General features: G+C 31.4%; 17 protein-coding genes across 34 annotated transcripts; 5 read left to right on the top strand and 12 right to left on the bottom strand.

Moving 5' to 3' along the window:
* Positions 1 to 17151: 17151 nt before the first annotated feature.
* LOC101246642 (tropinone reductase homolog At5g06060-like) lies at positions 17152 to 25881 on the bottom strand. Of its 2 annotated transcripts, none has more exons than XM_069298867.1 (5): positions 25666 to 25881; positions 21234 to 21441; positions 20806 to 21022; positions 18806 to 18912; positions 17152 to 17558 (listed from the first exon to the last, which is right to left on the bottom strand). In XM_069298867.1, exons 1-5 carry the CDS (start codon positions 25740 to 25742, stop codon positions 17370 to 17372), a joined length of 798 nt encoding a protein of 265 aa, XP_069154968.1. In that variant the 5' UTR covers positions 25743 to 25881; the 3' UTR covers positions 17152 to 17369. The 2 variants fall into 2 exon arrangements, with proteins under 2 accessions (XP_069154968.1, XP_069154969.1); XM_069298868.1 differs by lacking the exon at positions 25666 to 25881 and adding an exon at positions 21827 to 22281.
* Positions 25882 to 27059: 1178 nt separating this feature from the next.
* Positions 27060 to 30829, bottom strand: LOC101246356 (probable serine/threonine-protein kinase PBL25). Its single transcript, XM_010324782.4, has 5 exons — positions 30431 to 30829; positions 29635 to 29816; positions 28749 to 28938; positions 27902 to 28293; positions 27060 to 27553 (listed from the first exon to the last, which is right to left on the bottom strand). The coding sequence occupies exons 1-5, from the start codon at positions 30615 to 30617 to the stop codon at positions 27194 to 27196; spliced, it is 1311 nt and encodes a 436-aa protein (XP_010323084.1). The 5' UTR covers positions 30618 to 30829; the 3' UTR covers positions 27060 to 27193.
* Positions 30830 to 31571: 742 nt separating this feature from the next.
* Positions 31572 to 36116, bottom strand: LOC101246067 (uncharacterized). The gene is made up of 9 exons (XM_004242349.5): positions 35980 to 36116; positions 34782 to 34876; positions 33959 to 34088; positions 33098 to 33217; positions 32938 to 32991; positions 32236 to 32282; positions 32010 to 32114; positions 31807 to 31864; positions 31572 to 31726 (listed from the first exon to the last, which is right to left on the bottom strand). The coding sequence occupies exons 2-9, from the start codon at positions 34863 to 34865 to the stop codon at positions 31710 to 31712; spliced, it is 615 nt and encodes a 204-aa protein (XP_004242397.1). The 5' UTR covers positions 34866 to 34876; positions 35980 to 36116; the 3' UTR covers positions 31572 to 31709.
* Positions 36117 to 36162: 46 nt separating this feature from the next.
* LOC101245772 (guanine nucleotide-binding protein-like NSN1) lies at positions 36163 to 41195 on the top strand. The gene is made up of 9 exons (XM_004242348.5): positions 36163 to 36293; positions 36368 to 36606; positions 37110 to 37239; positions 37357 to 37530; positions 37941 to 38158; positions 39181 to 39448; positions 39546 to 39725; positions 39831 to 40042; positions 40421 to 41195. Exons 1-9 carry the CDS (start codon positions 36275 to 36277, stop codon positions 40796 to 40798), a joined length of 1818 nt encoding a protein of 605 aa, XP_004242396.2. The 5' UTR covers positions 36163 to 36274; the 3' UTR covers positions 40799 to 41195.
* A 1123-nt stretch (positions 41196 to 42318) lies between these two features.
* Positions 42319 to 45085, top strand: LOC101245471 (vesicle-associated membrane protein). The gene is given in 5 exon segments (NM_001348472.1): positions 42319 to 42687; positions 43671 to 43812; positions 43903 to 44023; positions 44150 to 44212; positions 44730 to 45085. Coding segments are annotated over 5 exon segments (663 nt in total). The 5' UTR covers positions 42319 to 42497; the 3' UTR covers positions 44877 to 45085.
* Positions 45086 to 45777: 692 nt separating this feature from the next.
* LOC101245178 (uncharacterized) lies at positions 45778 to 49287 on the bottom strand. The gene is made up of 8 exons (XM_004242346.5): positions 48564 to 49287; positions 47268 to 47348; positions 47102 to 47190; positions 46871 to 46945; positions 46529 to 46668; positions 46327 to 46437; positions 46180 to 46239; positions 45778 to 46079 (listed from the first exon to the last, which is right to left on the bottom strand). The coding sequence occupies exons 1-8, from the start codon at positions 48684 to 48686 to the stop codon at positions 45970 to 45972; spliced, it is 789 nt and encodes a 262-aa protein (XP_004242394.1). The 5' UTR covers positions 48687 to 49287; the 3' UTR covers positions 45778 to 45969.
* A 131-nt stretch (positions 49288 to 49418) lies between these two features.
* Positions 49419 to 50946, bottom strand: LOC101244884 (F-box/kelch-repeat protein At3g24760). Its single transcript, XM_004242345.5, has one exon. The coding sequence runs from the start codon at positions 50944 to 50946 to the stop codon at positions 49780 to 49782; it is 1167 nt and encodes a 388-aa protein (XP_004242393.1). The 3' UTR covers positions 49419 to 49779.
* A 1704-nt stretch (positions 50947 to 52650) lies between these two features.
* LOC101262531 (uncharacterized) lies at positions 52651 to 55131 on the bottom strand. Of its 2 annotated transcripts, XM_010324781.3 has the most exons (5): positions 54942 to 55131; positions 54769 to 54844; positions 53947 to 54410; positions 53310 to 53553; positions 52651 to 52921 (listed from the first exon to the last, which is right to left on the bottom strand). In XM_010324781.3, exons 1-5 carry the CDS (start codon positions 54945 to 54947, stop codon positions 52896 to 52898), a joined length of 816 nt encoding a protein of 271 aa, XP_010323083.2. In that variant the 5' UTR covers positions 54948 to 55131; the 3' UTR covers positions 52651 to 52895. The 2 variants fall into 2 exon arrangements, with proteins under 2 accessions (XP_010323083.2, XP_004242537.2); XM_004242489.4 differs by lacking the exon at positions 52651 to 52921 and having other exon boundaries at positions 52951 to 53553; positions 54942 to 55076.
* Positions 55132 to 57304: 2173 nt separating this feature from the next.
* LOC101244595 (thioredoxin-like superfamily protein) lies at positions 57305 to 62348 on the top strand. 6 transcript variants are annotated; one of them, XR_011221488.1, is made up of 5 exons: positions 57305 to 57549; positions 58472 to 58629; positions 59505 to 59602; positions 61242 to 61343; positions 61777 to 62348. XR_011221488.1 is itself a non-coding variant. In XM_010324779.4 (5 exons), the coding sequence occupies exons 1-4, from the start codon at positions 57418 to 57420 to the stop codon at positions 61338 to 61340; spliced, it is 456 nt and encodes a 151-aa protein (XP_010323081.1). In that variant the 5' UTR covers positions 57306 to 57417; the 3' UTR covers positions 61341 to 61343; positions 61920 to 62348.
* Positions 62349 to 65425: 3077 nt separating this feature from the next.
* LOC101244298 (probable pectate lyase 8) lies at positions 65426 to 71782 on the top strand. Its single transcript, NM_001318149.1, is given in 8 exon segments — positions 65426 to 65618; positions 66103 to 66156; positions 66334 to 66408; positions 69257 to 69427; positions 69503 to 69974; positions 70050 to 70153; positions 70657 to 70795; positions 70941 to 71782. Coding segments are annotated over 8 exon segments (1305 nt in total). The 5' UTR covers positions 65426 to 65529; the 3' UTR covers positions 71142 to 71782.
* A 768-nt stretch (positions 71783 to 72550) lies between these two features.
* ABI3 (protein) lies at positions 72551 to 76294 on the bottom strand. 4 transcript variants are annotated; one of them, NM_001399151.1, is made up of 9 exons: positions 76115 to 76294; positions 75927 to 75993; positions 75770 to 75848; positions 74207 to 75555; positions 73845 to 73937; positions 73641 to 73741; positions 73063 to 73109; positions 72891 to 72967; positions 72635 to 72778 (listed from the first exon to the last, which is right to left on the bottom strand). In NM_001399151.1, the coding sequence occupies exons 4-9, from the start codon at positions 75503 to 75505 to the stop codon at positions 72656 to 72658; spliced, it is 1740 nt and encodes a 579-aa protein (NP_001386080.1). In that variant the 5' UTR covers positions 75506 to 75555; positions 75770 to 75848; positions 75927 to 75993; positions 76115 to 76294; the 3' UTR covers positions 72635 to 72655.
* A 2934-nt stretch (positions 76295 to 79228) lies between these two features.
* Positions 79229 to 82727, top strand: LOC101244009 (B3 domain-containing transcription factor ABI3). Its single transcript, XM_004242342.5, has 7 exons — positions 79229 to 79365; positions 79493 to 80934; positions 81597 to 81689; positions 81788 to 81888; positions 82020 to 82066; positions 82165 to 82241; positions 82335 to 82727. Exons 2-7 carry the CDS (start codon positions 79522 to 79524, stop codon positions 82464 to 82466), a joined length of 1863 nt encoding a protein of 620 aa, XP_004242390.1. The 5' UTR covers positions 79229 to 79365; positions 79493 to 79521; the 3' UTR covers positions 82467 to 82727.
* A 4161-nt stretch (positions 82728 to 86888) lies between these two features.
* LOC101243722 (uncharacterized protein At4g13230-like) lies at positions 86889 to 88448 on the bottom strand. Its single transcript, XM_004242341.4, has 3 exons — positions 88289 to 88448; positions 87842 to 87991; positions 86889 to 87290 (listed from the first exon to the last, which is right to left on the bottom strand). Exons 1-3 carry the CDS (start codon positions 88343 to 88345, stop codon positions 87084 to 87086), a joined length of 414 nt encoding a protein of 137 aa, XP_004242389.1. The 5' UTR covers positions 88346 to 88448; the 3' UTR covers positions 86889 to 87083.
* Positions 88449 to 91029: 2581 nt separating this feature from the next.
* LOC101267617 (26S proteasome regulatory subunit 4 homolog A) lies at positions 91030 to 94964 on the bottom strand. Its single transcript, XM_004242335.5, has 6 exons — positions 94303 to 94964; positions 92764 to 93009; positions 92296 to 92465; positions 92010 to 92226; positions 91783 to 91923; positions 91030 to 91226 (listed from the first exon to the last, which is right to left on the bottom strand). The coding sequence occupies exons 1-6, from the start codon at positions 94777 to 94779 to the stop codon at positions 91143 to 91145; spliced, it is 1335 nt and encodes a 444-aa protein (XP_004242383.1). The 5' UTR covers positions 94780 to 94964; the 3' UTR covers positions 91030 to 91142.
* Positions 94965 to 95699: 735 nt separating this feature from the next.
* Positions 95700 to 100600, bottom strand: LOC101267905 (uncharacterized). 7 transcript variants are annotated; one of them, XM_004242339.5, is made up of 6 exons: positions 100331 to 100600; positions 100175 to 100248; positions 99316 to 99488; positions 97456 to 97554; positions 97208 to 97359; positions 95700 to 96324 (listed from the first exon to the last, which is right to left on the bottom strand). In XM_004242339.5, exons 3-6 carry the CDS (start codon positions 99484 to 99486, stop codon positions 95937 to 95939), a joined length of 810 nt encoding a protein of 269 aa, XP_004242387.1. In that variant the 5' UTR covers positions 99487 to 99488; positions 100175 to 100248; positions 100331 to 100600; the 3' UTR covers positions 95700 to 95936. The 7 variants fall into 7 exon arrangements, with proteins under 7 accessions (XP_004242387.1, XP_010323080.1, XP_004242385.1 ...); XM_010324778.4 differs by having other exon boundaries at positions 99316 to 99504; positions 100175 to 100266; positions 100331 to 100569; XM_004242337.5 differs by having other exon boundaries at positions 99316 to 99504; positions 100331 to 100464.
* Positions 100601 to 100893: 293 nt separating this feature from the next.
* Positions 100894 to 110585, bottom strand: LOC101267320 (uncharacterized). Of its 2 annotated transcripts, XR_742141.4 has the most exons (17): positions 109061 to 110585; positions 108863 to 108968; positions 107416 to 107484; positions 107076 to 107252; positions 106897 to 106970; positions 106337 to 106439; positions 105897 to 105939; positions 105476 to 105538; positions 104870 to 105099; positions 104579 to 104699; positions 104404 to 104498; positions 104115 to 104228; positions 103873 to 104043; positions 103107 to 103250; positions 102884 to 103029; positions 102249 to 102406; positions 100894 to 101592 (listed from the first exon to the last, which is right to left on the bottom strand). XR_742141.4 is itself a non-coding variant. In XM_004242334.5 (16 exons), the coding sequence occupies exons 1-16, from the start codon at positions 109128 to 109130 to the stop codon at positions 101441 to 101443; spliced, it is 1878 nt and encodes a 625-aa protein (XP_004242382.1). In that variant the 5' UTR covers positions 109131 to 110585; the 3' UTR covers positions 100894 to 101440. The 2 variants fall into 2 exon arrangements, 1 of the variants encoding a protein (XP_004242382.1); XM_004242334.5 differs by lacking the exon at positions 102249 to 102406.
* A 47-nt stretch (positions 110586 to 110632) lies between these two features.
* On the bottom strand, positions 110633 to 114277 carry LOC101267033 (GDSL esterase/lipase At5g33370). The gene is made up of 5 exons (XM_004242333.5): positions 113958 to 114277; positions 112772 to 112899; positions 112335 to 112577; positions 111662 to 111914; positions 110633 to 111117 (listed from the first exon to the last, which is right to left on the bottom strand). Exons 1-5 carry the CDS (start codon positions 114187 to 114189, stop codon positions 110888 to 110890), a joined length of 1086 nt encoding a protein of 361 aa, XP_004242381.1. The 5' UTR covers positions 114190 to 114277; the 3' UTR covers positions 110633 to 110887.
* Between the last annotated feature and the right edge of the window lie 5577 nt (positions 114278 to 119854).

Genomic DNA, 119854 nt, shown 5'->3' on the forward strand with positions numbered 1-119854 from the left:
CGTGACACCTGATCCCCTAATCTCCTTCTATCAATCCATCAAGCCTTCTTTCTTGCCAAGGCATCATCAATCTCATTGTTTTAGTTCATCACGCCTTCTTTTATACTAAGGCCTCATCATTAACAGAGAAATTAGGGTTTTGTAAGATTTTGGGATTCAATAACTTCATCATGCTTATATAATCACAATTACATAATTACATTCATGCAAGCATACAATTAAGCACATAGCAGGGTTTACAATATTATCAATACATATCATTCGCTATTAAGAGTTTACTACGAATATCATAAGAGAAACCATAACCTACCTCCACCGAAGACTAGTGATCAAGCAAGCAAATTCCCAAAGCTTTCTTCTTCTTCTCTCCCTGTTCGTTCATTTTCTCCCTCTCTTGTGTTTTCAAATTTTCTTATTCCAACCCTCTTTCTTTTACCCTAATTAGTATATAATTAAGAATAAAAGATGGCAATAATAACCCACTAATTAACTTAAGGTTACCTCTTTTAACCCTTAAGTAATTAGACTTATTAACATTAACCCACTAACTTTATAATTAAAGCAGGAATAGTCAAAAACGTCCCTTAAAACGTATAAAGAAACGACCCAGACTGGGATTACGCAACCTACGACGGTCCGTCGTGCCTGCGACGGTCCGTCCTGCAGGTCGTCGCAAGGTTCAGAGACTGGATTTCCACTGAAGGCTCTGTGACGGTCCGTCACACATGTGACGGTCCATCCTGCCATTTCGTTACGAAGTTTAGAGAGTCGATTTTCAATACCCAATTTCAGATTTTCTAAGTGTTTTGAAACGAGACCCTGCGACGGTCCGTCGTGGGGTCCGTCGCCTCAGCATGTTTTTCCAGAAATAAAATCTGCTGTTCAAAACGACTAAACTGGTCGTTACATTAAGACTATGGCTTATAAGCCCCTTGATCGAGATTGGATCGGGGTCAGTCCACAGGCCAAAATTATTTATTTAAGGGTAACTTATATCAATTTCGCTAGTATATGATAAGCTAATTACTTAAAGGAACGGCATGTTGTATCTCGGGATACATAAATTCAAAAATTAGTTTGATTAATTTGCTCTAGATATATTCTATCTAAGTGCCGGATTCACATGTATCTACGATATATAGACAAATTTTGCACCCTCGATCGCCTCCTTCCCATCTTGCTCGCCCTCTCTTATCTCACTCGCGTATCTGAGATACATCACACTAGATACATGCATCTCATCTCGCATATCTAGTATGCATGATACACTCTAATTACACTAGATTTTTGCTACTGTTATTGAAATAACACCATTGTTTGCCATATTTGATTTGAAATCTTTTCATTTTCTTGAAGTTATAAAATTTTCAGTTTGAAAAGAAAAAATAATAATAAAAAAAGGCTAGTTGGCCCTCCCTTTGCCCTTCTAAGTTTGTTAGGTTAAACATTTTCAAACTCTTTCAAATTAAGGGCCGGCCCACGCTTATCCTTCATCTTTCTTGGCCCGCGAGGCATGGGTAGTGTGGAACTGGATCGGCCCTTTTTGACAACTTTAGGTATTGAGGTCTATATCCACCTTTATGTTTGTACCCTATACTAATTTTTCTTTTCCTTATTTATGTAAATATTTAAAAATAAATTAAATAATTTATACTATGCACTAAAAGAATTGTACATATTTGAAAGATATAATTAAGTTGAGAGAAATATTACTTGTTCGACGAGGGGAGTGTTAATGAACCAGGGTGCAACCCCATTAACACGAATTCCATCTGTTGCCCATTCACAAGCCAAATTTCTTGTAAGCTGATTCATTGCTCCTGTCATCATAATATAATAATAAAATTAATAAATATAAAGTAAAGCTGGAATCGTTGATCGTAAATAGCTGATAAGTTCTAAGTGTTGAAAATTATTTTTTAAATATTGAAATTGTTTGTATAAATAAATAGTTACTTGTTTGGACATAAGTATCGAAAGTGTTAATAAGTAGTTGATGTGTCTTGTTAAAAAATATTTATTACTATACTTAAGTATTTTGTAAACATTATAAATAAATTTAATAGTATTCGAGCATACAAAAGGAGGAACAACAAATATATATATCGTAAATTTTAAAAAATATTAAGGATAAAATAATAATATATTTAGTCTAACCAAAAGTGTTTTATAAACGAAAAATCTTTTATGATCAACTTACAACCTTTATTGTTTATCAAACAAGTAATAAGCTAAAATATGTTGACTAGTCAGTTGGATCAATCAACTTATATATAAGCTTAGTCAATTACGTATCGTGATAAAGCTAAGATTTTAAGAAGAGGGTTCAAACTTTGGAGAAGTACAACATACGAACTAATTGAAGAGGGTTCGACATATACTTAAAGGGAGTTCAGATGAACCCTAACATGCTGGCTCCGTCCCTTAATACGTACCTTAGTTGTATATTACTCACTATTTAAGGATAGATGAGTACCTTTTGTTGCTCCAAAAATAGAAGTACCAGATAGGTGGACAAGACCAGCAACAGAAGACAAGAAAACAATACTTCCAGCTCCAGATGATTTAAGAAGAGGATGAGCAAGTTGACTCAAATGGAATGAAGATTCTAAATTTGTAGCCATCATATGTGCATAATCTTCACCAGTATATTCAGTAGTGGGCTTCCAAATGTTTGTTCCAACATTGTTTATCTGCAACAACAATATAACATAATAAGGCAATATATATGTCCATCCATGTATTAGTATAAACGTAACGTCGTCATACTTTCCTTTTTAATATCATGTACTTGGTAATTTTAATATTATACTTACATGACATGTTTAAAGTTACGGATATATGGAATTATTAGTTCTTACAAGAATGTTGAGTTTTCCATCAAATTCCAAGGAAACTTTTTCCATGAGTTGTACTCTTTGCTCTTTAGATGATACATCACATACACAACCTTTTACTTGAAGGCCTTTATCTGTCCACTTTTTCAAACATTCATTGAGGATTGATTCATTCCTTGAACATGTATACACTTTTGCACCAAGTTCACAAAACTCCTCCACAATTGCATGCCTAAAAAAAACATGTATATCAATCAGGTTCCTGTTATTCGTATCTGTTCTGAATTGACTATTTAACGTCCAGTGAAGGAATTGAAGGCTCTCACGATTGAGACCCCATGTCCTTTGCCCTCGATCAAAAGTAATTCTTTTTCTAAAGTTACGGATCCATTTTATTATTATTTTTCTTGCTTATAACATTATGATGATCATCATCCTAAGGTTGCTATCTTGAAGACCTAATGTGATCTTTGACATGATAAATTACATAAATGTACACTAACATGGTATCTAGACATGTAATTACAACAAAATAAGTCATCTGATAGTATAAACATTATATGTATATATAGAAGTTAAATTCGAAAAAAAATGCGATAAGATAAGAAGGGTAACCCAATTCCATAAGTGCCTCCAGTTACAAGAGCAACCAAACCAGTAAGTGACCATCTGGATCCTCCAACCTTTGCCATATTGTGTGTTTCTTTTGTATAGCTAATTGATTATTCAAGAGATTGATTGAAACTATATTACAAAAATACTAATTGCTTAATTACAAAAATAAGCTACCTAAGTGGCCTATAAATACTACTACTTATAAGCTTAATTATCTGGTCTAGTCATATCCTTATTGACAGTTACAATAATTATGACTTTATTCCTAACAGTCAAAGATGTTTGCTAGACATTTTTTTATATATATATCTACATACATATATATATATATATATATATATATATATATATATATATATAATGCAATATTCTCTATTTATGGTATGACATTTGTGGTGACTGGTTACGTTGTAAATTGAGCATTTTTAAGTTATTAAGTAATTATATAAGTACTATTGAGATGAACTATGTTGATGGTAAAGATATTTTTAGATTTTATATATATATAATAGAAAGTATTTTAATTTCATTTCACATAATTTAACGATATATTCAATAATGTAATAAAAATTTGAGTTTTCTTGGTAAGAGCTACTTTAAAATGTTTTATTTATATTAAAAATCTAGTAGAATAAAATAATTTTTTTACGAGATAAGAATGGTACAATGTATGTATTCTATCTTTTTATAATAATAATTTTCCTTTATAATATTCATTTTATCTGTAGTGAGATAATTTATATTATCTTTTAATTTAAATTTCAAATCCAAATCAAAAACATAATTCATACTATCTTTTTATTTTTTAAATCCCAGATCCAATCAAAAGTGTTTAAGTCCCACTACTTCACGTGACACTGACGTTGAAGGAGTATTTGTAATAATTCAAACGATATATTGATTTTATTAAAAAATAATTGTAAAAATAATTAAAATCAAACTGATAAATTAGATACATAAATTTTATAATTATTTATATATTATTCATAAATAAAATAAAAATATTTTGTTGAATTTTAATTAATTTAAGTTTTTAACTTTATCATTTTCTCAAGCCCTACACTTTAGCCCAAGTATAACAATCTCAAATTGAAATCCATCAAAATCTATTTTAGTCTTCACCTATTGTACTTCATATAAAATAGTCACACTTTTTCTTAAATGAAACACTTTATTCGTGTAACGATAACTCTAATGTTGCTTAATTACTTCACTGAAACGACATTGTTCATGTACTTAGTGTTTGTGTCTATCGAGATACGTACATCCTCATAACAAGTTATTACTTTCAAATCGAATAAACCAGAAAAACTGAATCAAATCGACAATAACCAAACTGATGGTTTTTTTGTTTCATCTGGTTTGGTTTGATTTTAGAAATTTAAAAAAATGACTAAATTAATTTAGTTTTAATTTTAATCAATACCCGATTCAAACCGAACCACAAAGAGTCCTCGTGTAATTGCCGGCCAATACAATGAATTTTGGAAGTATAAATCAAAACTCTAATAGTGCAAGCTTGAAAAATATCTCCATTTTTTTATTTTTTATTTTTATAAAATACATGCATGTGACACTTATTATATGATTATAATTATTTTATTTTATTAGTTAACAAAAGAACGTGGAACACATCTTTTTAATTATTTGAGAGTCATTTATTTGGTGAAGGGTACGTACCACACTACGATATTTAAACTTATTGCCCAGGTGATAAAATTGACATTTTATATTTTTATGTTTTTATAATTGGTTAATCTTTGGATTCACAAATTAATTGTAATCTTAAAATTCCCCTTCCATTATAAATTTTAGAATAATACGGTCAAAATTTTATATTTTCAAATTTGAAGTTTGCTTATGAACATGTATTTTATTATGCACCATTTTAAAGTTTGTGTGTAAACATGTCTACTGTGCACCATTTAATCCATTTTTTGATAATCTTTTTAAAGTTTTACACGTATCTTTAATTGTCAAAGTTATGCTTATCATAACAATGGACCTACAAGAACGAAGAAACTTTGGATCGTTAGGTCAAAAAAATTATTTTAAGATAATTTATCGTGAGAAAATTATTTTATTATGTAAAAAACTTATTATATCACTAAAATAAATGATATATATAAAATGATTATTTAATCATATCACTAAAATAGAAATAGTGAGATAAATAATTTAAAGGTAATCAAACTAATACCTCTAGCCAAATACAAAATAAAATAAATTTATATTTTATTCCAAAATTATTGTACTTTATACTTCAAACTAATTCAACGATAAAGTTCATGTATTATTACAGATTTTTGAGGTACCGTATGAATTTGCTTTTTTCCAGAGTGTTGGGCTTTATATATTAAAATAATAAAATCCATCCTAAATTAAAATTATATCAACTATACATTACAATATTTTTTAAATTTATGATCTAAAATATTCTACTTGAAAAATTGAAATTATGTAGAAATTACGTACTCAAAAAATTGAAATTAAGTAGAAATTACGTACTCGAGCTAGCTCCCAAGGTATTTTGTAAGTAGAAATTACGTATGTTTTCAAGTAAGGTATAAGTATCCTATAAATAGTACTAAGATTATCTTGTGTTGTCATATTCTTCAGTTTATTGTACTTACAAGACTATATATATTAGTATAACATATATTTCAATTTTAACTATAAGAATCTTAGTGGCCTTTGTATATAAATTTATTTGGAAAAAAGGATATTTATAACTTATTAGTATGTTATACGTATAAGTATTTGATGATAGGGATATTTTTAGATTATAGTATAATAAATGACATTTTTATTTAATTTAACAGTACATTCAATAATGTAAAAATAGTTTGAGTTGTCGGGTCTTTTTTAAACTATTCTGAAATGCTTTATTTAAGCTGAGAATCTACTCAAAAAATTTATTATTATTATAATGAATAGGAATATAATATATAACATTCTAATTCTTTTCAAAATTTTACTTTTGAAATTCTACTGTGAATATACTATTGTATATTTTTTGATCGATCTAAAAATAAAATACTTTTTTTTATCTTTAATAATAATTTTTATATTATTTTATATTTAATAAATAATTTATACCATACTTGTTTCAAAGCATAAATTTTTATAAATATCTTTTTATTTTATAAGTTTCATATCTAAAGAGTATCAAAGGATGTTGTCTTTTTCCTTTCTTTTTTTTTAAGTCAGCAACTTCACGTGACTCCAACTAATTTCTCGCTCTCTTTTATCTATCTATCTATTTATTTATATATTTTTTTAAAATTATTTTTTGACATTTTTCACGTGCAATTTCAAAATATTGGTTTATATATATAATATATAATTTAATTTATTTAAGTGTAATTGCCGACCAGTATAATGAATTTTGGAAGTGTAATTCAAACTCTAATACAATAAGTTTGAAAAATAGCTCCAACATCATGATTCATGCTTATGATACTTATCATACGTTTTGCATTTAATTAAAGGTTAAGAGTTGTTATCACTCACGTAAATCAAACTTTAACAATGCAAGATTGAAAAAATAGCTCCAAGAATTTTTTTTAGAAAATTTATGCTATATGTTTTACAATTAAATAATAGATTTTTTAAGACCGAAATATAGATAGTGAACTAAATCTTTTTAATTTAATAAATTTTTTTCGTGTAACGAATTTATTTTGTTGATTTCCTCGCCTATATTTTTCCATCGATTAAAGATAATTTATTTTAGAAATCACTAACCGCAGACATTGTATCTTATTTGTGTATGTTAACATGATATATCTAAACATATTTATACTATCAATATATATCTAGAATTTAAACGTTATAGAAATTAAATACTCACCCAATTCCATAAGTGCCTCCAGTGACAAGAGCCACCAAACGATTAAGTGACCATCTGGATCCTCCAACCTTTGCCATTGTGTAATTTATTTTGTCTAGCTAATTGATTGTTCAAAAAAAATAAAAAGATTGCAAGTATATAGTAGTATTATTTTCATAAAGAAGATACAATATGTGACCTATAAATAATACAATATTTAAGTTGGTGGCCCTTTAATTATTTAAGCATTATTGTCATGTACATTGAATACGATAAGCATGTGCTCTATCTTATGAATTTCAGAGAAACATAATTGAGCTAGCTGTACGTATTAAATTCTGTTGTCATATGAAGTAGGTGAGACAAGGGTTGATATTAGTTAACAACAGAAAAGGGTAGATTAATCTTTTTTAGTAAAGTTGTTATAATTATTTTTTAAAAATTAGTTACAAAACTATATAAGTAGCTATTTTCTGTTCGTGTAAGTTCTTAATTCTTTATACAGAAAATAAATGTCCCTCTCTTCTCTTCTCTTCTAATTCTCTCATTCATGGTGTTGATTGGGCTTCTTTAATTACGTTCAGATTCTTTTTATTAAATAGTACTATAATAAAACTCTCCGTGTTCCTAATTATTTATTTAGTTTTTTTTTTATAATTATCTGTAATTACTTGTTCAATTTGACATATTAAGAAAACATTATTTTTTTTATTTATTGAACCCTCAATTAAATGACTAATTACTTTAAAAAATATATAATTTTTTATCTACTTTATAATTAAAAAGGATAAAATGATAAATTTACTGTGTCACTAATTATTTTTTAATAAATATGTTAATTCAAATATAGACAAATAAATAGAGACGTTATTTCGTAAAGGTAAGCTTGACTCAAGTAAATCATATGGTACCCCTAAAATCTATTTATCATCACCTCGGGAATACTACTTTTTTTTTTAATTATTATTGTAATGTTATGTATAGAAACTTATCTTGAACACATACAAAATGTTGCTCAGAGCTGTGGTCACAATATCAGCTTGTTGCTATAGAACAAATTATATATTTTTAAAATTTAAAATAAGTGGCACATCTAAAATTTACTTAAATATTAAATTATCGAAACTGAATTAAAATATAAATTAATTTTATTTTAATTTTAGAAATAAAAATCTTATCTTAATAAACTTTTTATTATGTTAATAGTTTTATTTTAATTAAGACAAGTGTTTAACAACACTTATTCGACAGACACATTAATAAAAAAATTTTCATTTGCAATACTTTTAACTAAACACATAATTACATATTTTTAATATAACTTCCAGCACTTAAAAAAATTATTATTTTTTAAGTCAATTCCAACGGACTCTAATAATAACGTAGAAAATAAATATTAATTTTGAGATATCAAGTAATTAATAAAGTCTTTAAGACCACTCTATATAGTCTCAGAACTCACTTACAATTACAGGTCGAACAATTATGACATTAAATCGATAATATTGTTTTAGTTTGCGCAAAATTTTACGTATGTCACTATGAAAGATTATGGTAGTCTTTCGTTTTGAGTTCTTGAATTCGAACCCCATTCAATGGCTTCTGCAACCGCTTTTTCTCGTTCTATAAGCTTAACCAATTACGTATCGTGACAAAGCTAAGATTTTAAGAAGAGGGTTCAAACTTTGGAGAAGTACAACATATGAACTAATTGAAGAGGGTTCGACATATATTTGAAGGGAATTCAGATGAATCCTAACAGTATGCTGGCTCCGCCCCTTAATACGTACCTTAGTTGTATATTACTCACTATTTAATAGAGCTGTCAATATGGGATAGCCCACCCCATCCGGGCTAACCTATACAGGCTTTGACATTTTACCGGTCAGGCCGGGCTAGCCCATTTTTGGCGTGGGCTAGAATATGGTCGGTCCAACCCATAAGTAAGTGGCCTACAGGTTTGACAGGCCAACCCACTTTTTAAAAAAAATTATATATTTTTATAATAAATAGAGATAATTTCAGAGACCTCCATGTTTCGCTCTATAACATTCACCTCCCCTTTGGTTTACGATATTACGTCTACCTCCCTTATTTTCATTTAATTGTAACCATTCTTTAAACCTATTTAAAATAAATATAAATTAATATAGATTTGACAATTTTACTCTTTTATATATAAATTTCTTCTTATTAATAAATATTATATAAAAAATAACTCATTTAACAAAATACTTTTAAAATAGTTAACATAAAGATTTATTTTTTTAATCCAACAAAAATCAAAGTCTTCAACTAAGCTGACCCACATTTTCACCAAATATTAACTTTTTATCTCTATTTCACTTTTAAAAATTCACGTAAATTTTTTCTCCACAATAATCCATCATTTTCCGGCAAAAATTTCTTCAAATAGAAGACAAAATTGAACTTCCCAAGAAAGAAATTCGATAAGAACGATAAGATTTTGTTCTAGTTAAACATTTAAACAAGCGAAAAAGAAACATGATCCAACGAATAAAGATAAATCATTGAAAATTAGATCTAAACATTCATATATAAGGGTAAATTTGTCAAATTTATATTAATTTATATTTATTTTAAATAGGCTTAAAGAATGGTTACAAGTAAATGAAAATAAGGGAGGTAGACGTAATATCGTAAACTAAAGGGGAGGTGAGTGTTATAGAGCGAAACATGGAGGTCTCTCAAAATTATCTATATTTATTAAGTTTTTTTCAAGTAAAAGTATAAATATATAAATAAAAATATTAACCTAATTATTTTGAATTTGGACTCTCTTTAATTTTAAATTTTAATATTATATTATATTTTTTAATTAATTATTATTGGCCAACGAGCCGGCTCTACCTATATTTTTCAAGCCCATTAAATCAACAGGCTTATTCATGCCGGGCTAAAAAGTCATTTTCTTAAATGTGTTCCAAAAATCTTAGCCCAACCCTATTAAATCTCGAATTAGGCACGCCGGTCCAACGGACCTAGTCCATATTAACGATTCTACTATTTAAGGATAGATGAGTACCTTTTGTTGCTCCATAAATAGAAGTGCCAGATAGGTGGACAAGACCAGCAACAGAAGACAAGAATACAATACTTCCAACTCCAGATGATTTAAGAAGAGGATGAGCAAGTTGACTCAAATGGAATGAAGATTCTAAATTTGTAGCCATCATATGTGCATAATCTTCACCAGTATATTCAGTAGTAGGCTTCCAAATGTTTGTTCCAACATTGTTTATCTACAACAACAATATAACATAATAAGGCAATATATATGTCCATCCATGTATTAGTATAAACGTAACATCGTCATACTTTGTCCATCCATGTATTAGTATAAACGTAACGTCGTCATACTTTCCTTTTTAGTATCATGTACTTGGTAATTCTAATATTTTACTTGCACGACATGTTTAAAGTTACGAGATATATGGAATTATTAGTTCTTACAAGAATGTTGAGTTTTCCATCAAATTCCAAGGAAACTTTTTCCATGAGTTGTACTCTTTGCTCTTTAGATGATACATCACATACACAACCTTTTACTTGAAGGCCTTTATCTGTCCACTTTTTCAAACATTCATTGAGGATTGATTCATTCCTTGAACATGTATACACTTTTGCACCAAGTTCACAAAGCTCCTCCACAATTGCATGCCTAAAAAAAAAACATGTATATCAATCAGGTTCCTGTTATTCGTATCTGTTCTGAATTGACTATTTAACGTCCAGTGAAGGAATTGAAGGCTCTCACGATTGAGACCCCATGTCCTTTGCCCTCGATCAAAAGTAATTCTTTTTCTAAAGTTACGGATCCATTTTATTATTATTTTTCTTGCTTATAACATTATGATGATCATCATCCTAAGGTTGCTATCTTGAAGACCTAATGTGATCTTTGACATGATAAATTACATAAATGTACACTAACATGGTATCTAGACATGTAATTACAACAAAATAAGTCATCTGATAGTATAAACATTATATGTATATATAGAAGTTAAATTCGAAAAAAAATGCGATAAGATAAGAAGGGTAACCCAATTCCATAAGTGCCTCCAGTTACAAGAGCAACCAAACCAGTAAGTGACCATCTGGATCCTCCAACCTTTGCCATATTGTGTGTTTCTTTTGTATAGCTAATTGATTATTCAAGAGATTGATTGAAACTATATTACAAAAATACTAATTGCTTAATTACAAAAATAAGCTACCTAAGTGGCCTATAAATACTACTACTTATAAGCTTAATTATCTGGTCTAGTCATATCCTTATTGACAGTTACAATAATTATGACATTATTCCTAACAGTCAAAGATGTTTGCTAGACATTTTTTTATATATATATCTACATACATATATATATATATATATATATATATATATATATATATATATATATATATAATGCAATATTCTCTATTTATTGTATGACATTTGTGGTGACTGGTTACGTTGTAAATTGAGCATTTTTAAGTTATTAAGTAATTATATAAGTACTATTGAGATGAACTATGTTGATGGTAAAGATATTTTTAGATTATATATATAGAGAGAGAAAGTGTATTTTAATTTCATTTAATTTAACGATATATTCAATAATGCAATAAAAATTTGAGTTTTCTCCATCAGAGCTATTTTAAAATATTTTATTCAAATTAAAAATCTAGTAGAGTAAAATAAATTTTTATGAGATAAGAATAGTACAATGTATGTATTCTATCTTTTTATAATAACTATAGGGTTGTTCATGGTTATGGTTAACAATCAAACTAAATCGTAATTTGAATCAAATCAATTCAAAGAAATTGATATTTTATATAGTTTGGTTTGGTTTTGGTTTTTATATTTTGAAAATCGCTACTATTTTGTTTGGTTTTGATTTTACCAAAAAACAATTGCAAAAATGATAAAAATCGAACCGATAATTAGATATATAAATTTTATAATTATTTATATATTATTCATAAATAAAATAAAAATATTTTGTTGAATTTTAATTAACGTAAGTTTTTAACTTTATCATTTTCTCAAACCCAACACTTTAGCCCAAGTATAACAATCTCAAATCGAAATCCGTCAAAATCTATTTTAGTCTTTACCTATTGTACTTCATATAAAATAGTTGCACTTTCTCTAAAATGAAACACTTCGTTCGTGTAATGATAACTCTAATGTTGCTTAATTGCTTCACTGAAACGATATTAATTTTTCTGTAGATTGTTCATGTACTTGGTGTTTGTAAAAAATTATTACTTTCAAATAGAATAAACTAGAAAAACTGAACCAAACCGACAATAACCAAACCGATGATTTTTTTTTTGTTTCATTTGGTTTTGTTTAATTTTAAAATTTTTAAAAACTGACTAAATTAATTTAGTTTTAATTTTAATCAATAATCGATCCAAACCGAACCACAAACACCCCTCATAAGTGTAATTGCCGGCCAATACAATGAATTTTGGAAGTATAAATCAAAACCCTAATAGTGCAAGCTTGAAAAATATCTCCATTTTTTTATTTTTTATTTTTATAAAATACATGCATGTGATACTTATTATATGATTATAATTATTTTATTTTATTTTATTATATTAGTTAATAGAAGAATGTGGAACACATCTTTTTATTTATTTCAGAGTCGTTTATTTGATAAAGAGTACGTACCACAACACGACATGTATACTTATTGCCCAAGCGATAAAATTAACATTTTATATTTTTATGTTTTTATGATTGGTTAATCTTGGACCCACAAAATAATGTAGTCTTCAAATTGCCTAAATTTTAGAATAATATGTTCAAAATTTTATATTTTCAAATTCGAAGTTTGCTTATGAACATGTATTTTATTATGCACCATTTTAAAGTTTGTGTGTAAACATGTCTACTGTGCACCATTTAATCCATTTTTTGATAATCTTTTTAAAGTTTTACGCGTATCTTTACTTGTCAAAGTTATGCTATCATAACAATGGACCTACAAGAACGAAGAAATTTTGGATCGTTAAGTTGAAAGCAAATCATTTTAAGATAATTTATCGTGAGAAAGTTATTTTATTACGTAAATAACTTATTACATTACTAAAATAAACGATATATATAGAATAATTAATTAATCATATCACTAAAATAGAAATAGTGAGATAAATAATCTAAAGATATTCAAACTAAGAGCATGTTTGGCTCAGCTTAAAAGCTGGTCAAACTGACTTAAAAACTGGTTTTTGACTTATTTAGCTGTTTGACAATCCTCAAAATAACTTATTCTAAGTTTAAAAAAAAAACTTATTTTAAGCCAAAAGTTAAAAGCTGGGGTAGGGGTGCTTTTTTTTCCAGCCTAAAGTTGTTTTAAGTTGACCACATTTTTACCTTTTTACTCTTAATATTTTTATACAATCTCCAAATTACCCACATAACCCTAACATCTCTTTCTTCTATTTTTCCCTTTTCACATGTGGATGATAGACAATTAATATTACTAATGAATGAAAATAAAATAAATCTTAAATCTTTCAATCACTATTCAAATTATATATAATTAAAATGTAAAATAAGTTGCACATATAACTTAAATAAAAGTTTATATTCCTCTTATAAATAATTTGTGATAATAAAGAAATATGTGAATGATAGACTATTATTATTACCTAAGGATGAAACTAAAATAAAATCTTAAATCGTTCTTTCATCTATTCAAATTATATATCTTTAAAATCTATAATAAGTTTATATTCCTCTTATAAATAATTTGTGATGAGAAAGAAATATGTGAATGATAGCAAAATATAATTATTTATGGCAGTAAAATATAAATTAATTAACTTTTATTATGTTAACAACTTTTAAGGGAATTTCAGACATTTTGATTTAAAAAGTTGTTTATCAGCACTTATTTGCCAAACACATCAATAATTTTTTTTTTAACTTCAGCACTTTTATCCAAACGCATAACTGCTTATTTTAAAAATAAGTTTCAGCACTTTCAAAAGTACTTTTTTAAACCTGTTTTTATTAAGCCCATCCAAACGGGCCCTAATACCTCTGGCCAAATACAAAATAAAATAAACTTATATTTTATTCCGAAATTATTATACTTTATACCTCAAACTAATTCAACGATAAAGTTCATGTATTATTACAGATTTTTGAGGTACCGTATGAATTTGCTTTTTTCAGAGTGTTGGGATTTATATATTAAAATAATAAAATCAATTCTAAATTAAAATTATATCAAATATACATATTAAAATATTTTTTGAATTTATGATTTAAAATATTCTATCTGAAAATTTGAAAAAGTAGAAATTACGTACTCGAAAAACTGAAATTAAGTAAAAATTACGTACTCAAAAAACTGAAATTAAGTAGAAATTACGTACTTGAGCTAGCTCCCGAGATATTTTATAAGTAGAGATTACGTATGTTTTCAAGTAAGGTATAAGTATCCTATAAATAGTACTAAGATTATCTTGTGTGGTCATATTTTTCAGTTTATTGTACTTACAAGACTATATATATTAGTATAACATATATTTCGATTTTCACTACAAGAACCTTAGTGGCCTTTGTATATAAATTTATTTGGAAAATGGATATTTATAACTTATTAGGCTGTTATACGTACAAGTATTCAATGATAGGGATATTTTTAAATTATAGTATAACAAATGACAATTTTTATTCAATTTAACAGCACATTCAATAATGTAAAAATAGTTTGAGTTGCCGTCGTCTTTTTAAAATTATTCTGAAATATTTTATTTAAGCCGAGAATCTACTCAAAAAATTTATTATTATTATTATTATTATTATTATTATGAATAGGAATATAATATATAACATTCTATTCTTTTCAAAATTTTACTTTTGAAATTTTACATTGAATATATTATTGTATATTTTTTGATTGATCTAAAAATAAAAATACTTTTTTAATATTTATTAATAATTTTATTTATATTATTTTATATTTAATAAATAATTTATACCTTACTTGTTTCAAAGCATAAATTTTTTCTAAATATCTTTTTATTTTTTAAGTTTCGTATCTAAACAGAATCAAAGGATGTTGTTTTTTTCCCTTCTTTTTTTTTAAGTCAGCAACTTCATCCGACTCCAACTAATTTCTCTCTCTCTATATATATATATTTCTTAATTTTATTTTATTTTTTTAAAATTATTTTTTGACATTTTTCACGTGCAGTTTCAGAATATTGGTTTATATATATAATATATAATTTAATTTATTTAAGTGTAATTGCTGACCAGTATAATGAATTTTGGAATTGTAATTCAAACTCTAATACCAACATCATGATTCATGCATATGATACTTATCATACGTCTTGCATTTAATTAAAGGTTAAGAATTGTTATCACTCACGTAAATTAAACTTTAACAATGCAAGATTGAAAAATAGCTCCAAGAATCTTTTTTAGAAAATTTATGCATATGTATATGTTTTACAATTAAATAATAGATTTTTTAAGAGAAAAATATAGATAGTGAAATAAATTTTTTTAATTTAATAGATTTTTTTTCGTGTAACGAATTTATTTTGTTAATTTCCTAGCCTATATTTTTCTATCGATCAAAGATGGTTCATTTTGGAAATCACTAACCGCAGACATTATATCTTATTTGTGTATATTAACATGATATATCTAAACACATTTATACTGTCGATATATATCTAAAATTTAAACCGTTATAGAAATTAAATGCTCACCCAATTCCATAAGTGCCTCCAGTGACAAGAGCCACCAAACGATTAAGTGACCATCTGGATCCTCCAACCTTTGCCATTGTGTAATTTATTTTGTCTAGCTAATTGATTATTAAAAAAAAAAATATTTGCAAGTATATAGTAGTATTGTTTTCATAAAGAAGATACAGTATGTGACCTATAAATAGTACAATTTTAAAGTTGGTGGCCTTCAATTATTTAACGAAACATTTTCCAAACATAAGAAAATAAATCTAAAATTTATTTGTTTTTCAAAAAAATATTTTCTAAAAAAACATTTTCATAAAAGATATTTTTCTCCATACCAAACACACCCTTAGTGTGTGATTTTTCATTCCATATATGTATATATATATTAAAAAACACGGTTTTTAAGGAGATAAAGTTTATAAGTTGCCTTCAAACATATAATACAAATTAAACAACGCAAAGTGGGCGGTAAAAATGAGTGGATTTTTCGTAGTTCAAAAAAATGACTTGGTTTAATTTGACGTGAAATTTAAAAAAATAAAGAAATTTTTTAAATTTTGTAGTTTTAAAATAAAGTTATGTGAAATGTACAAAATTATATTTTTAATCTTGTAGCCTTAAACATGTCACTTAGAAATTTGAAATTAAAATATTATTAAAAAAAGATTATTCTTTTGAAATTAAAATATTATTAAAAAAGTTTTTTTTTTAAATAGACTAAAAATAAAAAAAATATTTTTTTTTAAAACGGGGGGAGAAAGTATTGCTTTGTACTTTGTATATCACTAAACTTAGTGGATAAATATTTGGAAACCTTTTTAATTTGCACGCACTTTCATTCTTTTAAAAAAATGTAGAAATATGTTTGGCATGTTCAAAATCATAATTTCTAATAAAAGTTAATTTTTGGTACGTGGGTACCAAAATTATTTTTAACAAACATAAAACGTTTTGCTCAATCAAATACTATTAGTCATAAAAAAGAAAAAAAATAATATTTAATATATCGACATGATTATTACACAGAATATAATAACGATAATAATAAAATACTCAAAATGAACTTACAAATAGAATCTCGAGAAGACAGTGAATAGTGAGTAAACTACAATGCGAAAATAAGGAAAAAGGATCATCTCATAAACCCTCAATTCAAACAAAACACACCAAACATGAGCAAATTAAATACAACATTATTACAAAAGTACTAGTAGGTAGCTAGAAATTCTATGCTACCATATTCAAACAAGCCCAATTTGTTCGAGCTAAAAAAGTGATATCACTCGATCATTATTATCAAATTCATTGCAATTTTTTTTTTGTCGGACTAGTAATAGTTAATAGCCAGGCTGTTGGAAGCCATAAACAGTGAATCCTCCATCAACTGCAATAACTTGACCGGTAACATAGGAAGCAGCAGGAAGACAAAGATAAGCTACCATTGATGAAACTTCTTCAACTTCTCCAGGACGCTTAAGAGGAGTTCTTGATACTACCCCTTCCAGAAATTCTTTATCTCCCAGCACCTGTCAATACAAAGCCATCAAAAGGGTCAAATTTGTCTTTTTACTATCGAAAAAAGAATCATATATATGCCCGTCGTTATATTATTCATTACAAAAAAAGTCGCTCAGATATACCCTATCTACTAATATTATATTAGTTCTATTAATATTTTAATGAAATCATGAACACCTCATGACATGTCATCATATTGTCCCAACCCCCTCCACTTTTTTGTCCACCACTACAACACCATGACCACCACAGCCATGATAATGGAAGGATTAATTTAATTGTTGATAGGTTCGAGTTTAATATTCCACAGTAACATAGTAATATTAATTTATTGGATTAGAAAACTATTATTTAAATATATATAGTTAATTTCTTAAAGCTATTGATAGAGTCATTAAAATGGCTTAGTCCATCGGTGGACCTAACGCAATAAGTTATTAGGATAGAATTGAGATAAGATTTTTCAAGTTCATTTAAGACTAGGATTTATAAGCTCCTAGATCGAGATCGGATCGGGATCAACCCATGGATCAAAACTATTTATTTAAGGATAACTTATATCAATCTCGCTGGTATATGATAAAATTACTTAAAGGAACGGTATATTGTATCTCGGGATATATGAACTCAAAATTAGATTAATTAATTTTGCTCCGGATTCACATGTATCTACAATACATAGACAAATTTCGCACCCTCGATCGCCTCCTTCCCATCTTGCTTGCCCTCTCTTATCTCACTCACGTATTTGAGATACATCACACCGAATACATGCATTTTATCTCGCATATCTAGTATCCAGGATACATTCTAATTACATTAAATTTTTGCTAGTGTTATTGAAATAACACCATTGTTTGCCATATTTTATTTGAAATCTTTTCATTTTCTTGACATTATAGAATTTTCAATTTGAAAAGAAAAACAATGGGAAAAAAGGGCTACCTGGCCCTCCCTTTGCCATTCTAAGATTGGATTAGGTTAAGTATTTTCAAACTCTTTTAAATGAAGGGCCAGCCCATGCTTTGCCTTCATCTTTCTTGGCCCGCGAGGCATGGCCAGTGTGGGACTGAATCGGCCCTTTTTGATAACTCTAGGTATTGAGTTCTATATCCCACCTTTATGTTTGTACCCTATACTAATTTTTCTTTTCCTTATTTATGTAAATAATTAAAAATAAATTTATTAATTTATACTATGCACTAAAAGAATTTTACATATTTGAAAGATATAATTAAGTTGAGAGAAATATTACTTGTTCGACGAGGGGAGTGTTAATGAACCAGGGTGCAACCCCATTAACACGAATTCCATCTTTTGCCCATTCACAAGCCAAATTTCGTGTAAGTTGATTCATTGCTCCTGTCATTATAAGTTAATAATAAAATAAATAAATATAAAGTCGAGCTTGAATCGTTGATCGTAAATAGCTGATAAGTTCTAAGTGTTGAAAATTATTTTTTAAATATTGAAATTGTTTGTATAAATAAATAGTTACTTGTTTAGACACAAGTATCAAAAGTGTTAATAAGTAGTTGATGTGTCTTGTTAAAAAATGTTAATTACTGTACTTAAGTATTTTGTAAACATTATAAATAAATTTAAAAGTATTCGAGCATAGAAAAGGAGGAACAACAAATATATAATATCGTAAATTTAAAAAAATATTAAGGATAAAATAATAAAATATTTAGTCCAATCAAAAGTGTTTATAAGCGGAAAATCTTTTATGATCAACTTACAACTTCGTCTTATAAACACTTTATTTATTGTATATCAAACAAGTAATAAGCTAAAATATGTTGACTAGTCAGTTGGATCAATCAACTTATATATAAGCTTAACCAATTACGTATCGTGACAAAGCTAAGATTTTAAGAAGAGGGTTCAAACTTTGGAGAAGTACAACATATGAACTAATTGAAGAGGGTTCGACATATATTTGAAGGGAATTCAGATGAATCCTAACAGTATGCTGGCTCCGCCCCTTAATACGTACCTTAGTTGTATATTACTCACTATTTAATAGAGCTGTCAATATGGGATAGCCCACCCCATCCGGGCTAACCTATACAGGCTTTGACATTTTACCGGTCAGGCCGGGCTAGCCCATTTTTGGCGTGGGCTAGAATATGGTCGGTCCAACCCATAAGTAAGTGGCCTACAGGTTTGACAGGCCAACCCACTTTTTAAAAAAAATTATATATTTTTATAATAAATAGAGATAATTTCAGAGACCTCCATGTTTCGCTCTATAACATTCACCTCCCCTTTGGTTTACGATATTACGTCTACCTCCCTTATTTTCATTTAATTGTAACCATTCTTTAAACCTATTTAAAATAAATATAAATTAATATAGATTTGACAATTTTACTCTTTTATATATAAATTTCTTCTTATTAATAAATATTATATAAAAAATAACTCATTTAACAAAATACTTTTAAAATAGTTAACATAAAGATTTATTTTTTTAATCCAACAAAAATCAAAGTCTTCAACTAAGCTGACCCACATTTTCACCAAATATTAACTTTTTATCTCTATTTCACTTTTAAAAATTCACGTAAATTTTTTCTCCACAATAATCCATCATTTTCCGGCAAAAATTTCTTCAAATAGAAGACAAAATTGAACTTCCCAAGAAAGAAATTCGATAAGAACGATAAGATTTTGTTCTAGTTAAACATTTAAACAAGCGAAAAAGAAACATGATCCAACGAATAAAGATAAATCATTGAAAATTAGATCTAAACATTCATATATAAGGGTAAATTTGTCAAATTTATATTAATTTATATTTATTTTAAATAGGCTTAAAGAATGGTTACAAGTAAATGAAAATAAGGGAGGTAGACGTAATATCGTAAACTAAAGGGGAGGTGAGTGTTATAGAGCGAAACATGGAGGTCTCTCAAAATTATCTATATTTATTAAGTTTTTTTCAAGTAAAAGTATAAATATATAAATAAAAATATTAACCTAATTATTTTGAATTTGGACTCTCTTTAATTTTAAATTTTAATATTATATTATATTTTTTAATTAATTATTATTGGCCAACGAGCCGGCTCTACCTATATTTTTCAAGCCCATTAAATCAACAGGCTTATTCATGCCGGGCTAAAAAGTCATTTTCTTAAATGTGTTCCAAAAATCTTAGCCCAACCCTATTAAATCTCGAATTAGGCACGCCGGTCCAACGGACCTAGTCCATATTAACGATTCTACTATTTAAGGATAGATGAGTACCTTTTGTTGCTCCATAAATAGAAGTGCCAGATAGGTGGACAAGACCAGCAACAGAAGACAAGAATACAATACTTCCAACTCCAGATGATTTAAGAAGAGGATGAGCAAGTTGACTCAAATGGAATGAAGATTCTAAATTTGTAGCCATCATATGTGCATAATCTTCACCAGTATATTCAGTAGTAGGCTTCCAAATGTTTGTTCCAACATTGTTTATCTACAACAACAATATAACATAATAAGGCAATATATATGTCCATCCATGTATTAGTATAAACGTAACATCGTCATACTTTGTCCATCCATGTATTAGTATAAACGTAACGTCGTCATACTTTCCTTTTTAGTATCATGTACTTGGTAATTCTAATATTTTACTTGCACGACATGTTTAAAGTTACGAGATATATGGAATTATTAGTTCTTACAAGAATGTTGAGTTTTCCATCAAATTCCAAGGAAACTTTTTCCATGAGTTGTACTCTTTGCTCTTTAGATGATACATCACATACACAACCTTTTACTTGAAGGCCTTTATCTGTCCACTTTTTCAAACATTCATTGAGGATTGATTCATTCCTTGAACATGTATACACTTTTGCACCAAGTTCACAAAGCTCCTCCACAATTGCATGCCTAAAAAAAAAACATGTATATCAATCAGGTTCCTGTTATTCGTATCTGTTCTGAATTGACTATTTAACGTCCAGTGAAGGAATTGAAGGCTCTCACGATTGAGACCCCATGTCCTTTGCCCTCGATCAAAAGTAATTCTTTTTCTAAAGTTACGGATCCATTTTATTATTATTTTTCTTGCTTATAACATTATGATGATCATCATCCTAAGGTTGCTATCTTGAAGACCTAATGTGATCTTTGACATGATAAATTACATAAATGTACACTAACATGGTATCTAGACATGTAATTACAACAAAATAAGTCATCTGATAGTATAAACATTATATGTATATATAGAAGTTAAATTCGAAAAAAAATGCGATAAGATAAGAAGGGTAACCCAATTCCATAAGTGCCTCCAGTTACAAGAGCAACCAAACCAGTAAGTGACCATCTGGATCCTCCAACCTTTGCCATATTGTGTGTTTCTTTTGTATAGCTAATTGATTATTCAAGAGATTGATTGAAACTATATTACAAAAATACTAATTGCTTAATTACAAAAATAAGCTACCTAAGTGGCCTATAAATACTACTACTTATAAGCTTAATTATCTGGTCTAGTCATATCCTTATTGACAGTTACAATAATTATGACTTTATTCCTAACAGTCAAAGATGTTTGCTAGACATTTTTTTATATATATATCTACATACATATATATATATATATATATATATATATAATGCAATATTCTCTATTTATGGTATGACATTTGTGGTGACTGGTTACGTTGTAAATTGAGCATTTTTAAGTTATTAAGTAATTATATAAGTACTATTGAGATGAACTATGTTGATGGTAAAGATATTTTTAGATTTTATATATATATAATAGAAAGTATTTTAATTTCATTTCACATAATTTAACGATATATTCAATAATGTAATAAAAATTTGAGTTTTCTTGGTAAGAGCTACTTTAAAATGTTTTATTTATATTAAAAATCTAGTAGAATAAAATAATTTTTTTACGAGATAAGAATGGTACAATGTATGTATTCTATCTTTTTATAATAATAATTTTCCTTTATAATATTCATTTTATCTGTAGTGAGATAATTTATATTATCTTTTAATTTAAATTTCAAATCCAAATCAAAAACATAATTCATACTATCTTTTTATTTTTTAAATCCCAGATCCAATCAAAAGTGTTTAAGTCCCACTACTTCACGTGACACTGACGTTGAAGGAGTATTTGTAATAATTCAAACGATATATTGATTTTATTAAAAAATAATTGTAAAAATAATTAAAATCAAACTGATAAATTAGATACATAAATTTTATAATTATTTATATATTATTCATAAATAAAATAAAAATATTTTGTTGAATTTTAATTAATTTAAGTTTTTAACTTTACCATTTTCTCAAGCCCTACACTTTAGCCCAAGTATAACAATCTCAAATTGAAATCCATCAAAATCTATTTTAGTCTTCACCTATTGTACTTCATATAAAATAGTCACACTTTTTCTTAAATGAAACACTTTATTCGTGTAACGATAACTCTAATGTTGCTTAATTACTTCACTGAAACGACATTGTTCATGTACTTAGTGTTTGTGTCTATCGAGATACGTACATCCTCATAACAAGTTATTACTTTCAAATCGAATAAACCAGAAAAACTGAATCAAATCGACAATAACCAAACTGATGGTTTTTTTGTTTCATCTGGTTTGGTTTGATTTTAGAAATTTAAGAAAATGACTAAATTAATTTAGTTTTAATTTTAATCAATACCCGATTCAAACCGAACCACAAAGAGTCCTCGTGTAATTGCCGGCCAATACAATGAATTTTGGAAGTATAAATCAAAACTCTAATAGTGCAAGCTTGAAAAATATCTCCATTTTTTTATTTTTTATTTTTATAAAATACATGCATGTGACACTTATTATATGATTATAATTATTTTATTTTATTAGTTAACAAAAGAACGTGGAACACATCTTTTTAATTATTTGAGAGTCATTTATTTGGTGAAGGGTACGTACCACACTACGATATTTAAACTTATTGCCCAGGTGATAAAATTGACATTTTATATTTTTATGTTTTTATAATTGGTTAATCTTTGGATTCACAAATTAATTGTAATCTTAAAATTCCCCTTCCATTATAAATTTTAGAATAATACGGTCAAAATTTTATATTTTCAAATTTGAAGTTTGCTTATGAACATGTATTTTATTATGCACCATTTTAAAGTTTGTGTGTAAACATGTCTACTGTGCACCATTTAATCCATTTTTTGATAATCTTTTTAAAGTTTTACACGTATCTTTAATTGTCAAAGTTATGCTTATCATAACAATGGACCTACAAGAACGAAGAAACTTTGGATCGTTAGGTCAAAAAAATTATTTTAAGATAATTTATCGTGAGAAAATTATTTTATTATGTAAAAAACTTATTATATCACTAAAATAAATGATATATATAAAATGATTATTTAATCATATCACTAAAATAGAAATAGTGAGATAAATAATTTAAAGGTAATCAAACTAATACCTCTAGCCAAATACAAAATAAAATAAATTTATATTTTATTCCAAAATTATTGTACTTTATACTTCAAACTAATTCAACGATAAAGTTCATGTATTATTACAGATTTTTGAGGTACCGTATGAATTTGCTTTTTTCCAGAGTGTTGGGCTTTATATATTAAAATAATAAAATCCATCCTAAATTAAAATTATATCAACTATACATTACAATATTTTTTAAATTTATGATCTAAAATATTCTACTTGAAAAATTGAAATTATGTAGAAATTACGTACTCAAAAAATTGAAATTAAGTAGAAATTACGTACTCGAGCTAGCTCCCAAGGTATTTTGTAAGTAGAAATTACGTATGTTTTCAAGTAAGGTATAAGTATCCTATAAATAGTACTAAGATTATCTTGTGTTGTCATATTCTTCAGTTTATTGTACTTACAAGACTATATATATTAGTATAACATATATTTCAATTTTAACTATAAGAATCTTAGTGGCCTTTGTATATAAATTTATTTGGAAAAAAGGATATTTATAACTTATTAGTATGTTATACGTATAAGTATTTGATGATAGGGATATTTTTAGATTATAGTATAATAAATGACATTTTTATTTAATTTAACAGTACATTCAATAATGTAAAAATAGTTTGAGTTGTCGGGTCTTTTTTAAACTATTCTGAAATGCTTTATTTAAGCTGAGAATCTACTCAAAAAATTTATTATTATTATAATGAATAGGAATATAATATATAACATTCTAATTCTTTTCAAAATTTTACTTTTGAAATTCTACTGTGAATATACTATTGTATATTTTTTGATCGATCTAAAAATAAAATACTTTTTTTTATCTTTAATAATAATTTTTATATTATTTTATATTTAATAAATAATTTATACCATACTTGTTTCAAAGCATAAATTTTTATAAATATCTTTTTATTTTATAAGTTTCATATCTAAAGAGTATCAAAGGATGTTGTCTTTTTCCTTTCTTTTTTTTTAAGTCAGCAACTTCACGTGACTCCAACTAATTTCTCGCTCTCTTTTATCTATCTATCTATTTATTTATATATTTTTTTAAAATTATTTTTTGACATTTTTCACGTGCAATTTCAAAATATTGGTTTATATATATAATATATAATTTAATTTATTTAAGTGTAATTGCCGACCAGTATAATGAATTTTGGAAGTGTAATTCAAACTCTAATACAATAAGTTTGAAAAATAGCTCCAACATCATGATTCATGCTTATGATACTTATCATACGTTTTGCATTTAATTAAAGGTTAAGAGTTGTTATCACTCACGTAAATCAAACTTTAACAATGCAAGATTGAAAAAATAGCTCCAAGAATTTTTTTTAGAAAATTTATGCTATATGTTTTACAATTAAATAATAGATTTTTTAAGACCGAAATATAGATAGTGAACTAAATCTTTTTAATTTAATAAATTTTTTTCGTGTAACGAATTTATTTTGTTGATTTCCTCGCCTATATTTTTCCATCGATTAAAGATAATTTATTTTAGAAATCACTAACCGCAGACATTGTATCTTATTTGTGTATGTTAACATGATATATCTAAACATATTTATACTATCAATATATATCTAGAATTTAAACGTTATAGAAATTAAATACTCACCCAATTCCATAAGTGCCTCCAGTGACAAGAGCCACCAAACGATTAAGTGACCATCTGGATCCTCCAACCTTTGCCATTGTGTAATTTATTTTGTCTAGCTAATTGATTGTTCAAAAAAAATAAAAAGATTGCAAGTATATAGTAGTATTATTTTCATAAAGAAGATACAATATGTGACCTATAAATAATACAATATTTAAGTTGGTGGCCCTTTAATTATTTAAGCATTATTGTCATGTACATTGAATACGATAAGCATGTGCTCTATCTTATGAATTTCAGAGAAACATAATTGAGCTAGCTGTACGTATTAAATTCTGTTGTCATATGAAGTAGGTGAGACAAGGGTTGATATTAGTTAACAACAGAAAAGGGTAGATTAATCTTTTTTAGTAAAGTTGTTATAATTATTTTTTAAAAATTAGTTACAAAACTATATAAGTAGCTATTTTCTGTTCGTGTAAGTTCTTAATTCTTTATACAGAAAATAAATGTCCCTCTCTTCTCTTCTCTTCTAATTCTCTCATTCATGGTGTTGATTGGGCTTCTTTAATTACGTTCAGATTCTTTTTATTAAATAGTACTATAATAAAACTCTCCGTGTTCCTAATTATTTATTTAGTTTTTTTTTTATAATTATCTGTAATTACTTGTTCAATTTGACATATTAAGAAAACATTATTTTTTTTATTTATTGAACCCTCAATTAAATGACTAATTACTTTAAAAAATATATAATTTTTTATCTACTTTATAATTAAAAAGGATAAAATGATAAATTTACTGTGTCACTAATTATTTTTTAATAAATATGTTAATTCAAATATAGACAAATAAATAGAGACGTTATTTCGTAAAGGTAAGCTTGACTCAAGTAAATCATATGGTACCCCTAAAATCTATTTATCATCACCTCGGGAATACTACTTTTTTTTTTAATTATTATTGTAATGTTATGTATAGAAACTTATCTTGAACACATACAAAATGTTGCTCAGAGCTGTGGTCACAATATCAGCTTGTTGCTATAGAACAAATTATATATTTTTAAAATTTAAAATAAGTGGCACATCTAAAATTTACTTAAATATTAAATTATCGAAACTGAATTAAAATATAAATTAATTTTATTTTAATTTTAGAAATAAAAATCTTATCTTAATAAACTTTTTATTATGTTAATAGTTTTATTTTAATTAAGACAAGTGTTTAACAACACTTATTCGACAGACACATTAATAAAAAAATTTTCATTTGCAATACTTTTAACTAAACACATAATTACATATTTTTAATATAACTTCCAGCACTTAAAAAAATTATTATTTTTTAAGTCAATTCCAACGGACTCTAATAATAACGTAGAAAATAAATATTAATTTTGAGATATCAAGTAATTAATAAAGTCTTTAAGACCACTCTATATAGTCTCAGAACTCACTTACAATTACAGGTCGAACAATTATGACATTAAATCGATAATATTGTTTTAGTTTGCGCAAAATTTTACGTATGTCACTATGAAAGATTATGGTAGTCTTTCGTTTTGAGTTCTTGAATTCGAACCCCATTCAATGGCTTCTGCAACCGCTTTTTCTCGTTCTATAATCTTTTTTTCTTCATGACTTTCTTCATTATCAGACGATGAAACGGGCAATGAGGTAGAAACCGGAGAAACCGGTGACCCGAACCCTTTACCCGATTCGGCCCAAAGGAATGTGAGAGCAGTAACCACGTCACTGATCGATGGACGAACGGTCGGATCTTCTTGTAGACACATGGCAGCGATCGCAACCGCTTGATTAAAACTTCTTTTTGGAACATCTTCTTTAAATAACGGATCTGCCAATTCTGAATATCTACTTGTATCTTTGAAAATTGGTTCCGCCTGAGAATAATAGTATTAAATGTAAGTTTTGTACACTGACGATATAACAAATATGTTTATAAAATCAAGTATAAGACTAAAGTGAAACATTGTATTCTATCTAGATAAAGCTAAGGAGTTCAATTAAATATCTTTTTTCTTTAAAAAAATTGTACACATAATTGTTTTCTGGTTATATATAAATTGTTGAATCCCTTTTGCATAAACAAATATTTAAAAGGGGATTCAAAAATTTGTTATAGACCATCCATTTAAGTTTCGAATCTTCAACATAAAATTGTGATTTCGCTAGTGTTTGATGATGAAAATTAAAAAAAATAGAGTAGAAGGGAAAATGATTGAACTTACCCAAGCCACTAAGATCTGTTCATGTCCATTTTTAGTAGGATCAACAGCTCTTTTTCCAGTAATTAGCTCCAATAAAACAACACCAAAGCTATAAACATCAGATTTAACAGAAAGTTGTCCTGTTCTTTGATATTCTGGAGCACAATAACCATAAGTTCCCATAACTCTGGAAGATACATGTGAATTATCACCCATTGGTCCAAGTTTTGCTAAACCAAAATCTGATAATTTAGCATTATATTCTTTATCCAATAAAATATTTGAGGATTTCAAGTCTCTATATATGACTGGTGGATTTGCTTTATGATGTAAATATTCTAGACCCTTTGCTGCATTGGATGCTATTTTCATCCTTGTAAACCAATCTAATGGACTTCCTTCTCCTGAAACATCTAAATATATAATAATCATAATAATAATTCAACATCGATTAGTTTAATATAACATATATAGGAGTTCGAAATATAAAGCAGTAATGCAAACGGGATCCAACTTATAATGTCACAATCAACAAATGTTAAATAACAATTCCCATAAATATTTTGATCAAATCAATAAAAAAATAATAATGTTTACAGAAAATTACGTAATTTCTCTTTATATTAATGAGAATCTGTATCCCACCATACATTAATTCGCGATGTAAAAAATAATTTATTAAGGGGGGTGGGGGGAGGGGTAACTAATATCTTGCTTTATTGTATACATGGACGGAGCCAGGGTTACATAAGGTGAAAAAATAATTTTTTTTATGTTAAATTTCGATTTCTTCCTATATTATTACTTACTTTATAAAGTGATGCGATTGTATAAATATTTTTTACGAGTGCATAAAACATAAACTTACTAAATAGATGATCCTCAAGGGCTCCCAGTTGCATATACTCATAAACTAGAAGTCTTTGTTCTCCATCAGCACAATAACCAATGAGGTTGACAAGATTATTGTGGTGAAGAAGGCTCAACATCAACACCTCTACAAGAAATTCTCTATTTCCTTGTAATCCATTACGGTCAAGCTGTTTCACTGCTATAACCTGAAAAACAAAAATAATAATGTACAAATGGTTCGAGATCAATTCAAAAAATTTTAAATTTATGATTTTGATTTTTACGATAGGATTAAATTATTTTTATATATATTAGGGGTAGCAAAATTAATTCTTGAGATCGAATAGTTCAATTTATTAACTCAATCTGTCTTGAATTGCTCAAATTTTATCTTATCTAAAATTTGATATGATTTAAGGCTAAGTATATGACATTTTCGGTAGATATGTTATATATAATCATAATAAAGAAAGAAAAAAAAATGTTCCATATGTCCTGGTTGGTAAAATAGACATTATGAAAAGAAAAAATAATAAAACTAGAAATTTGTGAGATAGGACAATTAGATTATGACTCATATTTTGATTCAAGAAATCTTGTTGATTGACAACGTGATCTATTTTCGATAATAATGAAAAAAGAAAACAAACAATTACTTAATAATTTATTAATTCAATTCATTTAAACTCATTAAAAATGTAATTCAAATCGTTTATTTGTCATCACCTCATTGTGATAGTAATAGCGCGAACTAACCTGTAGTCAGCCACGTTAATGTAAATACTGAAAAATAGTCATTGTCGTGGAATTTTAATTTCCATAGGTAATATTATCACGAAATTTGAAATTTCATGACGATAACTAATTTTGTATTTTGTGTAAAAAAAGAAAAAAAGAATTACCTGGCCAGTTCTATCAAGGTGACCTTTGTAAACTCTTCCAAATCCACCTTCACCTATTAGACATTCTTGGCGGAAATTCTTTGTAGCAGTTGCAAGTTCTCTAAAAGTGAAAGTTTGAGCTGCAATATTCTTGTTTTCTTCATCCTTCTTATAATTACCAACCGTTTGGTTTATTATATTTTCTGAAAATTATAAATATTTTATTTATTACAAGAAAAAATATTGATATAAACACACACAATTAGTTTGAAATGATTGATCATGCAATGCAAATTGCGATCCCATGAATTAAACTGAATTCAATACTTTTATCACGAGTCAGATAATGAAAAAACATAGATGAAAAAACGGCCATAGGATGAATTTAGCTAAACTCAATATTTTTTGATATAGCTCGAATTAGATAGATTGAAGAATTAAATTTAACCATGAAATTCAATAAATATTAAACTTTGAATACATAAAATTCCAAATAACAACTTGTTGGTACCCTCAATAACATAGATGGAACATATAGCTTGAAATTTCGATCGAAACAAAGAGGTTTGTTTCAATGAAAAGTTAAACACATAGAATTTAAACTTTGAATTTTCAATAAACAATAATTTTGAACCTATAATTTCGAAATTATTAGTGACTCGAATATAAACATTTAATATAGATTGAACTGAAAGCCACTTGACTGTAAGGAAAGGGGATTTTTTCATTACTTCAACTAGTACCGATTGATGGGAGAGAGACATATGTGGATTAGTACAATTCATTATTCAATCAAATTTAAATTCTGAATCTGTACCTGGATGTGTTCGTTGCGGCGGTTGAGAATGTGGCTTATGTTGCGTCTTTGTCTTAGAAAAAGGCTGTGCTTGTTCTGGTGATAGATTTTCTCTATGAGGATGAACAGAAGTTGATGTTTCTTTTCTTTTCTTTTTATTATTAGATGTTTTATTCTCATTAAACGAAAAACATGAAAAACAATTCATGTCTTTTATTCTAAAAAATGAACAACAAAAAAAACAACCAAGTTCTCCAATCTTGATCCTATTTTTTCTTCTTCTTCCTATTACAAAAAATAATATGTTGAAGACATAAAGGTTGCTTGCTATAAAAAGACTCAAGAAAATACGGGTCTTGTTTATGAAAATGCAGAGACCCAAGAATGAAATTAATGGAAGATGGTCTCTATAAATATATGTATATAATTAGGAATTATCTGTCTTTGGCTAATTAATTAAAATTTGAATGAATTGTTTTTTTTTTTCTCTCTCTAAATGATCCATTTTTGTTTAGCTGGAGTCAGAAAGGATAGGTGATGGCAGCATGTTCTTTTTTTTTTTTTTTTTTTTATGAAATTATCCGTAGAAAATGGAGATTTAATGGATTTGAGGGTTTGGAGGAATGTTTGGTTAAAGCTGTGTGAGAGAGAACGCGTTTTACGAATTTTTTATAAGCAGTGTCGATGTTAATTATATCTATTAATATATTATAGTATTAACTTAGTTAAAAAAAAATTTAATTTAAAATTCATAAACTTCAACGGTTAATGTCGACGTACTAATATTTATAAAAGAAAAAAAATGTATTACATGAATTGGTATTTCTGAAAGAGTGTTTTCTTTTAGTACATTTATATGGAGAAGTGCTCGACACGTTTATAGCTCAACATACTTTGTACAGTTAGTGAAATATTAAAGATATATAGAGTCAAAAGTATTATTATACTTAATTGTGGGTACAAGATTTATACATTATGGATTCAATTTTATGATTTTTAAATTGTATTTTAAAATTTATTGATTCAGGCTTATAATTTATTATAAATTTAATTTCTTTAAAACATAAATTTATGTTTCGCGGCGAAAATACTCTTTCAAATGCTCCTAACTATAGGAGATGAGACACGAGGGTATGCTGCCCAAACAAAGAAGAAAAAGCTGTGACCCACAATAAGTGCTTTTTAGATTGTCTTGAATTAAATAGTTGTTAATTTACAAGGAGTATTCGAGCCAGCTTTTGCGCACCTCGACTGATTTCACGGAATACCAGTAAGCAAAAATCACTCCACCAAGCAACCCTCAATACATGGCATCATCTGCAAAGGAGAGCAATAAGAAGTAGCAAATACTGCTGAATCATATAAAAGAAGAAAAGAAACAGCAGATTGGATCATACCATTATTATCTTCATTCATGTTGTAGTCGTCTTCATCGTCATCGTAATCATAAAGATTCTGTATAATTGTTCAAGAGTTTCAATATACAAACAATTGACAAGCAATGCAAGTATAATTCAATCTAGAGGAACACAAAGCACTCTGATTTCAAGTTCCTTAATATGTCAGTCAAGTTAGGGAAGCACAAGGTTTTACCACAAACCTGATTGTAATCTCCATCATCGCTAAATTCTTCTTCTTCCTCTCCAACTTTCTCCTCTGGATCTTCGTCCTCGTCTTCACCATCTTTTTTCTTTTCATCATCGCCCTATGCATTTGCAGTGAAAAGAAACATAACACTCAAAAGATAAACATTACAGTAGACAAGTCAACCTTTTTTGCTAAAACACCTCAAAGGAAACATTTTTTTATATGGACAAAGGTAAAACCTTAGACTTTTGATCAAGCTTTTCCAAAAGATCCAATTTTCCCATGTCTGTCAGCAAAAAACAATTTCATGAGCTCGACAAATTACAACAAACAGAAGGCAAAAGAGAGAAAAGCATCCACATTTCTTTTTCTTGACATCTAAATTGATCAAGTACATTGTGTCTACTGAAATTGACAAAGACGCGCTTGTGCATATCACATAAGTTAAAACAAGGTTCCAAACCCAGCTTGGTGTCTTTAAAGAGCTCTATCACTGATCAATGGATTGATACACTCAACTTGAAGCAATTACACCATATGCTAACATGGGACATTCAGGTATGTAGTTGCAAATGATCATTATTTGGGTGTCTCCAAGTACATGTGATACAAAGCCAATGTCTGCCAGGCAATGTACTCATGATGCTTTGCTAGAGGTTCTGATGTAGGTTTATTCAAAGAGCTTTGCTATAAATCAGTACTTCTATTACCAAAGTGTAAAAGCTTTGTTTTTTTGATAAGGTAAATAACTTTATTGACAAACCAAACTGTAAAGATTTTATGCATAGTATGTTCAGAGAACATGATTTGCAACTCGACAGTCGACAGTTAAGAAGATCTATATATGAAAGAGAAAGGAAGGCAATTATCCTAACCATTAGGATTGAGGCACAGTTGTTGTTGTATGAAATAGAAAAGAAAATCAAATCATGGTACTTTACCTAAATCTGGGGTCCAACGCATTCCGTCTGTGTTATCTCTCCTCTTCCTTCCACCTATAATATTTATAAGCACATAACGCATCTAATTATGCAAACATTATAGGTTCAAGAGATCTGAATAAGCAACATGTCAAAGAATTTAAGAATTAAGGAATAAAACCTTCAGCTAGTTCTGCAGGAACATAATCAGGCTCCATTCTTATGAATTTGTCCAATGGTGGCTTTGCCTTGTCCCTCTCTGACTTCTTATCCGAGAATCTTTCTATATCCATTTTCGTTTCTAGAAACATAATATGTGATGTACAGAAGATCAGAAATCTAAAACTAGCAAAGGCTCATACAAAGTAACACGTAAATAATGAAGTAATCTGAAGTTCCGAATGTCAGGCGTAGAATAACAAGACATTAAATGTCAAATCATGCAGAGGGGTATTTCAGCTATAGGAGATCGGAAATCTGATACTATGCACTGTGGACATAAACCGGAGCATCAAATAATCCATAATCATTATCAGATAATGCAAGATGGAGAATGATTAATTTTCAAAGACTTCAGAAGGATTGACCATTCTAACAGAAAATGTTTTCCAAACTGTACTCGAAATGAACCAACCACCTGAACCTCATGTTTTTTCCTTTCAGAATTATATAGCTTCCCTAATTTGCATTGTTGACCATCACAAATTCTCAGGAGGAGAAAATGTAAGAACAGGATCTTCAAAAAGAAAAAACAGATCCTCTGAAAGAAGAGTCCATGATGACTCGTTGAAATGACAATCTGCTAGACGCTAGTATAGCAGCATGCAAAAAATATGAGTATCAGATAAGGTAGAAATACAGGGCTAAGAGCTTAAGCGTTCGCACTGCAGACGCCAGGCTAGTCATAGCCCGCCAGGTTTGGGTTGTGACAAAACGATAGTATGTATAGATAGCTTAATAAGTGGCTTTATCCATTGCTAAACAAGTTGTATGACATTTCCTCACAAATAGTAGTAAAAGTTTCAAGAATTTGAATTCTTACTCTTCGAAACATCACTTTCATCTGCCAAATAATAAGGAGAGGAGTTCCAGAACTTCTGTAAACTTGCCTGCCAAATTGCCAAATTTATCTTTTCCGTGACACCAGCTGCATTACCCAAGTTCTCAAGTTCCTGCAAAAGGTAGAAAGCTTTGTGTTATCTGCAACCCAGACGACCACAGTAAGCTCAAAACATTTTCAATCACAAGTAGTAAGAGATCTATCTTTATCAAGTTCAATAGTTAATCTCAGCTAACAGGCTTCTAGTGATTACAGACATTAGTCAGCTAGGATTATATCTACCAAAAAAATATGAGCCAGGTTAAATCAACTAAACGAACAGTGGACATGATCTCAACCTCCCGTAACACAAGTGATAAGACACATTAATCAGGGCTTATATCAAATGTTTTCACTTGAATATAGAATATACTGTATAGCAACCAAAAAACAGAAAATCATCCTTTCGGAAGCCACTTTTCCTATACCTTCACAAAAAAATTGATCGCTAACATAAGCACACGTTTTTACAGCTTCAAAAGTTGCAAAAATTTCATCCATTTCCAAAATCAATATATTAATCAACTATGCGTCAATTTCAAATTAATTGTGTCAACTATATGATTCATACAGCTTTATTTATGTGGTATACAGATGGTTCATTATAGTTCAATTATTTTATCTAACAGTGGACCTATCACAACCCTCGTCCCACATTCAAACTTGCGACCAAGCTCATTAAATAATGTTACCCATCCAGAAACATATATTGTATCATAATTCGTGTGAAGAATATAACATTAACGAACCAAAGGATTTCACTTACAGGGAAAAGTTCAAATGAGACTTGCTTAGCCAGCCGTTGGCCATTAAATCCTCCCCGCCCCCGCCCCCGCCCTCTGAAGGCCATTAAATCAAACCCTGTATCATGGTCCATAAAAAAGATTAATACAGTATTACCTGGAAAAAAAAAACAGTAGTCACATCATAATTTTTTTGTTGCTTAACCAGTTGGATAAATACTTGTAGGGGTAAACATGGTTCAGTTTGAGTCTTCAAAAGGGAAAAATAAAACATAGATATACCAAACCAGACAATCATAAAGCTATTCTTTCAATCACATAATTATTAGTTGTTGACTAAGTATAAAATGAATTTCTCATCTGATAGTGTTTTGCCTCTTGCTATAGAGCATGTATACCAAAAGCCAAGCAAAATTTAAAGTGATGTAAGTATTCTTATGTATCCACAGACTAGAGCATGTATTAGAATAGGAATAGAGTCATGGGAACATTTTTGACAAAAGCAACAGAGAAACAAAAAAAAAAAAAAAAGAGAGCTTGAGACATTTTCAACAAAAATTTTAGGCATAAAAATGAACAAGACTTGAGCAAATCATGCTATATACTACTCCCTCCGTCCACTTTTAATTGTCATGGTTTCCTTTCTTAGAGTCAAACATGTTACGATGCTTTTTTTCATCACACTGATATGTAAAAGAATTGCACTTCAAAATACTCTTTATATAGTTTTTGAATATCTAAATTTTTTTATCTAAAATATCGAATTAATGTAATCTATTTAACTTCAAAAATTAGGCAAATTGACTTTCGATTAAAGGTGGAAAGGATAGAGTGCTAGACAGCAAAAACAGTAAACCAAAAGTAAATGCACATGAGGTCAATTAACATTAAGGAATTAGGACTGGACAAGCTAAACATTCAGTGGGTTTTTCACTTCATCTTGATTTTTCTCTATTATATATATAAGTGAAAACCGCAAAAACAGAGCACTTGATCCTAAAAGCCACAAGATATTATGATACGAAAACATAAATTTTCACATACGCAAATCTATGTGCTGAAGTTTAGGGGTTTGATCTTTTTCATGACTTCCTGGTCAAAACTATGTGCCCAAAATATTTGTGAACCCAGTAGAAACGAAAATTTCATCAAATATCACAGAAATTAAATCGCAAAGAGAAGTAATATCAAATCGAACAGAGAGGGATAAAGATAACTCACAATTTATGAATCGATTGAAATAGAAAGCTCCAACAAAATCTTCTATAAATCTCAAATTAGGAAGAAGAAATTTAGGAAGAAGAAATCATTAAATTGGGAAGAAGTTCAATCTTAAATGACCAATATACCCTTGAGATGAAGCGCACATAAGAGTCGTAGAAAAGGCTATATATGTAAACTTATGCATTGCCTATTTTACCCGCTTCGGTTACTTCTTCTTCCAAAACCCTAAACCCTAAAATCAATTGTGCATTTCATTCTCTGAAACCCTAAAGCTCTTTCCCAGCAAACAAAAATGGTGAAGAAAAGCAAGAGTAAGCAAATAACTACTCTATTCTATTAATATTGATTTAGAAAATTTTTTTATGTTAATTTTTGGGTGTTGCAGAGAGTAAGAGCAAGAGGGTATCATTGAAGCAGAAGCACAAGATTATAAGGAAGGTAAAAGAGCATCACAAGAAAAAGGCAAAGGAGGCCAAAAAGTTGGGTATTAACAAAAAGACTAAGGTGGAGAAGGACCCAGGAATCCCCAATGATTGGCCCTTCAAGGAACAAGAGCTTAAGGCCCTCGAGGCTCGTCGTGCTCTTGAGGAATTGGAGCAGAAGAAAGCTGCCCGAAAAGAGAGGGTAATTTGTTTTTATTGCATTCCAAATTGAGCAGAATGCATATTGTTAAACTACACTAGTTTAGGTATAATCGGTGTTATTGTTGTAAGACGTTTTTGATGCTATGCTTGACTGGATATACTGTAGATGAAAGTTTATAAGCACTGTAATGGGGTATACATTGACTTGACTATCATAAAAAAGTGATCTTTTGTTAGGTTTGATTGTTTTGTGTGATGCTTGTTGATTCGTCTGGCTTCAAATAAAATGTTGGATTGTCCTTATGGAAATCATAGCATGATTCACTGGTTATCTGGCAAGAGTTAATTGATTTAAGGATGTTTTAATTCCATTGGAACACTATCCTAGAAGTGGTGGGTTTGAGAGCCAACCCAACTTACCGTGTGGAAAAATGGTCTCTTTCACTGGATAGGTTCTCTTGCATGTTACATTTCTGTTGTTCAGCAGTTTATTTCCTTGTGGTATTTGGGCTGTTGTTTAACTACCATATCATTGGTTTTCAGGCTAAGAAAAGAAAGCTAGGGGTGGTCGAGGATGATGGTGGGAATGAACTTGCTGACATGGCTTCGGGAGAACAGAATTTAATGGAGGGCAAGGGAAACAATGATTCAACTAATTTTGTTAAAATCCGTGGTATGACATATTATGTTCTTTGTTTTTGTCATGGGTGGTTGTAGGGAGAAGTGGTAGTGGTTTTGCTTTTTTTTTTTTTAATTCTCCCTGGTCTTTAACACTTGCTTATCCATGCAGAGAACTCGGAAAGAGCTTTCTACAAGGAGTTAGTCAAAGTCATTGACGCTTCTGATGTCATTTTAGAAGTGCTTGATGCTCGAGATCCGCTTGGTACACGCTGTCTTGACATGGAAAAGATGGTGATGAGATCAGGACCTGGAAAGCATCTGGTGTTGCTCCTCAATAAAATTGGTATCCCCTTCCTCATTTTATTTATTAATATTATCATGTATATCATTTTCTAATATCCACATATATGTGCTGTTTTAAGTAAAAGATTATCAGGTAGAGTTCTTACTCGACCAGAATGAGTGAAGGTGACTTATAGAGAGCACAAAAAAAGTGGACTTGTTTTTTCGGATAAAGCATGTGTGTGATTAAATCGGTGTTGTGTTTTTATTTATATAAAAAGCATCTTTTTTGCACCCTCCTTTATCTTGATTAAAAATATATCTATATAATATGTATCTCTGCTTCTTTTTGATATAGGTCACTAAGACATCCAAACTGCTAATTTATACTCTATTTATATGAAAGTTTGACGTCTTACTCTTTAGGTGTTCATAGGAATGCCAATATTTACTTTTTGATTTTGTATTTAGATCTTGTTCCTCGGGAAGCCGCTGAAAAGTGGCTAAAGTATCTGCGAGAGGAATTACCAGCAGTTGCTTTCAAGTGTAGCACCCAAGAACAGAAGTCAAACTTGGGCTGGAAGTCCTCTTCAAAAGCTGGAAAGACTACAAATCTTTTGCAGACAAGTGATTGCCTTGGAGCTGAGAATCTGATAAAACTGCTTAAGAATTATTCCCGAAGTCATGAGGTACTTCTAGGATCAACTTCTTTATTGAGTTCTCACCTATTTATCTTGCTTCTCAGTTCTGGAATAAGCATTGGAACTTCAACTGCTATGTTTTGTGAACGAAGTGTCTTATCATGCTTCATATTTTGTTACATTCGCAAACTCATTGATTCTATTCTGGGTTTCAGTGTCATTCAAGTTCATTGTTCAATTGCACTTTAGAGGATTCATGATATCAAAGACTTATTTTACGTCGATTGTCAACCTAACACAACCACCATTTATAGGTGGAAATAAGACCAGTTATGCCCAACTTAGATTGGTGGTATTCATATTGTTGGTGCTGTACACTTCTGTTAAGTTGGGGCTTGCAACAACTTGTACGTTGGTATAGGAATAAGTATGAGAAGTAGATAACCCTATTTTTTCTTAACAGACAGTTATAGCAGCATTTGAATCCATTAGGCCATGAATAGGGAAAATTGGATACAGAGGGTTATATAGTTGACCCAACTTATTTGGAATTGAAGCATAGTTGATTGATTGATTTTCATATGCTTCGGGATTCGGGTAGATAAAGATGGGTAGACTTTTGAATCCAAAAGAAATGCTTCAACTCTTCACTCTTCAACCATGTCTCCATTCTCCTGTTCACAGTAATTTGCTTCTAGGTTGCTATCTCATGTGCAGTTGCCATAGCTTTTCAACATCGAAGATCCCCGTGGTGTGAACCACCTGTAGATTCACCTAGTTAGGTACCACCATCTAACAGGTGTATTAACTCTTCCCAATGATACTTGGAGTTATTTTTTTTCGTTATAGGGATGCCATTCTTTTTATCCATAAATTTCTTGGCCTTTTGGGTGTCTGGGGAAAAAGGACGGGTGAAAATAACATAAAAAAAATTTAGTGTACTCCAGAGGACTTTGGTGTATGGGCAATGAATTAACCTACCTGTTTTTTTGTCAATGTTGATGTCATTATATTGCATTTCTTGCTTTAGTTATGCTGGTTCCATGCTAATCCTAAGTTAATTGTTGCAGATCAAAAAATCAATCACTGTCGGTGTGATTGGTCTTCCAAATGTTGGTAAAAGTAGCCTTATTAATAGCTTGAAGAGATCTCACGTAGTCAATGTTGGTGCTACACCTGGGTTAACAAGATCCATGCAAGAAGTCCAGCTAGATAAAAATGTAAAGTTGTTGGACTGCCCTGGGATTGTGATGCTTAGGTCATCAACAGAGAATGATGCAGCTATTGCTCTTCGAAATTGCAAGAGGATAGAGAAGTTAGATGACCCAGTTGGTCCTGGTAAGTAGATTTGGTTAGCATCTTTTGCATTACTCTTGTGTGCTATTTAAATGGTAGATTGATGTGGCTGAGTGTTCTTATATTGTGGGTTGTGCAGTAAAGGAGATACTCAAACTGTGTCCGTCCAGCATGTTAGTAACTATATACAAGGTTCCTAGCTTTGATTCAGTCGATGACTTCCTTCAGAAAGTTGCTACTGTTAGGGGTAGGCTAAAAAAGGGTGGAATTGTTGACACTGATGCTGCTGCAAGAATTGTTCTGCATGACTGGAATGAAGGTATGTGTGGTAACTGTTTAGTTTCTTCAAGAGGCAAGTTGAATCTGAAAAAGATGAGGTTTTCTATGTTCATGCTAGTAATAATAACTGTTTGACACATCTCAGGGAAAATACCATACTACACCATGCCCCCATCTAGGAACGAGGGAGAGCATTCAGAGGTAAAGATAGTTTCAGAACTTGGAAAAGAATTCAATGTCGATGAAGTTTATGGAAGTGAATCCTCAATTATTGGGAGCCTCAAATCAGTCGATGATTTTCTCCCAGTTGAAGTTCCGTCAAACCGTCCTGTTAACTTTGACGAGACCATACTAGAGGTAAGTTATTCGCTTTTAGACTTTCTTATTTTTCTGATCAGACCCTTTTGACATTCCTTGGAAGTTCTGTAACTGCTCTTCACTTGCTCTGCAAATTGAAATGTTTCTATCAGTGTATTATGTACAAGTAGTACTGAATCATTGCTGATTCCTGACCATACACATGCACAAATAAAAAACATTAGTAGTTGTGAATTTAGAGTTGAAGAAGCACAAGTAGAATTTATAAAGCTTTTTTTTATGAATGATTATCTTGCAGGTTTCTGTTTTTAAGAAAACAGAACATGTACTCTTGAATTTGCAATGTTATCCTTTACATCATCCATGTCTGAACAAGTAGTGTCATCTATCATACAAAGTGTTCTTTTTAAACTGCAGGACAATTTGGAGCAACTGGTGACTCGGAGTGATAATGCAATGGACAACCTTGTTAATAATGAGGGAGATGTGGCAATGGATGCTGGAGAAGATGATGCAGGCCGGACAAGTGGCAAGAGTGCTAGCAGCAGACAAAATGAGAAGTTATATTCCGAGGAAGGCATGCTAAATACCAAACTTAGAAAAGCTGAGAAGAAAAGGAGGAAGAAAGACAGAGCCTCTACTACTAGTGATATGATGGATAGTGATTATGACTTCAAGGTAGATTATTTCAAGAAGGAATCCGCCATGGATGATGCTGAGGATGATATGCCAGTTAATGAAAGCAAGAAAAACAGATTTGAGCTACCATCTGGGAATGAGTTGGATAATGAATGAAGAGATACATCACAATGAATATCTTTTTTGATGGCGGATAGAGTCACTTGGTACTCATACTAGAGAACGTGCATGCTCCCGCACCGCTGGCTCGAGCTCCACATGGACTTGTATTAGTGAGACATGCATGCATAAACGCGGAAGCTGGCTCGAGCTCAACCGTGTTATCAGGAGAAGGAATTGATTTTGTACCATCCAGCATTGGATCTCACGATGAAAATTCTGGACCAGTTGTTGCAAAGTAGGTACTGACCTGTTAGCTAGGCCATCGTTATCACATATCAAACACATATTTAGTAGATCTAAAATGGCTTTAAAATTAAGTCACTTTTTTTGTTCCAGTAGTTAGTTGGGATCCATTAAGTTGCTATTTCAATGTCAATATCAATTTCACGTATCGTCCATCAAATGACAAAAATAAATTTCACCCCTAAAAAGAAACCTTATCAATCCAGTGACCCTTTTAGAAAAGGTCGACTAAGAGCAAGTTCAATATTTAATCTCAATTCAAATATCGATTCAAAATTTACATATTTCCTTTATCGTATATAGAAATTCAACTAGATAGTAATAGGAACATAATTTGAACTTGTGGTAGAGGTTTAAAGTTGACATAGGTTTTAACTGTATGATAACAATTTCAGCACACTTATAAGAATAATATAATTAAAATTTGTATAACTTTCAAAGTCAACTAATTCTAATTATTTATTTTTAAAGTTAAAAAAAAAAACTAATTTTAATTGTGCCCATCCACTCTCAAATTAATACGTAATATACCAAAGAAAGATTTGGTATTAATGTACTAAATGTTTGTATGTTAAAAGAGGAACTAGTCTCTCGTGTCTACTTTAAAATTTAAATCTTATGTTATTTAAATAGAATCTCGATATTATTTTGTAGTGATTTCATGGAAAATTAATCATAACTTAAATTAAAATATATATTAGTATTATGTAAAAAGATTTTTTTATAGCGGATCATAAAATTAAATTTCTCCTACATTTTGGGAAGTTGAGTACATGTAAATATTATGTAAAAGAAATTCCATCATAATTTGTTGTTAAGAAAATTTAGGAATGGGAATAAAGAATGAAATAAATGAAAGATAGTAAACAAGTCAGTTGAACGAACTTAATTTAATTTTATATCAAAGTCAAAATTAATTGGCTTTTAACAACTATAATTATTAATTAATGTCTATATGTATGTATATATAAATAAATATGTACACAACTTATGAATATAGAAATTTCAGTTTCAAAATTTAAAATTTGCGGACAAATAAAAAAACCAGTGAAGGGTCCTGTACGTTATTTCCAATGGTACACAATAGTAGTAGCTTAACAACTAAGCCTATAAAGTAAAAAGAGTAAAAATTTATCCGTGTCAAATATTTATATATAAAGTTATCTAAAAAATTAAATACATATATTTTATAGTATAAAGTTAAATTAAATAGCATTAATTAAAACGAATAAATTATTTAAATAGCTGGATAATTTTCTTCCTTTATGTGTATTCGGTGGGGTCTTCCCAAAAAACAAAATTCATCGTTTCTCTGTGCTTGTACACTTTCACGCATAAATATATTCACATACTTTTTATCGGTGTTTCATTTTTATCATTTTTGCTCTCTGCAATTCAAAATAGCTAGGGTTTTTGTCTCTTCTCGAGTGTGTGAGAAGAGAGAGGAAAAATGGGGCAACAATCGTTGATCTACAGCTTCGTTGCGCGAGGAACGGTGATTCTCGCTGAGTATACTGAGTTCACTGGAAATTTTACCAGTATTGCATCGCAGTGCCTTCAGAAACTCCCTGCTTCCAACAACAAGTTCACCTATAACTGTGATGGACATACTTTTAACTACCTCGTCGATGACGGCTTCAGTGAGTTTTTTTTTTTTTTTCATTTTCTCGCTTTTCCTCTTGTGTGTTTGTTCTGATCTGTAAGTCGACTGGTTTTTATCTGATCTGTTATCTATGATTATCTGCTTTTTTGATCTGACAGTTTAAATTTATCGATCAGTTCCATTTTCATCTGAATCACTACTGCTGTGATGTTGACTGTATTAGATCTTAGTCATACTGATAAGTGGTCAATTCCCAGGCGTTGAGTTTGAATTGAAGCAATTTTTTTTGGTTTAGATCTCTTTTATTTTGTGAACTATTTGCAAAAAATAAGGATATTTTAAGAGAACTAGAGGATAAGGACTTGTATGGGAGATCCTGCAATCATTGTCTGTGCTTTTTTTGCTTGATTCTTTTTTTTTTTTGTAATTCGATTTGTTTTGGTGTTGTTTCTTTGTTTGCTTAGCACCGCGGATGACAATGCATCTTTGATTCATTCTGTTGGAAATACCAGGACTTTAAACATTATTTTACTTGTCTCAACATGGATGTTTAGAACCTTTTTATTTTTGAGATGACACCCAGGCTAGGTTGCTTGTCTAATTTGTGATCTTCCTGTGAGAGATCCATGAAATCAAATCGCGAATTTTGCTCAGCCGTCTTAAGTTTAGCATGTTGGATGACTCGGATCGCTAACTTTTATGGAGGCTAAATAGTGTGTAATTCTACATAGTATATGAATTATTAAGTCTATTTTTCACAGATTGTTTCACTTGTTGTATCTGGGAAATTATTGAGCTGTCTGAGTATCATGTTGGATATGCTTATTATTGAAAGATGATACAAGGAAATAATTTTGAAACAACTTTGTAAAGTATTTATTTTCTTAGGATACTAGTGTGCATTCACCTCTGTACTTAAAATTATGATTGCTATCTGGCAATCTGATATATATGCGCCATTGTCATGTTCTTTGTGTTTTGGCGTTTGTAAAGCTAATGGGCTTTATTTTGTTCAACCAGCATACTGTGTTGTAGCTGTGGAGTCTGTTGGCAGACAGGTCCCAATCGCATTTCTGGAGAGAGTTAAGGATGATTTTACCAAGAAATATGGTGGAGGCAAAGCTGCTACAGCTGTTGCTAACAGCTTGAACAAGGAGTTTGGGTATTTTGGCTTTTCCCTTTTCATTCTCTACTACTACTACTGTTTCTTAGTACGAATACTGATATCTGAAGACCATGATTATAACTACAGGCCCAAAATAAAGGAGCAGATGCAGTACTGTGTTGATCATCCAGAGGAAATCAACAAGCTTGCAAAGGTGAAGGCTCAGGTTTCGGAAGTTAAAGGTGTGATGATGGAAAACATTGAGAAGGTAAGCATATTCCCTCTGTACTATAGTATTATTTTTAAAGACTTGTTATCCTGATGTGGGACTAGAAAACATTGAGCTTTAAAGAAACTGTATTGCAGTTTGTTACTGAGAATTGTGGTCTTGCAGGTCCTGGATCGTGGGGAGAAAATTGAACTTTTGGTGGATAAAACTGAGAACCTTCGTTCACAGGTTTGAATGCTGTGAAATTCTCTCTTTTGAAAAGTTGATGACAAAGCTCTTATTGCCAGTTATATGAATAAGAGCTGCTAGAATACTTTTTTGAAAAAAAAATTTGATAGAACTTATCTGATTGCCTGCTACTTTGCTAGTTTTAGCAAATTGGAAGTGGTCTACAGATATTCGGTTACTTGCTGAATTTGATGTGGTAATGATGCAACTTTCGATATACACTTGATTTGCGTCCGTTGTTCTACACTTGTATGGTTTGCTAATTATCACTTGGTCGACACCACTGTGAAGTCCGTCGGTCAAAACTCAGGCTATGGTCTTCTCCTTAAATTTTAGTATCTAACTGTCGTTATATGAGTTAAATTGCTCCTGGAGTATTGGAACCTGTGAATTGCTGCATTATAACACCTAAGTTGTATCTTTTCCCTTTTTGTCATCTGCTTTGTGTTATTGTTTACTAGTTTGCTTGCATTTAAACTAGAATTACTGGGGTTTCTAAAAGTGTGTTATATTGCAGGCACAAGATTTCAAGACACAAGGAACAAAAGTGAGGAGGAAGATGTGGTTGCAGAACATGAAGATAAAGCTTATAGTCCTGGGCATCATTTTTGCCTTGATTATGGTCATAGTTCTTTCAATATGTCATGGCTTCAATTGTCATTAATTGATGGTCATTTATTATAACGGTGGTTATTGAACTACAATTCCTAAACACTTCTAGCAGTAAAATGCCTGATCCTTGTAATTCAATTTTTATTTTTTATTTTTTGAATGATATATTTTGCTCTATGCTGTGGAGGTATGATGAAGTGCATAGGTTGCTTGTCATGCTGAGAAGTGACTACTGCTGAAAGCTTCTCCTTGGGAGCTCACATAAAAGATCATTTGAACGACCCGGTGGAAATAGTACATATATAGCTCTATTTTCTGTCTTTTGTTTATGCCTGGCTGCCTCTGAATAATTTACTAGACATTATCAAGAATCAACCAAGTAGTATTTCTCTGTTGTGCAACAACTGGGATTTACTCTACAAATTAAGCCCCAGCAGGATGGTTGTTTGTTGATATTTTTATACGACCGTGGAAGCTTTGTGTAATGTTTAGCGTAGTTTTGGGTTGAGCATAGATCTTCCGTTTGTGAGGGTAGTTGAGTTTTTCACGCATATTAAACATGTGGTTCCTCTCTATCTTTGTACTGTACCGTATCTTCTGGGTGCTATTCCTTAGCAGACACCGATAGAATAGGTGTTAATTTCTCAATCATAAGAATCAAGCAGTATACGCCGTACCTTTTACCTCAAGGTAAGTAAAACTGAAGGCTTTCCAATGCAATATGCCATATACAATAGACACGAGTAGAAATTTGATTTCTCCGGTTCTGTTTTTATTCTTATTTGAGACATTCTTCAGTTAACAAATATTGAATCCGGTATGGCTATAGAGGATTATATTTTTAAAGATTTTAAGGAAGTTATCATCTTGAAATCCCTGGGGTAGATATTCAAAAGAGAGTACCAGAACATGAACAAAAATCAAAAATAAACAAATGATTAGACATTTTAAGATAAACAAAAGAATATGGTCTAAATTGCACTTGAACTTGGTTTTCACATATAATGATGCTGGAAAACAAGACAACCCGTCGATGCAACAAGCCATAATAATTTCATGCTTTTTTTAGACAGACACTGGACAAAAGAAAACCATTATGCCAAGGCCGCGTTTATGGTATAGCAAACTAGAGATCCAACCAACAACTAAGCCTGGTTGTTATTGCCACCCCTTGGACGGTTGCCCATCCGTCCACGTCCACCACCATAACCATAACCTCTGCCACCTCCACCCCTGACTCTTCCATATCCAGAATCTGACACCATAACACAAAGATATTAGGAACCAAAAATGCATTCATAACATGATAAAAGCTAGTAAGGGGGAGAAGAAAACAATGAGCTATCCATGCTTACCACGATATCCCCAGCCACCACGGCCTCCACCTCGCCCCCAGTTTGAGTACCCACCATTTTCTATCAAAATGAAACAATATACATCAATGCCAGTTAAGCGTTGGAGCCTCCAAACAAAAAAAAAATACTTTGGGTAAGGAAGAATACCTTGATAGTTATCATATCCATCTTGGTAATTTGTATATCCACCTCTGTTCCAACCACGTCCCCTGCCTCTACCACGCCCTCGGCCTCGACCACGACCTCGGTCATATGAATCTAAATCAAGTTATGGTAATTTTTGAGGATGTAGCCAAATTTCACATGAATCATTCTTATATAACTATTCTGTTAGTTAGCAGGTTATTACCTTCATTACCAGCATTGAAAACTGCTTGTGCTTGTCTAGGTGGTGGTTGCTGCTGTCGAGGCTGGTAACTATAACGTGGGGCGTAGTTGTTGTTATTGTTGTAGTAATTAGTCTGCTGAATATCAGAAGGTGCTTGATACCTATGAACATGAACTTACATAAGATGTTCTGTAAATCAAGCAAACCATAGAGAAGGGATATTTCTTCGAGAAGACTCGAAAAGAGAGAAGGAATGATCACAATAAACCATGACTCAATGAAGTAAGATAAATTTGCACTCGAGTAAGCATGTTAAGGTCTGAAAGAACATCCTAATTAAAAAAAACTACAGCAAAGGGTTACCCTGGAGAGTCCTTGTTCAGTTCTGTTGTTGACAAGGTGATTGAAATCATTGAGACATGCCGAGTCTGCTCCACACTTTTACAAAGAAAACCAACATTAACAAGAATTAGAACCACAACTATGCAATTTGCACCCAATTGTAGAATAAAAGGTAAACCTTGGACTTATCCCACATGATAGGCAGTTAGGAACAAACAAATTTGAGAAAGATAGCAAGACTTCAAAACTTACGGCAATAGGCCCTCTTCAATAGGTTCCCATACATCTGTGATGCTCACTGAGCTGATAGCAGCATCTTGATGCAGACGAGGAATTCTTCTCTGAACAATGAATTACATCTGAATATGGTAAATATAGAAAGTGTACTGAAGAAAAAAAGAAGAAGCAGGCAAGCTACCTTAATGATCTCTGCAACAGCTACAGTCTTGCTTATTGCCTGACCCATTGCTTTCAAAATGATCTCTTTCCCACTCCTCTCCTGAATAGCCAATAGTCATAAAACTTTCTATTAGCCACTTCTGAAAAGTTTCTGGTTACAGTTTACATCAGACCTCCGACCAAAAAATGAGAAAGATATAATCTGCTATGCAGCTTCAACCCTCAACCTTAGGGATGGAATGAATTATCAAAAGATCATATCGCTACAAGCCTACAAGTCTTTCTTGCTTGGAGTAAGGCAACAGCAGAGCAATTGAATATACGAAACACACAAGAAAGATTCCCAGAGCCGTTATGCCACTCCATTTGAACCATCAAAACAGCCTCAGCTTAGGATCTTACTCATTCTTGTCTGACCACATATACAACACCAGACTATTCTCTGTATAGAAGTTTTGGATAAATCTTATTATCTAGCTGTGCTATTAAGATGTAACTTCTACAATGTGTTGAACAACCATTACAACCACTAGTTTCCTGTGCCCGAGCAAATTCTTGAAATCCTCTTTGCACTAAGTATTAATGCAGAAATAAAAATAAAGTTGCAATAACAGAGACAATATGCATGTATGATCACTAATTCTTCTAGGCACAGGTCATGAATACTCTCAACTGATTGTTGTCATGTTAAAGTAACAAACATAAGACTGCATATTGACAGCAAAAGACATATGCACATTGACTCTGTTTTAATAGAACTACTTGGTGCAAATACTACTTTAGTATGCACGACCACGAGAACTCCAAAAGGTACGAATAGTTTGTAGCATCATCCTACAAACACAGAGTGATTTGCACTCACATAGACCACACTATTTCACAGCTTAAGCATAAAAATCTTAGTCCACATATTACATTGTCAACAAAGGCACACAAAATATAAATGCATGCAATCATCCAAACCAAAAATAATAATACCTCCAGGGCCAAAAAGCCAAACACTATAACACTGTTGGTAAATGATTCCACAAGTATCCCCAAAAAACATCAATCCAATCAATCAAACAACACCAATTCATCGGGCAGCAAAAAAATAGCTGAAGAAACAAAAAAGTTTCACTTTCTGGAATGCCCCTGTGAACAACCAATGGAAACCTATATATACATGCATAACAATTATACCAAAAACACAGTCAAAACTGCCACAATAAAAGAAGAAGCAGTCCAGTGCGCTAAAGCTACAACCCGAGACATTTTGGTCACATGACAACAACTTTACCAGTTACGAAAAAAAAAAAAAGAGTGAGTGTTATACCTGAAGCAGACTAGTAGCATAGCTGATGTAGTTTCTAACAAGTCCCTGTGAAGTAATTCTGATCTCATTCTCGTTAATGGGTAATTCAGGCTTAGGTTTCTCTACTTTTTGGTACCTATCCATTTTTTCTGATAAACAAAAACCCTAAAACCCTCTTCTTCTTCTTCTTCAGAGAAACAACTGTAAACCCTTAACAGAAACAGCGGCAGTAGCCAATTGTTTGTTTTGTTATCAGGTGAATTTTTGGGCTTATTTTGAGGCCCGAAATTTAACGGGTCACGAAGTTGGATAGTTTATACAAATAACCCCTTTTTTAGGTCATGAGTTAGATTTTGGGTTCTTAAATTTAAAACTTGGATAAATAAAGTCAGACAAGAATTGTGGTGGAGCGGAGAGTTTTACTCCTATGGAATTTTCTGGCATAAATTCAAATTTAATCGGGCTATAATATACATATCAAACATCGAATGAAAAATTAGTTTTTGAAAATTATTCTTCTAGATAATTGTAGATTCTAATCTTATGTTTCCTACTTATATTTTTATGAATCTCATCGTCTAATATTTGAATAACCATATTTTAAGCTATTATCTAACTTCTAAAATTCAGTTTGCTTAAAAATAATTAGATTTTAATAAAATAATCAAATTTTCAGTCACACGCCATTGGAGCTTAATAAAAAATGATTTAACTTCAATTCTATAATTCTTTTGTTTTGCCGTATATAGCTTGAATTGTATGATCTCAAAATCGAGCATCTGTTTACTTTCCTATATGCTTTTTCACCTTTTTTAGATCCAAAAAAGAAGAAAAATAAATTGGATAACTTAAAAAAAAAAATTAATGAGCACAATATGAAAAAGGTATATCATCTATAATTTGCATATATAATTTGGGAACAGTAAAAAGTACAAAATACATATTTCTAAACGTACATATACTATTATGAGTGAAAAAACCATCCAAAAAATCTAGATTCGCAACGTAAGGCTTGTTACAGAGAAATCGCTCCGAATCCGCTATAAATTTCTCTATTCCAAAAGCTCAAACTCGAGAAAAGATCTCATTTATTCCCACCATGCATCTTGCTTGCAGGTGAATTTAAATTCACACCATAGACCCACTAGCTAATGCTCTTTAGCATGAGTTTTCTCTTATTTAAATCTCAAGTCTGATGTTTCTTATCCATCTAACCACACTCTCCACGCGATAAACTTCAAATTCTTGCACCAACAAGGATGTTGTCAAGTGAAACATTTGAACAAAAGCTAATCACTCTATGAAACTTACTAGCATTTGGTGGCAAATTAGGCAACTTTCTCCAACTACACATCCTAAAATCATTACTAAATTCACAAACACAAGCAGTGTAATTCTTATGATGTTCTTCATTGTAAACATAAACAAGATTCCCCAATCCAACACATTTCAAACTAGCAAATTTGTCATCTTCATCACTATCAAACAAACAATACATCAATGCTTGAGGCATTATAGCAAGTTCACTAAACTCCATTGTTTCCTCATCAACCTTCCATAGAACAAAATTTGGTCCATTTGTTGAATTACATAATCCACCTAAAACTAAACAATCTTGACAAGATACCAAGAATGAGAACAAAATCCCAGGTGGTCTAAGTGTTTGTACCTGACTCCACAAATGTTCATCCAAATTCAAACATGTAATAAAACAAGAATATATACCAAAAACATAGTAGAATTTATCTCTTAACAAGGCTGAACATAACCACTGTGATGAATTCCCTGACCTAAAATCTGCAGGCAAAGGTGGGCACAATTCCCAATAATCAAGATTTGGGTTATAAATCTCAACAGCCAATCTATCCTCAACATCAACTAAACCACCAACAAATCTAACCCCACCAACAACAATGAATTTTGGATTTAACCCTTTATTGTAAACACCCACAAGAGGATTACACCTGGAGAACCTCAAAGGACTTGTTTGGACCCAAATTCCATTGAAAATAGGCTTAAAACTGAAATTTTCTGAAGTTGTAGCAAAGAAAAAACCATTTGAACCAAAAAAGAAATCTTGGGACAAAAGGGTTGAAGTGGGAAGTGAGAACCATTCATTAGCATCTGGGTCATAAGCAAATGGTTGATTACTGTTGTAAAAAATACTGTTTTGGCCACAGAGAAAAAGCCATGGCTGCTTTTTTGTAGCAGAGATTTTGGTAGTGAAAGAAGAAGAAGTGATTATGGAATTCCAGATCTTGCATACAGAGGAAGCAACAATTATAGAACGAATTGGGAGGTATGACAGGATTTTTTCAGTAAGATCTGAAGAAAGAAAATCCCAATTTTTTATTTTTTGGTCATTTTGAACATTGAGTTTTTGAATACAAATGGATTCTTCCATTCTTTTTTATTGAAGGGTTTTGAAAAAAGATTTTTTTTTTTTTAATGATTTGATATAGTGTGTAGGATCTTAGTTTAGATTTTATACAAAGAAATGTGAGGAGTAGTTGGTTTTCCTACTTTGTTGCATAGTGACAACTGAAAAAACAAACATATAAAGAGTTGGAAAAATTGAAGTATTGGCTTTTGGAAATTAAATATGGTTGAGACAAATCAAACTTTGGTAGGTTAAGGTAAGGTTTAAGCAAACGCGGAGCTAGGTGGGGGTTCATCGGTTCGAACGAATTTATTAGCTTTTTCGTAAATTCTATAATTATATCAAAAAATTATAAAAATTTATGTATATTAGTTTGTGAACCTCCAATGAAACGTCAAATTCATAATTTTGACACAACCTCTGAATTTAAGATTAAGTTTGATCTAATTGAAGGTGGGATAAAAAAAAAGGTTTAGTTTGTTTTTCTCAATTTTCTTTTTAGTTTTTTGGATAACCCATTAATTTTAATTTTTTAATATATTTAAAATTGATTAAATTTTTAAAAGATTGTTTTGATACATTCTAATATCATAACTTAATAAGATTTAAAATCTTTTTGTACTTTCTTAAAAAATTTATCAAGTCAAATTTAGTAAAACAAATTAAGTCAAATGATGTATTTAAAATTTGAAATTGATTATTTTAGGTCTTACCAATTACTAGGACTTGGTTTTTAATCTTTAAAACACCAAAGGAGCTAGTGAGGAAATGCTACTAAAGGCCTTTACTAGATTATACCATATGATTGTATATATCATTGAGGTCATTCATAAAAAATTACTAAATTAAGACCAATAGATTGCTTACTTTTTTTTTTTCATATAAAAATAACTTCGTATCAAAAGTTTCTTCTTTTTATTAGGCAAGAGTAATAAAAGTCTTCAATCCACCTATAGTGTAATTATAATCAAAGTAAATATAAGATATAATACATAAATATAACTTTTTAATTTGACTTCAATAGTTAACTACGTTCTTTAACTTTGAGTGTGATAATTAAATTTATATAAAATTAAATAAGTAGATATACATATCCTACATGACGTAATACACATAAGACGCCACGTAGAGCATAATATTGTCATATATAATGCTATGTATAACGAATGTGTCAATTTGTTTAATTTTATACAAATTTAAATATTTACTTATGCACATCTAATATTAAAGATTATAATTATTAAATAACATCAAATTAAAAATTATATTTATATATTACGACTAAATACGGTGAATGAGTGGGATATTAGTTTGAAATTGGTCCCATGAAACATTTATGAGTTTGAAAGTTGGCTAGAATGGTCCAAGTATATGTAATATTTGTTATTGTTAATATTTATTTCCCCTTAATTTTTCTGTACTTCTTTTCCTATCTTTTCTTGTCGTAATATATTTTACTTGAATCTATGTATATCAAAAATAATATTTTTATCTTTACAAATTATGAATAAAATTAGGTATATATCACTATTTTCAGATTTCACTTATCAAATTTAATTTAATTGTAACAGACATCAAAATTCAATTCGATTTATCATAATCGATTAATTAACATGTTGATTAATTTTATCAAATTATCTATCGGCTGTAAAAAAATTACATGAACAAAAATAAATTCACTATTTATTTTATGTCAAGTAATAATAATATATTGAATAACTCTCTATATAAGAGTAGAATCAAAATGTTTTATATGGATTAATTCATTAAATAAGATCCACACAAAAAGAAGCACTTGCTGTTCGTCGATTTTTAGGAGCATCCAGACACGTTATTGTTATCGTTGAACGTTGGTTAGAATATAAAATTGACATATAAGGTGAATGTCATGTGCGTATAACGTTACATCAAAGTAGCAAAATTGAACAAATTACTATAATCCACGTGGCACATAGACCAGAGACCACCAATCTTCATAGCTCTAGCTCTAGTACCACAACTGTTTAATTAAAAAAAATAGCATTAAAATTGATGGAAAAAATCTTTCTTCGAAATTAAAATATAAAAATAAAATAAAATATAACCATCGAAAAAGGGTTACAGTAGCTCGATAAGTACTTATTCGGATTTAACCAAATCAGGGTTGTAATCTTTTGCATGAACATAATGAATATGTATTATTGCTTTCCACATTATATCAAATATACAAATGATTGATGTATTTTGGTTAGCTTTATGACTTTACTGAAATAGACCTTAGTTCGAATAAGTATTGATGGGGTTGCCTGAAAATAGAACGGATTTCACTCCAAGTTTTGACAACCAAGTTTGGAAGCAGTAAACCATAGGGGTATTGACTACAGAATAAAAGGACCAAGGAAGCTTACATTCAGAATCTGTGGTGACCCAATTCCCTTTTCTAGTTGCTGCTGGGCACTGATCTATATGAACCACTGTTGATTTTAAAGGGGAATTTTTTATAGATCGGTGATTTTTGGTCACTGAAATTGTAGAGTAATTTTGATCAACATCCCATCTGAAACTGATCTTTGGAGAGTCACAGCTCAGTTGATCATCATCATCATCATTTGTTACTGTCTTTAAATCCGGCCTATCGCGTAAATACAGAACCTACACATACAAATAACTGTTTATAAATACTTATTTTTATATGATTATTTTACATAAGTTAAATCTTACTAAAAATATTTTTATTTTTAAAGAACTTTAGAAAGTGTGGCCAAACTTTATGGTCCAGGCACATTTTCATTAGTGACAACATAAAAAATCTATATAGAGTAGTTGGGATGAATAAAAGCTGTATATAACATAAGAAAAATTGATGGAATTTAATTCATCTACATATTACTTGAATGTGATCGTGGCAACATGTCATGTTATATTTTAGTGACTTAAAATAAGTTAAATGGCTCGTAACCTTGATATTACGAGCAACTTGTTAAAACAAATAACGTTATATTAGATAATTGTCAGTGTATATAAGTTAAATTCGAGTAATCTTACCTTTTGACTAAAGTATTTTCCTCCCTTTTGTGATTTAACAGCAGCAGCCCATCTTATTAGTTCCTTCATCTTTGAAACTGTCTTCATTTTATCTCCATTGGCCTTTTCCTTCTTATCTGCACTAAGGTTTTGCTCTTTATGGCTATTTTTTGTTCCTACTGCATCACTAACTGGCAGAACTTTGGCTATGGCAGAATCTGAGTTTCGACGAAAGCTTAATCCACGAGTAAGACTCTGTTTTTTCATCTTCATGCAATGTACAAGCTGTTGTTTCCTTCGCGAACTTTCCAATCTATTTAGACGAATCGTGCTGTAGAAATACTCTTTCGCAATGTCTTTTCTGCGTAATGTGTTGAACCAATTGAGGATGTTGCAGCAGCTCGAATTCGCTGATTTTCCAGCTCGATTTCTCTTTTTTCCAGAAATCTCAAACAGGACAATGCCTTGGGAGTTCACTTCCTCATCTAAAAAAACAGAGGAATTAACAAATATTGATGATTTTTGATCTCAAAAATGACATTAAAATGTAACAATCTAAAGTATAGTTTATTTACATCATAAGGTTTATAGGTCAATTTTTCCTTATAAGACAATCTCCATATGTCAAATCTGATATGATAATTTGAAAAATAGAACGATAACATATTTCAATTTGTAAAGTTGCATGAATAGCTATAAATAGGCAACTTTTCATACAAGACTATCGTCGTGTCAAGTCTGATATGATAATTTGAAAAATAGATTAAGTGAAATTACAATACTTAAACACTAAGTGTAATACTAACAAAATAGTTAACAAAGTTTTTTATTTTTTTCACTTACCAGTAACAACTTGCTTCTTGCTAGAATTGGTGTTAAAATTGGTATCATTTGCATTCTTGAAAAGCCATTGAAGGATCTGTTATATATGTGAATACTCAAAGTTAGCTAGATGTGAACATGACAATAAATAATTTTATAATGAAGAAAAAATATATATTAGAAAACTAGCTAACCTGCATGTTAGTGGAAATATATTTTTAAGAGACTAGATTCTTTAGACTATACAAGTGAGACAATTTTTTTGGGTCAAATGGATAAAATATAGAAGGAAATTTTATATGTGTTTGTCTGTAATAAGCCAAAATTTCTTGTCTTTGGCCTTTGGAGAAAGATGAAGACACCAATCTTGGTGTGTTTTGTAGCAATAGAGAATTTTGTTTATACAACTTAATATATAGTTATAAGACTAAATGATCATGTGGTGGGTACTAAGCAAATCTTGAATCTAAGGGAGAAAAAATGACACTAATAATGAAATTAAAATGTAATAAATGGATTTTTATCTATGGTGGAAACTCTGTTCACCATACAAAATGTAGGGCCTTTGGTGTTGTTTGGTTTATGGCCATCTAAGGGAGTCTTGGGGTACTTTTCATGTTACAATAAGATTTAATAGAAAGATCAGTTTTAAAGTCCCAACTGCCAAGGCAGAAATTGAGTCGCTTCCAATTACTAGTTATCGAGCAGGTGAAAAAATACGATAAATAGATGTATAATTGTTGGTTGCAATTAGATCATGACAAAAATACGTGTAATTGAGTGATAGATTTATCTTATAATGAAACGAACGAGAAAACTTTGTAATAGCTAACTTGTAGACCTACACTTGAGATAGCCTTTGAGTTTTTTTGCTTAATAGAATTATTTTTATTTTGAATCTAACACTCTCATGGTCTCATTAGGTTACTATTCCTCTCATCCTTTTTTGGAACTATTATATGAGCTAGGTCTAGAAAATATACGAATAAAAAGTATTCTCTAAAGTATATGATAACGTTTAACTGATTAAAGATATAACTTTTGATATCATGTAAAAATATGAGCATAAAATCGTTCAAATCCGTATTATAAGCAGATCACTACTTTATTTTTCAATTAATATGAAATTTTAACCTAACAAATATCAAATAATTAATCGAGAAATAAAACTATAGGAATATGAATGGGGTGGATAATATATTACTTCTTTTGTTTTATGAGACATTTAATACATTTACTAAGTAGTGGACACAAACAATTGTGAAAAAACAAGGACTGCAACGGGTACGTACCTACAAAAATATATTTTTCAAAGAATAACCTCACAAATATGTTTGGGAGGTGGAGTGATTAAAATGTCTGGTGATTGTTTAATTAAACTAATACATAATAAATTGAATATTATATAGTTTTGTCTTTGTAGGCGTATAATTCTCTAACCTATCATGCTCAGTTAAGTAACTGGTTCTTAGTGTTTCATTAAGTCATAATCCAATAAAAAGAATATTGAGATGTAGGTTTTATTTCTTGTCTCTTTCACATTTAATGTTGTTTCTGATCTAGCTAATAGTGAATCCTAATTTAGGATAGCACTAATGCATTATACCTAGAGGTGGCAAATTAGCACATTAATAATATGTTGATGGATCCAAATTTTTTATTTAGGGGGTTTGAAAAAAGTATAAACTTGTGAATAAGTAATATAATTTTAAGAAAGTACTATATAATATATAGGTACAAAAAGTTAGTTCCATACTATAGACCTTATAGCACATTTGAATTTTTGGGCTTTAAATTTACTCTTTTAGCACAACATGAAAGAAATGAAAAGAAGCTAAAATAAAATAAAATCTCCGCAATGAGATTAAAACCCGGGATGGGAGGCTCAATTTAAAAGGAGATCTACCACTACACCATGTCTCTTATTTTTAATTATCACTCTCCTACACATTTACAATATGCCTCTTTGAACAAATATAGTATAATAAGTGAAGTAGTACCTATAACTGCTATATTCTTGCGATATCAAATGACTGGTTCGAAAGGTAGATGCAAAAATACTGAATAAAAAAAGCTTCATGAGACAACACCGTGACTTCATAGGTACAAGAGGACACTAATAATGAATCAATTCAAAGAAAGAAAGACAGTTTTTTGATAAACTTAAAGTTGAATAACCATTTGATAAATTTTACTCTAATGCTTAGACCAAATCCCCTCATATTGATTTGAAGACGAGACATTCAATAGGTGGTGATACTTTACAATTAACAAAATCAATTCATATTTTGTAAATCATCTAATAATTTAAATTAAAGCAAAATGAATAATGACCTATTTATTGTTTTGGCTCGACAAATTAAATCACAATGATTCGTTATATTATTATCGGATTCAAAAATGTCACTTATCGGGCCAAACAACCTATACCCAATTTTCTATACAGAAGGACTAAAAACACATATTTCAGTTAATTAAAAGTTAAAATCACATTTTATCTATAATTAAGGGACCAAAAGTGCAATTATTCCAGCTGATAAAAAAAAGTATTCGTCGATGTATTTACTGTAAAATTGTACCACTCCGGCGAAGCCCTCGTCGCATGCAAATACTTATAAAGTTTTCCCGGTAGCGTTTGGCCGTAATTCGAAGAAAAGACGGGGAGAGAAGATGGATTATATATTGAGGACGCTGACGAAGAAGGAAGAAGTAGATTCTATAATAAGGGACACAATCGACAAAGTCCTCGTCCTCCGTCTCGGCCGATCCTCTGATCCTCTTTGCCTCCAGCTTGACGACATCGTACGCCTCCATTTTTTTTCTGTTTTTTTTCCTTTTTTTTTTGTGAAACAGTGATAGACTAATCTATTTTGTTCCAATTTGTTGAATTTCTATTGTAAAAATCATTACCTTTTCTGAGGAAACTTTAAATTTTAGGCGAATTTAGGATTTTAAGCTAAGCTAGTGAGATTATACATGGATTTAAGTTATATACACTGAAAGTGTAGAAAATATTTATACCAGTTGTAGGAATTTAGTAACCAATTTCATCAGGTTGCACCAGAGATTTGCCTGTACTTACATTATTAATGACCAAATTATGTAATATAGTTTACTATGTGAGTGCATAGAGCTTAAAGCTCTAGTAGATATGCCCCAGGATCAACTCAGCTAATAGTACAAGTAGTTTCATGCACATGAACTAATTCCACTACCATCTCCACCAGCAACAAGGCTAGGACAGATGGGAATAAATCACCTTATGAACTTTAGACCGTTATGGTTCTTAACCTATGTCATTAACTACTAGGGCACACCCTTGGGTTCACTGCAAGTTATAATTTTATTTGGAGGAAGGCTACAAGTTATAATTTTGTTGAAGGAATTCCTTTTTTGGGAAGAAGACTACCACTCTACAAGTCATAATTTTTCTTGGAGAAATTTTTTTTCTTCGTTTGGGAGGAATAGCGCAAGTTGTTGTCTTTGCATATAGTAATAGTTGCGCACAAATTGAGGTAGAGGGAGTATATATTTTACAAATTACAACTATGCTGTGTATAGTTCTGTGTGTAAGATGTAGGTAGCTGTGGAAAATGTTAAGTCACCCTTATTCATTAGACACTCGAATTGTGTAGAAGTGTTTTTTCACTGTTAAGTTGACATTGCATAAGTTTTATATTTTCTGGAGTGGTTCATTTACTTCATTGCTTCTTGTTGGCTGCAGCTGTATAAATCTGTGAGAGAGGTGTCCAAGTTTGCCACTGTGGCTTTAGTGGATATTGATTCAGAGGATGTTCGAGTTTATGTCAAGTACTTTGATATAACCTTAATACCATCTACCATTTTCTTCTTCAATGCTCATCATATGAAGATGGATTCTGGGTATGCCTTCTTTTTGTTCGAATTTTCGAAGTTTTCTGCTATGGCATGTTCGTTATGTTGTTGTTGTGATTCAATTTAGTTGAAGAAAGTGCCATCCATGGTCTTATCCCCGTTGGCATCTCTGTCGAGCGTTAGGACCACAACATATTGTTAGTCCTTATATTACTGTAATCAATAATCTTGACTATATCTTAGACACATTTTGTTGGGAAATTAAATTTAATTCAGAATGCTGGAAGCTCTCCACAACATTTTGGATAACAAGTTCTTTGGTCCTTCAATCAATGGAAATTGAAGTGACTTTGACTCGGTTCAAGCAACTACTTGCAAGAGCCAAATCTCTGTTTTGTTTTTCATCGGGTAGAGGGTGAAAAGGGAACTGTGAAGGCGTAAAATGTTTCTTATTAGGAAATAGGATGGAGAGGCTATTTAAAAGAAAAGAAGAGAGAAAAGGAATGTGTTAGTCTATTGGCTAAGTATTTGCAGATAACCTTCTTGTCGCCATATATTCGTACTTGCCTCCTCCCTCATTGGAGAATGGAGGGTGTGTTATATTGGAACATGTTCCAAGGGAAGTTTGCAAATAATTTGCTTCTCTATTTTTCCCTCTACCACTCGTTATGCTACCTTTAATGTTAAAATTATCTCTCAATCTAATATTTCAAAAGCAAAAAAAAAAAAGGTTTATCTCTCTGTCTGTTAATTGTATGATAATACTGAAAGACTTATCTATGTAATAAATTTGATGACGACATTGCAACAATTATAAAGCAATTACTTGTAAACTGAGTTATGCATCTGTCAAGGACAGCTTGATGTTGTAATTATATTCCTGTGATATTATTGTATCTTATGGACCTCTCTCATGATTGAAGCTCTTACTTCTCTAAGATGGATATTCTCCAGGAGTGCAGATCACACCAAGTGGGTTGGAGCATTTCAGAGAAAACAAGACTTCATTGATGTTGTAGAGGTATGGGATAAATTCACAACTTCCTTTTTAGACCTTAGTATTTTTCCTATGAACCAGAATTCCAGATGAATATTAAGTGTAAAATTATTTGCTCTTTGCTGCAAAGTGCAGCTTTTCAATAATTGTGACTTCCTTATTCAACTGTAAATAAACTTCGGGTAGCACTTTCTAAACAGGATTGTTTAAGTCTCCATGGGTTCTAGATGTGCCAAAGCCTTGGAAGGCGATTGATTAAAGAGTGAAATATGACAGTACCATAACAACCAGCAATATTGAGTGACTAGTATGGTGCAAATACTTGCATGAAGTTGATCCATTAACTCCATGAATGTATTTTGATGGAATATAAAAGCCAGAAAGACAAGTAATTTGGCAGAACAATAGTTAATATATGTGATTGTACTCTCGCGTTTGTGGCTTTAAGTTGAAGAGATGTACTTTGGCTTTTGGAGAATGGCTGAGATATCACAAGCTTCTGATTTCTAGACTCAAAATTCTGGTATATGTATGGAAGGAGATCCAAAATTAGCTTATTAAGCTAGTAGATTTATTTCTGCATGTCCCTTGGACATGAAGTTTGAACAGCGGGAAACTTTGATTGTGGAAGGGAGAAGTTAGTCCAACTGCACGAGTGAAAGGTGAACGTCAAGATTACGTGCAACCAGATGTAACTTGTCAAAGTTCATTGAGTCGTCGTAAAGGGGAATGGGTTGTTTTGTGCATCCAGCCCCCTACTTAAGATTCAATGCATAACCATACCACAAGACAGTATTTCTGCCATAAATTTCTGAAACTAAGTTTTAACAGGGATCAGTTCTTAAGATTATTATAAAGCACAACAACCAGATCTGTCAAATAGTCAAGGGTACACTGAGATGCATATTCTGCTGCAATATAAGTGAAAATAAATGTTAAAATCTTTCTCTGAAATGGCTCCAGGATTTTGGTCTAATTGTAAGAGCGCAACACGTGATATGTGGTTAGAGTTAGACTCACACATGTTCGAACACTGCCTTAAACAAAATCCTGGTATTTAGGTGGAGAACGGTATATAGGTGGGCCCTTTATCTCCTGAGTTTCGAACTGTGCACCATTGGGCCTCAGGAAATTCTCGGTTATCAAATAAAATTAGTAGTTTGAGATCCCTATACCATTAGTTAAGGACACATTATTTCTTTCAAGGAGGATGTTCCTCTAAGAAGTCCAAAAAGTTGCGCATCGAATAAAGCTCGGAAACTTTGGTTAAATATGGATGTGTTTTCTGGCTGTAAAGATAGATCGGAAGGGAGATCTCCTAGTTTGCTAAGAGTTGCCTGTGAATGTAGCAACTATTTTGCGTATGTGTATCAACTTAAACAATTAGAGAACGAGTTTAGGTTCAGATAGATTTTGTAGAGGGTTAGACTTTTGTCAGTTAGCTCATAATTTTATAGAATACCTGATTGTTCATTCAGTTTGCATCTAGATGTGCATAAGATTGTGTTCTAGTTGGCTGTTTATTCAGGAGCTAGTATGATAAAGTTCTTGGTGCATTTTCTTGAATCTGCTGAGTAGATACTTTGTTCTGATGATTAACTTTTTTACAAGTCATGAATGTGGAGTCATTTCTAACTGCTCGACCGTCACTATTTGTAAGCAGGCAATATTTAGAGGGGCCATGAAAGGCAAGCTCATAGTGACTTGTCCCCTTCCTCCAGAGAGAATACCAAAGTTTCAATTGCTGTACAAAGATGTTTAGCAGGTATGATTGTTTGTAAATTTAGGTTGACTAGTTCGTAACTTGACATATTTCTCAGCTTGAGTCTAAATTATAAAAAGTTTAACGTGTTGTCGGTATGACCAAGAAATATTTTTCACGAGATAAGCATTATTTGGTATTGGAAAATCTTTTCTACGAAAACACTTCATATCAAAAGGGAAAAACTGACTACTCCCCCTTTTTGGGCGAAAGTCATTTTTCTTTGCAAATACTTCTCTTGCACCATCTCACTTTCTCCAACAAAAACTCGAAGATCATTGTAAACTTGATACTCCTAAATTTCATCAAGACACCATCCAATTTACTGAAATTATCATCAATCTTCAATAAGTATTTTCCAGAAGACTAACCAAGCATGAAAAACATTTCCTCATTTTAAACGTACACATACTGATCCAATAATTTTTCCCCTCAGATTGTTGATTGCTGAAAGCCCTGAACTGCAAGAGAAAACTTCATATCTTGAAAGGCATTGTTTCTGGATGATTATATTGACCATTACGAATCCATATCGCGATGTTGAAAGGGTTCTGAATTTTGATACTTTTTAATTTCAAGATGAGAAAGAGAGGATCGCAGCAGACTGATTTAGGAGACAGATATCTTGTTGAATTATTTCAGGATCACGACATTTCTCTTGGATATCTTAGCTGTCAGAAGACCTGTATCGTTCAGAAAGCATCACTGTATGATGGGGTGATACAATGCAAGTGATAAATCTGAGCAGTTCAGCTAGTTGACTATCAAAACTTTCACCCTGTTGGTGAGGTTTCGACTCTCCATTTTGTAACCCCCTCCCCCGTTTCCTATTCCCTTCCCTGTTTTTTGTTTTAAAAAATATGCTTCTTTACTGTTTCTAAACTTATTACTTACATAATAATTCATAATTGTGGAGAAAGGATGGACTCGATTTAATGTGTGGTTTGTATTCCTCCGCATGCAATTATGTATTATTATTACTATATGCCAGATATTTTTTTTAAGGAAGGAGCCCCATGTGAGCTTTACATTAGTTTTTTAATAGGACAATTTATGGATAATTTCTTTTCTTTCTCTCAAAAAAGGCAAAATAATAGACATGACTAAATGCAAATCATAGATACCAAGAAACACATCATTATCATTGTCTATTTTTCTGAAATTTTCCATCATTATTTAAATTTGAACTCTAATATTTTATCATCATAATTCATTTCTTTTACCCTAGAAAGCTTGAGTTGTACAATTGAATAATCCATTATGTATATACCTATTAGCGTTCCTACATTTAGTTGGGGTGATGAATTCAATGACTTTGGAGTTTAATTTAATGGGAAAAAAACTCTAATATTTATTTTTTTTACGAAATTTAGTCACTCTTAATATATAATCAATGAATAACTCACGTATACATTATACACAAATTATATACTTCTCATGCATTATGTCTACCTCGATGACGTTATAAACTATTACAACCAGCTAGCTAAAATTATAAAAAAATTATTTATATGGTTCTTCTCAGACGAATTTATTTATCAAATTATTTTCTTTTTATGGATCATGGAAGATCATTCTTTTAAACAAAAAAAAAGTATAATTCCCCCAATTTATATTGTCTGGCTAGTGGGACAAGTAAAAAGTGGAAAGTCAAATAGGGAATAGTAATTCATTAAAGAGATGATGTTGACTTAGGTCTGATATTGGAACATATTTGCAGTTTATCTGAAAAGAAGTACTTGAATTTTTGCTAGTAAATTTTGATGGACAGAAAATTACTCCATGAGCAAATAAAAATTCATATGTAGCTATGTATAATAATTCAAATGGTGCAGGAAATCAGCTTGAACTTTGACGGCAAATATAATAAAGTCTCAGTCACTTTACTTTTTTGATATTTAACACTTCTTTTTATATTTAGCCCCTAGTTTGGGTTACTTGACGTGAGAATCTTTCGTAAATAACTTTTTTATATTTGTCAAGAAAATTATATTGACATATTTAAATTTTTACACGCATTTTATTCTTTTCAGATTTCACCAGTAAAATTATATGGAAGTTTAGACATGTTGTTGTGAATATTTTAGTGTTTAACACCTGGTGCGTGGATAATTTTAGATAATTTTTTATTCACCTTACACTCAACACTTAGCATCTGATGGGTGAACGGTTTTTGATTATTTTGGAGGCCTAACATTGGGTGAGAATGGTCTTGGTGTGATATCGTATGAGATTAGGTTTTAAGTCTAATTCACACCGTAGAAGATAGCTACAAGAGTTGCTCAAACCTTATAAGGAATTCACTAATCTCATTAACCATCCTTTTTACTTTAAAATTATTTTAACATCGTCAATCATTAGAACTCATTAATTCATGCTATGCGATTTTATAGCATGGTAAAAATTTAATTGCGGCTCATAGAAACTTTTTTGAAATTTGTCATCTATAATAAATTATAAATATTTGTACATTCATTTCATTAATTTTTTAAAAGAGTTACCCATGTGACTTATATTACTCGTGTATATCAATTATACATCTTATTCAATATTATAAGACACAAATAGATAGCAAACTATAGTATTAGCAACATATGAACTATTGATACATGTATGCTCACAGTAAATAGAAAATAATCTTAACAAAGAAATTATATGTATCATAAATAATACAACATAACTAATTTACATGGTTATATTTTATTTAATATTATTTTTATATATTTGAATTAAATAAATGGCTGAGGTGGAAGGCGTGGTAGGCCCCAAAAATAATGCGGTGGAATTTAATTTGTTAGACAAGCTCGCGAGAAAGAGAAATGGAAACTGTTTAAATTTTGCAGTGTCTGGCACGTGAGTGACCGACGCATTGACACGTGAGAAAACGACTCATGAATTAGTTAGGTACTTAGTTATTGTAAAATAAAATAAAATATTAATCACAATAGTTTTTTTTCTTCTTTTTTAACTGTATACAGAAATTATGTAAAAGTAGTTTACATTCTAAAATAATTTTGAACTTCTCTATCATTATATTTTTTTTAGAATTATTTTTATGTCATGGAAAATCGACCTCTCATCTACTATCAAAAAAAAATTATTTTATCTTATTTTAAAATATTACTTTTAAATGAGAGGCTGAACTCGCTCAACACTATTTAGTTCTATCGTTAATTAATGCGGAAGAATTGAGGCTATATATTAGATTTATTTATATTATATAGAACTTTAAAAGTAAAATACGAGGTAATTCATTTTATTTATCCTAACTTTAGTGGATAGAGTAATTTGATACACGTTATTGATAGGAGATGACATGCATCTCGTAAATTAGTCGAGATATACGTAAAGTGGTCCAAACACCACATAGATTTATTTCTTTACATAGTTAGTGAATAAATTTAGTTAATTACTAACTTAACCTCATTAATGTCGTTAATAACCGATCGACAAATTAAATTTGTCTCAAAATAGTTGAGTAATATAGAATTTGTTAGAGTCCGGAGTCTAAAAGGTACAAAATATTAATAAAAATTTCAAAACGGTATATAATTTTTTTTTCTATTTTTGAAAATCGTGCCTAGGTAGCGATTTTATTTTATTTTATTTAAAAAATTCACATTTTGCAAAATCGCTGCAGTGATAGCGATTTTGCTTTTTCCGATGGAGTAAATCGCTGTTGTTCCAACAATTTTACCGTTTTGATTAATATAAAATTTTATATACCTTTTTGAAATTTTCGTAAATATTTTATAACCTTAAAGCTCCGGACTTGAATTTGTTCGGACTAAAGAGAAATTAAGTTTGAACATTAATTAGGTGAGAGGTTTATAGAAGCTCTAAAAGTTTTAAGCAAATATTCTTAAGATTAAACCTTAAAAAGACAAATGATATTTGATTGCATGGATAAAACTTTAATTTAGATTAACTATTAATTTATTAAACATGCAAATATATATTTTTTTAATGAATAAATTAAAGTTGAGAGTTTTATTAGCCTTTTTCTTTCCAATAATGAACAATATCAAAAGTTGGACAACTAATGAATGGTACCTCTGTCTCTTACTTGCAGCCCTATATAAACGTTTCTTCTCTTCAAGCTTTCATTCCGTTCATAATATAAATTAGCCACATTCTGTTTTGCCCAAAACAGAAAGAAAAATTGGCGAATTCTAGAGATAACTTCGCCATGGCAGCTGCTCTGAGATTATCATGTTTGTGTTTTCTTCAATTGCTGATTGTGATCGTACTATTCATCAACTCTTCGGCCGATAACAGGTATTCGGGCCGTTCATTACGTTTTTAGTAGCAATTTTTTCTACAATGTGGAAGCAAATTAATTCGATTAATATGAAATTTAATTTATGCATTTGAGCAGCGATGTAGTTTAGTATAATTTCGGATTTTCTGTAAATTGTGTCATTCTTATCATCTCTGTTTCTGTGTATTTTTTCCGATCAATTCGATTTAGTAGTTGTATTACTCCTTTCATGAGATTCCTTTTGGTAATTTTGGCATTTGAGCTGCGATAAGGTTAATTCAATACCTGATTTTCTGGAATTTACGCCATTGCTACTATCAGTGATTCTGTTTTTCTATTATAGAATTTAAATACTTCAATTCCTCTTTGTTAACTTTGACATTTGAGCAGTGCTGGAGTAAATTCTCCATTCTTATCGACTGTGTTTCGGTTTTTCGATTCGAAGATGGAGCTACTTTTTACTCAGTTTTACTCATTAGATTTTGAATTTTTCATCATCAGTATTGAACAAGCAGAGCAATTTCAGAGCTTAAGTAACTCGACTATGACGAACAGGTTAACTTCATTTTGTTTTCCGCCTTTATCGCTTTTACTTCTTCGAGTACTGTACTAACTTTGCAATTGAATTAGAGAAGAATTTGACTGATCGGATCTGGAAATATCTGGTTCTGTTAACTCTGTAATTGCGATCCAGTTTACTTTTTTTTTTTTTACATGATTTAAGTTTTTCAGGTTAAGTGGAAACGATGAACTTAGGCATGAACATGCTGAAGATGATCCAGAAGCCATTGCTTCCATGGTGGATATGTAAGTTTATTCTGTCTTTAGCAATCCCATATAAAAATGTTATGCGGAAAAACTGTTTCCAGATTAGTTATCCTTTAACATTAATGTGTTTTCAGTTAGTGATGATTTACTCCATAGAGAGCCTTTATTGAGTTATTTATGATTAAAAGGCGTCCAATGTTTACCGCGTCATTACTCTTTTGTAGAAAAACAAAGTACAAACTGAGGACTAGTTTGGTACGATGCATTAAAAAATAATTCTGAGATGACTTTTTAGTATTCCTTAAAATAATTTCAAAGTCTCAACATAATTAATTCATCATAATTTATCTTACTATAATTAATTTTAAAATAATTTATCTTCAAACGAAACAATCTCTTAAAAGTCTTTTAGAGGAAAATGATATTTCAATCATAAATAGGTTGAACAGAGAGATAGATAGTACCCCACACCCGGTGACGATGCTATGTCAATAAAGGAGTTTTGTCTAAATCTCCTTTTCCCGAAAAATTATAATTTTATGCAAATAAAAGTAATATTTCTTTACTATATATATCTATACTTTTTTTAAAATTTATATTAAGGAAATTGTTAAAGATATAACACAATTCACAACCAGACAAAGAATAATTAGCATAATAAATCGAATTCAAATTTTAACCTGTTGTAAAAAGACTACATTGACCTTTTAGATTAATTATCGAATCTTTGATCCACCAAATTCAAATTCATATGCATAAGATTTATTGAAGGAAGCTAAGTTTATAATCATAGGGATGAGGAAGGAGAAATTGAAGCGAAAACCATAAAATAGTAAATCAAATTCTCAATAATAAAGTAAAATTTTATATAATCAAACCAATTAAGTAGTTACTTCTTTTATATGTCAAATGTGATTCAAAATCGACCCATAGTGAAAAGTTTATATCTACTGTTTAGGATCTATAAAATAGGAAAAAGCCCCCCATTAAAAAAAAAATCGTTTGTCTGTCTATCCAAAATTTGTGATTAGTCAGCCACGATATCTACACATCACCCACAAAATTAAAAGCAATGCAGCAGTTGTCTTTAATATCTCACCTACCGAACCGTTCCAATACAATTCCCTCTGCTTCCGTTCTTCTGCGATTCCCTTTCCAAATTCATCTCTTGCTGACAGTCAAAAGAAGTTACTCTGATTATCATTAGACTGCCTATGAGGCATATTGCACATGCAAATGCCACAGGCTATCTAGCTATGCCAGCTTTTATAAGCCCCAGTAATTAACAATTCTTAAATCATCTCACCAATCCTGTGAATTTGTCCTTAACGATTAGGATTCGTGTCAGAGGAGTTATTATGTGGTTAGTAAAATTGATTACAGATATTATTGATTACTTGAGTTCCATATCAATTCTAAAAGGATGAGATGATCTTGGACAATTTTTATTTTATAAACTTTACTTTGAAGTTGAGTCATGATAATGTTGTAGCAATATATTGGTCCAAACTACAAAGTACCTTTTTGGTTTAGTGTTAATCATCATAGATTAGAAAGGCCATATTAGAATAAGTTATAAGTTAGCATACTTGCAATCCCCTGCCTAATCCACTTGGTCTTCACATACTCCTGCTAGGAGATTTATTCATCATATATAGCCACATTATATATTATCTATCGAGTCTTTTTCATTCACGTGTATCCATGCTTCTGGTAGAGGCTGAAGGTGGTTTTACATGAAGGGGCACATTATAATGCTTGTTAGGTGCAATTATATTTGTTCATATTCATGTTACTTAGACGGAGTACTATTGACGGTGAGAATTCATATACAACTAAGTTTCTCTATAATAGTCCTTATCTACTATAATAACATTTTTATTATATACAACGGTCAAAAGAATATCTGGAATCATTTTTTTAGTTAGAATAAAAAAAATTTAATTATAGTCATATTTTTCTTAATTACAATCTATTTTAGGATTCTACGTGAATGCAGAATGCTTTGTACAGACTGAACTATCTTTTTTATTATTCATGTTATACAATCTCTTGGTAACATATGTATGCATAAGAGGAGCCACGTAGAATAATCTTTTGACGATGAATTTGGCCAATTTACATCCCCACTTATCGTAGGGCACATAACATCGTGTCTTTGTCCCCTATCCCAGCCTGGCAAATGGCCTGAGAAGTTAGTAGAGCGGTAAGAAGATACGAGATCTGGGCTCCAAATTGAGGGATGCAGCAGCTGGCTGTACTGACAAAGCCCATAACCATATATTAAATGACTTTTGCCTAATCAATAAATAGTTTCTCCTACCGACACATCATGCATTTATCTCCCCACCTTTGCATGTGCATATATTTTAGATATTCTTTTTATTATTATTACATGGAATGATAGAAATAAGTACTATTTCCGTATTGACCGTATTCTTTTTATCTACTGTTTATTTATTTATCACATTACATATATTTTTAACTTCCCCCTATAAGACATTTTTGAGTGGGTCAACTTGATCCCTCCAAAAAGTCTTATTATACTATACACATCAAATTAGTCACATGTGAGATTTTGTTTGTGTCTTTTACATAATTTGGAATAAAATTTAGTGTTCAAGGTGTGACCTAATAGTGAGGAAGTGGTAAAAAATCTTTAGATTTTAGGTAAAGAATATTAGATAGATTTTTTTCATCTCTTCTAAATTTGGTGGACAGAGTTACCTAATATCTGTTCTAAATTTGCTGTTGGGAGGTGATATGTATCTTGTAGAATCAGTCCAGAAAACATCTTACCCTAAATCAATTATTACATTGAGGCTGAGTGCCTAATTAATTTTGTTCGACAAAATTGAACTCTCATCTTTCTTGTGTTTCTGTATAGGAGCATTAGGAATAGCACAGAGAGGAGGAAATTGGGTTACTTCTCATGTAGGACGGGAAATCCTATTGATGATTGTTGGCGATGCGATCGCAATTGGCAACGTAATCGCAGACGCTTAGCTGACTGTTCAATTGGTTTTGGACGTAACGCTATTGGTGGCCGAGATGGCAGGTATATATATTCAGAGGCAAATTCAGAGCGTGGTGTATAGCTTTCTATAAATCCTAAATCTACCTCTGCGTGCAGGTTTTATGTTGTTACTGACTCGGGTGATGATGATCCAGTAAATCCCCGACCTGGAACACTCCGTCATGCTGTAATTCAAGATGAGCCATTGTGGATAGTGTTTAAACGTGATATGCACATCACACTTAAGCAAGAACTGATCATGAATAGTTTCAAAACAATAGATGCTCGTGGTGTGAACGTGCATATCGCGAATGGGGCTTGTATTACTATCCAATTTGTTACTAATATTATCATTCATGGTCTCCACATTCATGATTGTAAACCAACTGGTAATGCCTTGGTTAGAAGCTCACCATCACATTATGGTTGGAGGACTATGGCTGATGGTGATGCCATTTCCATTTTCGGTTCAAGCCATATTTGGGTTGATCACAACTCTCTTTCTAATTGTGCTGATGGTCTCGTTGATGCTATTATGGGTTCAACTGCAATTACCATTTCAAACAATTACTTCACCCATCACAATGAGGTCAATTTTCAACTAAAACAACATTTGATACTTTAGTTTAAAGACTAATTATTCATTAATCCAACTTATCTGTAGGTGATTTTATTGGGGCACAGTGATACCTATGTAAGAGATAAGGTTATGCAGGTGACTATTGCCTTCAACCATTTCGGTGAGGGCCTCATCCAGAGAATGCCAAGGTATCAATCTGAAAATCCTGAATAGTTTTTATAAAAACAGTTATCTGATTTAGTAAATTACTGATGTTTGCGGTACTGTGAAAAAACGTATCTTTTTGATCTAAATCAACTCCTAAAGTTTAGCTATGATGGAACTCTACAACACTCGCACATCACACTCACTTTAAATAGCCACCCATTCATTTTTCATCCAATGTGGAACTCTACAACACTCCCACATCACACTCAAAGCTAAACATCTAGAGAGTGGCCAATTTTATAAGAATACCCAACATCTAGAAGCAATAATGGAGATGGGCGATGGCCGCCCTGCACACCCAACATCGGTAAGCAATAATGGAGATGGACCATGCTAAGATACTATGTAAAGAAATTGGTCTTCACCTAACTTTTAACCCCCAAAACTAGAATCACATAAATGGTAATGATTGACAAGGCGTGATCATGATTGTTATACTCCATGTTTTCTTGGACTAACAATAGTACGACATAATTAATCGCAGATGTAGGCATGGCTATTTCCATGTGGTGAACAATGACTACACGCACTGGGAGATGTATGCCATTGGTGGCAGTGCTGCTCCTACAATTAACAGCCAGGGTAACAGATACCTTGCCCCAGTGAACCCTTTTGCCAAAGAGGTACAGTTCAAAACTAAGCATACTTGGACTGATTTTTTTTTTTTGTTGTAAATAAACCACTCGAGCACGGCACAACACATTACAAGTAAGGAAGGTAAAGCCTAACCTTAGAATATTATTGAAATATATGGAATTGGGTCACCAGGTGACAAAAAGAGTGGAACCATGGGAAGGATCATGGAGACAGTGGAACTGGAGATCAGTGGGAGACCTTTTGTTGAATGGAGCATACTTTACTGCATCGGGACGTGCTGCTCCAGGCAGCTATGCAAGAGCCTCAAGCTTAGCTGCGAAGTCCTCTTCCTTGGTCGGAATGATTACCTCGAATGCTGGTGCACTTTCTTGACACAAATGTTGATGTCAAGCACATCAACATATCTAGTGATCACAAACCACACCATCACATCATCTTTACCTATCCATTGAATTCAACATTCTAAGCCAATTTTCTCTGATTATCTTTCATCTCTTAGTTTGTGTCTGCCCCTAATCACCTTTTGAGCAGGGGAGGACACATAATATTAAGGATGGGTTCAATTTAACCCACCATTATCAGCTTAAAACCTTTAATATATATGTGAGAAATCCTAAAATGTTGTATAAATATTAAATTCTGAACTCATATTTCAAAGAGCGGACAATCTTGAATCTGCCTTAGCTCTTGAATATAAGGTTCTTGAAACACTACATTGATTTTGCACCTGTTTGTCCATTCCACTTGTCTTAATGTACCCCGTCCTCAACCTCCCCAACTCCCCGAGAGATATAATTCGAGTATCTCTGGAGAAGTTTCTGAGATGCTGTCTTCTTTTTCTTGTCCATATCCTACATACCATTTCACCAAAATTTTATCTCATGGTATCAGAAACAGAAAGATTGTTAAAATAAAGAAGGATAAAAGTTATGCAAGTCCAATTTTTAGGTTTCTTTCTTGTTGTAGATGTTCAGCTTCAAAATATTATTGTAATTGTTATCCTTATAAAATATGATATATTATACATATGTAATTCCTATGGATTCCGCTTCAAATTTATATGTCTCCAGTCCTTCTCCCCTCCTATTTTCTGCATGTTTACTGATTATGATGGTAATTACAATCTTTCGATTCACTGTCCTTGTTTAAGTTGCCGGATTTCATATTTAGCCGTGTTGAGGAGAGTTTAAACCTCATTCCAATCTAATAAAATGAAAGTAAAGGAAAGCCAAAAGATCATTCCGTCTAAACAAACAATCTTGTTATTGACCTGCCAAATTATTAACTCAGGCCATTTCCACCCATCAAAATTTGGTCTAACAACTCGCCCAAATTAATCCATGAGAAATTTTGTCAAAATATTTTCAAAAATCAATCTTTTATTTATTTGATGTTTTATATCTATCCATAATAAGGAAAAAATAATTTAATTTTATTAGATATTAAAAAAATTTATAAAACAACAAATAACACAGTTATAACTTGGTAATAATCGCGCGAGTTGAATTTTGACCAGCTAATCCAATCGAACCCCACCCATTTGACACCTACATACATAGCTACTAGCTAGAGCAAATAAGACAGCACGGAAGTTCTTTGAAATCTCAAAGTATATCAACTTAAACTAAATTACAACCGATGGTGGTCATTACATTGATAAGCAAGGAAATGATACCACACATTCAGATTATAACATATACATATATGTGACAGTATCCTTGCAAACAATTACGAACCCCTTAAACATGTCATTTGCATGAGTCAGGGTCATCTATAGATAATTCTATTTAACAAAATGAAGTACTAATTTGTAAAAAAAAAAGGAAAGAATGAAGAAATGATCACAGCAAACTCACTTGTTTGAGATTGATTTCTCTTTTCCTGGACTATCCAACAGCTTGTGCAAATGGAGATGACGCAACAGCAGCTATTTTACGAACAATTTTCTTTGCTGGCTGCATGCCATCTGATTTTGCTCCATTCGGCCTCACTTTTACCCCTCGTATCAACTGTTATATATATATATATATATATTTCGACAATTTAAACTCAAATGACAGAGATAATTACACGCTTCAAGTGATAACAAAACTAAACCACTATATATAAGTATGGACTTACATATTTGCCACACTTTATGTCGGCGTATATTACTATGAAATCACCTTCTTGAAGTCCATTAGCTACGACAAAATCACCTTCAAGAATCGCGAAAAAGATAACAATAAAAAATTACTTAGTACTATATATAAATAGATATCCTACGCAAAAGCTGGGTCAATTGTGTTCAAACCTGTGTTCTCGAGAAGGTACATCCTGCTTTTGTTATTTGGCCAAAATCTAAAAACAGAACACAAAAATTGTCATTAATGATGTAAAAATTTGCAGAAATGCAATGTGCGAGTTTCCAAATATTTCGGTGTGTGAAAAACTGAAACAAAGCCTTTAATTTATACAAGTAAAGAGACTGAATAGGTGCGAGAAGTCTTATTTGTGAAAGCCAGTGTCTGTTCGGAAAATACTGTTTCAAGCATTTACCCTTCAGGAAAAAATAAATCAGGTCATTTGACCAAATCCGAAGCTGAGCAGCAACGACGATGCAAGGATAACACTTTCTTTCCAACTATTTAAGAGTGAGAAGAAGTACTTCTATAGATAAGCACAATAATCTTCTTATCCAATGATGGATAAAGTACCTTTGGAAAAAGCAACTTTTTTCAAAATTTTCTTTTCCCTCAATTTCACATTCACACCTTAACTAAAAGCCGATAAAACCAAGCAAGATGACTATAAATTAACGGAAAACAATTGAATCGAGCAAAGTTAATAAAAGATAGCTTGATCATAAATGATTATTTCGAGTAAGTGTACCTATATTTCATGTTCCAAACACGACAAGTCCCAATGTCTTCCATGGCAATTGAGATTCCGTCTCTTGTTTCAAGTTGCGGGAGATGACTTTCTGCTTCTTTCTACTTATAAACAAAATTTTCAGTTATCGACTAAATCATTCATATTATAATTAACAAATGGGAATATATGTATCACAATTTATGATGACGTTAACTAGAGTACCTTTGGTAACACAATTCTTCCTAGATGGCCAACATCACTTTGCTTCAGCACTTTTTGCATGAGAAATTTGAGATTCTTCTCTGTTTTGCAAGCCTGTCGAAGAACATCCACACGAAATTTAAAGCGTCTGACACATATATATTATTGATCTTTACAATTACTATAGCGGGTGATTTAAAATTTATATACACAACATGTGAATGGGGATCCTAATAGCCCATGTGGTTGAACGGACTACCTGATCTCTAACCTTGTTAGTGAGGGTTCGACTCCCGATCTTGTATATCCCCAACTCATTTTCTTCCAAAGTTACTGTTAGTGTATACAAGTTAAACTCGAAAAATATTTTGGCCGAAACCAACCTGTCTTTTGTCTGTTGAACCGTGTTTCTGATGTTTCTGTGATTGCACGGGTGACCTCTCCATAGGAAGTGATTGCGGAGTATCAGCCAATGGTACCATGGCGATTGGCGGAGCAGCAGCAGCACAAGGCCAATATACCCAATTTCCTGGATTGTTAGCTTGAGATATTGCACAATTATTAATCTTTCTACCCATCATTACACTTTTCTCATTACTAATTTGTCTTTGATTCTGAGTCTGATGACGATAATGATGCAATGGTACTCGTCTCTGCCTAGCCATTCTGATCTTCCTGGCTTCTTTAGTAGCACAAGTGCCCAACCTTGCCAATCTCTCACCGCTCCCATCGAAAATTTGGTACTGATCATATTGAGCACTGAATAAAGGCTGATCAGGTATAGCAACATTATTCGTAATATTATTCTCAGGAAATCGATTGTATTGAGAAGCGTTCGCCATTATAAATTGCGACTGAGACCAGGACTGAGAAGTTGAACTTCCACTCATTGTTTGATTATACGGAGGCACGAATAGAGATCCATTAGAATTCAGATCACCAAAGTACCCCTGTATTGGCCCTGTCATTACAGAGGACGAATCGGTGAACGAGGCATTATAAAAGCAAGCATTTGGATTATTAAAGTTAAAAGGGGCAGAGTTTTGGATACTCTGTTCCTCTCTCATTTGTTTCTTTTGCAACCTGTGTTGTTCAACCCAATCAAGAATGAGTCTCAACAACTGTTTTTTCCCTTCTTTAGTACTTCCCAATCGTTTCGACGCGCTCTCAATTGTCGAACGTTTAAGCTTAATACTCCTCATATCTTCAGCAGAAATGTTATCTTTGTTTTGCTTTAACCAATCCAAAAACATTAGTGCAAGTTCACTATCCCCTTGAAAAATAGACACTTGCTCCTCATTTGCTTGTTCTTTTTGTTGTTGATTGAAAAAAGATATCATAGGGTCAAGAAATTCATGATCCCCGTCGATTAAATCCATCACATTTAGACATTCTTGATCACTAATTGTGTCGAAATCTTGCTCATCAGCATCAGATTTTTGAACAGCCCAACCAGAAGATGGATCAGATTGTTCAGTAGGAAGGGAATTGGAAGTTGATGATGAAGAAGACATGCATGGAAAATCTTGAAGAGAAGTAAAATCATTAGAGAAATTTCCATTTAACCAAATATCTGTATCATCCATAGGATCAAAATCAGTAGGCACCATATTAATATTCTCAAATCCATGCACATCTTCTTTGTTGCCACCATAATAAACATCATTTAACTCCCTTTTCATTCTTGATTTTGACTTGACAACTTCTTACTAGCTAGCAAGCTTCACTCTGCCTAAACCAAAAAAAAAAAAATTAGAGAGAAATGGGCAAATTTACCTGATTAAGCTAAGTTAACTTTGTTTTTACGCGTATCTCGACTAATTTCACGAGATACCTGCACTCTTCCACCAGGAAGGGTAACAAGTAACTCTCTCTACCAAGATAGCACATATAAGGAAGGAAGCTAAGTTGTTTGGACTAAAAAGTCAATTAATTTCATGAAATACCTGCGACCATCGACAAGGTAACTCTATGAAAGCAAGCGAAGTTATTTGAACTAAAAACTCGACTAATTCCACGAGATACCTGTCATATTCCACCACCATCAACGAGTAACAAATAACTCTACTCATAAAAAATACGAACACATGGAAGCAAGCTAACCTAAGTTACAAGAAGTAGGTCTTGTTGATCATTTCTCTCTTAGTTTTTGCAACATAAAATTCTCTACCTAACCAACAAAAAATACTTATAGTAATTAGTACTTTTAAGTTTTTGATGGTACCTTTTAACAAATAGTAATTAGTACAATAAAACTACTTACAAATCAAACAAAACTCAAAAAGTAATACCATTAAAGTTGATTTTGCAATAGCATATAACACTATACAAGAATCTTTAAAGCATAATAGCAAGTACTTCAAGTATGTATTCAGACAAAAACAATACCAAACTTCAACAACAACTATGGCCTGTTGTGAGAAGTTGTTTCAATATGAAGATTATATTTTTGTAAAGATATATATATTATTTTAAAAAATGAGAGAGAAAAGGAAAACCACCAAAGAGAAAACTTGGTGCGTATATTATTTTATTTCACCACCAAATTAGGCCATATGTACTCTAACCTGAATGGTTCAATCCAGCGGTGGTCATTTTGGGCGAATAGAAATTAGCGATGAATAAATTTTGTAATTAATTAGTAAAATTCAGTGTAAATTTGTATTTATCAAGGATTTATTTTATTTTATATTCTCCATTGATAAGAGAAGCAGGTCAATTCTCTTTCATAAAAAGATTTTGGAAAATTTAGTAATGTGAAAATAGATAGAAGAGTTTAATTTGTTGTTATAGGGAGTTTTGTGTGCATTCTTCTCTCGCAGACACCTGTTTCTTTCCTTCTTTCCTTCTGACCAATCTAGGTGTTTTGCCCTATTAAAAATAATTTCTTGTTCAATATTAAAATGATTATCTGAATCGTAGTATAATTATAATAATATAATGTGAATTAGTTTTTTCAAAAATAAAAATTAAATTTTGACGAATGATATATAGATGAACCATGATGACATATTTAACTTATTTTTCCTTACCAACTAATATAACGCTAGTCTTTTTTACTTAAGCTTTATCTAGTATAAAATTTATAAGTTTGAAAATATGTTTAATTATTTTTATAAACAATTCTTCTTCGATTAACTTTTTTTCTCTTGCAGACACGTGTTTCTTCACTTCTGACCAATCTTGATGTTTCGCCCTATTAAAAATATTCTTGCTCATATCAAAAAAATTATGTGAATCGTATAATTATGATAATATAATATGAATGAGTTTTTTAAAAATAAAAATTAAATTTTGACGAATGATATATAGATGAATCATGATGACATATTTAATTTATTTTTCCTTACCAACTAATACAACGCTAGTCTTTCTTACTTAAGCTTTATCTAGTATAAAAGTTATAAGTTTGAAAATATGTTTAATTATTTTTATAGACAATTCTTCTTCGATTAACTTTTTTTCTCTTGCAGACACCTGTTTCTTCACTTCTGACCAATTAGGTGTTTCGCCCTATTAAAAATAATCTTGCTCCATATCAAAAAAATTATCTGAATCGTATAATTATTTATAATATAATATGAATGAGTTTTTTTAAAAAATAAAAACTAAATTTTGACAAATGATAGATGAATTATGATGACATATTTAATTTATTTTTCCTTACCAACTAATACAAGGCTAGTCTTTTTTACTTTACGTCTGATTCTAAGTTTTATCTAGTATAAAAATTTATAAGTTTGAAAATATGTTTAATTATTTTTATAGACAATTCTTTTTCGATTAACTTTTTTTCTCTTGCAGACACTTATTTCTTCACTTCTGACCAATTTAGGTGTTTCACACTATTAAAAATAATTCCTTGCTCCATGTCAAAAAAATTATCTGAATTGTATAATTATATATAATAATTAAATATGAATGAAATTTTTTAAAAATAAAAATTAAATTTTAACGAATGATATATAAATGAACCATGATAACGTATTTAACTTATTTTTTCTTATTAACTAATACAAGATTAGTCTTTTTTTACTTTACATCTGATATCTAAATTTTATCTAGTATAAAATTTATAAATTTAAGAATATATATTAAATTATTTTTATAGACAATTCTTCTTCGATTAATTTTTTTTCTCTCTTATAATTAACTATATGTATATATGTAGCCAATTTCTAATAGTGCAAAATATGGCAATAGCCAGATAGTGAGAGCAGTAATAACAAAAAGTGATATAATTATATAATAATATCAATAATAGTAATTAATTTAATTACCAATAAATATGTTCCTTTAGAGATAATTGAGTATGTTTTGTCAATGTCCCTCAATCTCATATCTCATTGGACCCAATGTCATTGGATTAATGCAATTAAAATTTTAACATTTTCTATTAATATTCGTATTTATCATCTCAAAGAAAATTATAAAATCGATAAATCTAACAATAGCAATTGACTATAAAATTAATGGATGATAATGGCTAATAAATAAATAAGTAATAAATAACAATGATAATAAGTAGTTATTAATATTTATAACAATCATCCACACAAAATAACATGTCCATAATTAAAATTTATTCAAATTAAATAAATACTTAAAGTTTAATACAAATAAATATTTTTAAGTTTGAATTATTCAAGTTCAAAAATTCTTTGCAGTACTCGTGTGTCTTTTGTTTTTTTATCTGAACGTTTGAATTTAATTAAAAGAAGGAATTATATAAAAAATTTTATAATTAAAATCTCAACGATTCGACAATTATATTACGACGAGGTTTCTCGTCGGATTCATTGTATAGAACAAAGAAAAGAAGAGGCTGAAGAAGTGCACCGTAACAGTCTCGAATGGCGACAAAGTTTAATGAGCAGAGCAAAGAGAAATGAGCTGCTTAATTATGTTTCTTTTTTTCTCATTACAAAATAAATTACATTTTTCTCAGTCGGTCCAATCCATTTTATTTTTTACAAAGAGAATTGAGGTGCCTGTTTCATCGATGAGCATTTTCTTTAATAAATGGACCGCTGGATTCCACCATTCAGATGACTTCACGTATGCCGTATAATCCGGCAACCATTTTTTTCTTAACTATCAGCACCAAGTTTTCCTCTTCCTGGTTTTCTCTTTTAGAAAAAAAACTAACCGCTGTTAATTATCTCTTTCAACAAAAAAAAGTTTCAAAATCAAAAACCTCTGTATCAGACAAGTTTGTTACTCTTTTTTGTCTGATTAACTTACTTCTTTTACCCACACTTCACTTCCTTTGCCCTTGTTCAAATTTCTACGGTGGTACTGTTTCTGTAAGAGTTGTTGTGCTTGCTTTCAGTTTTGGTTAATGGTATTTTTATTTTAATATTAATAAGAGGCCTTAAATATATATATATATATATAAATCAAGAACTGTCGCTTTCTTCAGATTTGGTATTACTGTACTTTTTTTTGTGTGTGTATATAATATATAAAATTCACAAAGTTCAGATGGTTTATGTTGCAAAATCCACTTGAAGAGAGATAAGAAGACCGAATTCTTAATCAGGTACATTGCCCATCTTTTTCTTTAAATTTATTTATTTTTTTTAAATTTTGTTGCGCTAGCTTCGTTAGTAACGAAAGTTGTGCAAATGAAGGATTTTTAATCTGAAAAATGGGTACTATTTTTGCAGTGTTGAGTTTTTGGTAGAAACAAAGAAAAATGGAGAGAGAGTTACATGGTGTTGATAATGAAAATGAGAATACTAATTTGGTGGATATTCAAATGCTACAGCAGCAGCAGCAGCATGATTGTACTGATTTTGATCCTATGGATGAAACAGATATTTGGCTAAATGAAAATTTCTCTACTGATTTTACTTCTCTTCAAGATTTTCCATGCATGTCTTCTTCATCGTCAACTTCCTTTTCCCCTCCTACTGAATCTGATCCATCTTCTGGGGTGGTTCTAAAATCTGATGCTGATGAACAAGATTTCGATAAAAAAATCGATACAATTGGTGATCAAGAATGTCTAAACGTCATGGATAATGTTGGATATATCGATGTTAATGAGTTTCTTGACCCTATGATTTCATTTCTTCATAATGAAAATCCTCAGGAGCAGCAGCAGCAGCAGCAGCAACAACAACTACTACCACAAGAAGACGACGATCAGGGGTTTTCTTTTTTTCAAGGGGATAGTGAGCTTGCACTTATGTTTTTCGAATGGCTAAAGCAAAACAGAGATTACATTTGTGCTGAAGATATGAGGAGTATTAAGCTTAAACGTTCGACAATTGAAAGTGCTTCGAAACGATTGGGAAGTACTAAAGAGGGGAAAAAACAGCTGTTAAGACTCATTCTTGATTGGGTTGAACAACATAGATTGCAAAAGAAACAAATGAGAGAAGCTGAAGCCATTAATCAACAAGCTCTTCAAAACTCTGTCCCTTATAACTTTGATCCAAATGCTTGTTTTTATCCACCTCAGTGGATTCCAAATGCACCATTCCCCGATTCGAGTACCCCTATAATGACAGGGCCAATACAGGGGTACACTAGTGATCCTTATTCAAACGGAGGTTTATTTCCGCCTCCTTATAGTCAAACCATGAGTGGAGGTGCAACTTCACCGGCTTCAGCAGAGTATCAACCCATGGACACATCTCAATCCTGGTCTCCATCGCAATTTACAATGGCGACCACGTCTCAGTACAATCCATTTCCTGAGAATGATAGTACTAATAATGTTGCTATGCCTGATCAGTCTCTATTCGGTGCTCAATATGATCCGTATCAACTTTTCGATGGGAATGGTGAGATAGTACCAAGGTTAGGATCTTGTGCTACTAAAGAAGCTAGGAAGAACAGAATGGCTAGGCAGAGACGACTGCGTCCACATCATTATCGCCACCAAGCTCGGAATCCAAGACAAATTACTAATGAGCAAAGTGTAATGATGGCTGGGGAGATTAATAATTGTGTAATGACTCAAGCTAACAATCCAGGTAATTGGGTATGTTGGCCTTCTCCACCAATGGCGATGGTTTCACAATCACTTCCACCGGAGAGGCCGGCTATGCAATCACAGAACCAGCAGAAGCAGGTCTCAACTTCGGCTGACAAAAAACAGGTATGTTTCGGCGCGAATTTCTTATCGAGTTTAAACTTTTATAACTTAACAGTATAAATGATTAGTCATCTAAAATATAACTAGACGCCATCCATTGAAAAGTGGAATTAATAACTTAGAAAATAGGACAAGTTAACTCGTAAATATACTTTACGAAATCAATATAAGAGAGTATCTGGCTGTTAGAAGAGAAATAGAACATAGGTAAGCTTGAGGAATATAAATGTGGAAAAAAAACCATCCCTTGTAAGAGCTCTTGGATCACCCTTCACACTCATATGGTGAATATGCAGGGGCAATTTATCGCCTTAATTGTAGGCCACGTGTAACCATGAATTATTCGCAATTTTAGGTATGTAATGTACATATTTTCTAAAATTGATCTAATTAATGTTAGTATTTGGCACCGATGCTCCAGAAAGGCTGAAAGATGCACTTGGTGGAAGCTAAATTATTTACATTGAGGAATAGTGATTAATTTCCATTTAATATTTCCCCCTTCTTAAGTGGTGCACCCATGTCCAAGAAATCTTAGATCCGACCTAGTGAATATGAGTTAAATCAATCTCCTAATGGCTAATTTAATAGTTCGACAAGTATTTATAGCAATATGTATGTATATGTGAATATTATTCAAATTTCGTTTGGATGTTGTTCGACAGGCATTTAAATCAGAGAAGAATCTGAAGTTTCTCCTTCAAAAAGTGCTGAAACAAAGCGATGTTAACAATCTCGGAAGAATTGTCTTGCCAAAGGTACTTAAATTTTACATTATCTTAAAATGGTGGACCTATATGCATTTGGTAATTAAAATGTGACCAAGTGAATTACTGAAAATTTTGTTTATAAGCAGAAAGAAGCAGAACGTCATCTTCCACATCTTGAAACAAGAGATGGAATTTCAATTGCCATGGAAGATATCGGAACTTCTCGTGTTTGGAACATGAAATATAGGTACCTGGACCAAGAATAATTTCCATTGTCGAGTTACTTATATTTACGTTACTCGATTCAATTGTTTTCCTTTTGTTCAATTTTAATCATCTTCTATTTATAACAATTGCTTTTTGTGTTCTGTTTCGCAGATTTTGGCCAAATAACAAAAGCAGGATGTACCTTCTTGAAAACACAGGTTCGGATACAATCAATCCCTCTCTTGCTTTTGTTTGCATAATTCATTAAAATGTAGCAAGTAACGTTTTATTGCGCCTTCTTTTCCTATTCGCGAAGGTGATTTTGTCAAAGCTAATGGACTTCAAGAAGGCGATTTCATTGTAATATACGCTGACATGAAGTGCGGCAAATACGTAAGTCAATACATATAATATTGTGCTTTAGTTTTGTTATCAATATAAGCGCGTGATTATTTCATCATTTGAGAGTTAAAATTGTTTGATCAGTTGATACGAGGAGTAAAAGTGAGGCAGAATGGACCAAAGTCGGAGGGCAAAAAACAAATGAAGAAAAATCCTCGTAAGTTGTCATCTGCAGCTGCTATTAGCTCATCTCCAGTTGCTCAAGCAGTTAGATAATTAGTCTCAATAAGTTCCCAAATTAGTATCAAGAGTCAAGAGTATGATATTGTAAAACTAGATTTCTCTGTATAGATGTTGGAATTTTGGTTCAAGTGTTTGTAGTAGATAAATATGTAAGTTGTAATCGGTGCGTAAATGCGGGATGTTTTGTGGATTGGGCTGTCTTTTTTCTGTAATCTGAACGTGTTGTATGTATGTTTTTCTAAGTTTAGATTATGTAATGACCATCAATTATAATCTAGTTTAAGTTGCAAAGAATTTTATGCCATCAACGGCATTTGATTATTTTCTATCTGAAGATAATATACATCGACGATGTAAATATCACTACTCTATTTTCCAGATTATCATATGAGAGACTTATTTGACTAATTTTTATCGCAAAGTTATATACATCGACAATGTAAAAATTATCTTCCAGATTATTTTTCGAAGAGTACTTTTGTTCTGGATCTTCACTTCAAACATACAAGTATGTCAGTTCATTTTAATTTCGATCGCATAAATAGATTATTTTCGATAGATAATGCAATTCGTGTATAAAATATGTGAACATCACTTTAGCATCAAAACAAAGTTCTCGTGTATTTTAGAAGACAAAAGAAGAAGAAAAAACTGAAGGGGACATGAACAAACTCAAATTGTCGATACGTATAACAACGTTTCTGTTTCAAAGGGAAACTTGGACCAAAGTAAAAATACAAAACCACCAAAAGCAAAACTTGGTGCCCATCGACCGAGCACATTTTTACGCCACATGTTCTCATCTCAATGGTTCAAAATATCGGCTACTTCCTTTCTTATTTAACATTCCATCTCCGAAATATATCTAACTAAACTCGAATTACGCGTAATAAAATTTGTGACACTCGCAGTAAATTTTTTTTTATATCTATCAATAATATCTGATTAATGATCGAGCAGTCCTTCCAACTCCGTTCAAATATCATTCGCTTTTTATATAACAAAAGATAAACTCTAGAGTCTAATATTTTCCATTGATGACAGAAGACAGAAGCAAGCAGCTTAAATCTCTTTCATAATAAGATTGGACCGACTGCCAATTTTCTTGTAATCTTAATCTATAAGCAAGTAAATCAAATCCTTTTTCCCCTCTCCATTCGTCACACAAACGGCTCATTTTATTTTCTTCTTTTGTCCATACATGCGTACACATGGAATTAATTGTATGCTACTCTTTTAAGATAAGTTCAATTTCTATCAAACATTTTTGAAGATTAATTCTATCATAAATCATGAAATATTTTAAGTAGATCAATTATTTTTAGCAATCAAATATATTCAAATTATAACATAGTCACAAAGCCCTCACATCACAGAAATTCAAAGGAGAAACTGAATAAATTCATTATATTAATAATTATTTTTTAATAGTTCGTATTTTATTTATAATTTTACATTTATCCGTTTTTACTTGGTGGTAACGGTGGAGAACTGAACCAATGGTGTTGAAATTGGGAAAACGACGAAATTTTGTTTGTGCAAAAAGCATGCTAAATAAAGTAACCAATTATCAAAGCTATTTTAATTTTCATCTCTGCATCAAGACAAAATTACAGCTCTCCAACCTTCTTTTTCCTCTTTTTGAAGTGATAAACATAACCTCACCTCATTTATAAATCCCCTCACCAATTTTATCATTTTCCACCTTTATGAGCATTGTATAATTCGTCATTCACAAGAATATAAATAAGTCCAATTGTTTATTATCTGTGTACATCTATCTAAAAAATTAAACAACATAGATGTCAAATATTATTATATCAATAACAATATGGTTTGATTATAAATTTTTTAAAGTAAAATTTGACGGAGACATGGGTACATCTAGCAAAGAATGAGTCTGTTTTTTTATTTTCTCAATTTTCCCAGTTTGTTCAACTTTTATTTTTAGAAAGAGAATTGAGGTGCCTGTGTCATCCATGGAGATTTTATCTTTTTAAAATTAATGGACCGCTGGATTGCACCGTTTAGCTGACTTCACGTATGCACTGTATTCAGGGAATAATTTATTTTAAACTATCTGCAACAAAAGTATTTACTCTCCTGGTTTTCATCTCTATCACATCCCTGTTATTATATTAGTACTCCTTCGTTCTATTTCACGCAATTTAAAGTTAAATCAAACAGTTAGATAGTTAAGAGAAAAAATAATGAATCATCTGTAGATTTTGGTTAAATGTTAATTGTAAACTGAATGTATGTCTGTACTGTTTTCAAGTTTAAGCAATGTAGTGACCATCATTAGGGGTGTCGAAAATAAAGCTAAACATAGATAATTCATTCATTCCGTCCAGAATTCTAAATGTTGAGCTCAAGATAATTTGAAGAGTTTAGTATTCTCTAATTTTCTCTTTTTTTTTTAAATATTACATAATTTTTTTTTTTTAATTTTAGTAGAAGTTTAGAGATACATAGTCTTCTCTCTCCTATAATACACTTTCTCAATATCATGCCTATTTTTTCTCCACTAAAACACTCAATCTTCTGAATCACTTTTTGAATTTTGAATTATTAATTTTAATTAAAAACGTTTCACAACATTTAATATAAAATTTTAAATTTCAAAATTCAAAAAATTTGAAATTTCTGAAAATTGGACCATTGTTCTCTGGTTTTTCATCTTCGTACTCCATCATCCGTCTATAGTTCTTCTTCTTCTTCTTAATCCATCATCTGTTCTTATTTTCTTATTCTTTTCTTCTTGTTCATTGCTATATTACATCAGTCGTCTCTAGGTCTTCTTTTTCTTCTTACTCCATCATTCGTTCTTTTTTTCTTTTCTTTTTTTGTTTTTGTTCATTGTTCTATTACATCATATTAATGGATCCTTTTACTAATAGAAGTATTTATGATTCGGACGATGAAAATTGGAAAGAAAATAGAAAAAAATCTTTGTATGAACTTATGAATGTTCGGAAGAATTCGAACAAAGATTTTGGCGAATCATCTGAATCAAAGGTTGACAAAATACACTAAAAGAAGAGAAAAGAAGCAGCAATCATTGTTGTTGAAATTAGTAAAAATTTTAGTAAAGGAATCCCATATGTATCATGAATTTTTGAAAATTGTTATCATACAGACAATAAGTTTACTACATAAGTACTCAGTGTGTTATAGCGTGTTAGTTGATGCATTGATACATGAATCATATGTGTATCATATGATTTCCAATGTATCAAGAGTTTTTGAAAATTGTTATCATGTATCAGTCAATAAGTTTAATAACTGCGCCATCAAGTGTGCTTGCTGATACATATCGACTTAGTGTGTTATAGCGTTTAGACGATGCATTGATACATGAATTTGATGTGTATCATATAATTTTCTATGTATCACGAGCTTTTGAAAATTGTTATCATGTATCAGTCAATAAGTTTAATAACTGGATATTCATAAAAATGTCTTCAAACTAGATGATACAATCTTGAATTTTTAAATTTGAAATTGTTATCCAATTACGTGCTGAATTAATGCTTATTAATGAGCTGTTACTGTAATTTAAGCTGATTTCGATAACAAATTTAAGTGTTCCGTTTTTTCTCCCTTTTAATCTTAACAGTTTTAAGTTACTGTGAATCATTTACCATGTATCACAACATACTAATGTATCACGTCATAGCAATTTTAAGGGATTATTAGTAAATATTAAATTTGTCGGGACAGAATGTAATTATTGTATTTCACTATGAGATTCCTTAAATTTATATTTAACTAATTTGAATTGGGTTTAATTTCAACCCACTTGAAGAGAATTCTCAATTCAGCCCAATTCAATCTCCAATTTTAATCCGTTTTAATTTTTAAAAAAAAATGTGTTCTTATATTAAAGACATGAATTATTATCTATTTAACATCTTTTCCGATTTGTCTATCCATTTGTTATTTTTTTAACAAAAAATTCTTAGCGGAAATTTAAATTGTGATTATAAAAGTTAACTATTAGTATGTTAAATTATTGAAATTAATCGAATCAAATTAAGCAGATCAAGACCCAATCCAATTTTTAACTCATTTGAGTCCAAAGTAAACATAGGTGAATCAAAACCCAATCTGATTTTTATTCAATCCATTGTAATATTTCCAATTTCAATTTGACCATCCATTTGATGCCTCTAGTCATCATTTATAATTTAATTTAAGCTTATATTATCGATCGCATTAATTGATGGTTCTTTGTCCATCCATCAATGACTAGTTAGCAGTGTTAGATGCAAGTACTTGTTGACCTGCGAGTTCAACGGAATTCAAAATTTTTAATCTAAGTAATAAAAAATTTTAATCATAAGTAATAGAGTATGTAGGATCGACAAATTCATCAAATTTAAAAACAAGCCATGACAAATTAAAAAATATATTTTTATATACATATATAGATTTTGAATTTTCAAATACACATGAGTAAAAGTGGTTTTAATGATTCAGAAAATTCAAAATTCACTTTGAGATTTTAAAGTTCAAATCTCATGCTAGGGTAACACTACATCAAACTCGCGAACTTGTGTCTGCGGTTTCAGCAAAACTAAAAAAAAAAAAGAAGTCTTAGTCTTTCAAATTAAAGAGATAAATATCTCTGTTTTTGGGATTTGAAATTCAGTTTTTGGTGTTCATTCCAATATTGACATTATTTTTTATAGCCTCTGTTGATTCTTCAGCTTTGCCCTTCACAGTATCTTTCATTTTTTGGGTAGTTTCTTTAACTGACTCCCATGTTTGTTGTGCTGTGTTTTTGGCTTTTCCAGCAACGTCTAGTGCTGTGTCTGCAACCTTTTCTCCTACTACTTTCGTCTTGCTTATCGCCTTTCAAAACATACGTTTATATAGTAAGATGAGTATCCAAGTTTTACACAGTAAACAGTATAAATTTTTTTATAAATAGAATCATTGACATTGTGGTTGCAGGTCGATAGACATATATACACTAGTATCAACAGAGTCATTTTGATTCAATACATTCAGATCAAAAGTTCATTTTTTATAGGTCGATACATTTCAAGTCAAAAGTTCTTTTTTTATAGGTCGATACATTTCATGATTTCAAGTCATTTATTAATGTTTTTTTTTAACAGGTTGATATAGGTCAAAAGTTCTTTTCTTATAAGTTGATAAATTTCAGGTCATTTATTAAAGCTTTTTTCTTATAGGTCGATACATTTCGTGCCAAATTTTTTTTTCTTATAGGTCGATACATTTTAGGTTAAAAATTCTTTTCTTATAGATTAATACGTTCCAGGTCAAAAATTCTTTTTTTATAAATCAATGCATTTCAAATTATTTATTAAAATTCTTTTCTTATAGATCGATATATTTTAGACCATATACTAAAACAATATATAAGATTAATGTGTGACCTGATCAGCAACAGAGGCAGTTTCATTTTTCACTTCTTGGCTGGCTCTTTTGGCAACATCAGCACCCTGTTTCATTGCATCTGCACCCTTTTGAACTGTGCTACGAGCCTCATCTTTAAATGCTGTTGCCAGGTGCCGATTTGCAATTTGCTGTAAAAAATTAATTTCAAAGACTTCCTCTCAAATTTAACTTGGATAAATATTTTAATATCATAATGTGTGTGTTCACAGAGAGAGGATGATACAACTACAAAGTAAATATATATAAAAAAATACAACTTTTAGGATTCTTTATGAAATCGAATAAAATAAAAGTAAGACATTTAAATTAAAATATGTATATATCGAGAGAGGCCGAGGCAACTACAACGTAAATAAAGTAAAGTTTAAGATTCTTTTCTTAAACGAATAAAACAAAAGTAAATTGAGACAAAGCGAGTTTAAAACCTTGTAAGGCCTGAATGCTCCACCAACAAAAAGTCTAGTAAATCCCATGCTTGCCATGTCTGGTTTTATTTGATTTTTTAAAATTATTTTTTTAATTTCTTGAAATTTATTTGCTTATTCTTTTTAGAGTTATAAATAGAGGAAGAAATTGCCAATTTTTTCTCTGTTTTAATGGCTAAAAGAAATTCCCTTAGGATTTGAGGTAATTTTATTGCCTTTTTTCCCAGTTTAAGCTAATCATCAATAATTAAGAAATTAAAAAGAGTAATACACGGATCACTCTCTACTTCAATGCCACCTTTTTATTGGATATTAAAGAAAAAAGATCAACACCAGAAATAAATAGACATAAACTTAAAGAATGATTTATTAGTTTTCATTTAATGGAGATCTAAATTTGGAATGTTCATATTTAAGCTAATTAATATTTTTACAATATAAAAAATTTTAATGTCTACAATAATATATTTACCTTTTAAATTCAAATCTTCTACAAAATTCCTAATTGTCCCACTCACTTGGAACTAAATTTTTTTTGATATTTTTTTGCTAGTTCCTTTTTCTCAGTAATCCAAAGTTCATTTTAATATATTCCTCGTTAAAAAGTTGCTCACATATACCTTTTGTACCAGGAATATGGAAAAAAAACATAGGACAAGAATTGCTATAATTGAATAGGACTCATAGAAAAATAGATTTATTGCTAATCAACCATAGTGAATCTTATAAATTTAGGACAAAAACTAGCAATATAATTAAATTGTAGTTAATTAACTACAACTTTATTATTCATTAAAGAAAAATGGACTTAATAACTTAGCAATAAAAATGTAAGAGTTTCACTAAGATGTCGCACAATAACAACCCAAAATTCCACCACCAATTTTAGTACACTTTCCATTCTGATATCCCTTTGCGATACAAGCTGCGTTACAATCTGGAAATTGATCACATGGTCCTAAAAGGATAGCATCAGCAGCTTCACTTGAGATAACAAAAAGAGCCAAACAAAATAATCCGATTAGTAAAATGGACTTGTTAATAGCCATTTTCTTAGATCTAATTGCTTTTGTATGTTTGTATGTATGTTTTGTTTTGTGCACAAAAATGTGTGTGTTGGAGTGTCTATTTATACAAGAAAAATTGATCTTTTTTTGGAAAATTGTTAACTCTTGGTAAGTTATGGTAGATTTAGTTTCTATGAATAGTCCTCCTATGGAAATTTATATATTTACTTGCCATGATAGTATGATACTACTTTTTTTGGAAAATTGTTAAACTCTATGTAAGTTACTATGATAGATTTTGCTTTTATGAATAGTCCTTCTATGGAATTTTATATATTTACTTGCCATGATAGTATGATACTACCTTTTTTTTTTTGGAAAATTCTTAAATTATATGTAAGTTATGGTAGATTTTAATTTTATGAATAGTCCTTTGGAAATTTATATATTTACTTGCTATGATATTATGATTTTTCTATAGTAACTTCTTGACAATCCAAAGATTCGGTCCTTTTCTTGGGAATACTTTTTTGACTATATATTATGTTCATAATTAGATAATCAATCCAATAAACCTTCTATGGAAATTTATATATTTACTTGCTATGACAGTGTGATGCTACCTTCCATGTTTTAATTTTCTTGTTTTAGTTTGACTAGATTTGACGTTTAAAAAAAGTAAATAAAGATATTTAAATTTTATAATTTTAAATCAAATATATAAAATATGTATTATTTTATTATTTCAAACATGTCAATATGCCATATTAAAAATTAAAAGTATCAAGTTGTCGAAAAATAAATAAATTAGAATGACTAAAAGAAAGTCAAACAAATAAATTTAAAGGTCAATTATGTAGAATTTTCTATCTAAGGAGCTGAACACTATCCTCATTGGTCAATGGAGGTTCATATGGTAACATAATATTATTATGATATTGATTGAATTTTCAATATATTTTTTAATTGTTCTAATTTTCAAGATTATTTTTAGAGTGTTAATCCAATTTTAACTTTCATTTGGATTTTCAATGTGATGACTTCAACAAATTTGATAATAATTAATAAGGATAAAAATAAAAAAATTATTTCTTAAAGTATGCGAAATACCTCAAAATTCAATAATACGAAATGAAGGGAGAGCATATTAGTCGAATATATTTTCCTGTCTTATTGAAAATTTTAATCTACCCGGGCATTTCTTTTGTTTGTTCAAACTAGTTGAACTAAAATAATAATGAGATCGACACAACGGACAACAAAATTATACTGTCATTTAAATTTTATTCTTAAAAATATTTGCATGTTAGAGACTACTTTCTTTTTCTTACTTCACACCATCAATAACACAAATCAATTGTACCGAAGATATGAGGATAGTTTGTACTCATTACTCATGTCATCCGTCCGTATAATTATTATATTCTTTTTATAATACCCTTGATAAAGTAACTGATTAATCTTAAAAATATATACATAGACCAACCTAGAAAAACAATTAATATTCATTGGATTACTTGTTGATTAATTACACTCTCCGTTTACTATTCTATAAAATATGATTTTAAAAATGAACTAAAAATTTTAAGTCATCCAAATACATTTTAATTTTTGAAATCTAATACATTTATCATTTATTGAAGAGTTAGACTTCAGAAAATAAGGATAGAATGATAAAGTTACTTAATTTCTCAATGTAAAAGTGAAGTAGAGGGAGAGTGGAAAACAAAAAACTGGCAACCAACGGGAAGTTCTCAATGTAATATATAGGAAACAAAAAAGAGGAGAAGTGAAGTTTTAACTGAAAACAGGGAAATCAAGTCGAGAACGACAGTGATACAATATGATTACATGTAAAGCCCTTCAGGCACTCCCTCTTTCTTCTTGAACATGACCTTGTCCTTGGCCTTCTTAAAATCTGCATGAGTGACCTGTACACATACACAATTATCTTGTTAACATCTATAGAACCAGGAACCAGGTATACTATCACTCACAAAGTGGCACACTCAAGATAACAGGAATCCAATTTTTATGAGTAAAATCAAGAAACTATTATTACTTAATATTTGATCTTCCATTTCTTATCATCTTCTAATTTTTCAGACTAGACATTCGACATATGTGTCAAAGAAAATCACGTTCAAATATATTTCCAGTTCTTAACATCCTGAACATGTTTCTGCATGTCCATCCAGGCCATCTTTATATTCCTGCTAAGTCCTAATCACGGCCAATGCACTTATTGGAGCACACAAGAAGATAGATAATTATTAAGATCGGAGCCCTTCATTTCATATACTTAAGTCAAGACCTACGTGCTCATGTCCAATAAACCTGAAAAAAGACGTCATCCAAAGCCCAAAATCCCAAATCAATCCAGCAATGCCTACTCACCATGTCTATTTTTAAAACATATTTTACAATAACCCTAAACACATCACGAAAAATAAAAATCAAAATGACTTCCCCATTTTCAAGTCTCACCTTCATACGTCGCTCCCTTAAAGCAAGCAATCCAGCTTCGGTACATATTGCCTTGATATCAGCACCCGAAAATTCATCCTTGGTCATAACAAATTCTTCTAAATTGACATCATCAGCCAAAGTCATCCGTGCTGTGTGTATCTACTCACCACATATAAGATGGTTCATGAAATAGGATGTACACCAAAAGCATCACACACAGTAATTTCATAATGTAATGCACAAACCTGGAAAATGCGCCTCCTTGTTTTGATATCAGGAAGAGGGAACTCAATTTTCCTGTCTATCCTACCAGGCCGAAGCAGGGCCGGGTCCAGACTCTCAATTTTATTTGTTGCAAGAATCACCTTAACATCTCCTCTGGAATCAAAACCATCTAACTGGTTCAGCAGCTCCAACATAGTCCTCTGAATTTCTCGTTCACCACCTGAGTGTGCATCATACCTGAGGGACGAACATATTAGTTAACACATATCACAAATTCCAACCTCAATAGCACATTCCAGATGTTACCTTTTTGTACCGACTGCGTCAATTTCATCAATAAAGACAATTGAAGGTGAGAGATCATCAGCAACTCTGAAGAGCTCCCTGACCAATTTAGGCCCATCTCCCAAATACTTCTGAATCAGTTCACTTCCCACAACACGCAGGAAAGTTGCTGAAGTGGAGTTTGCAACAGCCTGAATAAAAAGGTTTAATAAAGCTGTGAGTATAATGTATCGGAACTATTTTGACGGGAACTCAAAGATGCAAGTGCCCAAAACCACCTTACTAAAATCGAACTTGGCTACACATTGCCACCTGACTGATAGCCTCTTAAGAGATATGACACGTATTTTATAGCTGTAGCACAAAGACTGTGCAAACTGTACTTCAAGAACATTGTTTACTAGCATTATAGACTTGTTGATTCCAACTAGGGAAGTTCAAAATCAGCCTATTCTAAGCTCAGCATACACAGGGAGAATTTTCACAAACCTTGGCAAGTAAGGTTTTGCCGGTCCCAGGCTCTCCATACAGAATTACCCCTTTAGGAGGTTTAATACCAATGTCTTCATATAACTCGGGGTGAGTCAAAGGAAGCTCAACTGCTTCTTTAATTTCCTGGATCTGGGCATCTAATCCACCAATGTCAGCATACGATTCCAAGGGAGCTTTCTCAACCTTCATGACAGACACCATTGGATCAACATCGTCTTGCAGAAGCCCAACAACAGATAGAACCTGAATTGAGGAAATCATATTGTCAAAGTGAACCACTCTCAGACTTGCACACTTTCACCAATACTTCAAAGGAATAAAAGAAAAAGAATAGAACAAACTACTACCAAACAATCGAGATAACAAATCAAAATAAATGGCCAAAAAGAATATTATGGAAGGCAAAAGTTTGGAAAGGAAATACAAAGGAAAATTAGCCACTAAAGAAGTTTCCAACTAGTCGAAACCTCTAACCGTCAAACATGGTGAAAATATAGAAGCTCTCTTGTGTAATCAATGGCAGTAATATCATCCAAAATCAAACCATGAATCTCAAAAAAATTTAACAGTTGTGATCAATTGAATTGTTCACAACATCCATTGAAGCAATTTCAAGGCTCTAAGACAAAAAGTATGATTGTGCCTACACAAGTGAAGGTTGATCCAGATTAGCAAATATAAGAACCTGTTTTCCACAAGGGGTGTCAAATCCACTGGTTATAGGATAATGTCTTTCGATTAGATAAATCCAATCTCTACCTTTTCTTCTTCATTTCTTTTACTTTTTTTTGTGTGGCTATTTTATTGTGGTAATCAGTTTATTTCAATTCATTTCTGAAGTATTCAAATGAACATCAAACTAGCACTTCAGAGCTTTCAAGACCTTCCATTCCATTTGGATTCTGCTGTATATTCTAAAAGCCATCCAATATTTCCGCTATGTAAAGAACAGAAAATCCAAAGGAAATAAAAGAATCTTCAGATTTGTCCTTAACATACCATGTAAACCATATTGGTGAGGAATTCCTCAAGGGGATGATAAGACTACTGAAAAGGTATGAAGCACTTATTAACCAATGAAAAGAAATAGCTGATTAACCACTGAGATGCTGCAACATAACTGCGGGATTATTGTTACCAACTACAAAGAACAGTTGCAAATGAACAAAATAAATAGCAGGTACTCTTAATCTATCCTAAGTAAAAAATGCTACTAGTTAAAAAGATCATTCTTAAAGCATTACAAATACTCAGCCACCTAAAATACTACGATTCCAAACATAAATCAAGCGACTTACTTTTTGGTACTTCCACAATCCAAATTGCTAACAAGCCAAAATCTCAACAAGTAAAATCACAATTTGACAAATGGAAACATGATTCTACCTACAATTTTTTAACTCAAATACACACGAATCTCAAAGTTACCGAGGATTAGATCTAAATTGTAACTATGAGGAAACTAAGTCTTGTTGAAACCCTAACAAATTAGAGGCTATCAAATATTTCAAGAACTACAAACTAACAAAGTAATACCTTGTTATGCATCAAGATAGCACATCCTGGTTCGAGTTGATCTTTATCAACAAACGATAAGATCCCAACATAATACTCTGGTCCCACAGACGACGAAACAATAGCATGATTCTCATCAATAAGCTCCTCCAAATTCCCCACACTCATTGGAGATCCACGTAGATCATCAACTTTAGATCGATCCTCCTCAGTCTTCTCTTCCTGAGGTTTCAACCGTTCCTGATTAGCCACAAATTCTTCTTCCATTAACAAATAATCCTTAATTCTCTCAAGCTTTAGGAGACGAAGCTTGCACTTGGTCAGCGGCGTAACGGCTGGTATCCGAGCTGCCGCTTCGGAACCTTTCTGTTTGCGCTGCTTACGACCAACGCGTGCCGGTGGAGCAGCTGGTTCGAACTTCTTCTCCTTCTTGTCTCCATCGTTTTTCCGGTCGCCGGGCAATTGCCGGTTAAGTCCGCCGGGCGTTCCCTGACCCATGACTTTTAGCTGTGACTGAGAATAGAGCGAAGGAAAAGGGCTTTTGGAAATAGGGTTTCGGATTTTTGGGTTATGCTTTTCTTCCTTCCCAAGATATATAAGATTTGCCTGTTAAAAAGTATGATTAATTACCTGAAATATACAAAATAAAATAGATAACATTATTCAACAAGTTAAATGTCACCAACTATATAAATTTATTTAAATCATCATTTATAAGTATAAAAATAGGTAAAATCATGTGAAATCCGAACAAATGTTAAAACACTAATGATTTCTTCTTTAGGTTATAAATGTTGATGAACAGACTTAGTTGATATTTATCGTTGAACACAAGTTAGTCCACATAAAAAAGAACGTATCCTATTTATAATAATATCATTTATACCTTGTTTATACTTATATTCATTTCCATTAATTACCAAAAAAAAAATCTTCTACTAGGATTAGCTCAAGTTAGATGGAGACTGAGAAATTTAACAAAGTGAAGTATACATTAATAGACATAGTTAAGGGAGAAACTAACTTTATGTTGTAATGTTAGTGAACAAACTTGATCGTACTTGTTGTTGATAGAAATGAGCACAAGCTAGTCCAAATAAAAATAAAAGAGAGTGTCATGTATATCTTAGTTATATCCATTTCATTAAAAAAGTTCTTCTATGGGGGACTAGCTCAAGTTAGATGGAGATACTATGAGCGATTTAACGAAGTGGAGTATATAGAGAGGTGACGTAGATCGTAATCGCAATAATTGTTAAAATCGTGAGTGTGTTGAAAATGATTTTAAGAAAACAAATTAATTGTATGTCAATTCCAACATCAGTGCTAGATTTAAAATGTCTACATTTTGTGTGTTCACTTGTATTACATGAAATTAACAAAAATTTAAGATGAAATAATCTCTCATAGGCAACATCTTGACTTGAAAGCTTCTTTCATTGAAAACTTCTAACTACATGAAAATGAACCAATATCTAAAGGAAAAATTAAGCGCAATCAGAAAGTTAAAATATAAAATTTAGAATAAAATACACTGAACACCACCTGTTTATATATGATTCAATTGCAGGTACATGAAATTCCTACACAAAATTGTTCACGTTACTTCACAGCTGTTGAACCATTTTAGTGCTAGAGATAAACCCATATTTTTCTCAAAAGAACCAGTTAAGACTTATCTTTCCAAGCCAAAAGAGAAGTGGGAACTGAGCTAGGGCGATGAAGAGGAGGAGGTAATGATGCCGGCTTGAATCATACGTTCTCACCTCTGCAAAAAGAACTCTCTTCATTGTCTTCACTAAGAATATTCCCATGCATAAGCTTGTCCATGGCATCAAGAAGTAGTATGAATGGCTCCATATAATTGTTCCAAGTAGAGCTATGGACAATCCTGCAAAAGCATATCCAGCGTATGACACAATGTCAAGGAGAGGAGCCTCTCCACTACCCAGTGAGAACAATGTCATCTTCAGCAAGGAAACCTCTAAAAACCAACCAACTAGCCCCTTGATGAATAGCCAATTTAGAGCTTCAGGGGTAAACCTGGCAGCAGACAAGAAGTTTCAGAATCTACAAACCAAAGGAAGAGGAGGTAATGGAGGAAATTATTCCATAAGCCAACAGTATTGCAAGTTACAGAATGTGAGCATTGTGACAACCCCCTCGGGATCCACATATTCAGGTATTGTCTCTGCCATGGGCGGCCATTCGCTCTTTTAATCCCCTCTTATTGGCATGCAGCCTCAAGGGAGAATCGAACCCATGACCTATGGCTCCTTTACATCCCTCCCAAGGAGATCGCCTTTCACCAATTGGGAGGGATGTAAAGGAGCCATAGGTCACGGGTTCGATTCTCCCTTGAGGCTGCATGCCAATAAGAGGGGATTAAAAGAGCGAATGGCCGCCCATGGCAGAGACAATACCTGAATATGTGGATCCCGAGGGGGTTGTCACAAGCATGGAAAAAAGGGAAGAGAAATGGAGGCATGCCTAGAAGTTGTGGTATGTTACCAACTATATCCCACCACTACTACAAGATTTCACTCCGATGTTCAAACTCTTAGAAATTAACCTTGTGTTCACTTTTGAATCCAAATTTGTTTAAAATATAACAAAATTTAAATGGAATCTCGAAAGCCATGCATAGCCAACCTAGGACATCTAAATTTAAGAGGAAGAGACAAATGGGAAGAGGTGGGGATTCTCATTTAGAAGACAGTTACATGAAATAAGTAATTATACTAATAATGCTAATATTTTCAGTTTAAGCAACAGTTTAGTCTTCAGTATGAGAATCTGTACATTTGTTGGCACTTTAACCAAATATGAGGTAAGCAATGAAATTTGACAGCACAGAATCAAAGAACTTCTCATTATTGAGCACCAAGAAACCAGAGTTAAGAAAGCTTGAGAAAACACTGCTTACCTTCCCTGGAGACCCAATGATAAACCGGCAAGAACAACGTAGGTACCAAATGCCATGAATGGGATGTACAAATCTGGAGCATTTATATCAAAGATAGGGGGCTTATAGGATAGCCTACCACCTACCGGCTCTGTGATTCTTGTCCAATGACCCTACAGACAAATGAAAAGGCAACATCGTAACAATAAAAAAAGAAAATTGAGATCGTAATGTGACAATCAGAGAGATCAAGGGTTTCATGAGCTTACTCTGTGTAGGAATGGGAAAAGCACAACTTTCAATTTGTTTCTCACGTACTGGTCATTCACTTGGAAATAGTACTGGGGATCGGAAAAATACCTACTTATCTGTTCAATCAAAAAGTTGTCAACTAGAATTATATTTCCATCAGAAAATCTAGACCACTTTATCAATATCATTCAGCAATAAAGTATCCAAAGACAGAATGGAAAAATGATTTGGACAAAAATGTTAAATTATGAACAGCTTCAGAGCACATTTAGGGAACTCTAACAAAGAGGTAAATGCTACAGCATATCAAAGAGGAGGGGGAATGCAATCTGGCTTAATTTTGTTTAAAGGGGGATTTTTCTGGCTACCTATGGCATAATCCTTTGTTTTTTTATTTTAATTTTTTTGGATGACAAGGTAAACCCGCAGCCGCTACCCTTTTGGTGTACACAGAGCAAAACCCCTGCTCCTATGCAATAGCTTGCAAACCACACCGGAGAGGTAACCCGCACTAGGCAAGCCCGGTGCCACGAGCTCGACCCAGTAGGCAATCCTCATAGACTTCACGAAACCATGATTTTTTGACAAGTATGTAACCGTAATCCTATGGCTCAGTATGAATCGCTAAATGTGATTTATAAATAACAAGGGCTAAATTCAATTTCTTCATTTTTTGTGGAAGGCTTTAACACAATTAACACATCAGGGCAAGGCTTTTGCCTCTGGAAAACAATATAACTTGCACATCAGATTCCATACGAGGAACCAAAGATAAACTAAAAGAGCCTATCTTTTGTGTAGTCACCAACGAACATTCAATGCCTGCGTGCTAGCTTTCCCCTCAAACTTGCTAATGAACCAACTTCCAAGAATTATGATTTGGAGATTGGTCATTCCCACTCCAATTAAATTAGCTTAGCTAGACTTGAACCATATTGCATCAAAACCACTAATATAATTCCTTTCTAGCTTTCTCCCAAGTCTTGCTCCTACTGTGCATCACACTGAGCCATCCCATGCCCCATCTCTACTCACCATCTCCTTCCAAGCTCAGCCAACATGAGAGTTCGTAATTCAACTTACAGTTACTTTCTGCATAACTGCAGCTAACACCCTTGAGGAAATAGGTTAAGAAACTCAAGTTAACAGAGAATCAGAACACGTCACAAAAAATACCTGCTCTAAATCATATTTTTCTTTCTTCTACTTTTGCCCTCCCTTTCCATGTTATTTGGAGTAGATGGAGCTTGGCATTAGCCATCCTATGCTTCTCCACAATATTCTGTCCATCTGACTCAATCTTCCAACAGAATCCTCTACTTTTACCACTAAAAATGAACATTTAAATACCTAAATATGAAATGGTTTTCCTTCTCCTCTCAAAAAAGAATATAAAATCCTGTCCTTGTTAATCTTTTGAGTTTACTGTGCAGTGGAGAGATGACCATTAGGACATGGGGTGCTACCATTGCAGCAAGGAGTAAGGAAAAGTACATAATGAGAACAAATTTGTAAGTTGTAAAAATGAAGAACTTGATAAACAATAGGAGAATGTAAATAACTTCACCTAGCTTCAATTATGATTAAGTGATTAATCACTTATAGCTCAATTTGCTATTATGTATCAATGTCAGCTTGATGATGTCACCAAAGTGAAGACAGCATCGTAAATGCTATTTGAAATTTATTGATTTTCAAGTAGTAAGAGAATTAACAAGCTATAATGCCAAAAAAAAAAGAAAAGGAATACTATTTCCTTGCTGATTATGTCATAAAGCACTTTCACGAACAAAAAACTTCAGGAATGATTAATGGAAAAAAATTATTTTGGCAAGTCGCACAATGTAGAGATAAGACCAGCGGATGCAGCAACTTACATTGCTTTGAACATATTCAGAACTGGAACCAAGGATTTTTTCTCCATAAGCCCCTAGTCCACTTCTGATGAACCCTGAGCTACCACCAGAGAAGGCATTTCCAAAAGGATTTGCCTGTGTATTAACAGGCGGTCTTGGCACCCCGGATTGTGCTCCCAGGTTATCATACATTTCTGCAGGAGGATTTTTCTTTAATCAACACAACTGTTAGTAACTCAACATATATCTTTCTTGGTATAAGCTATTACATATCAAAGATAATTATCCAGCTGAATTCAGAAACTTCACTTTTCCCACCCAACATTGTTTAGCTGATTTTATCATTACTACCCCCAGGACACCCCAATAAGAGCATTACCTCAATACAAAGATATTCGGAGGAAGGAAATCAAGGATTTAGCAGTCCAATAATGAAAACGACTCCATCACTTTGTTTAAATCAGATCGTACTTTATAGCATATCTAGTTTCTACAGATCCCAGATTACCATGCAAATTTATCTTCTTACAATTAATTACGTTATCTAATTTTTCTGCCTGATAAGAGCTAATTCATCACTTAATTGAATTTCCATCAGCAAAAGTAGGAGAATTCCTCAGGTTACACATACCTTTTGCAACTCTTTTGTTGTTTAAAAAAAAATAGAAGACATTTTCGGATTAAATAATTTCAGTTCATCATGAAAAAAGCTCATGCGACCTAGGTACAACATAGACGGCCTATTTGCTGGAATCATCCATCAATCAGTAATTCCATTTCACAAATCACTATGACTTACATACCAAGCAACTACCGATGCAATAGAGAGAGAGAAAAATCAAGTGATAAATTGAAGATTAAAATAAATAGCTTAGATTACCAAGAAAATGCAAAAAAAAGTGCGACGAAATACAGATCCTCTTGTGTTGACTGTTGATGAAGGAAGCAAAAGAACTAACCAATAATGGAGATCTGTAAATGATAAACTCTCAGATTGAAAAAGAACGAATTGAAAGGAGAAAAATCGAAGACTTACAGATTGAAACTCTGACTGAAGAACAGATGGAAGCGAGTCTGCAGAGGCCTGCATTTACAGTTAACTCTATTAACTCCAGATTTCAGAGTTCTAAAAGTCGGGTCGGGTCGGATCGGGTCCTAACTTCAGTTCATACTCAGACTCGTATAATACAACCCGACCCACTAGACTTCTTTTTTCTTTATTTCTTTTTATAATTAAAATTTTTTTGGAGAGTAAGTTGATATGGTTTAAAATTCAAAAGTAATCGACCTACTAATCAAGTGTTATGTATCATACGAATTGAACTTACAACATAATTTAATTCATGTATCATGCATTGTCTTCTTATAAATTTCTTTCTTTTTTCAATCAAAAAAATAACGTACTTTCTAGTATTATTTTTGACATTATATTAAATAAATATTTATGATAACATCAATGAAAGAGAATAAAATATTTTTTTTATAATGCCCAAAGAAGTTAATATATATCCGCATGAGATGTTTATGTCAAATTAAGATATAAATACAATTTGCTTACACAATTTATGTAATTAGAACTTACGAAAATAGCACAGCTCATAATGATGATTACTCCTTCATTTCCATCCAAATTTATGTAATTGTGTTGGACTATACACAAAATTTAGAATAAAAGGTTTTTAAAACTTTGTAACCTAACGAAAGATGTAATTCCTTTTGGACGAACTAATAAGAAAATAGGCTTGCACAAATTGAGATGGAATATTTTCTAGTATTCAACTTCAAACTTCGGTGACAACAACTCGTCCCTCCATCAGAGACTTTGAAAATCTGGAAAAAAAATTACAGATGGAGATACTTGTAATAGAACACCTTTTCCCAGATATAATTTGATTTGTTGGGGTAAAAACCTTGGAGCTTAAGTACAACCAGCTCAACTGTTTCTGGGGGTGGGGGAATGAACTTGGAGAGGCAAATCACATCTTTATATGAAACTATTGTTGGACCAAATCTTTTGAGAAAGGCCTTAAACCTTCATACAAGCAAGCGCCAGAGAAGGAGATCACAATGGTACTGTTCCCGTCCGTCTTTCTCCACTTAATTACCAAACATGATTGACAACAACATCAGAAACCTCATGAAGCAATTAAGGATCATCATCATAAGGTTCATTTAAAGCTGGTGAAGAAGAGAGTTCCAAAATAGAAAATCCATTGGTTTGAAACTCAGCCAACTCAGATAAATGAACTTGTTGTCCACATATGATATTTCCCCTCAAATCCAAATGCTCCAGTTTACCTAATCAATAGCAAAGAAAAAGGTCAATGAATCCCACAATTAAATGACACAGAAGGCGCAGAAAGCTTTTAACATGCATTTACTCAACTCACATTTCGTTTCTAGTTTCTCAAAAAATTATAGAAACGTACAACATACCCAGTGTAATCCCACATGTAGAGTCTGGGGAGTGTGGTGTGTACATAGTCTTACCCCTACCTTGTGAAGGCCTCTGGTTGTCTACGGTAGACCCACGGCCCAAGTAAAGTATAATAAAATCAAGTGTGTGTGTGTGTGAAAGTGCAGTAGAGTGCTAAAAGAAGGAAAAAAAAAAAGGAAAAGTTAACTCAGCAAAGCTAAGTTGAGAGCAGAAGTGATTCGATTCCCACCAACTTGTGTGAAACTAAAACTGAGGCTCTTATACATATCTCAATTCCATCCAAAATTTCAGCCAACTAACTAATTGTAACTAATATTTGAACTCGAATTCATAAATTTAAATTTTACCCTTCCAGCCAATTTTTTTAAAGCTAACAATTGAAATTAACTTACAAATGTTTGAACTTCTTTTCACACCAAGTCCAGCTTGGCATGCATATTTGTGTATTATAGTGAACTAACAAAAAGAACCTCTAAATTGGGAATCTTTTCATATGGGAGAAAGCCCGTGGCATAACCTTGTTAGCCTGAGTGGACTCCGTAAGGAAACAGCAGGTTCAGAACTCCAGGGGAGTATAGGCCTGCTCCTCTACCCTCCTCCGAACTTAAACACCAAATGTTTTTCCACAGCATGATTCAAACTGTGAAACCGCAAACATGTGTATATTGACGCTTCCTGTGTTGCATATTAAATAGGAAAAATTATTCTTCTTGAGCGTTTCTGTCTATTTTTTTTATTTAAAGGGCTAAAATATTTCCATTAGCAACACTAGCTCCATAATGGAGTAACTTATCTTTCCTTGGGAAAACGATAGATCTTAATATTTTTTTATTCTTTTTTTAGAAAGACAGATCTTGATAATTTATATAATAGTAAGATTTCATTCTTCAATTTCACATGCTTGATATTTTCTGTATTCATTGTCAGGCTCTTGTAGATGGGTTGCATTCATCTCTATTGCTATTTTCTGATAGAATTTTACATTCACTTAAACCAAAAAAATCAGCAAAAGAGATATGTCACATGCTAAATAGAAGGTTGTGACTTTGTCACAATTTATCGACCCATTATTAGCAACTGACAAAAGGAAGAAACTTATGCAACAGAGAGAAACCAAAACGAGAGAAGAAACTGAGCATTAGAATGTTGTACCTTTTGCAGCTTTTACAGCAGAGGAAAGGATTGACAAAGATTCTTTGGGCATAAAGTTGTATTTTGCATTTACTGTTGAAAGATCTGGAGCATGAGAGAAAAGCTTTGACAGAAATCTTGCAGTTTCAATTCCACCTCGATTTTTGCTGCATAAGTTTAATGAACATGTTACTCTCAGTTCAAAATCCATAAGCTAAAGTTTTCAATGAAAACTCCATTTCACCTTATGTTGATTGAGTGGAGCTTTGTTTCCTTCACTATCGCTTGGCCTGCTCTCATGAAGCCAGTAGAACCTAGTCCAATGTCTTCAATATCAAGAGCTTGAATACCACAGCATAGAAACTTCCCTAGTGCTGTTCCTATTTCACTACAAAAAAAATTGGGAAATGAGTTATATCAAAAGCTGTCCCATGGAAAAGGTTGGAAGCATCAAAATTTTGAAAGAAAGCTTGGAAGTGTCTAATGAGGGTAAGAAAGGGTATATATCGCACAGATAAGCTTCTGCAGTGTGATCGGTGTCAAACGAGATATAATTTACCAAAGATTAAAAGGAGATCTGAGATCTAAAAAGTCAGCAAGAAATCAAATGCAAGAGGCTCTCAGATTTTGGTGATCCTATTACAGAGTTAACTTCATAACAAAAGGAAAACTATCAAAGCACCAAATAATGAAAAAGCCTGATATACAACTCCCGGGACAAAAGGTAAAGATTAGATTTGCAGCAAATTTTCCATGACGGCATTCACCTTATAAGCCAAGCAGTTTAACATGGGATCAATTTAACCCAGAACAAGGCTTAGAATGTCTCCCAAGTTTAGCTGATAAAGTGGAAACTCTTACAAACTTAAAGCACAAAGAAAGCATGTGAAGGCCAACTGATAAACAAACTCTCCGGGTCATTTGTGGCTTTCCCTCAGAAAATATCATCTATCTAGGAGAAGAATTACGGAAGTTGAATATAATATTGTAATTGTATCCATTTTACCAACCTGCCAAGAGAGTTGCCTCCGATCGAGAGAAAATTCAGTGGTTTTCTCAAAGATGAAAGAGCTTCTAGAAGTTCACAAACTCCAAAGCATGTAAGCTCACAACTTTCCAACTTCAATTCGACAAGGGGGAAATATTTATAGGACGTCTCTTTGAAGTAGGGGATTAGACACCTGAAAGAAAAACGCACTTGTGAGACCTTGGCAAGTTGGTCACTGAATACTGATGGCTTAATTCAATAAACCTGATTCCAGAAGTCTCGATAGGATTGTCACTGAGATCGAGTTGCTCCAGATTAGGTACGTGGACTAGAGCATATCTGAGACAATCCACATCGTCCATCTGTAGATTGCAGTTCCTGAAGTTGGAGAACCAAGTAAACTTTGTATTGCAGTGAAGATGACAATACAAATACGCCTTTCGTGATTCATTAAGTCGGTTGTGATCAAATTTACTGTGGAACTGCTTATGCTAAGGCTGTTCAGTATGAGAAGAGACTTCTTTGAGGCATGAATAGAAAAGTCAAAGCATACCTTAAATTAAGCTCCTTTAATGACTTCAATGAATTATATGTCCCATCTGTGCTACTTCTGTTCTTATATTTAAAATGAGAAAGCCATCCCGCGATCTGCAGTGTGAAATTTTCTATAGGTTGATTAATGATTACATCAGTATAATAGAAAAAGCAGAGCAAATATTGTTACTCACATTGTTTTCTGAAAGGTCCAGAACGGTAATACCAGATGAAGCATCAACGAGGGTATCAAATACTTTCCTCGCAAAATGGCGAGGAAGATGGTTGTCTGATAAGCATAGTGAAGACAAGGACCTAGCAGAAACACGATGCACAAATGTAAGTCTATGGAATCACTTAGTGGGTTACAGTAGATGGAATCTACCATGTCGCACAGAATGTAAGTCTATGGAATCATTATGAGAATAAAGCATAGAACAGTTGAATAAAGAAGCTGATGGAAGCTGCAGCGAAATCCGCTATACCTCCCTGATGATAGCAAAGATATCAGTCCAGCTGGCGAGGATTGAAAGTTGTTCTCTAGGAAGTTTGATGTCTTGATTGAGAAATGTTGCATCCCAAGTGCTTGAGGATTGTGCATGCATAGCAAGTCACAAATTGCATCAAGAGAAGAAACTGTAAACTTGCAATGCATGAATTTAATTGACTTAAGGGATCGATAGTTCTGGCTGATGAGTTTGCATAACCCCTCGACCTGTAAGGTTGAAAGCCACAAGAAAAGCAGTGTAAATAGTTAATTCTTCAGCATAACAAGTTCTAATCCAGAAGATATAACTGTTCAAAACAAAGAAACGTTTGCAAATTTCATTATTACTACAGATGCCAAACAGAAAATGCACAAGCACTTGAGACAACAATTATGTTTCACACATTTAGTTCTGACTTGAATTCCAGAAATAAATGTATGTCAAAGTATATATTAGGATCTGATGCCAATGGCATGTCTTGAATCTTATGTCAAACAGTTTCTTACAGGTTAATCTTTCCTCTTCTTAGTTTTGTTACATGTAAATTTTGCTTTTTCCTGAAAGCTAAGATGTACAGCACATATACAAAAGAACTAAACTTACATGCATATAAGACTTAATCCATTGTAGTTCCAAACTCTCCAACCTTGCATTTCTAAGTAAAAGCTGCAACAAAGAAATATAAGGTAATAATGTAGACAAACAAAAGGAAGCCTTATATGTCATCAAATCAATTAATCTCTTCTCTGCATATTTAATGTTATGCCTGAATATACATTAAACCAGCATTTCCTAACTTGCTTTTAACGTTCTTTTTCTATTTGACGACAAAATTAGAAATTGAAATTTCACACAAGTATCATCAATTAGAAGCTTTTTTTAATCTGCGTCAAGTAGTTAAACATTTATATATGATTTCAATTTAAAAATTAAAATGCCCTGCTTGATCTTAGAAAGTCAAATTGGACTTTCAATTGGAAATAGAGAACATATAGAGCACAGTACGTGCAACACTACAACTTACACAAGTTTCTTCCACACACAGAACATTTGGCAATCTCAGGTGCCTGCAATCAAACAAATGTAATTAAAAAATGAGTTATGTTTGAGAACATCAAGAAAGGTAGTTGAAACACAATATGTAGCTGCACATATCATTTGCAATGAAGGGTCTAAATGCACTTGAAGGCTCAAATTTGTGCTTTTAATGTTCAAAACAACCACTTACTCTGCACACACCCTGTTTCAAGGAGGAAAAAAAGGAAAAGAAAGTACAAAACTGCAGAGGAGAGAACACCAGTTTCAACCTTCAATGAAACTTCACAAATGCAGTGTTCAAGATGATGACTCAGAATAATAGGAACATTTATTTGCATATGGCATTTAATAATATTTCTGTCATGAGGCTCATTGTCCTCCGAAGAGATAACACCTGCAGAATTAATTTTTTTTGTAAAAATACACCTGGCATACGATCCAAATTGTTGGCAATGATAAGCGAACTTGGAATAGTCACAGGTGAATCTACTGATGCCTCCCCTATGATCAATATAGTTTAAGATTGATTCTGCACAAACAAAAGAAGCTTGTATCAACTAAATCTTCTATGGCTAGTTTAGGGCATTTTTGTGGAACTTTCTTGAGTTACATTTTTTCCAGAACAGGGAAAGACTTCTGCATACAAATACTACTTGTGATACAAAAATATAGACAAAACAAAGGCATATGAAAAGATGCAAACTTCTTCAAAATCCAATTTAAACCCTTTGTCCAAAATATAGCTTTCACGTAATGTGTGTATAAAATATTCCTTAATCCTTACCCAAATAGACAAGAAGAAAAGGAAGAAAGAAAAGTTACCCCATCAGAGGATTTGAATGTTCAATATAAAAATTAGATTTCAACCCAAGACAGCATCTAAAAGAGGATGCATGAAGAAGAATCTGGGCATGGCTGCCAAAAAATGATTGCCAGAAAGTAGTGTGATGGATGATAAGAGACATCAATCAACATGAATCTCTTACCTGGAACTTCTATTTCACTAATCCGACCATGAAAAGATGGGAATAAAGTCAACTCTGCTGCTGTATCCAGGCAACTGTTCCTCAAAAAATGTAGAATTTTAAAATGACAGGTGAACTGAAGCCATTTAAAATAGTGGTAACTGGTAACCACCAATAAGTAGATCATTTGATGTTCATACTTCTGCAAATGTGCTTCCCAATACATCTGTTGCCAGTCATTTGCGGATTCACACTCTACTTCTTTTTGGTTTGCTGATCTGGCAGATGACTGACTCCTGAAATTCTTACTCCTCCAACCAAAAGCAGGCCACCGAGCTTCATACAGATTTTTCCACTCTTCCTCAAAATTCAGATATCTGCAGAAATATATTTCAAGCTCCATTCACAATAGAATCATTTGCAGATCATGTATATCCAGGCAACCTCTACAAATATTACCCATGATGTAACATACTCTTTCTTTATGACCAGGAAGCTGAAAAAAACTCACTTAATTCCTATATTTCTACAGATGCAGACCTTTTACGCTTTCTCTGATTATCAACACCGTCAGTCAAAAGCTCATGATCATCCAAGATAACAGATTTCCTGCAACACAAGATTTTCTGGTTAAAGTTCAGGCACTATAATGCACCCCTCCCACTACATAAAGGTTCATATAAAAAAACCTAAATAATATCAACCACCTATATCAGTTATACATATGATCTACCTAAAATGTTGATCAATTCACAGTTAACTAGCTTCATCACACTTAATTCAAAACCAATTCCTCAAACTGTCAGATGCACCAAAAGTTTCAAACTATACGTCTTTTATTCATGGCCTTTTGGTTTAGAAGTAATTACAAAAGAGCTTTCAGTAGATTAAAAGAGAGAATAGATTTTTGAGAGCAGAAGTATTCTCTGAGAGTAACAACAACATACTCAGTGTAATCCCATGGGTAGGGCTTGGGGAGGGTAGAGTATGTGCAGACCTTAACCAACCTTGGGAGGTGGAGAGGTTACAAAGACCCTCAACTCAATAAAAAGCATATCAAAATGGAGATAAGTAATTATATTCATGCTTTTGAACGTACAATGTGGATAATTAAGTCACAGCTATTTTAAATAAGGCTCTACAATGTGGTCAATCCCAAACTAGTCAGTCAGCAGTATGAATTTCAATATCCATTCAGCTCCAATGGAGCCACTTCCAATCCAAAACTCAATTACTTCTCATTAAAAACACACAGGGGTTCTCCGAATATAGGAGTCTCAAAGTTCCAATAGTTAAATGAAGTGGGTTCAAAACTGTGATGCCTCAGGTTCAAATCTCAACGGAAGCAAAAAAACACGATGCGGTATCTTCTCATCTACCCAAGCCTTGGTGGAAAAATTTTTACTGGTACCTATACCTCGTGGAATTAGTTGAGATGCAAAGCAAAGTCGCACAGACACCGCGGTTATTAGAAAAATAAATATAGGGATCTTTTAATAACTCCGGCTATGTGAATTTGGCTTCTAGTGTAAGCTCACGCTGTTGTTGCAGTGATAAAGAATGAGGGTCGATTTAATTTAACCACCACTAATCCACCACCCACAGCAAAAAAATATTTTAGGATAAAAATATGTTTGGTAAAAACACATATAATATATAGCATAGTTGATCTAACAACCTATCTTGCAATCCAATACTCAAAAGGGTTCTCCAAATATAGGGATTCTCAAAATTCCTATAGTTTAATGAAATCCGTTGAAAACTATGATGTCTCAAGTTCAAATCTCACGTAAGAGGCAAGAAATACTAAGTGAATTCTTTCCACCATCCAAGCCTTGGTGGATATTACCGGTACCTGAGCTGGCGAGAGGCAGCAGGTACCTGATAGAATCAATCAGGGTGTACACAAGCGGACACAGACACCACGATTAACAAAAATTGTTTAAAGAAACATATATAATCTATAATAGAGTGCTGAGATAAAAACCCTTGTTGTAATTTCTGCAATGCCAACGGAGGTAACTGCAACAGCAACTGATCGAACAACTCCGTAGGAAGGCGATACAATACTGATGAAAGATTAAGATCATCAACTGAAAATAAAAACCAAAACAAAAAATGTTAAGCAATAGCAAAATATATAATAACAAAAATTATGATTCCCATAAACAACACAAACAATTACCTTGAATGAGTTCATCTCTAATTGAGTAAATGCACAAGTCAACTAATGATGGAACTTTAATTTCCCCCATTTTCTCACAACCCTAAGATACATACTACTCCATTTTTTTACAAATGGGGTTCCGAAAATTCATATACAAAATGCGAAAAAAATAAAATAACTAACTTTTAAAAAAATTATAGCAGAATTTTAACACCAAAACGGAAAAAAGGTTATGACTTGGGGCGTCTTCTCTTCTAGGTTTGCTTGACAGTTCACCGTCTAAATATTCACTCGTAAAAAATGAGTTTTTAGCTAAAATAAAATTATTTCTTATTTAAACTCATAGGTTTATTATTTTATTTCTTTAAATATGTAATAATGTATTGTTGAATATGTGAATTCATCAAAAAAATTAAATAGAGCATCTTTAGTTCAACTAGTTGAATAAATTAAAAAATTTAGTGATAATTATTTAGAAAGCACAATAAAATTAATTTTAAAAAATTAAGTTACTTTCAAATCAATCAAAAACTCAATCGAATCATTGATTTGTTATCATATAATTTAAAGAATGTCAGTTAGTTAATTGAGCTCGATCAATATATTTTTAAAAGTTTGACTGAAAAATCGATCGAACCTAATTGGTTGGCATAAAAAGAAATTGAATAGTATTTAAATGACTCAACTTAAACGGTTTTTTATCTTTTCAAACATTTGGCGGGAGGAAATTGAGCGCGATCAGTTTTATTTGAGTTGGGCTCAAAGTGATTGACTTTTCAATTGGTTCAAAAATCGATAGACTTTTTTTCTTTTGATTTATTGTTTTATGTTTTTCAATGATCACTATCAATTTTTAAGTTCATTCTGCTTGTTAGATAAAAAATGTTCCACTTTAACAAACGACTGAAAATATTTAAGATTATTATATTTATAGATTCAAAATAAACATACTATCGAAACAAAAATAGACATACTCTACCAAAAACTCTCTAAAACATCAACTCCTCCTACTATAAAATTTTTAACTTATTAATCTCATATATAATTTCTAATTTGTTAAAATAACGTGATTTAATATCGTGCAAAAGTCGTGACAATTTTCTTCCTTTTTTAGTCTCATGAAATAAGAATTCTACAAGTAAAAGACTATTTACACAGTAATTAAAGAAAAAACTTTTATTTTTTACATTATTGTTAATTTTATTAGAAATGTGATTACTTCAAGTTTTGATCACACCACAAGCAAATGTAGATATAAAAGTATGTTGGTGTAATTGACAAAAGAAAATCATGTAGGAGTATCAGAAATATATGTAGAAGTAATTTAAAAAGTTTGTCAATTATGCATCGGTTCACTTCAAAGTATTGTTGATGTCAAATATGATTTGGTTCACTTCAAATTATTGTTGATGTTGCAACGAAATTGTTCTTATTTTAACTTTTTGTTATGTGAGATATTATTATTTTTAATATAGGATGACTCAAATAACAAATGCTTCTTTCATGTGTGCTTTTCAAGTTTGTGAATAAAAAAAAATATACAAAAGAAAACCTTAAACTTGTATACATTAACAACTAAATGATTATAAATTAGAAAAAAAAACATTTCATTTCCCATTTCATTCATCATATATGTAAATATATAGAAAAATTACCAACTATAACTATAATAAAGTTGCATTGACTTGGGTAGCAACTTTAAAACAATTCATCATAAATTTATAAATAACATATAGTACAAAATTACAATAATACATATAATAAAGTTGCATTGAGTTAGCTAGCAACTTTAAAACATAAAATTTCAAGAAGATACCTATTAAGTATATAATTTGATAATTGGATTTAGAGAGAGTCAATAGCCATAATGGTGCTCAAGTTCATTGGTGTCATGTACTTATCAGAACCAGTAAAAAGTGTTTGAACAATAATTTTGTTGGCACGTTCAGAAGGATGAAAAGGATCCCAAAATGCATATAAATCTCTGTTGGGGCATAGATTTGAAGAAGATGTGCAAATGCCTATTCCATTATAGGGTCCTTGTCCACAACATGCTATTTTTGACGTTACAAAACCTGTTCATTGTTTAAAAGTTAAAAACAGTAAATTACTTTCTATGTATCAATATCATTAAACAATAATTTGTAACTTAACGTTAATCGTCGTAAGTTACTTTTTAAAACCATTAGATTATATAAAAATAATTTTAGGTGATTGTCTATAACATGAGTTAATTAACTTCTTATTGATATCGTAAAAAGAGACTAATAGATCTACAAAACATAACTTTATGTAGTCGTCTATAGCACGTAAAACTGATAACTTAAAAAATAAACCTAGAAATTTACTAAAACATATTATATAAAATTGTTTTACACAAACATGTCTATATGTTAATCAGAATTAAAACTATGTACATGGTAAAAAAAAAAAATTACAAATTTAACATGTTATAGTGTGTAATCTATTGATAACTACTCTTCCATCATTAAAACATAAATTTCAAATTCACGCCCCATAAAAATGAGTCGCTTTTAGTAGACAATATTAAACCGAGCGAATTTAAATTAATCAAACCGCAAAATAAAATATCGAACATAAATTAAAAAAGTGATATACCAAAAGCTTGGGGATCTTTGATGAAGTCATTCTGCATCTCCATAGCATTTGCAGCAACAAATATATCAGAGCCAAGTTCTTGATTGAGTCCTTGAATCATTTGGACAAGGAGAGGGTTGAAAATTGCAGAGGCTTTTTGAGGCTCCTCAGCACATTCTCCATTGACACTCCTTGAGGCTAGACTAGATGGGACACAACCTAATGGACCTGATCCTGTCACTAAAACTCTTCGAGCTCCCAAATCATATAGTCTCTGCAAACAATTTGATGTTTTTGTTGTTGTTACATTACAATTATCAAAGATTATACTTAAAAAGTTTGATATTGTAGATGATAGAGGTGGTAAATAAAGCGAATTAGATCGTAAATCTCGCTACAAAGCAGGTCATGATCTAATCCGTTCATAGCTCTAAAGTTGTGTTAGAGCTAATCAAAATTTAATCTATGTAAACTTAGGTGCACAACCTGGATTACTAAAAAAACAAATTGATTTTGCCACAAAATAGGCACAGGCAAAAGCGAAACTTTTTATTGCAAGTCTTATCACAACTAAAAACACAATCAACAGACTCAATTCTACTATACAAATTAATAAACATGTGTCATTCTCTTTGTTACTGACAAAAATAACGTCACGTAGTTAAATGAAAAATCATTTATATTGATCAATTACCATTAAGATCTTTCGATACTCAGAGATGATATAAACAGAGAAATCTTGAAGATTGTACTGAAGTCGTCTCGCAGAAATTGGCGTGAAAAAATAATTGTTGACATAGTCATTGCCTCCCAAAGTAATAAGAACAAGTGCTCCATTTACTAGCCGCTCTGTTTGTTCTTCTCCTATAAGAGCACTCACTCGTGCTTGGTACTGTTCAAAGTTTTGTAATTGTGTCGATATTCTTATTATGTTTGCCTACAACAACAAAAAAAAAGTTAATGAACTAAAAGCACTTAAAATATTATCAATGGATGTGGTGCAGTGGATGAGGCTGCTCCTTAATTCTTTAACTAGAGGTCTGAGATTCATATAGAAAAATCTTTATTTCTCTTATTGAGCGTGAATTTAAAATATTCAACTCAAAATATAAATAGAATAATTGTACTTACAAACTGAATTCCAGTATCGTTAAGAATTCCAATTCCAGCAGAAGCAAAATTTGCTCCAACGAGCAATTTATCTCCATTAAGCTCAGGGTTCAAATAAGGCAATGTAGCCTCAGCACCAAGCTCTTGGCCTGTCCATACATATTATCATTAATTAATAACAAGAAATTAAATAAGATTCACTTTTGGGACATTTGCACAATTGGACGTTTTTAGGCTACTATTTAAATCACATCCCTCTAAGTCAAGTGGGCTAAATTTTGCATTTAGAAGTAGCTGGGCTCTTTAAATTAGATCCCCATTTGCACAATTGGCCTTTCTAGTCCACTATTTAATTCATAGCCTATGTGACCAAGTTTGAAGAGTTTGGCCAAACATTTTAGGTTGGGGTGGAATAAGTATTCTATTAATAGTAAAATCTATTCTTTTAATGAACCTTGGTCAATCACAAATTATTGCTTTAATATTTATAAAAGTGCTTTTCAAATTGATTAGCCAAAACAAACTGTCACTTGCCAAAAATATTACTTTTTTAAAAAAAAAAAAAAAACTCCATTTCAAGTTGAACAAATTTTTAAAATTTGTATACACAGAATATAAATTTATTTCCCAAAAAATGATAATTCATCCAGCTACTTCTAAAGACAAACTTAACTAGTTAACTATGGTAGTCAATGTCGACATCATTTAAAATATGACCCAAAAGGCTAGACAGTGCGAATAATACCTACACTTATGAATCAAGATAAAAGCGAACTCAATAATAAATCGAACTCTAAGGGCCCGTTTGGATGGGCTTAATAAAAGCAGCTTTAAAAAAATACTTTTGAAAGTGCTGAAACTTATTTTTAAAATAAGCAGTTATGCGTTTGGAAAAAAGTGCTGAAATTGTTATGCCAAACGTGAAAAGGGAAAAATAGAAGAAAGAGATGTTAGGGTTATATGGTTCATTTGGAAATTGTATAAAAGTATTAAGGGAAAAAACATAAAAATATGGTCAACTTAAAACAGCTTATAAGCTAAAAAAAAAAAAGTACCCCTACCCCAGCTTTTAACTTTTGGCTTAAACAGTTAAATAAGTCAAAAACTAGCTTTTAAGTCAGTTTGACCAGCTTTTAAGCTGAGCCATACAGGCTCTAAATCCGCATTTCGTATAAAAAAAAGAAAAAAAGTGAGTTGAGAATGTTACTTATAAGATCAGGTATATTGAAGCCATTAGAGAAACGACCAGTAGGACGATGAGTTGGATAATCAATTCCATAAGGTGGAGAATCTGCCCTTGCTGAAGTTAGTAAATAATTATTGTTGCCATTATCAACAAGAGAGTCACCAAACACAAAGAAAGCACGAGGTGCACCCTCACTACAACTTATCAATTTTCCAATAAATAATACTAGTAGGAAAATAGTAGCAGTAGGCATTTTTTGACTAGTAGTAAGTAGAAAGATAAGTGTACTAGTAATAAACTATTTTGATTTATATTAATAGTATAATATAAAGTAATGAGACATTTATTTATATATATAGGAAATTAAAGGGGAGGACTATGGAATATGGATTATTGTTCTTAGTTAGTTGAAATGTATTAAATAGGCGGCTTTCAAAAGTGAGTAAAATTGGGGGCCAACTTAGCAACAAAACTACATTTTTGTAACAATTAATTAGTTTGCCCTTCATTATACGTGCTTCAAGCTAAGCCTTTCATCAGTACATTGGTCTCTCACTTAGTTAGGGTGGCGAATTTAGAGCAGGTTCAATGGGTATGGCTTCCGATTCGAATTTGAGACCTCTAATTAAGGGTGAAGCACTCTCGTGGTATAGCCACATGGTAGTTAGGGTGTTCAATTGGATACCTTTCGTTGGAAAAAAAATTATTGTATATACAAGTAAAATGATACATTAAATAACATATTTTGGACATACTTACCATAACAAGCTATTTATAACCCAATGGTTTCACCTCCTTACTATGAGGAAGTGATCTTGTGTTTGAATTTTACGAGTTCTATTTTTTTAAATGAGTTTTTGTTGTGCTATATTTTGTGAAATTTCTGACTCCTTCATTGCCCACCATTGCACCACAACCCATGTTGGTTGAATTTTACCACTTAAATAAACAAGAATTTCGCTTATCTTGCATGCATTATAGAGCAGAGAGTTGATTACCAAATTATGGGGAAGAAGTATAGAGCACAAAGTTAATTACCAAAATTCTAGCTAAGTGGTAGACAGGTGATGAGATCCAGTACAGATTGAAAAAGAGGAGAAGCAGGGGCCAGGGGACACTTGAGAATACAGTTGATTGCAACCGTTAACAATCTGACCTATTCTTCCTGTCGCTTTTTAGCAGTTGAGCCTCATGTGCCCACACTCAATTCACAATTATAAGCGACCTTTTCGCAAAAATTCAAAGTAAAATCGCGTAAAATAGATTCTTGTGATATAATTTTTTGTTGCTGTTCGATATGACACGATCAATATATCTAAAGGTTTACATTTCAGCCTAGATAAAAATTTAAAAGATTTCTTTTCATTTGTCTTAAATTTAGTTAACAATTTATACAAAATATTGAGTTGAAAGGTTACGGTAAATGTTTTTATAAAACTACACAAACAAACGCTTGTAATGTTTTTGCAAATTTCGGAACAAGTATTAAGTTGAATTCTCACTTTCTTAATTTGTTCTTTTTGGCTAAATTAGCCAATTATTAGCTTCAAAGCTAATTAAGAGGACTTGTCCGACATGACAAAAATGCCTTCATTTGGGGATAAGCAAATTTCGTTGGCTTTTTTGGGGAAGTAATACCAAGAGGTGACACTAATCTACCTAATTGTCAATCATTAATTAGAAATGAATCCTAGATGAGAATATAGCTAGCTGCCTCCTAAAAAATGAGTGATTTAGAGCCTGTTTGGCTCAGCTTAAAAGCTGGTCAAATCTTAAAAGCTGGTTTTTGACTTATTTAACTGTTTGGCAATACTCAAAACAGCTTATTTTAAGTTAAAAAAAAACTTATTTTAAGCCAAAAGTTAAAAGCTGGGATAGGGGTGCTTTTTTTTTTAGCTTATAAGTTGTTTTAAGTTGACCACATTTTTATCTTTTTGTGCTTAATATTTTTATACAATTTCCAAATTACCCATGTAAATTTCTTTCTTCCATTTTTCCCTTTTCACGTTTGACATAACAACTTCAGCACTTTTATCCAAACGCATAACTGCTTATTTTAAAAATAAGTTTCAACACTTTTAAAAGTACTTTTTTAAAGCTGCTTTTATTAAGCCCGTCCAAACGGGCCCTTAGAGTTTAATATGAAATATGTAATTGTTTTAGTAGAAAATAATTTATCTTTAAAAGTGAAATTTCTTAATGTATATTTGAATTAATCAGATTTCAAATAAAGCCTAGGAAAAAATAGTCTACTCCACCAAGTCAAAGATGATCATGGTCCGACAAAAGCAAATTCAACATATTAAGAGTTCATTTGTGTAACTATCTCTCCCATTACAATTAATATTTCTATGTAAATACATACATAATATCTTGATAAAGTACTTTTTATTAAATAAAGTATTTTTCACAAATATATATATGTAAGGAATGATATATCAAGTTTACTTGAAAATAATGTTCCAAATTTAAAATTTGGACAAAAATAAAGCTTCATAACCTCTACAACATTGCTAATTATATGAACTTCTACTTGCGCTACTGAACAAGACCAAAGCCAGGAGACGACACGTGAGAATACTCATAATAATAACTTAGGTAAATGAAAAATGAATTGTTATATAAAATAGAACATATATGTTCTCATCGTTTACGTAGTTTTTTATCTCGATAAAAACGTAGCCAAAGAAATATTCATAAAACAAATAATATTTATCATGAAATTGCAAGTAGTGAAGTCCCACAAAGTAAATGGTTAGTTGATCTGCATTTTACATTTCATTTATTGATCGTTTTCCTTTTGCGGCTATTTAATTCCCTTTCCCCAAACTCTACGCTTAGTACTTTATAGATTCTTATTTATTTAAATACATAAGTATTTAAATTTGTAATCACTGATGTACTATTGACTATAATATTGTGACATTTTATTATTTATCACCTTGTAATACTATTCTGAATTTTCATATTCAATCAAGGCAGTATAAGGGATAAAATGTACAAATCATATCATTTTTTGAGACAACAATATAATTAATGGAATAAGATACTGTAATTATACTTGTACTCGATAATATTGTTAGGGGGATAAAACGTCACAATTATAATTAAGGGAATGAAATATCACAATCATATCATGTGCAATATTTGATAAATGTAGAATTATATTGATTTTTCTATAACTTTTTTGTGGTCACGACACCATAATTAATGAGAAGATATTAAGATTTCCCCTAAAATATCTTCCAAAAATCTCCAACCAATGTATTAGGAAAAGGAAAACATATTTGGGCCAATAATGGACAAGGCCCAAAAATTAGCAGACCCAAAATTAGAGGAAAAATTACGCAACAAAACAAATTTATACTATTTAATTACTTATCATAGCTATAGTTTGCTATAATTTTCACTCGCGACTAACATTATATATTAATTAGGTGGACTGACTTAGAATTTGTATAATTAGTCATGTTTATATATGTAAAATTCGTTTGAATATACAAATACATATGCATAATATACAATTATTTTAACCTATATAATATACGATTCACCTCCTCCCACTCTCTCTCGAATCTCTCCTCCCTCTTCCAATCTCTATCTAATATCTCCTCTATATAACATGTAGCTACAAATTGTAATTATCAAACTATAGATATGGAGAGTAATTAATTATTTTTAAGTGGCTATATGTGAAAGCTTCTCCAAATTATATAAACTCTGGGCCCAAACAGGCCCATCTTTTCTCCACACCAAATACACTTAATGGGCCGGTCTGATTTCATTTAGGCAGAGGCCCATGTTTTCTATTTTTCGAACTTCGATTACAAAATTATCGTCTTCTTCTTTATTCGTTTTATCTCATCGACGGATGATGGTTGAAGCATAGCATTTTTGAGTGAATTTATATTCGATTGCACAAAGCATAATATTTTTTAAGTTGACTTATAAAAACAAACAACTCTATAATGAAAATAGGGTAATATACTTACTATAACTGATGAAATTGTATCTCTACTGTATCTTTTTTTTATGTATGTATATCCAAGATATGTTTGTGCTATAGTATTTGTTGCACCTATTTAATAGGTTTAAATGTCCTGCACATATATATTTTGGATCTTGATAATTTAATTGAATTAGGTAGTGTGTGTTGTATTGAACCAACAGAGTCAGCAATTAGGTGTGATTGAACTAGCCATTGAACAATATACCCAAAAACATGTGCAATTAATGTCCTTATGGTCCTACTCTTGTCTTGGCAAACGAAGTGTGTGGTCCAACAATCAAGTGTTTGCCCTTTGCCTTTGTTTTTTCTTTTCACATAGTAATAAATATATTAGGGTTTTTCATATTTCGTAAGGATTAAAATAAGTTTTATATTCGACGTTTAGAAATTTATATATAAAAATTAAATAATAATTGCCCTCGTATATACACTGTGATTTTCCAAGAAAAGGAGGTTGGGGCTCCGCTCCTCTCCCACGCACTTGGTGTATGCATGACATATAAGATTATTTTGCCAAACTATGGTTAGGTAATTAATGCATTCTTAATTCATATGTCGGTGCAACATTAAATTGATTTGTTGCATACATGGAATCCGTGCAAGTCCTTTTCTTCGTTATAAATGTACATGGGTCAATCGAGTTCTACTGAATATGACTTTCAAGAAGAAATTAACCAGCTGTTGTAGTAGCACTTTCAGCGGGGGCTTTTTTTTTTACCATTAGGATCCTATTGAGAAATTTTTTTATTCGAACCAAATCAATTAGCTATATAATCTTTGATTTCGCAAAAACTAAGTAATATATATCATCTTACTATAGTTTAAATGACAAGATTGCAGAAACATAGAAAGTGCGGCTTCGGCAAAACCCAAAATTTTTGGTCCTAACCTTTTTTTTTACGATAAAATAGGCATTAAGTAACTCATAAAACTTCAATTCCTGAATTGTACGTATAAAATTTTTCCCCAAGTAGGGTCGGCATGTGAATGTTTTGGCTTTGCATGCACAGTGACATTTTCATTTTATTAGCTGTACGGCCCATGAAAATGAACGAGTAGATTTTTTTAAAAAAAAATAGTTATGGTGTCTGATCACGAGAACTTGACTAATTTCATGAGATATCTATCACGTTCCATCAGACACTAGCAATAGATATTAGGTAACACTGTTGGCTAAGTATAAGACAAATAAAAAGAATCACCTAGTGTTTTTTTTTTGTCAACGATGGAAAATCAAAGGGTATATATTATGTAGTAGATCTTTTGCTTTCTGTAAATTCTCAGTATAGGGAGCTCGAAGTGGAATAAATAGATGCATGGGATATTCAAAGAGTTATAGTCACGGGATCTCTAATTACATCAGTTAAAAGTATCCTATACTGACTTGACTTGGTAAGAATGCCTTCTTCAATGAACTATTGGTAACTTCAAGCCAGAGAGGCCAAATGAGCTCTTAAATGAGTCACGTAGTTTGGGGATGATCACACGTGCTTTGTAGCTACCCACAAGGGGTGGGGGTGGATTAGGTCAGTAGACAGTTGTGTATCGCCTGGCTTCTCCTTTCGTATAAATAGTACTCCTTTCGTTTAAAAAAGAATAATCTAGTTTAACTTAGAACGGAATTTAAGAAAAGAAAGAAGACATTTTAATCTTGTGATTCTAAATTAAAGTTATATCAAATGTATCAAAATACACTTAAATCTTGTGGTCAACATATTACGCAGAAAGTTTAAGTGTTGTAAAAAAAAAAGAAATCGTTCTTTTTTAAACAAACTAAAAAAATAGTCATTTTTATAAACATACTTAGTATGTACTCTTGTCCTAAAATATTTCTTGCAATTTTTTCCCTCTAAAATATATGTAGACTCTATCCGCTCTAAACTTCCTTTGCAAAATTACATGGAGTATA

The sequence above is a fragment of the Solanum lycopersicum genome, chromosome 6, assembly GCF_036512215.1.
Source record: "Solanum lycopersicum chromosome 6, SLM_r2.1".
Taxonomy (NCBI): Eukaryota; Viridiplantae; Streptophyta; class Magnoliopsida; order Solanales; family Solanaceae; genus Solanum; species Solanum lycopersicum.

What these genes read in the sequence shown, in the direction of transcription:
- LOC101246067 (XM_004242349.5), bottom strand. Translation starts at nt 34,865, where the DNA reads ATGGCCTTCAGAGGGCGGGGGCGGGGGCGGGGAGGATTTAATGGCCAA. An exon ending in TCCTGCAGAACTAGCTGAAG is followed by an intron (nt 32,992 to 33,097) that starts GTTTTATTCCTT and finishes TAAATATTATAG; the next exon opens with GTGGAAGGAAGAGGAGAGAT. An exon ending in ATGATGGAGATTACAATCAG is followed by an intron (nt 31,865 to 32,009) that starts GTTTGTGGTAAA and finishes ACAATTATACAG; the next exon opens with AATCTTTATGATTACGATGA.
- LOC101246356 (XM_010324782.4), bottom strand. Translation starts at nt 30,617, where the DNA reads ATGAATTGTTTTTCATGTTTTTCGTTTAATGAGAATAAAACATCTAAT. An exon ending in GCCGCAACGAACACATCCAG is followed by an intron (nt 29,817 to 30,430) that starts GTACAGATTCAG and finishes TATAATTTTCAG; the next exon opens with AAAATATAATAAACCAAACG. An exon ending in AACAGATCTTAGTGGCTTGG is followed by an intron (nt 27,554 to 27,901) that starts GTAAGTTCAATC and finishes TATTATTCTCAG; the next exon opens with GCGGAACCAATTTTCAAAGA.
- LOC101244595 (XM_010324779.4), top strand. Translation starts at nt 57,418, where the DNA reads ATGGATTATATATTGAGGACGCTGACGAAGAAGGAAGAAGTAGATTCT. An exon ending in GCCTCCAGCTTGACGACATC is followed by an intron (nt 57,550 to 58,471) that starts GTACGCCTCCAT and finishes TGTTGGCTGCAG; the next exon opens with CTGTATAAATCTGTGAGAGA. An exon ending in CATATGAAGATGGATTCTGG is followed by an intron (nt 58,630 to 59,535) that starts GTATGCCTTCTT and finishes GATATTCTCCAG; the next exon opens with GAGTGCAGATCACACCAAGT.
- LOC101244884 (XM_004242345.5), bottom strand. Translation starts at nt 50,946, where the DNA reads ATGGAAGAATCCATTTGTATTCAAAAACTCAATGTTCAAAATGACCAA.
- LOC101245178 (XM_004242346.5), bottom strand. Translation starts at nt 48,686, where the DNA reads ATGGATAGGTACCAAAAAGTAGAGAAACCTAAGCCTGAATTACCCATT. An exon ending in ATTGAAGAGGGCCTATTGCC is followed by an intron (nt 46,946 to 47,101) that starts GTAAGTTTTGAA and finishes TCTTTGTAAAAG; the next exon opens with TGTGGAGCAGACTCGGCATG. An exon ending in TTTCAATGCTGGTAATGAAG is followed by an intron (nt 46,438 to 46,528) that starts GTAATAACCTGC and finishes AACTTGATTTAG; the next exon opens with ATTCATATGACCGAGGTCGT.
- LOC101267320 (XM_004242334.5), bottom strand. Translation starts at nt 109,130, where the DNA reads ATGGGGGAAATTAAAGTTCCATCATTAGTTGACTTGTGCATTTACTCA. An exon ending in TAGTGAAATAGAAGTTCCAG is followed by an intron (nt 106,440 to 106,896) that starts GTAAGAGATTCA and finishes TTGTTTGTGCAG; the next exon opens with AATCAATCTTAAACTATATT. An exon ending in TTAAAGGAGCTTAATTTAAG is followed by an intron (nt 104,229 to 104,403) that starts GTATGCTTTGAC and finishes CTCCAACTTCAG; the next exon opens with GAACTGCAATCTACAGATGG.
- LOC101262531 (XM_004242489.4), bottom strand. An exon ending in CAAGAAGCAAGTTGTTACTG is followed by an intron (nt 54,411 to 54,768) that starts GTAAGTGAAAAA and finishes CTGTTTTTTTAG; the next exon opens with ATGAGGAAGTGAACTCCCAA. An exon ending in GAAAATACTTTAGTCAAAAG is followed by an intron (nt 53,554 to 53,946) that starts GTAAGATTACTC and finishes TTGTATGTGTAG; the next exon opens with GTTCTGTATTTACGCGATAG.
- LOC101243722 (XM_004242341.4), bottom strand. Translation starts at nt 88,345, where the DNA reads ATGGCAAGCATGGGATTTACTAGACTTTTTGTTGGTGGAGCATTCAGG. An exon ending in GAGCATTCAGGCCTTACAAG is followed by an intron (nt 87,992 to 88,288) that starts GTTTTAAACTCG and finishes AATTTTTTACAG; the next exon opens with CAAATTGCAAATCGGCACCT. An exon ending in CTGCCTCTGTTGCTGATCAG is followed by an intron (nt 87,291 to 87,841) that starts GTCACACATTAA and finishes ATGTTTTGAAAG; the next exon opens with GCGATAAGCAAGACGAAAGT.
- LOC101244009 (XM_004242342.5), top strand. Translation starts at nt 79,522, where the DNA reads ATGGAGAGAGAGTTACATGGTGTTGATAATGAAAATGAGAATACTAAT. An exon ending in GTACCTTCTTGAAAACACAG is followed by an intron (nt 82,067 to 82,164) that starts GTTCGGATACAA and finishes CTATTCGCGAAG; the next exon opens with GTGATTTTGTCAAAGCTAAT. An exon ending in ACATGAAGTGCGGCAAATAC is followed by an intron (nt 82,242 to 82,334) that starts GTAAGTCAATAC and finishes TTGTTTGATCAG; the next exon opens with TTGATACGAGGAGTAAAAGT.
- LOC101267617 (XM_004242335.5), bottom strand. Translation starts at nt 94,779, where the DNA reads ATGGGTCAGGGAACGCCCGGCGGACTTAACCGGCAATTGCCCGGCGAC. An exon ending in CTATCTTGATGCATAACAAG is followed by an intron (nt 93,010 to 94,302) that starts GTATTACTTTGT and finishes TCCTCAATTCAG; the next exon opens with GTTCTATCTGTTGTTGGGCT. An exon ending in TAAGGGAGCGACGTATGAAG is followed by an intron (nt 91,227 to 91,782) that starts GTGAGACTTGAA and finishes GTATGTGTACAG; the next exon opens with GTCACTCATGCAGATTTTAA.
- LOC101245772 (XM_004242348.5), top strand. An exon ending in ATTATTCCCGAAGTCATGAG is followed by an intron (nt 38,159 to 39,180) that starts GTACTTCTAGGA and finishes TAATTGTTGCAG; the next exon opens with ATCAAAAAATCAATCACTGT. An exon ending in TTGACGAGACCATACTAGAG is followed by an intron (nt 40,043 to 40,420) that starts GTAAGTTATTCG and finishes TTTAAACTGCAG; the next exon opens with GACAATTTGGAGCAACTGGT.
- LOC101267033 (XM_004242333.5), bottom strand. Translation starts at nt 114,189, where the DNA reads ATGCCTACTGCTACTATTTTCCTACTAGTATTATTTATTGGAAAATTG. An exon ending in CAATATACCTGATCTTATAA is followed by an intron (nt 112,900 to 113,957) that starts GTAACATTCTCA and finishes ATGTATGGACAG; the next exon opens with GCCAAGAGCTTGGTGCTGAG. An exon ending in CAAAGATCCCCAAGCTTTTG is followed by an intron (nt 111,118 to 111,661) that starts GTATATCACTTT and finishes AACAATGAACAG; the next exon opens with GTTTTGTAACGTCAAAAATA.
- LOC101246642 (XM_069298867.1), bottom strand. Translation starts at nt 25,742, where the DNA reads ATGGCAAAGGTTGGAGGATCCAGATGGTCACTTAATCGTTTGGTGGCT. An exon ending in ATGGAAAACTCAACATTCTT is followed by an intron (nt 21,023 to 21,233) that starts GTAAGAACTAAT and finishes TTGTTGTTGTAG; the next exon opens with ATAAACAATGTTGGAACAAA. An exon ending in ACACTCCCCTCGTCGAACAA is followed by an intron (nt 17,559 to 18,805) that starts GTAATATTTCTC and finishes TTGTATTGACAG; the next exon opens with GTGCTGGGAGATAAAGAATT.
- LOC101267905 (XM_004242338.5), bottom strand. Translation starts at nt 100,384, where the DNA reads ATGCAGGCCTCTGCAGACTCGCTTCCATCTGTTCTTCAGTCAGAGTTT. An exon ending in TTCAGTCAGAGTTTCAATCT is followed by an intron (nt 99,505 to 100,330) that starts GTAAGTCTTCGA and finishes TGTTGATTAAAG; the next exon opens with AAAAATCCTCCTGCAGAAAT. An exon ending in TCATTGGGTCTCCAGGGAAG is followed by an intron (nt 96,325 to 97,207) that starts GTAAGCAGTGTT and finishes GTCTGCTGCCAG; the next exon opens with GTTTACCCCTGAAGCTCTAA.
- ABI3 (XM_019214144.3), bottom strand. Translation starts at nt 75,505, where the DNA reads ATGAAAAGGGAGTTAAATGATGTTTATTATGGTGGCAACAAAGAAGAT. An exon ending in GTACCTTCTCGAGAACACAG is followed by an intron (nt 72,968 to 73,062) that starts GTTTGAACACAA and finishes CGATTCTTGAAG; the next exon opens with GTGATTTTGTCGTAGCTAAT. An exon ending in ACATAAAGTGTGGCAAATAT is followed by an intron (nt 72,779 to 72,890) that starts GTAAGTCCATAC and finishes TATATATAACAG; the next exon opens with TTGATACGAGGGGTAAAAGT.